The 144,179-nt window shown below is 40.2% G+C and overlaps 1 protein-coding gene and 1 pseudogene across 3 annotated transcripts; both read right to left on the bottom strand.

Annotated features, from left to right (window-relative positions):
* Positions 1-54,648: 54,648 nt before the first annotated feature.
* Positions 54,649-139,018, bottom strand: LOC124612412 (diphthine methyl ester synthase). 3 transcript variants are annotated; one of them, XM_047140607.1, is made up of 5 exons: positions 138,579-139,015; positions 138,270-138,503; positions 79,363-79,483; positions 63,894-64,034; positions 54,649-54,922 (listed from the first exon to the last, which is right to left on the bottom strand). In XM_047140607.1, the coding sequence occupies exons 1-5, from the start codon at positions 138,711-138,713 to the stop codon at positions 54,717-54,719; spliced, it is 837 nt and encodes a 278-aa protein (XP_046996563.1). In that variant the 5' UTR covers positions 138,714-139,015; the 3' UTR covers positions 54,649-54,716. The 3 variants fall into 3 exon arrangements, with proteins under 3 accessions (XP_046996563.1, XP_046996562.1, XP_046996564.1); XM_047140606.1 differs by having other exon boundaries at positions 54,649-54,925; positions 138,579-139,013; XM_047140608.1 differs by lacking the exon at positions 63,894-64,034 and having other exon boundaries at positions 54,649-54,925; positions 138,579-139,018.
* On the bottom strand, positions 66,638-66,755 carry LOC124614362 (annotated as a pseudogene).
* Positions 139,019-144,179: the final 5,161 nt, after the last annotated feature.

Raw genomic sequence — 144,179 nt, 5'->3', positions numbered from 1 at the left:
CCTTGGACACACCTGTAAATATGTCTTCCCCCGCGAAATCCAGCTTTTGTCCCTCTTCCGGCCAGCAGGTAGACGGAGCGCAGTTAAAATCTCCCTCTGCAGAAAAACTTAGGAGACTGTTCCACTCCAATGATATGAGTTTAACACCGCTGGACCCAACTCATCACACGCCACACAGCCATACACTTATAGATATAATAGCAACAAAGCGACCAGATAAAATAATTCGCGCCAATCAGACATCCGCTCCAGGACTCTCCGCTCATGACGTGATTTTCTTAAATTACTCAGTACACACTACCAAAGAAAAATCTCACCTGGTAACCTACAGAAACCTAAAAAATGTTAACCATGACGCTCTTCAAAAGGATTGCTCAGACATCCCTTGGCATGATATAAGCAATGAACCGACTTTAGACGGAAAAATTCGGGAATTATGTCGCAAAATTATTGCACTGTATGATAAACATGCTCCTCAACGCACTGTCAAGGTAAAGAGAGCTCACGCTCCATGGCTCACCACTGCATTACGCCAGTTAATGAATGAACGTGATGCTGCACATAGGGCCTTCAAGCGTAACCCAACTCCCGAGGCATACGAAGCTTATAGGAAACTCCGAAATAGAACCAAGCAAAGCGTGAGGAATGCCAAAATCAGACATGCCCGCTCTGTCGTATGCGGCATATCAAAACCTGCTGCACTGTGGAAAAAGCTGCGCAGTTTCGGTATAGGGAAGCGAAGATCTGACGCTGTTTATCAAGCGTCTGCAGAAGAATTAAACGATTTCTTCTCAACAGCCGTAAACTGCCACGCAGCGACAAATTACCAGCCCCAAGATATCAATCTCTCGAGAGACAAGTTTTTCCTAAAACATGTCACTACCGGCACAGTACACAAGGCAATTATGAGAATCTCTTCCGAGGCAGTAGGAAATGATGGAGTGAGCATTGGCATGATTAAGAACGTCGTAAACACTATTACCCCAGTTATCACAGACATCTTCAACCTGTCTCTTGTCAGTAGTACATATCCTACTGAGTGGAAGCAAAGCTTAATTCAACCTATACCCAAGACTGACAACCCTAAGTCGCCAGGTGACTACAGGCCGATCAGCATACTTCCTGCAATATCTAAAGCCCTAGAACACATCGTCCATGAACAGCTGACGGATTACCTCAAAACTCATAACATCCATGACAAATATCAGTCAGGCTTTCGAAAGCACCATAGTACAGCAACTGCATTAATCAAAGTAACTGATGACATTAAACATGCTATGGACAGACGTGAAGCTACCATCCTAACACTGCTTGACTTTAGCAAGGCTTTTGATACAGTTGACTTTGATATATTACTAATTAAAATGAAGCAGCTGAATTTCTCAAACAGCGCAGTACACTGGTTCGACAGCTACCTCAAAAACAGAAGGCAACAAGTCATTTGTGGGTCGGAAAAGTCATCATGGAAAAACGTGCGCTCTGGAGTTCCCCAAGGCTCCGTCCTTGGTCCATTACTCTTCTCACTGTACATTAATGATATTTCTTCAGTGATTCACTCCTGCAACTACCATCTATATGCCGACGACATCCAACTGTACATAAGTGCAAGCCCCAAGAACATTGCTGACGCAGTAGCGAGTATGAACGCAGATCTTTGCTCTGTTTCTCGATGGGCACAGAACCTAGGTCTGAAACTAAACCCTAAGAAATCCCAGGTCATACTTATATCTCATCCAAAGTAATCAGTCGATACTTTCGCGAAACAGTCCCTCAAATACTCCTCAATGGTACCCAACTACCATACCAAAAAACAGTAAAAGACCTTGGAATAATCTTGGATGAACACCTAAACTGGGAAGAACAAACAGTCACAGCTTGCCGGAAATCGCTCTCCTCCCTACATGCAATTCAAAAATTTAGAAAAATATTTCCAACCCATGTTAAACAAAAATTAGTCCAAACACTAGTCTTGCCTAATCTTTACTACTGTGATGTAGTTCAACATGGCACAAATAATGAAAATTCGAGATGCCTCGAGCTAGTGATGAATGCTTGTGTTAGATACGTATGCAACATACGGTTGTATGATCATATCAGTCCTTCATACTCCCAGCTAGGTTGGATACGCCCACATAAGGCACGCGATCTCCACACGATGTGCTTACTTCATCGATTTCTTAGCCACTGGTGCCCCCAATACTTATCTTCTCACATTAAACACCTATCATCATTCCACAACCGCAATACCAGATCGGATACGTCTAGCATCTTGGCTGTACCTTTACATAACACAAAATCTTTCTCCGTGTCATTCTCCATCTCAGCCATACGACTATGGAACGCGCTCCCCTGTGATCTGCGTCTTATCCAAAACCACTCAACATTCAAGAGGGAACTTAAGACTTACATATTAGGGACGGTATAGCCACCATTGTTGTGCCCCCCCTCATCTTTTTCTTTCTCCTCTCTATCATAGCTTCGAATTTTACCATTCTATTTCTCTTCCTCTAACCTATCTACCTCTTCTATATCTCTTTCACCCCATTCCATCGTCTTATGTCTCTGCTTGATGAGAATAACTCACAAGCTGCAAGAATATAACGAGTAAATTCCCAACTAGCAATAGGACTGACACTCATAAAAGAAAAATATGTTTACTTTCATATACATAGTCATTATTATTATTATTATTATTATCATTATTATTATTATTTTTATTATTCTTGATTGTTATAATTATTTTTTGATTGTTATAATTATCATTGTACTACTTTTATAATCTCTATTTTTTTCTTTAACATTAATACTGTATAACATGTTATATATCCTAATTTTCTGTAGACACTGAAATTTGTTGAATTTGAGTATGCCTGGTTAGGTGTAAGAGAGGGCCTGAAGGCCCTAATCTTCCCAGGTAAAATAAATGCATAAATAAATAAATAAATAAATATCCTAAGTTCATCCACAACAGGTTATAAGCCCAGGTTTGAACGCTTCAGGCACTGAGAATTATAGAATTCGTTCGCCAGACTATTTTTCCATTTACTAGGATATTCATGAGACAGCAAAATTTTTGGAATGGCGGACACAGCGCTTCAAATGAGTGATGGTATTAGTTGCACAAACTTTCGCAAACTGTCGAGTGAAGATCAGTGGGAAACATGGAAATGGCAGATTCAACTTTGTTTAAAGAAACATTCGATTATAGATGGTACACGTCAATGTCCGTCATTGGCGGAAGGTGGCGATCCGTCGGACGCATATAGGCGCTGGCAATGGCGCAATGCTCGGGCAGCTCGTATCATTGGAACGGCGCTTGGTGGGGAACCTGCTATTCGTGTAAGAAAGAAGACTGATGCAAAAGAAATTTGGGATCCTCTTACGTCAGTGTATGAACAATCTTCTTTGCAGCGACTATGTACGTTGTTTCTTTGAAACGTCAAAAGGTGACGTCACATCTATAACAAAACACACGTTTGTACTTGCGAACGTTTTCCATGACTTGTGCAGTGGACTGAACAAAATTAAACGAAGAAGATCATTATTCCTAAAAGTGTACCACACCCTACGTATGAGCCACCACTATGCAAACTAGTCTCAAAGCTGAGTGTATGTATGTATGTGTAAGAACTCCTTTCAGGCCTCTGCACTGAAGTGGTCCAAATTTGACACACAAACTTCCTGCCCCAAGAGGGCCAATGCAAGATGATTCATAATCCCTAGCTATAATATATGTGAACATACAGACACGCAAAGCCTTTACCCCTGCCCTGTAGGATGCCCTAAACGACGTGTGTGTTATGTGGGAATAGTACCGAGCTTCCTTACGGACCTGTTTTGCAGGGCAGCCTATATGTCAGGGCAGAAACGGTTTCCTGCCCCAGCTGCAGTTGTGTGACTGTCTGTCGTCTAGGATCGAAGGTCATTCTTGAGTCATTCCAGTGACTGGCATAGAAGGTTGAGAAGACCAGCCTTGAATAAGGAGTTTCAATGAAGCTCACAATTTAGAGCATTATTTCCTGAATTGATTGTGGCCCCTTGGTTCTGAGTCGAGTGGAAGGATTGAACCAGAGACTTCGAAGGTTCTTTGACAAGCTAGGCTGCGACTTCCTGGACTTGTCACAGAGGGTTGAAAACAGTAGGGTCCCCCTGAAAGAGTCAGATGTGCACTATACATTAGAGGCTGCTGCTCAGGTACTTGACTGTGTGTGGGATGTACACAAGGTTTTTTTTTCACTAGGGGACTGTCCATCCAACCCATATAACCCAGGAGTATCAGTGCAAGATCGAGAGAAATTCCTCCTCACGGGTGAGAGTATTAAAATCCTAATAGTCAACTGCCAAAGCATACGCCACAAAATGCCAGAGTTTGAAGCACTCATGAAAAGCAGTGAAGCTCACATAATACTAGGCACAGAAAGCTGATTGAAACCTGAAATTGATAGCAGCGAGATTTCTGTGGAGAATTTAAGTGTATATTGAAAGGATAGGCAAATGAAAACGGAAGTGGTGTATTTGTGTAAGTAGGCTGTTTAGGTTTTTTTATTGGTAACGCCACCTCTGTATGAAAATCACTGGCTGTGCTGTGTGCAGTCTGTGGCTAGTTTGCATTGTTGTCTGCCATTGTAGTGTTGGGCAGCGGCAGCTGGATGTGAACAGCGCGTAGCGTTGCGCAGTTGGAGGTGAGCCGCCAGCAGTGGTGGATGTGGGGAGAGAGATGGCGGAGTTTTGTAATTTGTCATGAACTGCTATATTTATATATGATGATATCAAGGTAAATACATTGTTTGTTCTCTATTAATATCTTTCATTCGCTAACTATCCCTATCAGTAGTTAGTGCCTTCCATAGTTTGAATCTTTTATTTAGCTAGCAGTAGTGGCGCTCGCTGTATTGCAGTAGCTTGAGCAGCAAAGATTTTTGTGAGGTAAGTGATTTGTGAAAGGTATAGTTTAATGTTAGTCAGGGCCATTCTTTTGTAGTGAATTTTGAAAGTCAGATTGCGTTGCGCTAACAAAATATTGTGTGTCAGTTTAAGCACAGTCATGTATAAATTGTTCAAAGGGGACGTTTCATATGGCGACCCTGCCAGGATACCTCACTGGAATCTTCTGATTTTTTTCTTGTAGTTTGTGAATTTAGTGTAGCTTTTGTTTATTGCTAGCGCGTAATTGTAGAGAGAATCTCCTTTGTAGTTGTAGCCTTTCGTTGTTGTACAGTGAAACAGTTGTGGCATGCATATAGATTTGCACCAAGTATTTCGCAGCTACGCTTGCAATTAACTAGATATTATTTTCAGTGCTATGTTAATGCGTTCTCCTATTTTTGCACTTCAAATTGTGCTTTTCTGTGTTATCGTGTGAAATATTGTGACAATTATGGCGTGTGAAAAACGTAACACTAGGCTCCAAACTAAACTGAGAAATAATAGTGACGACGAGCGTAGCTTATCAGCGCCGCAGAGTAATGAATTTACTAATGTTCAAAGTAGTAATTTGGTAACTGTGCACAGGGAAATGGAGCGGGCGTCAAACAATGGCGTGGACAGTGAAACAATTAGTGAAGAGGGAAGCATTATCGATCGATCAGTCGGCAATAGCTCGCCTCAGGAAGCCGAAATGACAGGACACGATCTCGCAAATACTGTAGATTCAGGTTTTGGATCCTCACCGTTTTCTCAAATAAGTCAAGACACATTTTCTGCTTGTCAAAATGTGAATGTTTCCGGTGTAAATTCACTGCCGAAAAGCACTGAGGAACATGTTTCAGACACCAATGCATTGTTATTACAATTAATACAACAAATGGGACAAACACAGCAAAAGCTTCAGAAGTTAGATACAATGGAACAACATCTTCAAAAGTTAGACACCACACTTGAACAAACACGTGAAGATTTAACTACTGAGTTACATAACATTGAATCGAAATGTCAAAAAGTCTGTAATGACGTAAAAACACAAATTTGTGAGCATTTTCAACCTATTTTTTCGCGGCATGAAAATGCATTACAGAATCACGAAGCAGCCATAAAAGAACTGCAAACCATTGTTCATGAAAATCATGAGACCTTGTGGGCTAAAATTGACTCAGTTGCATCTACCGATTCGGTTAAGCAACTTGCAATAACTCAGGAAAACTTAAAGGACACAGTAGATTCGATTTCAACACAAATGGACACTCTGAAACTTGGTTCAGAAAAACACACTGAGGAAATGTGTTCACTATCGGAGAAAGTAGCCGAACTTTCGGATCAGGTTACTAACTTATCTACAAAGGTAGATGATGATCTGAATGACACAAGACCTGTAGCCTTCACTGACACAGAAGAGTATGAACAAATTAGAAAATTCAAACAGAATCAAAATCAAATCAATACACAGTACAAAAGAGAAATCCGGGAAGTACAAGATCAGCTGACACAGGTAATACAAGAATTACGTATTTCAGAGGATACTCGCGCCCCAATATGGGAAGAGGGACACAGAAATACGGAACAGCCACAAAATAATAACACAGGGCATTTCGGAAGTTATGAAAGAAATTGGCAATGTGCACCGAATTTTGAGATGGAACGGCCGACACGACCTAACAATGACCGATATGCGACTCGCCGACATGATGATTTTGACTATAAGCTGTTCATTACAACACGTAAATTCAAAACATTTAAGAATTCTGGCAACGACATTCATCCACAAGCATGGCTCCATCAATTCTCGCATTGTTTTCCTCCCAACTGGTCGTTAGAACACAGATTAGAATTTATGTGTGGCTACTTGGAGAATGAACCAGCTGTAAGAATGCGATCGGTAATTCACGATTGCCACAGTGAAGGAGAGTTTTACCATGCCTTCCTCTCAGCATATTGGTCTCAGGCCACACAAGACCGAGTAAAACAAAGCATCATAATGATGAAACGTTTCGAGCAATCTGAATTTTCCAGTCTTATGAAATATTTTGAAGACATGTTGCACAAGAATCAGTACCTGTCAAACCCATACAGCCCCTCAGAACTTATCCGCATTTGCTTAATCAAATTGCCTGAACATTTACGACACATTATTTTGGCAGGACGTTGCAAAGACGACATTGAAGCTTTTCAGGGACTGTTACAAGAATTGGAAATTGACACTGACAATCGCAGAATGCGGAAACAGGAACACAACAATTACAGGTCACATCCGTCACAATTCCTCGATAATAACTGGACGCGACAAGGCTATTCTCACAACACAAATCGTGACCAAAACAGACACCACCCGTATGACAACCGTTGGCAGAGTAGTAATAATTACAGGGAAAGATCACCTCTCCGCGGTAATGACTATCACAGAGACAATCAGAGAAACAGACAATATGGGAACCAAAACAATTATTATTACGGGAGACAGAATAACTTGAGACGCAACGGTCCAGCGCGCAGTTACGATTCAGGGAGAAATTCTCCACCACTTATCCGACAAGAAAGAAACTACAGGAACTACCGACATGACGACAGACGATGTGATCGTAACGACAGACCTGAATTGCATCAGAACTGGCGGGATTCAAACAGAGCAGGGCCCTCTCGTCACGGTGAATTTGTAGAAGTTAGGTCTCCAAATCCCAATAACGACGCGCGCCAACAAAGAGACAATAGGCAATGACTCACACCGCTGGCAGCAACAAAACGTACTTATGAAACTAACGACGCAGCTGCCGTAGCTAGTAATTACGTAAAAATGGAAGACATTAGGGACATCTTACTCCAAGAACACGACGTAAAACATAACAACATTGCATATCCTGTGATTCACATTACAGTTAATGACGTAAAATTTACGGCAGTACTTGACTCTGGCAGTCCCATTTCAGTAATCAGTGAAACAGCCTTTAGCAAATGCAGCAAATCGAACGATTGCCCCACACTTCCGTTACGTAAGATTAAATTGCAAGGTGCAATCTTTGGAAAAAGTGTAGATGTACGCCAACAAACCAACTTAGAATTCTTTTGTCAAAGCCACAGCTTCTCTATGAACTTTCTTATTGTTCCATTATTGTCGACGGAAATTATATTGGGAGTAGACTTTTTGAATGAATTCAAAGCAATCTTAAACTTTCACGATGCTGAAATAAGTTTAGAGAAGGAAGGTAAGTCAATAGCTTTGAAATTTGAAGATTGGCTCTCAAACCATGACGAAGAAATTAATCGGCTTTACCTCCTGTTAGACAACAGTTCGGAATTTTCAACGGAACTTGACACTAACAATCACTCTGCAAGTACTGACAGGGATGATGTCGACGGCATATTTAAAACTAATAAGTTAATTCAGAATAAAATTCAAACAATTGAGAATTGTAATGACACTGATAGGCAGGACCTCTTTGAGATTTTACAAGCACATTCCACAGTTTTTACTCACAAAACAGGAACAATCAAGGGATTTCAATACCAATTTCGTGTTCGTGAGCATACTAAATTTTGTGTTAGACCATACGTAATTCCGGCGCATTATAGGGACCGTGTTAGAACAGAAGTACAATCTATGCTTGATGAGGGCATTATTGAGCCTGCAGTAAGCTCATACAACAATCCATTACATGTTGTTGAGAAGAAAAATGGATCGATCAGACTTGTCTTAGATTCGAGACAAATCAATACTATCATTATTCCTGAAACAGACAGGCCGCAAACGTTGGAAGAACTTCTTCAAAATTTTAATGGTGTAAAAGTGTTGTCTTCCATTGATCTCAGATCCAGCTTTTATCAGATCGAACTTCATCCAGAATGTAGAAAATACACAGCTTTCCTTTGTTTCGGCGTTTGTTATCAGTTTCGGAAACTTCCCTTTGGTTTGAACATTTCTTCAGCAGCATTCATTCGCGGGCTAAATTCCATATTACCTGAGTTCTTAAAACGTCACATCACCTTATATGTGGACGATATTCTAATAGCAGAAGCTTCATGGGAACTACATAATCGCATCCTCAACAGTTTGTTACGTATTTTTGCAGAATCTGGAATTACAGTTAACTTGGAAAAGTCTGAATTCGGTAGGACAAATGTGAAGTTTTTGGGACACATTATTTCTTCTGAAGGCATTCAGCCGGATCCTGAAAAGCTACAAGCAATCAGAGCCATTCCAGTTCCATCCACAAAAAGACAAGTCCGCAGTTTTCTAGGTCTCGTAAATTTTTACCGTCGCTTTCTGAATATGCAAATTCTTGTTACACCAAAACTTTGTTCTCTCACTGGAAAAAATACTATTTGGAACTGGGACGAACAAGCACAATTGGAATTCAATTCTTTGAAAGAAGCGTTACTTCACGCGCCAATCTTAGCTCATCCAGATCTGTCACAAGATTTCTGCCTTAGCACGGATTCTTCTAAAGTCGGTCTTGGTGCCCATTTATTTCAAGAAGCCATAGAAAATGACACTACCGTTCAGAAAACCATTGCTTTTGCTAGCCGAGTGCTAACAAAATCTGAAAAAAATTATTCCGTTACTGAATTAGAAGCTTTAGCAATCGTTTGGGCATTTAACAAATTCCGTTTCTTTCTTTCTGGTAAGCACGTAAAAGTATACAGTGATCATCGTGCATTACAATTTCTTATGTCTTCAAAATTAAATCATGACAGGTTAAAACGTTGGGCATTGTTTCTGCAAGAATTCCGCTTCACAATAGTCTACATTCCCGGCAAGGAGAACATTGTTGCGGACGCACTGTCTCGCGCACCGGCTGGGCTTGAGAAAAGTACCACAGAAGGCAACCTCGAGAAAAATTTCAGTATTCTTTACATTCAGAAAGTCGCCTTTGAAAACTTCATCACCACATCTTTAAAGGACATTGCTCATGAACAAGATAAAGATCCGATTTGGAAAGACATCAAGAGCAAATGGCATGAAAAGACACACACACAGATTCGGCATTATTATCTGGTTAGAAACAACATACTGTTCAAACGCTGCACTGTTGATGACAAGCTATGGGTACTTTGCATTCCTGACGATTTTGTTAATAAGCTCATTTGGTACATTCATTTCAGCTACGCACATTTTGGTCCACGAAAATGTTATCATATTCTTCGAACGACTTGTTATTTTAACAATATGGAAAAAAGAATTCGAAGAGTCTTGTCTATTTGTAAACTTTGTCAAAAGGCGAAACCATCTACTGTCTCACATCGTGCTCCGTTGTTTCCTATTATTCCTTCTAAATTAAAAGAATTTGCTGCTGTTGATCTCTTGGGACCGCTTGTCAGAACATCCAATGGATTTTCGTACGTTCTAGTCGCTGTTGAACTTACTTCAAAATTTGTTTCTTTCACTCCGTTACGTAAAGCCACTGGACGATCTGTATCCAACGCCTTTGTTAAAAATTTCTTACGTGAAGTTGGACACGTTAGTAAAGTCATTTCAGATAACGGACCGCAATTCAGATCTGCTGTTTGGTCACGCATGCTTCGCAACCATAAAATCAAACCCGTTTTTATTTCATTGTACTCACCACATTGCAACCCGTCTGAACGGATTATGAAAGAAATCAATAAGCTTTGCAGACTTTATTGTCACAGAAAGCATCAGCATTGGGACAGATATTTACACTTATTTCAAAACGTGCTGAATGAAATGCCTCACGACTCCACTACTTTACCACCTACTCTTGTACTGAAGAATGAAGAACCACCGAACAGAATCAGAGAGCTTGTACCTTTCCCGAATACACGTAAACTTCGACACAAAGACATAATTGATTTGGCTCTTAAAAATATAAAATCTGCAGCAGACAAAAGGAGGAAACTACACGGCAAAGCAAATGCAAAGAAATTGTATATTGGTCAGAAAGTTCTCATTAAAGCTCATTCATTGTCACATAAGAAGAAACACTTGAGTCACAAATTCTTTCTAGTTTACAATGGACCTTACAGAATCCGACGTATACCACATGATAATTGCGTTGAAGTTGAAACTCTGCGTACTAGGAAGAGTAAAGGTTTACACCACGTTTCACACGTAAAATCGTTTATTGAAAGATAATCTGCTTTTTTAACTTTGTCTTTGCCATAAAACTTTTCACTTCACATTTCTAGTATGCTTTGTCTGACTAAAGAAACTGTTAACATGCAACAATGTTTGAAGTTAAATATCCAGTCTAGAACCTAGGGAACATTTTTAAACAGAAATTACGAATGCATTGTTATAGTGAACAGACGACACAGTGTTGTATTTGTACATTCTTGCTTGTTAGTTGCACGATTACGTAACGACTATCAGGCTTACATACTTAGGACACATACTGGTACTGCTAATGAGATTTTAATGCAACATTTTGGTTTACTTGAAAATATATTCTGGATTTAAAGTACTTTCAGTGAGATACCAGATGGCACAGTGGTTAGTTTATGTGACAGCTACACGATTTTATCACGACGCTACTAATGAGTGACAATTTACAATGTTGCTTTTGCAGTGTTTCTGTTTTATATCTGTACAGTTTTTCTGAATTCTTCTGGAAAGTAAAACATGTTTTAGTAGTAACTTTTGTGGTACAGCAACAATGAGATTGTCTTTTCCGTAGCACAACAATACGTTACAGCACAGTACTTTCTTCATCACGGCAATAAGCGTAATAACTAAGATATCTTCATCACGGCAATAAGCGTAATAACTAAGATATCTATACACTTTTGTTTATCATGAGGTAAGTACGTTGACTTCTGCAGAACTTGGCTTTCGGAGGACGATAAGTACGACACTTCCACAGAATTATCTTACAGCAAGACGCACATTTAGCGCTACAGGACACGCATTTGAGAGATTTTGTACTTAAGCCATTTATTTTTCAAGATTTTTGAATTACAGAGAAAGTTTTCCGTGATATATTTCATTCTATTGCTGTAATCTGTAACACCTTAGGGTATAATTACATTAATCCTCAGGGGGTTACACACTTACTTTGTGTACCATGTGTTTGGCAACCACAAGGCACCCTAGCTAATATGGTATTTGCTTATACAACTTTACACATCGGTACCATATTTCTCTAACACACAAATTACCCAGCTATCTGATCATTTAACTGAGAGATAAACATTTTTTTTACTACATCAGTGACACATGTTTACGCAATACACAGTTGGGTAACTTCACACTTATGAAACTGTATTTTGTCTGTACTTTGTAACCTGTTCATATTTTTTCGGAACCATTGTGATACTACGAGAGCTTTGAATGATATATTTGGTAAGGGAGCATGATTTTAAAGTACGTTTGAGGTAGATGGCACTATTGAAATGAGCAGAGAATTTTTTTTTAGGTTTTGAAATTATTGCAGAAAGCTACGACGTTTTTGAGATTTGACTGAGGTGTTATGATGTTATTATTACGACGACGATGTGTACTATGCTGTTGAGATATGTTTATGATCAATAAGATGATGCTACCGTATATGAGGAATAAGAAGTATGTTGGAAACCAAGAATCGTACTTTAAGAATTATGAAATGTGCGTAAATTCGTGACTGTATAACAATGCTGACGAATATTTTATTTGGACACTTATATTTATAGGATTTTCTTTCTACAGATTTGTAACCCAAATTCTTGACCTCTGAAATTTTTTTATATGAGACTGCCACTGTAGCGGAAACTGTTGTCGTAAATATTTCCGTAAGAAAATTAAGTGACCACCTGCACGTAATGCGTCGTGGGCACCCAGCTGTGTCAGACGCCTGGAGAAAAAGCCATTAGCGCGTGCCTTTCAGAGCACAGAAAAAAAAAGGGAGGCCATTATCCTGGCCATTGTCATTCCTTTAGAGAAAGCATCGCAAATCCGACACACTAATTACTTGGAAACATATGATTATATTGTGGAGCGCCTACTTTCTGCTACTTACTGAAATGCTTATAAACTGATGGGAAATATTCTTACATCTGCACACCTGATTATGACAAGCGTCTTTCTATGAGAGTTGAGAGAATATCTACTAACTTATGAAATGTCACATGACTACTGAATGATATTTTTATGCTTTGCTTTTCATAGTTGCTTATTTCATTTGATATCTGGTTTCCAGCTGTGTTGCAGCATTGCTTGTATAAAATGAAATGCATTTGCTAATGTGAACACTTTCTGTCAACAGATCTATTAAATAATTATTTTATGATCCACATTCTTTAAAAAAGGAGCACTTGGAAAGGAAAGAACAATAAGAAGGAACTAGTAACAGTAACACGTAATTTTCTTTTCAAGTACATGGTAATATTTTTTTTACAATAAGTTGTTGTGGTGCACCTCTTTAATTACTTACACATTAAGATGTGATTATACATTTCCCTTGTCTGCATTGTTGTCTTTAGTGTACTATTTTTTCTCCTTGAGCTATGTCATGTTTAGGTATAAGTTACTGCTGTTTGCCAGGCATAGTGTTATTGAATTTGACTTTTGCTAATTTATGCTGCTTCCTTTGGCATTTGTATTTTTTTATCATTATTGTTTGTGTTAATTGTTTTGTGCTGCTGCATTGCCTCGTCCCTTAGTTTAGCATCTGAGCTCAGTAGATTTAAGTTAGCTTAAGAGGGGGTAGACTATATAAGAAACTAAGAAATGCATTTAGAAGCTATAAGAAAATGATTTGGCCAAAAAAAAAAGTATTTTGAAAGAGGATATGAACCAAAAAAGTAGGGTTTAGGGACAACAGGTTTAGGTAGGATTTTCTTGGAAATAAATGATGACGTAAGATAATGGAAAATAAATATAGAGGTAAGAAATGTGTGAAAATATAAATACAGAAAGCATGCTTGGATAGAATTTTTTCGGTGGAAACAAATATTGAAATAAGAGGAAAGATATATGGAATGAAGTTCTGGGTTGGACTGCAGTACCAAATGTTACACTGAAAACAAACCCTGTCCTTTCCTTTTGTGTTATCCCACTATGTGTTTGTGTACCCTTGTGTATTTCTTTTCTTCCTGTCTCTGTGTACTGTTTCATAGAAATTTTTTTCTGTTCTAATACTAAGCTACATTCACTATGATGAGGAATACTGTTATCCTCAAATATAATTGGCATTAATAATATGTTATTTACCTTGTAAATATGCTTAGACATTATTTATTCTGTTTTGTTTTAATGCTCATGTGTGAAATTGATGTTTCGAAAGTTATTCTGATCTTTTATGTACGTACTTATGTCATAATTCCTGTAACACTGATGTATATGTCTATTTCTATTCTTTTGTAAAGCCTGTGTTACTACAATTGTTATCTATATTGCTATGTTCTTTAATGATGTATTTTGTACCTTTGTAATTGTATTCTCATGTCATAATATTGTAATTGACACCAGTTCATCAAATTAAGTAACTTGTAAGCATTCATTTCACCGCACACATTTTTGTTGGTCATAGTAATGCACAATATGTAAGAAGTTGGGATTGATAGTGTTTGCACGTGTGTTAATAATTCAGCAAGGGACTGGATAACAGCATTGCTGGTTCTAAGGACAATTAAAGAAAAACTTTGTGAGTGCACAAGTGGTGGTTTATGGACTTGCTATATTCTCTGCAAGACTCTTCGATGGTGATTGTGCACCTGCACAGTCGCAACAGATGGCTGCTGGCCGTCTCTACATGGACTACAGTGGGTCTACACCTTTGCTGACTCACCAGTACCATTATTTCTACAAGGACTGCAGTGGGTCTGCACCTCTGGTGGCCCACCAAACCCGTGATCTCTACCAGTACTACAGTGGGTATGCTCTGTGATGACCTACCTACCAATACTCTTCAAAATTTCGACTGACTCTGCTGTGGGTTTGCTCTGTTGTGGCCCATTACCTGTCAGCATGTCAAGAGTCAGCACTGTCTTTCCGTTGGAAGGACAACACTACTTCTTCAAGACTGCATGGAAATCCACTACTTCCGTGTGCATTTTCTTCTACTGCTCAGACTTTGAGAAAAACACTACTATTTTACCGTAATGAACGATCAAGACTGTCTTTATGGACTGTGAGAAAATTTGAGCTTTTGACCAACATTGTATCAATAAGTGTGTGCATTTGATTTCTTTGTTATTGTAATTATGAAAAAAATTTTCAAATCTGTATTGGGCACTGCCCAAACCAATTTGTAAAAATTTTTGTGTGGAGCATGGGGGCTATGTAAGTAGGCTGTTTAGGTTTTTTTTATTGGTAACGCCACCTCTGTATGAAAATCACTGGCTGTGCTGTGTGCAGTCTGTGGCTAGTTTGCATTGTTGTCTGCCATTGTAGTGTTGGGCAGCGGCAGCTGGATGTGAACAGCGCGTAGCGTTGCGCAGTTGGAGGTGAGCCGCCAGCAGTGGTGGATGTGGGGAGAGAGATGGCGGAGTTTTGTAATTTGTCATGAACTGCTATATTTATATATGATGATATCAAGGTAAATACATTGTTTGTTCTCTATTAATATCTTTCATTTGCTAACTATCCCTATCAGTAGTTAGTGCCTTCCATAGTTTGAATCTTTTATTTAGCTAGCAGTAGTGGCGCTCGCTGTATTGCAGTAACTTGAGCAGCAAAGATTTTTGTGAGGTAAGTGATTTGTGAAAGGTATAGTTTAATGTTAGTCAGGGCCATTCTTTTGTAGTGAATTTTGAAAGTCAGATTGCGTTGCGCTAACAAAATATTGTGTGTCAGTTTAAGCACAGTCATGTATAAATTGTTCAAAGGGGACTTTTCATTTGTCACAGTAGACAAGAAACTTAAGTCCACCAACGTAGAAACTGAAGCTACTTGTGAGATTGTTTGGACAAAACTAAATATCGGGGTGGGCATAGAATGACAATTGGATCCTTCTATCGCCGACTCATTTCGTTATGTAATCAAAAACTTTACAAAAACCAAAGTTCACTTGTACGTAAGTTCCCCAATCACACTGTAATCATCAGTGGAGACTTTAATCACCCAAAAATTACGTGAGGAAATAACAGTTTTATTAGTGGTGGGCGTCATAAGACATCCTGTGAAGCTTTAAAAAATGCCTTCAATGAAAACTACCAAGAACAGTTAGTTATAAGCCCCACTCATGACGGAAATTTATTGGGTCTAATGGGAACAATTAGACCTGACCTCTTTAAGGATGTCCACATCAAAACTAGTATCAGTAACCATGATGTGGTTGTGGCAACAATGATTACCAAAGTGCAAAGGACAACTAAAACAAGCAAAAAGACATATACATTAAGTAAACTAGATAAAAAATCAGTAGTGTCATACCTCAATGAGGAACTTTTTTTTCAGCATAGAGCAGAAGCATGTGCAGGAACTCTGCCTCAAGTTTAAAAGAATACTTGACCATGCACTACACAGATAAGTGAGCAGTAGAAATTTCATAATGGGAGGCAACCTCCACTGTATACAATCACTATATAGAAACTCCTAAAGAAACAGAGATTACTGCATAATAAGTGTAAAAAAAGCATAGGGTCGTTATAGCGAAAAGCTGAATGAAACGCGTTTGGCTGTCAAGAGAGCAATGTATGATGCCTTCACTGACTACTATCGTAGAATATTGTCAAGTTATCTTTCACAGAATCCAACGAAATTCTTGTCATATGTAAAGGCTGTTAGTGGCATCAAAAGGTCGTGTCCAGTCCCTAGCATGTGAGACAGGAACTGAAATAGAGGATAGCAAAGCAAAAGCTGAAAGGCTTAACTCTGTTTTCAAACGTTCCTTTACAAAGGAAAACCCAGGATAATTGTCCCAGTTTAATCCTTGTATCACTGAAAAGATGAATGAAAGAAGTATTAGTGTCAGTGGTGTTGAGAAACAGCTGAAATCGTTAAAATTGAACAAAGTTCCTGGTCCTGATTGAATCCCTGTCAGATACTGTACTGAATTTGCGGCTGGTTTAGTCCCTCTTCTAACTGTAATTCCTCGACCAAAAACCCGTGCCCAGTTCTTGCAAATAGGCACAGGTGACACCCATTTACAAGAAGGTAGTAGAAGTGATCCACAAAACTACCGGCGAATATCCTTGATGTCGATTTGTTGTAGAATCTTATAACATACTCTGAGCTCAAACATAATGAGGTATCTTGGATTCAACGTTACTTGGAACAGCTGACTACTCAAGTGCCGTTCTGCTCCAACTACCTTGACGATATTGTCGTCTCATTTCAGTGTTGTCAGATGCAGGACTCAAATGTCATCTCGAAAAGTGTGACTTTTTTCAGGCAAAACTACGGTACTTATGTCATGTGATGAACAGTCAGGGTGTACACCCCCTCCAATCTCATTTGCTTGCAATCCCTGACCTTCATATTCCTCGCAATGTATCTGAACAGCAGTCAGTGCTAGGCAAGTTAACATACTACATTTGTTTCATTCCAAACGCTTCACAAATTGCGGCCCCATTGCATAGCTTGCGCCAGAAAATTGTGACTTTCGTGAGGAGCAAAGGAGGTCACGATGCATTCAGAAGCTCAAAGATGCCTTGCTCAGTGAGAGATGTTTAGTACATTTTGATCCTGCCAACCAGTGATTTTGCAAGTAGATGCTTCCTCTTACGGAATCGGCACTGTGGTTTCGCACAGAATTGGCGCACGAGACAGATCTATTGCTTTTGCTTCAAAGTTGTTAACTCAAACTCAGTGCAATTATTCGCAAATTGAAAAGGAAGCTCTCGCTATTGTGTATGGTGTGACAAAATTCCATCACTATCTCTTTGGCGCAAGTTCCATTTAGTGACGGATCACAAGCTTTTGCAGTCCTTGTTTCATCCGTCAAAGCTTGTTCATAAACTTACTGCTTAAAAGTTGCAACGCTGGGCGTTGCTTCTGTCCCAGTATCAGTACGAAATTGTGTACGGATCTACGGCACAGCGTGGCAATGCTGACACCCTTTCTCGCCTTCCGATCGGCCTCAACTCTGATTTTGATTCTTCTGACTCATCTTGTTGCCAGATCGATGTGCAGGATTCTCAATTGCTGCAATCTTTTTCATTGAATTACAGAAAAATTACACAGGACACGAAGCGGACACTGATCTGAAGATTTCTTTGCGTTACATTCGTCCATCTTGGTCTCGCTCATTCAACAGTATTCATGACTCAGTAGTTCGCCAATACTTCGTTCGTCGGTATAACCTCCCAGTACAACAAGGTGTGATCTTAGTACAGTGGACAATGGCGTGTGCTCATTCCCACAGTGTTGCAAAAGGATGTGTTACAACTGTTTCACGAAGGACATTGGTCAATTGTTCGCACTAAACAATTAGCGCGCCGGCACAGTACTTGGCAGGGCATGGATGCCCACATTTAACAGATGACATCACAGTGTCGCGCATGCGCAGACAACCAATCATCTCCGCCACAGACATTCGCAGCTTGGCCTAATACTCAATCGCCATGGTCACAAGTGCACATTGACTTTGCAGGACCATTCTCGAACACTCGTTGGCTTATTGTGGTAGACCCCTTTAGCAAGTTTCCATTTGCGGTGCCTATGAACTCTACCACGTTCATTGCACAATTCAAGTGTTGACCTCAATTTTTTGCACTGAATGATTGCCTGAAGTCATTGTTACGGACAACGGACCTCAGTCCACGTCACATGACTTTGAACAGTTTTGTTCACGATATGGCTTTCGTCATCTAACAAGTGCTCGATTTCATCCCCCGTTCCAACGGAGAAGCAGAATACTTCATATCCACTTTTAAACAACAGATGTCCAAGCTTCGTGCCTGCCACACACGGGAACAGGCGTTGCAACTCTTTCTCGCCTCCTGTCACTCCCATCCACGTGACTGACCATCACTGGTGGAACTTCTGCACAGCCGATGCCATCGAACGCTGCTTCTCTTGCTCCTCCCATCACAGTATCCGGCGCTGCCGATGGTCCACAAGTATCGCTACGCACCACGTGGTATTCTTCTTTACAGGGTTTTTGGCCGACGTCAGGGCTGGGAGAGATGTGAGATTCATAAACAAATTGGCACATATATTATCTACTGCAGGTCTCGATGGTTTGCAGCGCTGTTACCGGAATCAAATTCCTATTTATCATCTGCCACGTAGTTCTGCTGCTTTTCTTCCCCCAGATTCACGGCCTCATGGGACCAAGCTACCTTCGCAGCCGCTTTGTAGTGTCACCATGGCACCCCAGTACAAGCCAAAAGACATCGCATTCTCGCCTCTGCTCTCAGACCTGACGGATGTGGACCGGCCATTGCCGTCTCCGTGCCTGTCACCGTAATCTCCAGGAGACGCCCTCAGGATTGGACGTGTTTCTTGAGCACTGTTTTTGGAACGACATTCCTTTGCACCCGCAACCCAGATGGCGTGGTACGGCTGGGAGTACACGTCCTCCACAGCTACGGTTCTTGGCTCACCTCTACATCCAGCTTCCCCCCTCCCCCCCATCCGCCATTCTCATTCGCATCCCCAGTACACTACAAGGGTGAGGCGTTCTGGTGAGGGAGAAACGTGCTGGCGTACGCACTCCGGTCGGCACTAGGAAACACTGTATAGCAGGTACTGAACCAGGAGCTCCTATGACAAGACAAGACCAAGACACACCCTCAGGCTATGTGCCGGTAACGCCTCATGGGCAGCGGGCATATAGGCCGACGCCACCGAACAAACTATCTAAATCTCTTTTTCAGTACCTCAGTTTGCATTGTGTCTCAATACATCACACTGTGCTCTAGTCTTCCACAATGATAGTCCTTGCCTCACACCTTAGCTAGCTGTGAGGGAATGTTAGTCATTGTATATAGCTGTGATATGGACACAGACAAGATTCAAGAATTAGTACATGTTACTTGATTGCTGTTAACCACAGAACTTCAGACTGAACATCATTGAAGTTAAGTGCTTAGTTGGTTCCTGTAACAAAGTGTATTTTTACCATCAGTGCATTTTATGTTGTAGTGAGACGAAACCAGCCACCCAACTATCATACCACTCTCCTCATACAAACAGGAACTACAAAACATTACAAGAGGGCACAGCCACAACAAGATGTCTGTAGTATATGAGTTGAACGTATATACAAGCAAAACTGTGGGGAAATGCTAGTCTACATACACCAAAGGAAAAAAAATTGCAACACCAAGAAGGAATTGTGTGACATAAACGAAAGCTGGTAGGCATGTTTCAACACACACTCCTGGAAATTGAAATAAGAACACCGTGAATTCATTGTCCCAGGAAGGGGAAACTTTATTGACACATTCCTGGGGTCAGATACATCACATGATCACACTGACAGAACCACAGGCACATAGACACAGGCAACAGACCATGCACAATGTCGGCACTAGTACAGTGTATATCCACCTTTCGCAGCAATGCAGGCTGCTATTCTCCCATGGAGACGATCGTAGAGATGCTAGATGTAGTCCTGTGGAACGGCTTGCCATGCCATTTCCACCTGGCGCCTCAGTTGGACCAGCGTTCATGCTGGACGTGCAGACCGCGTGAGACGCCGCTTCATCCAGTCCCAAACATGCTCAATGGGGGACAGATCCGGAGATCTTGCTGGCCAGGGTAGTTGACTTACACCTTCTAGAGCATGTTGGGTGGCACGGGATACATGCGGACGTGCATTGTCCTGTTGGAACAGCAAGTTCCCTTGCCGGTCTAGGAATGGTAGAACGATGGGTTCGATGACGGTTTGGATGTACCGTGCACTATTCAGTGTCCCCTCGACGATCACCAGTGGTGTACGGCCAGTGTAGGAGATCGCTCCCCACACCATGATGCCGGGTGTTGGCCCTGTGTGCCTCGGTCGTATGCAGTCCTGATTGTGGCGCTCACCTGCACGGCGCCAAACACGCATACGACCATCATTGGCACCAAGGCAGAAGCGACTCTCATCGCTGAAGACGACACGTCTCCATTCGTCCCTCCATTCACGCCTGTCGCGACACCACTGGAGGCGGGCTGCACGATGTTGGGGCGTGAGCGAAAGACGGCCTTAAACGGTGTGCGGGACCGTAGCCCAGCTTCATGGAGACGGTTGCGAATGGTCCTCGCCGGTACCCCAGGAGCAACAGTGTCCCTAATTTGCTGGGAAGTGGCGGTGCGGTCCCCTACGGCACTGCGTAGGATCCTACGGTCTTGGCGTTCATCCGTGCGTCACGCATACGACCATCATTGGCACCAAGGCAGAAGCGACTCTCATCGCTGAAGACGACACGTCTCCATTCGTCCCTCCATTCACGCCTGTCGCGACACCACTGGAGGCGGGCTGCACGATGTTGGGGCGTGAGCGAAAGACGGCCTTAAACGGTGTGCGGGACCGTAGCCCAGCTTCATGGAGACGGTTGCGAATGGTCCTCGCCGGTACCCCAGGAGCAACAGTGTCCCTAATTTGCTGGGAAGTGGCGGTGCGGTCCCCTACGGCACTGCGTAGGATCCTACGGTCTTGGCGTTCATCCGTGCGTCACTGCGGTCCGGTCCCAGGTCGACGGGCACGTGCACCTTCCGCCGACCACTGGCGACAACATCGATGTACTGTGGAGACCTCACGCCCCACGTGTTGAGCAATTCGGCGGTACGTCCACCCGGCCTCCCGCATGCCCACTATACGCCCTCGCTCAAAGTCCGTCAACTGCACATACGGTTCACGTCCAAGCTGTTGCGGCATGCTACCAGTGTTAAAGACTGCGATGGAGCTCCGTATGCCACGGCAAACTGGCTGACACTGACGGCGGCAGTGTACAAATGCTGCGCAGCTAGCACCATTCGACGGCCAACACCGCAGTTCCTGGTGTGTCCGCTGTGCCGTGCGTGTGATCATTGCTTGTACAGCCCTCTCGCAGTGTCCGGAGCAAGTATGGTGGGTCTGACACACCGGTGTCAATGTGTTCTTTTTTCCATTTCCAGGAGTGTACGATGTCTACACAAATTTCGCACTAGTTGCATAAGCGGCACTAGTAGGTTTGCTTTTAATACATGCAGTAATGGTACAGAGTGTTAGTTACCTTTAGGATTGAATAGGGTGAGTTGATGTTAGTCAAGAATGCTTTTAGGGCGACAAAGAGGTGATTATCAATACCTCACTCAGTTTGAATGATGTCGTGTAATAGGGTTACAAAAAGCTGGATATTTCTTCTGCAATGTTACACTGTTTCTGACTTTCATGGTGGAGAGCAAGAGCTCATTGGGCGGTAGGGTGGAGATCTGTTATGTTTCCTGATGAAAGTCGGTTCTACCTAGGTGCCAATGACGGCAATGTGTTGTTAGAAGGAGACCAGTCTGTATGCTAGGCACACTGGACCTACACCTGGAGTTATGGTCTGGGGAGTGATTTTGTATGACAGCAGTAGTATTCTTGTGCTTAACTCATGCACCCTGACTGCAAAATTGTGTATCAATCTGGTAATTTGACTATCATCTTGCCATTCGCGAACCGCTTACCAGAGGGTATTTTGTAACTGGATAACGCTTGTCCACATACTGCTGTTGTAAACCAACATGCTCTGCAGAGTATTGACATGTTGCCTCGGCCTGCTCGATCACCAGATCTGTCTCCAATCAAGCACATATGGGACATCATCAGACAACAACTCCAGTGTCATCCACGAGCAGCTTTAACTGTCCCTCTATTGACCGACCAAGTGCAACAGGCATGGAACTCCATCCGCCAAACTGATATCCAGCACCCACACAACAAAACGCATCCATGTTTGCATGATGGTATTCAACATTCTGGCAGTTACACCGGTTGTTAATATCCCAGCATTTCACATTTTCAGTGGTTTACCTTGCACTTGCATTAACCTGTGATCTAGAAATGTTAATCACTAAAATATGTTACCTACACAAATGTATTTCATTACTCTATGTTAATTATTTTTTGGTGTTGCACTTAAAATACAAACACACACACACACACACCTGGAATTATGATCTGTGGTGTGATTTTGTATGACAACAGTATATATATACACTCCTGGAAATGGAAAAAAGAACACATTGACACCGGTGTGTCAGACCCACCATACTTGCCCCGGACACTGCGAGAGGGCTGTACAAGCAATGATCACACGCACGGCACAGCGGACACACCAGGAAACGCGGTGTTGGCCGTCGAATGGCGCTAGCTGCGCAGCATTTGTGCACCGCCGCCGTCAGTGTCAGTCAGTTTGCCGTGGCATACGGAGCTCCATCGCAGTCTTTAACACTGGTAGCATGCCGCAACAGCGTGGACGTGAACCGTATGTGCAGTTGACGGACTTTGAGCGAGGGCGTATAGTGGGCATGCGGGAGGCCGGGTGGACGTACCGCCGAATTGCTCAACACGTGGGGCGTGAGGTCTCCACAGTACATCGATGTTGTCGCCAGTGGTCGGCGGAAGGTGCACGTGCCCGTCGACCTGGGACCGGACCGCAGCGACGCACGGATGCACGCCAAGACCGTAGGATCCTACCCAGTGCCGTAGGGGACCGCACCGCCACTTCCCAGCAAATTTGGGACACTGTTGCTCCTGGGGTATCGGCGAGGACCATTCGCAACCGTCTCCATGAAGCTGGGCTACGGTCCCGCACACCGTTAGGCCGTCTTCCACTCACGCCCCAACATCGTGCAGCCCGCCTCCAGTGGTGTCGCGACAGGCGTGAATGGAGGGACGAATGGAGACGTGTCGTCTTCAGCGATGAGAGTCGCTTCTGCCTTGGTGCCAATGATGGTCGTATGCGTGTTTGGCGCCGTGCAGGTGAGCGCCACAATCAGGACTGCATACGACCGAGGCACACAGGGCCAACACCCGGCATCATGGTGTGGGGAGCGATCTCCTACACTGGCCGTACACCACTGGTGATCGTCGAGGGGACACTGAATAGTGCACGGTACATCCAAACCGTCATCGAACCCATCATTCTACCATTCCTAGACCGGCAAGGGAACTTGCTGTTCCATCAGGACAATGCACGTCCGCATGTATCCCGTGCCACCCAACGTGCTCTAGAAGGTGTAAGTCAACTACCCTGGCCAGCAAGATCTCCGGATCTGTCCCCCATTGAGCATGTTTGGGACTGGATGAAGCGTCGTCTCACGCGGTCTGCACGTCCAGCACGAATGCTGGTCCAACTGAGGCGCCAGGTGGTAATGGCATGGCAAGCCGTTCCACAGGACTACATCCAGCATCTCTACGATCGCCTCCATGGGAGAATAGCAGCCTGCATTGCTGCGAAAGGTGGATATACACTGTACTAGTGCTGACATTGTGCATGCACTGTTGCCTGTGTCTATGTGCCTGTGGTTCTGTCAGTGTGATCATGTGATGTATCTGACCCCAGGAATGTGTCAATAAAGTTTCCCCTTCCTGGGACAATGAATTCACGGTGTTCTTATTTCAATTTCCAGGAGTGTATTCTGAACCATCTGTACACACACACACACACACACACACACACACACACACACACACATGTTTGTGTGTGTGTGTGTGTGTGTGTGTGTGTGTGTGTGTGCGTATAGATGTTTCAGAAATTCAGGGGCCAATCTAACAGGGGTGATACAGTAGACAAAAATATATTTCATAAAGCAACAGTAGGGGAGACTGGGGCACAGTGGGCAGTGGGGCACAGTGAGCAGTGGGGCACAGTGAGCAATCGATCATATATAATCGATGACTGCCAGGATTCCAGCAAAATTTTGCTCATTGGAGGGCAGTGAAAACAAGATGGTGGAGTGATGCTGTCATGGAGGTAAAAATACCTCCATGGATGCTGTAGATTTTTAATTGTGATACTTTGGTTTCACGATCTTCCACAGTATATTTTGCTGCATCTACGTTTTGCAGAAACAAAAGATTGAGAATGTAATTAGTGTTAATACATATTGTTTCTACATATCACGTAAAATACAACATTATTACGCCTGTTTGTGACTGAAAAAAATGTGTTTGATTGTGAAGATGGAGTAGGGGGCAGAGTGAGCAATTTTTCGTGGAGTACAGTGAGCATAGGTGCTCACTGTGCCCCATGTGTCTTCCTGTTTCTAAATAGTAGCCTATCTCATAACGTTCAGAAAAGAAAAATGGTTCACTACAGAAAGAGGAAAACGTCTTTTGGGTTAACACCTGCTGAAGAAATGAAAAAAGCTGTGAATAGTATCATTGCAGACGGAATGACAGTTTTGGCAGCAGCAAAACTATACAATATCCCAAGGGAGACTCTTCAAAGGATGGTTGTTTTTGCGGTAGCTGCAGTGTTCATTCATATAATAACTGAGGAGTGTTTCGTCAAAACTCGATAAATGGGACAGATACAGTTTTGCATAAAATGAGTTTTTCTGTTTCTACCTAGACACGTTTGAACATTTTTACATTACTGGGCCTACTCGATCTCACTGACATTAATAAAACGTTGCACTGAAAGATATTAAAATTTGTTCATGTAAAAGGTCAACATTATGCCATTATCATGCCTGATTCAGTTGGCCTATTGATTTTTGTTGTGCATATAACGAGAGAAAAAATGCTCTTTAATTTCAGGTTTTATTGATCTTTTCCTGCAATATGAGACTGATATCCCTTGAATAATGATATTCTGAACAAACACCTGTAGCAATTCCTTTAATGAGTACTTTTTTTTCTATTTTATGTTGGGTTAAAATTAAATTTAAGTAACCAGGCTTTACATATTACCTTCACATTTTCTAGGTATGTGAAACAGGCCAAGGCAGCTGTCAATCCAGATGAATTGCAATACTGTCCAAAGTATCAGTCCAGGTTAGTTTTTATGGAAAAAGAAGAAAACATGTTAGTGGGATATGCACAGTAATCAGCCAACATAGTATACGGCTGAACAATGAAGAGTCTGAGGCAACTGCCATATGACTTTGCTACTGTTAACAGTATCAGTGTGCCTGTAAATTGTACTACAAATAAGATGGCAGGAGTTGATTAGTGCCAGGGATTTATAAGGAGACATTCACTATCACTGAGTGTTCCACAGCCAACAAGTCTTGGGAGAGCAACTGGATTTAATAGAACCAACTGGCTACTCTTTTCCGAAAAGTTAAGAGCTATAAATACCAGACACTCTTATGGTCCTGAGGACATATACAACTTAGATGAATCTGGTATAACCACTGTTCAAACACCAACTAAAATCATTGCACCAACGGGTCGAAAACAAGTTGGAAGATGCACCTCTGGTGAGCGAGGTCAACTGGTTACATTTGTTGGATGTGTTAATGCACTAGGGAATGCAATTCCACCAGTCCTGATATTTCCCCGAGTTCGATTTAAGGAGAGTTTCCTTCATGGAGCCCATGCACAGACACTGGGACTGGTTCATCCTTCTGGCTGGATAATGGTAGATAAATCCCATTGTGTAATCAAACATTTCATTCAGTTGTCAAATGCATCAAAAGAGCACCCAGTTTTACTTATATATGACAAACATGACTCACGTCTGAGTGTTAAAACCATTGATCTGGCAAAAGCAAATAATGTAACTATTCTGACATTGTCAACAAACTGCATTCATAAGTTGCAGCCTTTAGATAGAACTGTATATGGTCCATTCAAAAAGTTTCATAACAATGCCTGTGACAATTACATGTTGATGAATCCAGGAAAAAACTGTAACAATACTTAAAATTGCAGGACTTGTAGGAAAGGCATACCCATTAGCATTTACGTCAAAGAATATGGTTTCTGGTTTTCATTGTACTGGTATTTGGCCATTTAATCCTGATGTTTTTTCTGATGAGGGTTTTTTGTGCTCATATGTTACTGACAGGATAGAAGAGAGACAGATCACATATGGTTAACAAGGTGCAGTAGTTGGAGGTATATCAGAAAATACTGTTGATGATGCCAATGGGACAAATATAACAGACTGCAACAACACAAGCACTGTTCCAGCAGTAAGTCTACCTGCAAATAGTGGCAGCTCAAGTATGTCAGGATCCTTGGTATCACCAAAGGGATTTCAACCTCTTCCAAAAGCAACCATCTGTAAGACACCTCAGCGTGGAAGAAAAAGAGGAAGGACAAGAAGTCTTACTGACACCCCAGAGAAGCAGGAGCTTCTAGAATCTGAGAACATTAGGGAAAAAATAAACAGACCAAACTCTACAAACAAAACAGCCCAGAAGCCCATTTTTTAAAAAGTCAGAAGGCAACTGCAGCCAGAGAGTAGCTCATCAGACAGTGAAGGCTCTGCTATTCTTCATGTTAATGATAGTGATGATAATTTGGGTCTTCACAGTGAAGAAGAATTTAACATGGAAGGTGAGCCTGAAGAGAATGACTTTCTTATTGTGAAAGTGCCAACGAAAGGAAAAAAATACCATTTCGCTACTTTGTTGCACGTATTAATTCAATGAATAAAAATGAAGGCACTGTGATTGTGACTTACTTGCAAAAGTCACATAAGTTTGACAGACATTTTTCACTTCCTGCAGGTGCAGAAGCAGGTGAAATTTGTTTAACAGATGTCATTTGTAAATTACCAAAGCCTTCCACAGTTGGTGGCACAAAACGAGCATTAGGAATGTTTGTATTCCCCATTGACTTGGAATCATACAATGTCTAATGATTGTATAGTGTATCAATTCAATGCATCAAATAATTTTTAGCAACAAAATAAATATTTTCAGCATGTGTGAGGACTGTTTTACTAGTGCTCACTGTGCACCACACCAATGCTCACAGTGCCCCATGATGGGGGCACAGAGGGAACTTTTACATGACTTTGCTTTCATTTATCTTATATGTAACATTTTTATCAGAGCATAACAATTAAATTAACTTAGATACTAGGTGATTTAGTCTTCCTGCCAGACAGGGTCCAAAAATATATTAAAATTTCATCACAACAAATTCTTGAAAAAAAAAGTGCCCACTGTGACCCAGTCTCCCCTATGTCGGTAAACAATATTGCATGACCACTAAACTTTGGTAAGTAAAACACGAGTGAAGCAAATAAAAGTCGTTGTGTCGAATGTTGCTACCCCAAATGTTCTACATCTACGTGATTACTCTGCTATTCACAATAAAGTGTCTGCCAGAGGGTTCAATGAACCACCTTCAAGCTGTGTTTCTACCGTTCCACTCTTGAACGGAGTGCGGGAAAAACGAGCACTTAAATTTTTCCGTGTGACCCCTGATATCTCTTATTTTATCGTGATGATCATTTCTCCTTATGTGGGTGGGTGCCAACAGAATGTTTTCGCAATTGGAGGAGAAAACTGGTGATTGAAATTTATGAGAAGATCCCATCACAGCAAAAAACAGCATGATTGCCACTCCAACTCATTTACTATTTCTGTGGCACTATCTCCCCTATTTCGCTATAATACAAAACGAGCTGCCCTTCTTTGTACTTTTTCAATGTCATCCAACAATCCCACCTGATGCGGATCCCACTCTGCACAGAAATACTCCAGAATAGGGTGGACAAGCTTGGTGTAAGCAGTCTCTTTAGTAGACCTGTTGCACCCTCTAAGTGTTCTGCCAATGAATCACAGTTGGTTTGCTCTACCCACAACATTATCTACGTGATCGTTCCAATTTAGGCTATTTGTAATTGTAATCCCTAAATATTTTGTTGAATTGACAGCCTTGAGATTTATGTGACTTGCGTGACTTGCGTAATCGAAATTTAGCGGATTTCCTTTAGTGCTCATCTGAACAACTTCACACTTTTCTTTGTTCATGGTCAATTTCCACTTTTCGCACCTTACAGATATCTTATCTAAATCATTTTTCAATTCGTTTTGGTCATCTGATGACTTTATAAGACGGTAAATGACAGCATCGTCTGCAAACAATCTAAGATGGCGGCTACTCAGATTGTCTCCTATGTCGTTAATATAGATCAGGAACAACTGAAGGCCTATAACACTTCCTTGGGGAACGCCGGATATTACTTCTGTTTTACTCGATGACTTAACATCTATTACTACGAACTGTGACCTTTCTGACAGGAAATCACGAATCCAGTCGCACAACCGAGGCGATATTCCATAGACACGCAGTTTGGTTAGAAGACGCTTGGGAGGAATGGTGTCGAAAGCCTTTAGGAAATCTAAAAATATGTAATCAATTTGATATCTCCTGTCGAGTGCACTCATTACTTCATGAGTATAAAGAGCTAGTTGCGTTTCGTAAGAACTATATTTTCTGAATCCGTGCTGACTATGTGTCAATAAATCGTTTTCTTCGGGATAATTCATAATGATCGAACACAGATTGAAGTCACCACCGATTATAATTGTATGAGAGGGTACCTACTTGAAATGAGACTCAAGGTTTCTTTGAACTGTTCCGCAACTAAATCATCTGAGTTGGGGGTCGGTAAAACGACCCAATTAATGTTTTAGTCCAATTGTCAAGTACAACCTCTTCCTCTTACTATTTGGCGGGAACTATTTACTTCAATTTCACTACAAGCCAAACTAATTCTGATAGCAATAAATACTCCACCACCAACTGTATTTAATCTATCATTTCTGAACACGGTTAGATTGTTTGAAAAAAATTCGGCTGAACTTATTTCCGGCTTTAGCCACCTTTCTGTACCTATAACTAGTTGAGCTTCAGTGTTTTCTATTAGCTCTTGGAGCTCTAGTTCTTTCCCAACACAGCTACGATAATTTACAACTACAATACCGATCGTTTCTACAGCTACCTTACTGTGTTTCATCAGCCCCCTTTTAGACGGACGCCCCTTCTGGGGTTCCCTGAGACCCTCTAACCAGAAAATCTGCCCAGTCCCTTCCACACAGCCACCACTACCCGTGTAGCCGCTTTCTGTGTGTAATGGACTCATAACCTATTAAGCAGAACCTGGAAACCCACCACCAGATGGTGCAAGTCAAGGAATCTGCAGCCTACATGGCCGCAGAACCGCGTTAGCCTCTAATTCAGACCCTCCACTCGGCTCTGCATCAAAGGACCATATTCGGTTGTATCGATGAAGCTGCAGATGGTGAGCTCTGCCTTAATCTCGCAAGCAAGACTGACAGTCTTTACCATTTCCGCTAGCTGCCCGAAACCAGAGAGAATCTCCTCGGATCCAAAGCAACACACATAATTGGTACCAACATGAGCCACCACCTGCAGTTGGCTGCACCCTGTACTCTTCATGGCATCCAGAAGCACCCTTTCCACATCCATAGTATTCCCCTCCTTGGCAGCCACTTTCCTAAGTGGCCCCATTACACGCCTAATGCTGGAGCTCCCAACTACCAGCAAACACATCCTCTGTGAATGCCCAGACCTTGCAGGTCGAGAAGCTTCTTCTGTGACAGGGTGAACGACTGCATCCGCCTTAGAGACATCGTCAGCTACAGATATCGCCCGAAACCTGTTCGTCAAACGAGCCAGGGAGGCCTTACAATCGGCCCCTCAGAAAGTTTTTCGCTGCCTGCCAGACTTTAGAATGATCTCGCACTCGACCATGGGTGAGGGATCAACCTCAGTGCAGGCAGTACCTGGGGTGGCCACAGCAGTGGACCGATCGGGGGACAAGTGGGTCGTGCTCGACGTCCCTCGCATCCAACCCCTCGCAGTGATGCACCTTGGTAGCAGCCTCAAGTTGCGTGACGGAAGCCAACGCAGTTTGGAGCTGTGAGCGAAGGGTCGCCAACTCCGCTCCCATCTGTACACAGCAATCACAGTTCCTATCCATTACTGCAGTCGCTCCTGTTCGAAGCTCGTAAAAATATGTAACTAACGAATGGTGTATGTGCAAATTTATATATTAAACAAATAGATTGTAGTAATGGCATTTTTGGTTTTTATGAGTTTTTGCAGCGAATATATTGTTTTTTCACGTTTAACTCACAAATCCCGTAAATTGTGAGCCAGTGGTGTCGTGAACTTACGTCTGGTATCCTTTGTTATATTCGTCTTCTTCCGCCATGAGTATTTATCTCTTGACCATGTAAATAACATTAGTTCTTAATCGGGCTTCTTCTTCCGATACGGGCCGCTTGTTGACCTGACATTGAGATGATGTGCAGAAGAAAGGAAAACTTTCGTGGTTTTGCACAAAAACGAACTTTTAGACTTAATATTTTCATAGGATTATTATTCAGACAACACATTGATTCACAAGAGAAGCGTCTTCTGTCCACGAGGCTAAAGACAGAGTCTCTCTATTAATTGCAAAAAAATTGAATATGGATTCCCTCATTTGTTACCGCCTTCCATCATAGTAAAATACATCTTTTACTGATGCTTACAGTGATCGCGCTAATGTTTTTTATCAGTGCTTTTCTTACGTACCAATACAATAGCCCCCACACTGTGCAGTGATATGCAATGGAAGCGCACAGTGTTTTGTACATATACGTATAGCTTAAATTTAATTTTGTCCCAAAGGGGGTACAATGACCTTTATTTGTCGACGTATTTCTCTTTGTTTTTTTTTGGGTTGGACATGTCAGCTTGTTTTGATTATACATTATCTTATAGGAAAACACACAACTTACAGATGGAATGATAATTTACCAAGTATTTACATGAGGGTGCTCCAAGAGTGGTTACTTGTCTCTTCGGCAACATCGCTAGACTCTGTGCGCATGCGCGCTTAATATGTATGTTGAATGCGCAACAACCGTTGAATGTTCCACATATTATTGGGTATAGTCGTCCGCACTTCCACTCGCACTTTAGTCTCATTTTCACTCTGAGTGCCGTACTATCCGTCGAATAGCTCGTTGTGGCTTGTGGCGTGGTTTTCCAGCGTGAGTGCGATGCATTTGCGTTTACTCTTCAAGAACCGATGCTGTGGCAGATTATTCACCTTTCATGTGGCCCGGGAAGGAAGTTCTCTGTTGTATCCACATTTTCTGTGGGGTGAATACTGCACATCAACACCCGACATCAAGATAAGTGATGCTTGTACAATTGTAGTTTGCTGATTAATATATCAGACTTTGCGTAGCATGATATTACCACAATTGATTCCTTGCACTATTGCACGCGCATTTGGGTACCACTATAGGTTTCGTCGTTCAGTTTGTCGTGAGAACTGCTTTTAGTCCTTGAGGTTTTTTCCCCTTTCTGTTAGTTTTTCAAGTTCATGTTTTACATATGGCTCGATATACACATAAAATTCACATAAACATTTTGACATAGTAATGCATATTACAATGGCTTACATCTAAGGCTGACATTCCACCCATTATTTGTATCAAACGTAGAAAATTCTTAAATACTAAAACATTACAAAATTCCTATTTCAATTACAGTAGCTGTTTAGTATAGTTTGTTTGTTAGCGTCAAAAAAATCCTTTGTACATAAATACAAGTAACTTATTTATATTCTTTTACATCATGTTAGTATATGTGCATTTAACGCATTCGCATTTTATTTTCCAGTCATGCATGCATCAGTTATTCGAGAGTTTAATATTTTCCTAGGGAGAAACAGAGAAAAACATGTACATCAGGATTTTACTTTACGCGTTGCTTACTTGTCACACTTTGGCGCCGCCTCCTGCGTCGGGGCGGGAATAAGGAATACTATTCTACTGGTTTATGGATTACTAAGGAAATGCTATTCGTCTTTTCTTAAATCACTACTCAGGGAACTCCCTTTTCATGGAACCAAAACATATTAACGACTCATGTACTATATACCATTTTGTTGCTTATAATTGCTTACGTGTAGCTTTGTGTTTGTAACGCGAAAGTTTTTGCATTACGTCATGCTTACCTCTTTACCATTATGTGAAAATGTCGTCGTTTATATTCGCATGTGGCGCGATATGAATTGATTAGTTTTATTTAAGATAACATGCCTCCGTGTTTATGTGTACTTTGTAGTCAGTAGGTACAGGTAAATGTTTCGTAGTTGCACTGCGATGATGTATATTCTTATTCTTCATTTGCTTGATGACCAAAATATACATACAGATATATTAATAAGTAAATAATTTCTTTGAGGTGTGACCGGTTTTTTTCATTTGGTACCTAATACACCCGTCGTAAATCTCTTCTTCTGCTTTCTGAGTACAGTAATTGCCATTTTTTGTTCTACTTAACGATCTTTGTCCATTTGGGATGTGTTCTCAAGAGGACTCGTTGCCCTTCGAAAAACTGTGTAAGTCGTTTTAACTTTTTGTTGTATATTGTCTTTCTGTACTCTGCTCTATTCTCTAGTGTAATTACTACTTGTTTGATGTTCTCCTGTAAAGTTAACTCTTTAGTAGGTAATGTTGGTATGGGTGATTCCCATTCGTCAGTTTGCTTTGTGTTTAACATACAGGGTGTTTCAAAAATGACCGGTATATTTGAAACGGCAATAAAAACTAAACGAGCAGCGATAGAAATACACCGTTTGTTGCAATATGCTTGGGACAACAGTACATTTTCAGGCGGACGAACTTTCGAAATTACAGTAGTTACAATTTTCAACAACAGATGGCGCTGCAAGTGATGTGAAAGATATAGAAGACAACGCAGTCTGTGGGTGCGCCATTCTGTACGTCGTCTTTCTGCTGTAAGCGTGTGCTGTTCACAGCGTGCAAGTGTGCTGTAGACAACATGGTTTATTCCTTAGAACAGAGGATTTTTCTGGTGTTGGAATTCCACCGCCTAGAACACAGTGTTGTTGCAACAAGACGAAGTTTTCAACGGAGGTTTAATGTAACCAAAGGACCGAAAAGCGATACAATAAAGGATCTGTTTGAAAAATTTCAACGGACTGGGAACGTGACGGATGAACGTGCTGGAAAGGTAGGGCGACCGCGTACGGCAACCACAGAGGGCAACGCGCAGCTAGTGCAGCAGGTGATCCAACAGCGGCCTCGGGTTTCCGTTCGCTGTGTTGCAGCTGCGGTTCAAATGACGCCAACGTCCACGTATCGTCTCATGCGCCAGAGTTTACACCTCTATCCACACAAAATTCAAACGCGGCAACCCCTCAGCGCTGCTACCATTGCTGCACGAGAGACATTCGCTAACGATATAGTGCACAGGATTGATGACGGCGATATGCATGTGGGCAGCATTTGGTTTACTGACGAAGCTTATTTTTACCTGGACGGCTTCATCAATAAACAGAACTGGCGCATATGGGGAACCGAAAAGCCCCATGTTGCAGTCCCATCGTCCCTGCATCCTCAAAAAGTACTGGTCTGGGCCGCCATTTCTTCCAAAGGAATCATTGGCCCATTTTTCAGATCCGAAACGATTACTGCATCACGCTATCTGGACATTCTTCGTGAAATTGTGGCGGTACAAACTGCCTTAGACGACACTGTGAACATCTTGTGGTTTATGCAAGATGGTGCCCGGCCACATCGCACGGCCGACGTCTTTAATTTCCTGAATGAATATTTCGATGATCGTGTGATTGCTTTGGGCTATCCGAAACATACAAGAGGCGGCGTGCATTGGCCTCCCTATTCGCCAGACATGAACCCCTGTGACTTCTTTCTGTGGGGACACTTGAAAGACCAGGTGTACCGCCAGAATCCAGAAACAATTGAACAGCTGAAGCAGTACATCTCATCTGCATGTGAAGCCATTCCGCCAGACACGTTGTCAAAGGTTTCGGGTAATTTCATTCAGAGACTACGCCATATTATTGCTACGCATGGTGGATATGCGGAAAATATCGTACTATAGAGTTTCCCAGACCGCAGCGCCATCTGTTGTTGAAAATTGTAACTACTGTAATTTCGAAAGTTTGTCTGCCTGAAAATGTACTGTTGTCCCAAGCATATTGCAACAAACGGTGTATTTCTATCGCTGTTCGTTTAGTTTTTATTGCCGTTTCAAATATACCGGTCATTTTTGAAACACCCTGTAAGTTCATTAAGAGTGAAAACTGTGGAAGAGTGGTGGAGATTGTTTACTATTTGCATAAATTAAGTCACGTATTCAATCCATCAAGAATGTTTCTTATGAGCGCAAGTCCTTATAAATCTATTGACTTCTTTAAACACCCTCTCCACGTGACATGCTTCTGGGTGGAAAAAATTTACCAAGATGTGTTTAATGCCCTGTGTACTCATGAACTGTTTCAATTTTCTTCTACGAAATAGGCTGCATTGTCTGTTAATATGATTTTGGGTTTCCCAACTCTTCATAAACAATCCTCTTTAATTCTCCTTATGATGCTACTGGCTGTAGTGGTTTTGATAGCATAAACTTTGATGTATTTTTTGAAAATATCGCAAAGAGCTATTATGTACTTGACACCACCTTTTGTCCTATGATATGGCCCTGCGATATCCCGGGAAATCATTTCCAGTGGTGCTTTGGTTAGTATGGGTTGTAGTTCTGTAAACTTTGACATATTGGATGGTTTTATTCTTTGGCAAATAGCACACTTTTTTAATATTTGTGAAACAAAACGCCGTAAATTAGGAAAGTATCAAAGTTTGGAAATCTTGTCTGTATATTTGGTTACTCCTTTGTGTCCCCATACTTCGTGTGTGTGTTTGATAAATTCGTCGATATATTCCTCTGGAAGGTATACACACCAATGGTTAGAACTTTCGTGGTTCCAGTGGAACAAAACGCCTTTGTGTAACTGATACCATTTACTTACCTGGTGGTTTGCATTCCGGTTAAGATTTTGTATTACCTTCTTCCACCTGTTGTCTTGCTGTTGTATTATTACCATTTGTTTACAAAAATTTTTGCAGTCTGATTTTTGTGTACTACATTGCATCAGTAATGTACGGATTTCTGAATCGTGTTCAGACAGTTCACTTAACTCCTCTTGTCCCTGTGATAATTTGGATAATGCATCTGCAGTAACATTCTGACTGACCTTTATGGCATATTATTTCAAAATTGAATTCCTGTAGGTACAAACACCACCTCACTAGTCTTTGGTGTAACAGTTTACATGTTAAGAGAAAAAAAATAATGACTGGTGATCAAAGTAGACGTTAGTGTTTTTACTCCAAAGAAAATAATCAAATTTCTTAAACGACCAAATTACTGCTAAGCTTTCCAGTTCTGATACGGAATATGATCTTTCCGCCTCTGATTAAGTTTTGCTGGCAAAGCTGATGACTTTGGGTACGATTTTTCCTTCTTCTTCTTGTGTCTGGAACAAACATGGCCCCAGCCCCTGACGCGAGGCGCCCGTGCTGAAACAAAAGTCTTTGGACATGTCAGGATGACTCAAAATGTTTACTGAAATTAATGTATTTTTAATTTTGCTGAAGTCCTCCTGGCATCTCTCATCCGATAACCAAGGCTTATTCTTTCTCAACAGGTTAAGTAGGGCATCGCTATTCATAAGTTGCTGTGGTATAAATTTTCGGGAAAAGGAAATAAGTCCTAGATATGCTTTCAATTGTTTTCTGTTCCTTAGGGTTGGGATCTAGTTTGTTTGGGTCTGGTAGTATACCCTGTTCTGATACGATATGTCCTAAAAATTTTACTTGTTCTTTGCCAAAGTTAGATTTTTCATGATTTGCTGTTACTTTGTACTCTGTAAATCTCTGAAATACTTTTTCCAAGCCAGCCGCGATGGCCGAGCGGTTCTAGGCTCTTCAGTCCGGAACCGCGCGACTGCTACAGTCACAGGTTCGAATCCTGCCTCGGGAATGGATGTGTGTGATGTCCTTAGGTCAGTTAAGTTTAAGTGCTTCTAAGTTCTTGGGGACTGATGACCTCAGTTGTTAAGTCCCACAGTGCTCAGAGCCATCTGAACTTTTTCCATTATACTGATGTGTTCTCCCAAGTTAATGTGGCTATTGACATATCGACAACATAAATGGTAACCTTACTCAGCAATTCTGGTCCTAGGTCGCTGTCCAAAGTTGGTATAAATACACCTGCACTTATATTTAAGCCGAAGGGTAGAACTTGAAATTCATAACTCCTGCAATTGCAGTGTATTTTCTACTCTCCTCATGTAACTTTGTTTGCCAGTAAGATTTTTTAAGGTCGAGGGTGCTGAAATATTTGGTGTTATAGAATTTTAGAAACTGTTCATCTAAATTATCTGGCTTTGTTCTCACTGGTACTAGGATTTTGTTTATGCCTCTAGCGTCTAAAACTAGTCGTACTGATGCATCAGGTTTGCTAATTGGTGGTATTGGGCTGCAATATGGTGAAAATGATGGCTGTACGATCGCAAATTTGCACATTCTATTGATTTCCTGCTTAACTGCTTCACACTTTGCCCACAGTATAGAGTAAGACATAACACAAAATGTTTCGTGAGTATAGACATTACGTTCATGTTCATAAACTTTGATTACTCCTGGAATCTTATTAAAACACTTGCATAATATGCATATTATTTAAAAAGAGTCAGAAAGCTGTTGTCATTGTGTAGCATCTAGAATATTTGATTCATTCAATTTCTGCTCTACTACTGCCTGGTTAACTTCAGTGTCGGTATTGTGTTCATTATCACATTTGCTCAAAAAATATATGGTGGGATATGAATACTGTACAGTGACATGGGGTTCTGGGTTTACTGTGTTGTACCTCTCTGGTGTGGTAATCAGACTGACAGAAAATCTTCGCTTCTTCACAAAGAAATGGCACTTACCATTACCTATGTCTATTTGAGTTTTGTAGGTTCTAAATGTGTCCATACCTATGAAGCAGTTGCAATACGTTTGGCTACTATTAAAAAATTACACTGCACATAAAACTGTTCAATGTACACTGTGATAAGAGCTTGGTGTTTTACTAACTTGGTTTTGCCGCCGGTAGCGGTTTGTAATTTGCAGTTTTGTATTGGCAGAACGGGAAATTTATTCTGTCTTTGTAATTCAGTGAAAAAGGATTCAGACATTAAATTATTCATGGACCCTGTATCAAGTATTAACTGTGTCCAGAATGAGATTTTCACTCTGCAGCAGTGTGTGCGCTGATATGAAACTTCCTGGCAGATTAAGCTGTGAGTACCGGACGTGAGTCGTGCTTCGGTAGCTCAGATGGTAGAGCACTTGCCCGCGAAAGGCAAAGGTCCCGAGTTCGAGTCTCGGTCGGGCACAGTTTTAATCTGCCAGGAAGTTTTCTTAACTGTGTGTCTACACCAAACATTTTCACCCTGACTACTCATCTTCTTCTAGGGTATTTTTCATCAGTCCTAGTTCATGTTGGTATAGATCGTCTCTTATGTCTCCTTGCTCATCGAATCGTACAAAACATGTTTGAAAATCTGATTTGCCCCATTGCTTATAAGGTCTATAGAATGGGGCTCAACTACGACCTATTTGGGTTTTCCTGCGTACTGTGTGATTGATTCTCCAGTGTGTATTATTTCCAGTTCGTGACATGCCTTCTCGTGTGTTCATATGGCTGTTGTGAAATGTTGCCGTATTGTGAGGAGGAGGAGGAGATTACTGTTTAACGTCCCGTCGACAACGAGGTCATTAGAGACGGAGCGCAAGCTCGGGTGAGGGAAGGATGGGGAAGGAAATCGGCCGTGCCCTTTCAAAGGAACCATCCCGGCATTTGCCTGAAGCGATTTAGGGAAATCACGGAAAACCTAAATCAGGATGGCCGGAGACGGGATTGAACCGTCGTCCTCCCGAATGCGAGTCCAGTGTGCTAACCACTGCGCCACCTCGCTCGGTGCCGTATTGTGATTTTGCTGCGTAAAGGTTGGCTGTGGTACAACGTGTGGCATACTAATGTTGCTGCCGTGCACCGGCCTTTGGTATGGCTGACTGTTTTTATTTACATGCGGTTCATAGTTTTGAGAATAGGGATTGAAATTAGCTTGAGGTTGGGAATCGTTCATATTATACGGAAAGTTTTGTTTAAATCTCATGTTCCTGCCATTTCCATTCCCGTATCCATTACCAAGGTTAATGTATCCTTGTGGTTGCGCATACCAGCCTTGCTGTATGTTCGCGTCTGGCTTTTTGTATTGACCATTTGAGTTATGTTGTTGAGGTGTTTGGCTGTCTGATGCCTTATTTGTTATTACTTTCTCCTCATATATTAGATCAATTGAATCTAAAATGGATAGAAAATATTCTGTGTCGTGCTCAGGTGTAGTAATTAATTTTTCACGAATGTGTGATGGCAAACGACTTTTTAAAAACACCCACATGAGAAATAGGATCGTATCTTCACAAGCTACCATATTTGCTATTAAAAGGGGCGGGGTTAAAAACATCTCGCCGAAGTCTCTCCTGTACGGCTTCTGACCAGTATTTGCCAAGTAATGCCCGTTCAAATTGTAAATATGTGACACAACGCTCAGCTACTTGCGTGTATTCAACAACAAACCTGATCTTTTGTGCTTCTGTCAAATTTCTAGAAAACACATGTCGGAAAGCACTAATAAACACAACAGGGTTCATCCTCTTACCTTCACTCGTAAATGTTGGGAACTGACGGTGTCTTAATAGACCTTCCTCAGCAAATATAGTGGACAAGCTGTTTGCATTTTGTGCTATGTTTACATAGCTGTCATAATTATTTACGTTTTTCCTAGGTACTGGTTCTGGTGTTATGCATTGTAAACTTACACTCTGCGTTCTGTCATTAGTACTGGCATCGTTCGTAGGGTTTGCAATGATCTGTGTGCATACATTACCTTGGTTTGCTGTGACTGGCTCTTTGTTTATATGCACTGCTTGTGCCTCTGCAACATTCTCACCTAAGTAGTTGCGTATTGGTGTTCACTTTGTCCACAATGTCATTTTCCTTTTGCTGAATAACTTTTTCAACTACATCATTGATTAATCTACATTCCTTCACAACTTTTTCCGCTTTGGTACTGGTTTTGTCTAAAGTACCTGCTTCAGATTTTGAAATTACATCAGATAAATTTTCACTAATTTTGTCTCTTTCCTTTTTGGCACAGACTGATTCGATTTCAAGTGATACTACTTTTAAAGTGAGTTCAACAATAGCTATTGGTACATTTTCGTAATCCTTATGCAGTATGATCACTAGAAAAGTTCTTTACTGTGGAAGTTAATTGTGCTTGTGTAGCTTTCAGGTCTGTCTGTGTGTGTGTCTTTAATCGCTTTTATTTGTTGCTCTACTGTATCATTCTGCTCATTAAGAGTATCTAATTTCTGTTTTATTTCCGTAATGTCATTGTTCACTTGGGAAAGTACATCTTGCTTTACTGTTTTTCCATGTCTTTAAATTTTACATTCGTTTCCTCGTGAAAATTCTTAGTCAAAGCATTGATCTGTTGTGTGATTGTATCCTGAAAATCTTTTAAAACTTGTTTTTGCTATTGTTTTATGTTGTCTTGTGTGACTATGGTAACGTTTTGCGACAAACTGTCAAATTTTGTATTTATGTCTGTACGAAAATTGGTGTTCGTATTTTTTATTTCTGTGGTCAAACTATCGAGTTTTTGAAGTACAGCGGTAAGTGCGCTGTTTTGGTTGCTATCTAATGTTAGTACTTTGTAAATTGTCATTTGGATTTTGTATGATAGGTGACGGCAAAGTGTAGTCAAAAATCATGTTATCTTTGCTTTCTATTTCTCCTGTGCGAGCAGAATGTTTCTCGCGGAGATACGTGAAGTAGTTTCATCTATTGTCATCAACATATCATCACAGTTAGAACTCTGTGAAAATTCACTAGCACTTGTTACTTTGGTAATGTTCCTCTCTGAATTACTTAATACGTCTAAGTGTGGAAGACACGGCGCAGTTGCGTAGCGGTTCTACCTATGCTGCGATGAAACGAACAGCGTATTTCCATACTTTTCTGTAAATTCCGGTTTCACTTTTTATTCCCTTTTGAATTGGTTACTTTATGAATAAGAATTTTTGGTTCTTGTTATTTTGCTCCCAGTCGTGATGTCGCACTGAAAATTTGAAAATAATTAGTACATACAGAAAAACTTATAGAATGTCATAAATAATTTACACAACTGGTTTCATGGCTTTCTCAACGTCATGTCACCAGGTCGCCAGTTGTGACATATTTGGTTTTTATGAATTTTGCATCAAATAAATTGTCTTTCACTTTTAATTCACAATTTCGTAAATTGTTAGCCAGTGGTGTCGTGAAGTTACGTTGAATCTGTTATCCTTGGTTATATTTGTCTTCTTCTGCCATAAGTTTTTCTCTTTCTTGACTGTGTGTACAATATTAATTCTTAATCGGACTTACTCTTCTGATGCAGGCAGCTTTGTTGCCATGACATTGGGATAATGCATGGAAGTAAAGAAAACTTTCGTGGTTTTGCACAAAAACGAACTCTCAGACTTCATATTTTCGTAGGATTATTATTCAGACAACACATTATATCACAACAAATTCGTGTTCTCGCTACGAGAACTAAAGACAGAGTCTATGTAATAATTGACAAAAATATTGAATGGAGTTTTTATAATTTGTCATTCGCCTTCCAGCGTAACAAATTACATCTTTTCCGGCGCTTACAGCGGCTGCGCTAATGATTATCATCAATGGTTTTAAATTTTTATCGTAGCTTTTTGGAGTTTTTCCTTATGTACCTATACAAGCGCCAATTAATGGGGAGACTGTATGGAAGTGGGGGAGGAGTGCTGGACAGGACAGAAGGAATGCTGGACGGGAAGCAGCGACGGTCGGTCACAGGAACTACTTGGAGAGTGGAGAAGTTTGCGCACGGTCGCAGGAGATAGAAACATTTCGCAGTAGAGATGGGTCGAACTCGTTCACTCCAGTGAACTACATCATTCATTTCACTCTTTGCCGTGAAGCGTTCAAATGAAGTAGTTCATTCGTGAAGTACGGAAGCCTGTCGAAGTTCCCCAGTTCGCCGCTCAGCCGCTGCTACGCTCGCTTCGCCTCGCTCGTACAATGGAGCTTCATAATACTTCATAATTTTACTAACAGATGGCCGAACTATGCAGTAACGTGCACGCAACGTTTTACGCTCTTACAGCGTCTGAGTTAACTTAAATAGAGCATGGTCGAAGGGGACAAAAGAAAGATAAACAGAGAAGCCTGTCACATATATCTTGCTCGAAATTTTCTCATGAAGCATCCAAAAAAAATCTTTATCTGCCAAATGAAATATTATTTGTTGTATTCATGAACTGAAAAATAGGGCTACCAACGAAATGCAGTCCAATTTTATGTTCCTTGTAGAATTTAATCCAAAATAGAATGAGTATGTTTACCACTGTCACAGTCTATATATCTACGGTAAGTAATTATTCAGAAGTTTTCCTGTAGATTTTATTTTTGTTGAGAATAATAACCTTCTAGATTCAAAACGTAAACTGTCACCTGTAGTCATTGGTACGATTTCAGGTAAAATCCCTCTTTCAGTGTTATTAACAAACCTTTTATTTTCATGTTGGCTGTGCGTGCTCACCCAGCCAGCCTCTTCGTTTATATTCATTTGTCTGCAAGTGCTGCCAACGGTAGGCTACCCGTAGACGCGAAGTATATATAACTGCACAAATAGTCACGAGTAATGTCAGCACTGCACGTAGCAGCTGACGCTGCCTCCCCCTCGCCCCTCATCACACCAACCACTCGTAAACCTATCGTTCTCCACAAACCCCGCGCGATTCATCGACAGGCAGCAGAGGAAGGACTGAAGTGAAGGGAGTATGAGTGACGTAGCGCCGATGTAGAGGGAGAGGGGAAGAGAGTGAGTGAACTAGAAAAAAGTGTGGAGTGTGCTATCTGTGAAGAGTTTGAAGTACAAGTTCATTGAAATTGAGTGGCTAGTTCACACTTCACTGAAGTGAAGCGTTCATTTGAACGACTCATTCACGAGCTCCCCATCACTATTTCGCAGTGCCGATTTGTGCACTTGTGACACTTCCATTGCTTCTGCAGTGAAGAGATAGAATGCGTTTAGAAGTGAATATTTCGCGAGCTATGTTGTTGTTCATATCTAATTACGTGAAGTAGGAATCTATAGTTTCCCTGTTATTCAACTTATATTTGATTTAATTACTGGACCATTGACAACAGTAAGTGTTTTGCAGTAATGAATGGCATTCTTAAAGGTTCTTCTACTATCGTATTCATCATTTAAAGTCACTGAAAATAGTACCTGCATATTTTATTTAATTGCAATCTTTCATTTATCAATTTCTGTTACATTCAAATTCGCAATTGCTGATTGATAGGAACCTTCAACCATTCAATTCATGTGTATATTCACATTGTATACTGTAGACTCAGCAGTATTTGGCTTGTAATGCGGCAACTACGTATTCCAGCCCTTAGACAACGAAATCAGCCAAAACTTTTAATATTTCAACTCTGAGTCTGAGGGTATGTAGTTGAGGGCTGCCACCATCATCACATTTTGTCTTTTCAAAGCCTGCAATTTTATTTACTGGAATGACCTTTAGAAGTCTCCTGTGACTGGAAGAGGAGCTGAAAGTAGAAGTTAGATCAAACAATGTACTACGACCACTTATCATTTACTGAAATGCACTTTGGATAAAAACGACGTATGACAAATATACCGAAAGTTTTGGCAACATGCTAAAATCATCACTCATAAAATTAAAAAGAAGGCGAAAACGATGATGACAATCAATGGCTGGCAGTGCCAATGACAAAGGATTTCCGAGGCATCGGCATATACACTGTGCTGCATGAGAGTCATGTTGTGGGAGTAGTTGTGATATAAGGAGGAGGTGATGGACAGAGAGAGGGGGCAGGAGGGGATATATAGCAAGAGAAGGTGGCAGGAGTGGATAGGTAAGGTGAGAGATTGGAGGAGGAGATGTAAGAACTGAGAGGGAGTGGGAGGAGGCATACATGTATGCAGGCAAAGCTGTGAGGAAAAGTCTAATATAATGTTCTATCTGTAATATTTAGATAAATACAGACATGTTCTTTTTAGTCACCTGCCATACAGGACGCCCTGCACACTGGAGAGTTGTGTGAGAGTAGCATCAAACTGCATAACCGACCTGCTCTGCAGGGGTAACTACTTCTTAGGGGCAAGAAATGGTTTTCCACTCCCTGATGTGTAGGCTGGCCAGCAGATCAGGCTGTTGTGTTGGATTAGTATCAGTCTGCTTTATCGTACTGTTTTCCTTGGTAGCCTTCACATCATGGGATAATGGGCGTGCAAGCCATTGGCATAGAGGCTGTGCTGCACAAGAGCTGTGTTGCGAAAGAAGGACAACCTGCTTTAATGACCTCTATTGCAGGGCTAGACTTGCCGAATAGCATCCTTGGGGGAAAGCTGGAAATGGTTAGGGGATGGGATGAAGAGAAAGAGGGGGCAGAGGGTGATGGGAGGGTGCAAGGAGGGCAGGATGGGATGGATAGGGAGAGAGGGGCAGGAGGAGAATTAAAGGCAGATAGGGTTAGGGAGGTGGAGGTGGTGGACAGAGAGAAAGGCTGTATGATGAGGTCAAAAGAAAGAGGCAAGCAGATGGATAGAGAGAGGTTGGAGGATGAGGTTGGGAGATAGAAAGGTTAGGAGGTGAAGAGCAGAGAGAGAGGAGAGGATGACCTTTGTGCATTACATGTGACATATATGTACAGAGGAGAAGCCATGGGGAAAATGCTAGTCCATCTGCAGGATGTCCATAATTATAGTTCCAGTTTCAAAACACCATATAAGGAGAATCATTGCTCAGAATGACATCAAATCTGAACAGCGTATTATGGACACAGGGGGTAACATCAGGGAACAAAAAAAAAGTTTAACGAAAAATTTTAGTAGTTGATGGCGCTGTAAGTGACTTTACAGAAGTAGGGTCAGCTGCGAATGAGAGAGGAATTATAATACCATGGCTGTGCTTTAAGCTGCACTCTACCCTACCTGTAGTATTCAAGGTGCATGACTGTACGTCTGGCAGTCAATGGCTGTGACACTGTTAATTAGGTAAGCCACTTCATCACAGCAAGGCTGTACCACATTGGATGGGAAAAATCGGTTTTTAAATGTCCTGGGACCAAAAACCACATGAAAAGCAAAATGATATCAGTTTCTAATTGTCGTGAGAATGATACAAGTCATGTTCAGTATGCTGTCCACCATTTTGCGCCACAAGTTGAAATCAAGAAACAACAGACTGGAGTGTCTCGGAGGTCACGTTCAGAATGTGTTGCACAGTGTTGACCTTCAGTTCAGCTAAGTTCGTAATTGGAGCACTGAACACATCTTTCAGGTAACCATAAATCCAGAAGACACACAGCCAAAGATCAAGTGTTCTGGATGGCCACGTTCTAGTGAGATTATGGCTGATAATTCTAGCATTACCAAAATGCCCTTGCAGCAGTCAGTTCACTAGCTGTGCAGTGTGTAGAAGAGCACACTCTAGCATAAAAAGATCCTACCCACACATCTACACTGCTGAAGGTTTTGAATGACGTTGGTGTTGCAGCAAAACAAGCGCTGTACCGTTTGTGAGATACAGAAGCGAGTGGGTGTGCCAGGAATTACTCCAGTTCACTGCTAGTTGCGCCATGTCACCACAAAGCATTTCACAATAATTAGTAATAAAATTATAAGCTAAAATTGCTTTTTCAAACTTTGTCAACATATACTTTATTGCAATAATGTTTTAAATGTTGAGTCTTAGAGTGATTAGATCAATAGTTTTCCTAAATACATCGTTTTAAGAAAAAAATATGTGGCACTAAATAAAACAGCTAGAAAGCCAGAAATTGGTCATAATGTGCAGGTGTGTGTCAAAATTAACTGATCCAAGTCTCAACACGATTAAATAAAAACTGTAATCCGAATCCACATTTTTAAGAAAAATTGAAGACGCTAAATATTAGACTTAAAAATGCGAAAATTTGTATGATGCTTCAGTTCAACATAAAAGTAATAGTTATGAGAATGGTGGCTGCCACATTTGCGTCTTAGTTTCCAACTGACCAATAGAATGAGCCAGTAATGAATAGTTTTTTCTGTAACTCAGTTACAGGCATCCATCCCGAAAGTTGGGTCTTCAGTGTGCTGGCTACCACATAGAGGACTGATCTTAGATTTCCGTTATTACAAAGCATTTGATTTGCACAAGTAAGTTGCTTTCCATTTCTTCCTTTTTTTAAATCACTGATTGTGCTGTATACCGTGTTGCTTCTCTTTCATTATACCCCATTTCTCACTTCCATTCAGTTAAGGAAAAATGTCTATGATTTTGTGAAAGTACAAATTAACCTCATTCGTATTTTACTTCAAAATCTTGAAATGTGCACATTCTGTCACGTAGAAGAAGGTGTAATTAGATGAATGACGAACACTAACTTCACTGAACGAAGGTTGATTCAGCACTTGCACATACAAGAGCGTGGAGCGAACTGCCTCCGGCCAGAACACATACAGTATATATACAGTTACAGAACATCCCAGTACAATGATTCTTGACATTTGTAGATACTTCTAGAATGTACTCAAACCTAATACAGAAATTAAAATTTTACAGTTCAGGTGAGTTTTGAACTCACGACCCTCCATGTGTCCAGTATCATAACCACTACACCACAGCTTCTTGTGCGACATTTCTCCCTCCTTAAGAGAACAGTGTCTCGATCTTATGTCCTCCTTGTCCAGGAACAAGTCATCGGTCCTGCATACTCCAACTCCCAATGACTGATGTTCGCCCTGTCGGTGATCTTCTTAGAACTTCCTTTGACACTACGCTCTTTGTCACCTTTCCGCTTGTTGCCTGTCGCTGGAGCTTCGAATTCACCTTGGGTTGCAGGATTCCTATAGGGCTTCATTCGAAGGACGTGGACCGTATCTCTGATTTTTCATTGTCTTGTGTCAGGATTGAAATCTTCAACTTCATAAGTAACATCAGGCAACTGTCTTACAACCTTATAAGGTCCAAAGTAGCGCCTGAGGAGCTTCTCAGAGAGACCAACCCTCCGAACAGGACTGAAGATTCAGACGAGGTCACCAGGCTGGTAGACAACAGGGCGGTAGCTCGCGTCGTACCTTCGGTGATCGTTTTCTTCAGCCTGCAGCGTGTGGAGTTCAGCTAACTGCCAAGCTTCTTCAGCTCTGGTTAACACCTGGCTGATGTAGTCATCGTCCACGTCATTAGGATGTAATGGAAACACAGTGTCCATCGTTTTAGTCGCCTCACACCCATGCACCAGGAAAAATGGCGTAAATACTGTGGTGTGTTGTTTGGCAGTGTCGTAGCAAACGTCATGAAAGGTAGCACCTCATCCCAGTTGCTCTGCTCAACACTGACGAACATTGATAGAATGTCGGCCAAGGTCTTATTAAGGCGTACAGTAAGCCCGTTAGTTTGCAGACATTAGGCAGTCGTCATGTGTTGAATAATGATACACCGATGGTTTATCTCTGTCGCAAGATTCGATTGAAAAACTTGCCCTCGATCTATAATTAACGAACTTGGGGCACCGTGTTTTAATACAATGTCTTCAATGATGAATTTGGTACCTCAAATGCTTCGGCTATTTTCACAGCTTTTGTAATGGCATAGCATGTCAGATAATCAACGCAAACAATAATCCATCTATTGCCAGTAGCAGACGTTGGAAATCGTTTCAGGAGGTCAATCCCAACACACTGGAGAGGCGTTTCGGCTGGTGGAATTGGTATGAGTCAGCCAGGTGGTTTCTGAGGAACTGCCTTTCTCCTCTGGCACTCTCGACAGTGCAATACATAGTGACGGACACTCCTAAATAAACCTGGCCAGAAAAATCTCTTGCGGATCCTATCATATGTCTTAATAAATCCTAGATTTCCAGCCTCAGATGTGTCATGGAATTTCTGTAGAACATCTAAGTGCATGTGTTTAGGAATCACTGGTAGCAACCTCTTTCCAAACAGATTAAAGTTTTTCTTGGAAAGTAATCCATTAACCACCTTAAATTGTCCTTTCACATCCTCTGACCGATTTAATGCAAGCGTAATTTGAGATGTCTTGGCGTCCTTCTTCTTCTCAGAAGAAAAATCCTGGAGTGCAGCGAGACAGTCACTATCTTCATCAAAGTCTTGATGGTCTTGCACAGGGTTTTTTGAGAGACAGTCAGCATCTTGGTGTTTTCATCCACTTTTGTACACTATGGTAATGTCATACTCTTGAAGGCGTAGTGCCCACCTGGTGAGTCATCCTGTTGGATCCTTAAGTCCTGTCAACCAACAAAGTGAATGATGGTCTGTAACAACTGTGAATGACCTTCCATAGAGATACTGTTGAAATTTGCACATGGCCCAGATCACAGCAAGACATTCTCTTTCTGTAGTTGAGTGGCTTGTCTCGGCTTTCGTAAGTGCCTTAGAAGCATAGGCTATAACCTTCTCTTTTCCATCCGAAACTTGCACCAGAACAGCACCGATCCCATGCCCAGTGGCATCTCTGTGTAGTTCTGTAGGTGTTCTCTCATCATACAGACCAAGTTCAGGGTCAGTTGTCAGAGCTTTTCACAGCACATTGAAAGAATCTTACTGAGCACCACCCCAGATAAATTTAGCATCAGCTTTTAACAACTCTTGGAGTGGTCTGGCTTTGATACAAAAGTCTTTGATAAAACGACGGTAATAAGAATGTAATCTGAGGAAGCTTCTCACATCTCTAATACTTTAAGAAATAGAAAATTCAGTTATAGATCTCACTTTTTTAGGGTCTGCTCGCACACCTTCGTTTGACACAAGGTGTCCAAGTATTTTGATTTCTTTTTCTCCAAAGAGAGACTTTCTTGGATTAAGTTTCAGTCCGCCTTGTTGGAGATACTTAAGAACGGCCCTCAGTCTTTTTATGTGTTCATCAAATGTCTCTGAGAACACTATAACATCGTCTAAATAACAATGACACATTGTCCACTTCAGGTTACTTAGAAGATAATTCATCATCCATTCAAAAGTTGCTGGTGCGTTACACAAAGCAAACGGCATCACCTTAAACTCATACAGGCGATCATGGGTGATGAATGCAATTTTCTCACCATTAGCCTCATCTACTTCGATTTGCCAGTATCCTGAGTTCATGTCCATGGTTGCGAAAAACTTAGCCCCCTTCAGACAATTCGTGGAAGAGGGTAAATGACCTTTTTAGTTACCTTATTAAACTTCCTGTAATCAACACAAAAGCGCCAACTGCCATCCTTCTTCCTGACAAGAACCTCTGGTGATGACCATGGGCTCTGCAAAGGCTGAATTATGTCGTTCTTCATCATTTTCTCTACCTCATCATGAATTATTCAGCACACAGTATGCTCTCTGGCCTATTGGCTGAAGGTCTCCAGTGCTAACCCGGTGCTTCACCGTCGATTTGTGTAATTTGCTCTTCACCTGTAGATTGAAGCATTCAGAGAACTCTTGAAGAATGGCAAGTAGCTTTAGCTTCTTCTGTTGCTCCTTAGTGATATCTGATGATAGTCGAGCTAGCGCTAATTTCGCCCACAGACTTGGCATGGCAGGTTTCTATGACGCTCAGCTGTTCTGCAATTAACAGTTCAGCATATGCTACGCACATGCGTCTTGGAAGGATCTGTGGTTCTCGGCGGCAGTTAACTATCCACAATTCACCGAATCCGTTCTTAAACAAGACAACAGAGCCTGGGATGACCAAGTTATTCTTCACTGGTATGCTTCTCTTACTTCCACTAGAAGATCCATGGGTTGATGCATGGCACGACATGTGACAGTTACCTTTCCAGCGCTGATGGCAGGGATGATCAATTCATCCATCACATACAGTCGCCACACACTCGGATGCTCATCTTCCTGCCCACAGTATCTTATCTCGTCTAGCATAATCTTCGAGCGACCACAATCTATAACTGCCTGAGAAGCTTTCAAAAAGTCCCATCCGAGAATGATGTCATCACTACACTCTTGTAAGATGACGAAATCTAAGGGCTGTGTATGGCCACTTATATCCACATGAATGACAGATCTTCCTGTAGGTTTTACATACTTCCCATTAGCCACCTTGAGCAGAGATGTTTTGTTGTCGATGAAAACAGTTTTCTGCAACTGGTAACGGTACTTCTCCAAAATGACTGAATATGATGCTCCAGAGTCCCCAAGAGCTTGGGCTGGTAAGCCATCCATGAGGATATCGACATCATTTTTTGTAGTGATCGAGGGCAGAGGATTTTGCTCTTTGGCGGCCTCACCTCCAAGAAAGGTCGCACCCTTTAGTTTTCCAGGTTGCAGCAGCTAGGTGATCGGCTGGAGCTACTAAACTGTGATGGAGACCTTGATCGGCATGTTGGGGAGCGTCCTCTCCAGCGGCTAGCTTGTGACGATGGTGACCTACGTCACCCTGCACCCACATCATCTTGTTCATCTTCGTTGTCCCAGAGTTGGCGTCAGCTAAGATCAGTCTGCTGTCTTCTGTCACGCGTGTCATCGAATATCCGCCACCTTTCTCGACAATAGCGCACCACTTGTCCTGGTCGTCCGCAGTGGAAACATACTAGTTGGTTAGCATGGGTCCTCCAGACGTCAGTCTTCCTTAGTGCCCAAACAGGTTCCTCATGTGGCATTGTAGGAACGTAACTTTGCCTGGGTCTTGACTTTTTCACCGTTTTAAAGGGAAATGATTGACAAGAGACTGGGTGCAATGTCTGTTCCACTTCCTCCCTTATGACCTCTTGAAACATCTCGGTTTTTTGCTTGCCTTGCAATCCAAGTGCCTTCTGAACTTCCTCTCTCACTATCTGACGAAGAACACATGTGACTTCAGTTTCTTCCTCCATTACAAACATTGATACGACATTTGGGAACCGTTCAAACTTCTTGTGTGTGCTGGCAGAAATAAGGCTGAGAGAACAGGGCGCAAGTCGTGCTTGGGTAGCTTAGTTGGTAGAGCACTTTCCCGCGAAAGGCAAAGGTCCCGAGTTCGAGTCTCGGTCCGGCACACAGTTTCAATGTGCCAGGAAGCTTCTTGAGTGTAATTATTTTTTGATGCATTGTCTCGATATACTGGCACCATTTTATGAAATCGTCTGCTGTCGAAACCTCCTTCACGAGTAGGGCTTGATACATGTCCCCAGCAACAGCCATCATGAGATGTGCAACCTTATCTTCCTCCTCCATTCTAGGATCCACTATTTTACACAGCTCCAAAACATCTTGAATGTAGGATGCTGTAGTTTCTCCTGGACACTGTGCCCAGCACTTTAATTTATCTTCAGCCTTGCACTTCTGTCTTGTGTTTCGCCGAAATACTTGTGCAGTTCCACCTGGAATACTTCCCAGCTTGTGAACTTCTTGTTGTTCTCATACCATTGCTTGGCAGTGCCTTCCAAGTAGAAAAATATGTTAGCCAAACACACACTGTCATCCCATTTCTAAATTTGGCTATATGCCCATATACCTTCAGCCATTTGTTTGGATCTTGGCCATCATCACTAGAGAACCCGGAAGGATTTTTCATGTGGTGGCACATAGCTGCTGTCATCGTAATGTCCTCTTCTTCTTCGGTCTCCGATAGATAGTGATCTGCTGAATATGGCTCGAACTCGGGTTTCTCGCCACATAAATGGCGGTTCTGTCATGGCCTGAGGGTAGCCACTGTGTGGGTGATATTGTGCACTATCACAAGTTCCAATACCCAGCACCTCCACCAGAATAATGTCACGTAGGAGGAGGTGTAATTAGTTGAATGACGAACATTAACTTCACAGAACGAAGGTTTATTCAGCACCTGCACATACAGAAGTGCGGAGCGAACTGCCTCTGGCCAGATCACATACGGTATATAAACAGTTACAGAACATTCCAGTACAATGATTCTTGACATTTGTGGCTACTACTAGAATGTACTTGAACCAAATATATAAATTAAAATTTTACAGTTTAGGTGAGTTTTGAACTCATGACCCTCCATGCAATAGTCCAGTAACCACTACACCACAGCTTCTTTGCGACATTATAATGTGAATGATTACGAAAGGTGTACATATCATGATAAATGACAGTTTGTTTTGGTATATTTGACAGTTTATTTGGAATGTTTACCACTATGAGCACCTCTGAAGGCTGAACACGAGTGATACATATTCTTTGGCCAGAAGACGTTGTATTATCAAGTACAACTTGAGTGAGTGAAGGAAGCAGTTGTTGTGGGCTGGAGAGAGAGAGGGTGTCGTGTCACGGCAGAGTGAGAGTAGACGGTGGACATATTGCACAGAGAATTGAGATGCTCCCTGATGTGTAATTGAGGATAGAGGATGATTTAAGAAGATTGGATAGAGGTGGCTCATGTGGAAGAATGGTAATTTCCATCGAGTTTATTTTGCTGCAAGTACTTATTGTAGTGTAAAGATTTCATTGTGTCTAATCATATCTATGAGTTGATATCCAGAGTGCATTATCAGTCACGTGTTCAGATTTCTAGACATATACTGGAGTAGTTCAAGAGATGATGCACTTTTGGATGCTGCGAATGAATTGGTATTTTATTTACACACGCGCGCGCACGCACACACACACACACACACACACACACACACACACACACACACGAATGTTTCACCTTTTTAGTAAAAGAGGGCATCATGGAATATTACATGATTACAAAATACTTTTGTGAACTGTTTTAAATATAGAAACCAATATGTGAAAATGAAAATTGTGTAACATTTCAGGACTCCCAATGAAACTGCTTTGCTGAAAAGGTGAACTTTGTCTGGGTGTATAAATAAAACTTTAAAAATCACGTGCACCACATGCAAAGGCATTTTGTTGCACATTACTGCAATATCTCTAAAAAGGGAAAACAAATTCAGCAATCAGTCGCAAATCTGATCTGTATTTTATTGCAGATCTAGAGGTCAGCTATCAAATATAGACTGGTCAAGCCTGTGACAATTCATTTCACTGTACAACTTTAACACATAGATAGCCAGATTATATCTTCAACTTTTATAGTCCTGTCTTCCTCAGTTGCGTGTAATATTACGGGTTATTGATAATTTTTACTTATGGACCGTCTGACAGCAATTGAATAAAACACAATTTTAGTGCCATACACGTTTCGCCTTTATTTTCTGCAAGGCATCATCAGTGGCCTGGAATATGTACATATGTTAGCTATATTATTTACATTTTTGTCATTGTGCCTATAGGTTACAAACAGTTCTGGTGGTTGGTATTTCCTACTAAGTAGTAATGTTTTGAACTGTACTTACAGGTTGTGTGGACAATTTCTTACATATTACGCTCCTGTTGCATTTTTGGTGTTGTTCTTCTTCTTATGAATGCCAATTTGTGTTTTTTTTTCCAGATTCCACAGCACTATGCACTGAACGCTTGTTTTAATGCAATGTTTTGGTTTCTGTTGCCGACTGTCAAATGTTTTTGCCAAAGATCAAATGTTATTGCCAAACTTACGAGTGTAACTATTGGAGTATCTGCGGTCTGTTCGTGTATGCATTTGTGTGTGCGTTTGTGTATGTATGTGTGTGTGTGTGTGTGTGTGTTTTTTAGTGTGATATATATATTTTTTGTGCTGTGTGTGTGTGTGTGTGTGTGTGTGTGTGTGTGTAGTTTGGTGTTATATGTTTTTTTTTTGTTTTTTTTTTTTGCTGTGTATGTGTGTGTGTGTGTGTGTGTGTGTGTGTGTCTCCAGATGGTGTGGGGGGAAGAGTTTTTTTTTTGTTTTATGTTATCATTTCCTTTATTAAGTGTAGTAGGGAGCCTGTGCTGATGTGTGTTTGTTCATTTATCACATGTTTGTTTTCTGCTATGGCTTTCTGGATGTGGAAGCCCCCCACACACACACACACACACACACACACACACAGCACAAAAAAATATATATCACACTAAAAAAAAAAAAAAAAAAAAACACACACACACACACACACACACACACACACACACACGCACACACAAATGCATACACGAACAGACCACAGATACTCCAATAGTTACACTCATAAGTTTGGCAATAACATTCGATCTTTGGCAAAAACATTTGACAGTCGGCAACAGAAACCAAAACATTGCATTGAAACAAGCGTTCAGTGCATAGTGCTGTGGAATGTGTATAAAACCGCAAATTGGCGTTCATAAGAAGAAGAACAACACCAAAAATGCAACACGAGCGTAATATGTAAGAAATTGTCCACGCAACCTGTAAGTACAGTTCAAAACATTACTACTTAATAGCAAATACCAACCACTAGAACTGTTTATAACCTATAGGCACAATGACAAAAATGTAAATAAAATAGCTAACATATGTACATATTCCAGGCCACTGATGATGCCTTGCAGAAAATAAAGACGAAATGTGTATGGCACTAAAATTGTGTTTTATTCAGTTGCTGTCAGACGGTCCATAAGTAAAAATTATCAATATACCGTAAAGCCAGATTATAACTTGTGAATCTGGTTATGTACATGTGAAAGTCATATGGTAACGTGTTGTCACAAACTTGATGGATCTGTGTGGCTTAATTTAGATGCACTGAGGATAGCGATCCAATAGCTGGAATCTATACCAGCAGTAAAATACATATTGTGTCTGCAACTGACTTCTGAACTCCTTTTTCATTTTTTTTTATATATACCAAAGTCGCTGCATACACCGGTTGTGATGAAATTGAACTTTCTTACTGCAATATCATTGTGCTTTCAAATCCACTTACAGCAGTCAAATCTGTTTTGAGCTTAGAATGCCCAGTGAACCACTGAAGCATAAACGTATTTCATTATGTCCACAACACAATACTTAAGCAAATACATAACAACTGCAACATTCATGAGATTTTAGTAGCATATGACATTTGACGAGAATGACTAAGCAAATACAACAACAAATCTTCATTCTAAGGTGTAAAAAAATACATATTATATAGCAGGGTGGCTTGAAATCTAACAAAACAGTCAATTATAAATTCCATTTATTATATAAAAACAAAACAGTCAATTACAAATTCCATTTATTGTGTAACTTATGTAACAGGTTTGACAGTGGGTACAAGTTTCTCCAGATATTCAGCTTCCAGTGGGTGAAGCTGATCAGAACAGATGATGAGAGAATGTAGTGGGGGACCAAGATCAACAGCTGTCATCTGCTCAATTGAGCACACCACCATTTTCTGGCTGTCACTTCCCACACGAGCCACACCAACACACAGACTGTCTGCCTTCAGTGCACCTGCTAACAATACACCTTTCATGTGAAAAGAGAACAAATATTTATGAATGCTTACTGGACAGATTATGCAATCAGTGTCACATATAGAATACCTGTTCTCATATGACAAAACCTATTTGAAACAGAATTCCAGATATATATCAGTGCATGTAGTATACCACAGATGACAGCTCACATGCCGCAGCACAGATATTTTCTTACCCATGGCAAAAATAATTGTGCAACAGATCTTTGGGTGTGACAGATGGTGCAGAAACTGATGAAGGTAAAATCAGAACTACACTGCATGGCTGCATAAGGACTGAGCATTTTAAGAAAGACCAAATATCACATCAGGAATATTAATATTATGAAAAGGATAGTTGCTAAACCACCATATAGTGGAGATGCCGAGCTGCAGATAGGCACTTCAAAAATACTGTCATAAAATAAGCCACACGACCACAGTGTCAGGCAGTGGAAGCCAGAAGACAGAAGCGGTAGTCTGAATTCAGTTGCCAGAGACTATGGTCATGTTTGTTTATTTTTTTATTTATTTACTCGTCAAGTTCTGTAGGACCAAATTGAGGAGCAAATCTCCAAGGTCATGGAACGTGTCAGTACATGAAATTACAACATAAACGTAATAACAGATAAAAATAAATGTTCATGAACCTTAAAAAAGTCAGTCCATAAGTTTAAGTAAACACTAGCAGCAATACAATAAAAATCAGCTTAATTTTTCAAGGAACTCCTTGACAGAATAGAAGGAGTGACCCATGAAGAAACTCTTCAGTTTTGATTTGAAAGTGCGTGGATTACTGCTAAGATTTTTTAATTCGAGTGGCAGCTTATTGAAAATGGATGCAGCAGTATACTGCACATCTTTTTGCACAAGAGTTAAGGAAGTCCAATCCAAATGCATGCTTGATTTCTGCCGAGTATCAACCGAGTGAAAGCTGCTTATTCTTGGGAATAAACTAATATTGGTAACAAGAAACGACAATAAGGAATGAACATATTGAGAGACCAATGTCAAAATACCCAGACTCGTGAACAGAGGTTGACAAGAGGTTCGTGAACTACCACCACTCATACCCGAACCGCCCGTTTCTGAGCCAAAAATATCCTTTTACACTGAGAAGAGTTACCCCAAAATATAATACCATATGACAATAGCAAATGAAAATAAGCAAAGTAGACTAATTTTCGTGTTGGAATGACCACTCACTTCTGACACCATTCGAATAGTAAAAATGGCAGTATTAAGTCTTTAAACAAGATCCTGAACATGGGCTTTCCATGACAGCTTACTATCTATCTGAACTGTTCAGTTTCACTAATCATATGCCCACTCTCTGAAATTAAAACGTCAGGTTTTGTTGAATTGTGTGTTAGAAACTGTAAAAACTGAGTCTTACTGTGATTTAGCGTTAGTTTATTTTCTACAAGCCGTGAACTGAGTTCATCTACTGCACTATTTGAAACCGAGCTAATGTTGCACACAGCATCCTTTATTACCAAGCTAGTGTCATCAGCAAACAGAAATATTTTAGAGTTACCTGTAACACTAGAGGGCATATCATTTACATAAACAACTATCCTTTTCCTAATACTGTTACATCAGGAATAATGTAATAGTTGTAATTCTATGCGTGATTCAAAGAGTTTCACATTCATGGCACACACTAAAAATAACACACCCTTCAAGACACCTTGTTTCTTTGGAATTTCAGTTCAGAAACAAGCGTGTTAAGAGATGATGTGCAGACCAATATGTAACACTAGTTAAAAATACCTAGCGTGACTGCATTGGTATGTTTCCGTTATAATACATAGCCGAGACCACAATTATACCGCAAGACCTTCCCAGTAACTAGAGTCAGCCAGAGGCCACCATGAGATTTTTCATGTAGAACAGTATACATAGAAACAGCCAACAACTAAATAAATAGTGTAAACATGTTGCAAGCAACATTTAAAACAACTCTCAGGTTTTGTATATTGTAACAGTATCATTTTCCTCAACAGTAGCTGTCGACACCAGTATTATTTTTCAATGTTTGGACAGATCAGTTTACCCCACTTGGTTTTCTGAAAACTTTCATAAAATTTTATACACAGTGTGTTATATTTCAAGCTAAAATTTATTAAAAGGAATTACTTTATAAAATGTTTTAGTTTCGAAGTAATAATTGATAAGTACTAGTTCTGAATCTACAGTTAAAATTATTTTTCTTAGAAACATTTGAAATTACAAATTATTGGCACACTTAAAATTTCTATTATTAATTATATAATCCTAGGATTCAATCCCCTGGATTCAATTATGAAATAATAATCGAAATTAATAATGTAGTTAAAACTGGCAGAAATTCATTTATTAATAAAAGTTGTAAACCCTTTGGAATAATGTTTTTTCTGCAAAGTGAGAGAGTTATAAGCATGCATCTGATTTGATCGGATGTATTTTTGTGCGAACAATGTAATTTCGTCTTTGGTAATGTGAAAAATCAAAATACTGTATGACATACTAAAATGTGAGAAAATATATTTAAGAAATAAAAAAATGCTGCAAAAACAATCTTCAGATTTATTTAGCTCAAACCAATGGTGAGGACCTGATGTGACATTTTTCAGCTTCAAGGATCAAACCCCTAGACAAGAAGAACTGGAGGCAACTCAATATGACAAGCTAAGTAAACTAGTGAGTTTATTGTAATCTTCACTCCTCTCAAATCTTCATAAAAGACCTTAATGTGGACAACAAATGGAAGTAGGAAGGAGGGGGTGGATTACAATATGACTCCAAATGGGCACTTGTTAGATTTCCTAAAAGAAATAGTGATTTACTTCTACATGGGGGAGATAGTCACAACTTTTGTTTCATGACCACAATAAGTTCAAGCAAAATTTGTTTTTCAATAGGTTCAGAAATATACTTTCCCAAAAAAAAGGTGGTGAGGTATTCTGGCTGGGGACTACACATGATGGCTCCTGGCAACACCACAAGTGCCCAATACAACTCCATTGCTGCCACTACTCAACCTAAACAAGAACAAATACAAACTCTGGAGGATGTGACAAAGTGGTTAATACTCTGGTGGCCACATCTAAGCATAGCTTATGGAGGATGTTGTTTCGGGTCCTCAACTTCTGAGCTAAGTTAAGGTGTTGTTTGAAGCACAGTGTATGGCCCAGGATGACACCTAGATATTTTGGGTTGCAATTATGATGAAGAATTCTGCCTCTGAAACTTACTTCCAGTTTTACGTTCGCCAACTGATTATTTAAATGGAAGTAACACACTTATGTTTTACTCACACAGGGTTGGAGTCTCCAGATTTTGAAGTAATTATCTGACGCAGACAGGTCATTGGTCAGAATCTCTTCTGTTGTCTTCATTTCCTGGTGTTTTACAGCTAGAGCCAGGACATTGGCATAGCAGAATTTTCTGGACAAAGTGTCCAGTAGATCAGATAAATATAGATTGAACAGTAATGGTGAGAGAACTGATCCTTGGAGCAATCCATTGTTTAGCTTCCTCTCTTTACTAATGTTGCTTCCAGTGGAACTTCCGATCACTTGGCATGCTGTTAATCACTCGAGCCATTGTTCTGCAGGGTATGATATGGAAAAATTTATAGGTAAGGCCTTCCCTCCACACAGTGTCAAAGGCGGCAGTTACATCAACAAACACCACAGATGTTTTTTGCTTCATTTGGTATCCTGACTGTGAAGGATGTGAGAGACAATACTTCGTCGCAGCAGCTACACCCTGATCTGAAGCCTGCCTGATCAAGTGGAACATTCTCTAGGATAGCTCTACTACTTCTGTCACATACAAGCCTTTCAAAAAGCTTGTAGCAGCAGCTAAGTAGGGCAATGGGGTGATAGCTTTCTACCATGTTGCTGGGTTTGCCAGGTTTCAGAACAGATATTATCTTCGCCTTTTTAAACTCCAATGGAAGTTGAACAATCAGCAGGATGTCAGTGAAGAATTCTGCCAGCCATTTCTTAGTTTTTCCTCCCATATGGATCGGAATTCTGGATGGATACCATTGAACCCAGGTGCCTTAAGAGGTTTGAGTTCCTTCAGTCCAGAGTCAATGTCTGAAACAGGTAAGGGACAAGCATACTCTGATGAGGGAGATGCCGTCTTTTTCAGGTCATGAAGCTGTCGTCTGATATGTCTTGTATGTTTCTTGTCGGGAGGCACTCATGGCAATGACATATCAACTAAATAGCAGAAACAGTTCTTTTCAGAGCCCATTAACAAGAAACATTGGATCACTACATATCACTGTGAAACTACAGATTCATATAGTATGGACTCATTTCATATGAGACCATGTACAAACATCTTGCTGTCCCATGAATGCTTATGCCTTCTACTGCCAATCTCTGTAACTACTTTGAAAGAAACAATAATGAACATAAAAGTTGTTGCACGACCGACTGAGCCCATGCATGCTCATGTTGTCATGAGTTTCATGTGTGTACTTATGAGATTTTGCAGTCTGCTGTAATTATGTTGCAAATGTGTCACATTTGTTGAATGAGCAAGACATTTTGGAAGCTCCATACAAAGAATTCAAAGGTTCTAGATTGGAGGGAGAAATATGTAATCGGGAACAATCTGAAAAAGATTCATATACAGGTAAGGAAAGCTGCAGGCTGCTACTATTTTTTGCCACTTATGTTCTTGCTACAGATACTACTGCTTTAATTACAATTTAGTTCTGTTTTATTTGCCTCAATCTCTGCTTTTTTACAGGTGAATCTCACGACAAAGCAGCATCCAACATGAGCTTCCAAGATTTTTTGGAGATGCTGAGCCAATTTGCTGGCAAAACATGCAGAAAACAAACAAACTGCTATTGTCCTGACTGCGTGCCAGAATACTCCAGACTTTTCCATACAAAAGCCAATTATGTGCGAAATTGTTCAAGAACTCGTCTCTCACTTTTCTTTTTAAGGATAATTATAGCTTCTGCCATCAGTATTGTAAAATTTGTAATCTATCAAAGAACTAAAATAAATATGAAAAATAAACCTTGACACTTTTTTTGTGCATATTGCCCTTACAAGAAGTATCAAATGCAAATGTGCCACTAAAACTTCAAGTTGTTGGTATAAATGGTTGGTCTCCTGGGTCCAAAATTTTTTTGAGTGGTTGGACATCAAAGTGTTAAGCACTTATGGACTCAAAAATATGTTTTATGGTTGCTTGTTTTCAAACACATGCCTGTGTGACAGTTGTTAATGTGGAGTCTTCAGAAGTCTTCAGTCATGAACTCTGGGTTGTAGAAATCAGGGTAGTGTACTGAATTTTACAGTCACATGTTACAAAAATATTGACAAGTAATTTGTATCTTTGGAACACTGTACAAAATTGAAACATAGATGGAAGTTGAAGTTTTGTTCAAATCTTGTGGCATGACTTTATTGCTTTGATTCAATAATACCTTCCAACAAATGATACAATAAACAAATAGTGGTATCTCAGTCCATTGGACTTAATGAACTTCATCCAACTGGTAATTACATAGAACCAGTGATGAAACAATCCAATCACCAACACAGACAAGAGTAACTGTCTATGAAGCCAGGTAATGCAGCCTGAGCTTCACAAAGAAATTGTTGCGAAGGCCATGAAGTCACACCAGCAGGAGCATCCACATAGTCATTGCACTAGTATAATATTTTAACCTTTTATTATGTCCCTGTCATGTACTAATTACAGACCAAACTACCTACTAATGGCTAATTCCCTGGTTAAATTCATTATGGAGGGTTTAATATTAAAGGGTTCTTAAATAACAGACAGATTGAAAAGTAATGTTAATCTGCCATTTTAAATTCTACACATACAGAAAGATTCCTTGATGTTTTAATGCAGTGAATAATATTATGATACACAAGGAAGTGTTTAATGAAATACAGGACACCAATGAATCCCACCAACAATACATTCACATTGAAGTAAGACAATGAGAGCTTGGCATCGGAATTTTATGTGGTACATGAATTGTACAGAACAAGAAGACAACACCAAGTTGGTATGCTATGTTTCTAATCCTTCTACGTGTTTCACCATATCTGTTAATATAAGTTCTTTTCCATTTTTTTGTGAGAATCTGGTGATGGCCACAGAAGAAAACTAGTTATTTGACAATGTCATGCAATTTAATTGCAACAGTGACTGCATTATAAAGTGAACGGTTGTACTCTAACAGTAGTATTACACACCCAGGGCTGCTTGCAACAATCACTGTAATACAAGTCCATCATTTTGCTATATGATGTGTAGTGTGATCTGAAGAATTTTAAGGAAACAGATTCCAATGACTGCAGAATTATGATCTCGCATCAGTATTATTCTCACATTCTAATGAATGCATAAATCCACTATGAAGCTTTAGAATTTCCTATCATGCTTTATTTCCTGTTAACAGAAGAAAGTGAATTTCTTGTCATACAGAAATGGGACCTGGATAAACTGACTAAACCAGAGCTTATACAGAGTTTCAGGGAGAGCATAAGGGGACAATTGATAGGAATGGGGGAACGAAATACAATAGAAGAAGAATGGGTAGCTCTGAGGGATGAAGTAGTGAAGGCAGCAGAGGGTCAAGTAGGTAAAAAGACGAGGGCTAGTAGAAATCCTTGGGTAACAGAAGAAATATTGAATTTAATTGATGAAAGGAGAAAATGTAAAAACCAGTAAATGAAGCAGGCAAAAAGGAATACAAATGTCTCAAAAATGAGATCGCCAGGAAGTGCAAAATGGCTAAGCAGGGATAGCTAGAGGACAAATGTAAGGATGTAAAGGCTTATCTCACTAGGGGGTAAGATAGATACTGCCTACAGGAAAATTAAAGAGACCTTTAGAGAAAACAGAGCCACTTGTATGAATGTCAAGAGCGCAGACGGAAACCCAATTCTAAGCAAAGAAGGGAAAGCAGAAAGGTGGAAGGAGTATATAGAGGGTCTATACAAGGGCGATGTACTTGAGGACAATATTATGGAAATGGAAGAGGATGTAGATGAAGATGGAATGGGAGATAAGATACTGCATGAAGAGTTTGACAGAGCACTGAAAGACCTGAGTCGAAACAAGGCCCCGGGAGTAGACAACATTCTATTGGAACTACTGACGGCTTTGGGAGAGCCAGTCCTGACAAAACTCTACCATCTGGTGAGCAAGATGTATGAGACAGGCGAAATACCCCCAGCTGTAAAATACTAACGCGAATTTTTTACAGGCGAATGGAAAAACTAGTAGAAGCGACCTCGGTAAAGATCAGTTTGGATTCCGCAGAAATGTTGGAACACATGAAGCAATACTGATCCTACGACTTATCTTAGAAAATAGATTAAGGAAAGGCAAACCTACGTTTCTAGCATTTGTAGACTTAGAGAAAGCTTTTGACAATGTTGACTGGAATACTCTCTTTCAAATTCTAAAGGTGGCAGGGGTAAAATACAGGGAGCGAAAGGCTATTTACAATTTGCACAGAAACCAGATGGCAGTTGTGAGACTCGAGGGGCGTGTAAGGGAAGCAGCGGTTGGGAAGGGAGTGAGACAGGGTTGTAGCCTCTCCCCGATGTTATTCAATCTGTATACTGAGCAAGCAGTAAAGGAAACAAAAGAACAATTTGGAGTAGGTATTAAAATCCATGGGGAAGAAATAAAAATGTTGAGGTTCGCCGATGACATTGTAATTCTGTCCTGGACAGCATAGGACTTGGAGGAGCAGTTGAACGGAATGGACAGTGTCTTGAAAGGAGGGTATAAGATGAACATCAACAAAAGCAAAACGAGGATAATGGAATGTAGTCAAATTAAGTCGGGTGATGCTGAGGGAATTAGATTAAGAAATGAGACACTTAAGGTAGTAAAGGACTTTTGCTATTTGGGGAGCAAAATAACTGATGATGGTCGAAGTAGAGAGGATATAAAATGTAGACTGGCAATGGCAAGGAAAGTGTTTCTGAAGAAGAGAAATTTGTTAAGGGAATAGATTTAAGTGTCAGGAAGTCGTTTCTGAAAGTATATGCATGGAGTGTAGCCATGTATGGAAGTGAAACATGGACGATAACTAGTTTGGACAAGAAGAGAATAGAAGCTATTGAAATGTGGTGCTACAGAAGAATGCTGAAGATTAGATGGGTAGATCACATAACTAATGAGGAGGTATTGAATAGAAGTGGGGAGAAGAGGAGTTTGTGGCACAACTTGACAAGAAGAAGGGACCGGTTGGTAGGACATGTTTTGAGGCATCAAGGGATCACAAAATTAGCATTGGAGGGCAGCGTGGAGGGAAAAAAATCGTAGAGGGAGACCAAGAGATGAATACACTAAGCAGATTCAGAAGGATGTAAGTTGCAGTAAGTACTGGGAGATGAAAAAGCTTGCACAAGATAGGGTAGCATGGAGAGCTGCATCAAACAAGTCTCAGGACTGAAGACCACAACAACAACAACAACAACAAAAGAACTGCTAAAGGATTTGTAGGGCTACATCTATGAAAATTGGTATTTGGCTTCTCAGTTATAAATTAAGAAAAAAATATATATATTTTTCACTGTTTCTGGAAATTCAACCCCTAAAGGAATGCAATAGGGATGAAAATTTTTAAGACAAATTTTTGTTAAATTAAAAAAACGTTTATGAAAATTGGTACTTTGCTTCTCAGTTAGATATAAAGAAATATTAGCTAGGGGACGAAAGTTGCTATGGAAATATCTGCACAATAACGCAAAAGCATGATTAACAAAAACTTTCGACATCAGCTACCAGAACCGCTTTTTAGTCAGATGTGCATTCGGAACAGATCAGGTTTAATTAGCATGAAAAGCTTAGAAGGTGTTGCAATTTCTGAACGACATAAAAATTCGATTAAATAAAAACAAAAGAAATTTCTCACGCGACATACCATCTACGTGAGTGGAGCAGCGGGTGCTAATCTAGTATACATATACATACCTGCGGAATCATCAAAACCATTTCTCTCAGTTATTTCTAACAGCTGCTTTGCAGCCTGAGCAACGGACATGAATGTTGGAGGCATATATTCCTTCTTCTTCTTCGTTAAACTTTCCAATGTAGGTTCCTTTACCTTTATATCTGTTACATGGAAAGAACAAAAAAAATATTTTTTCTTTGTACAAACATTTGATTTTTTAATATTTGTTTTAACCATAAGTCAGCTAGTTCTTAGGACATTAACTTCTTTAGTTACCCCTTTTCTCTCAAGATACAGTACACTAAAAAAATCAAAACTATAGCTATGAATAAAGGTATTATAATAGGAGCACTGTATGAACAAACACCGAATATGGGTGGACATAAATGGTTGCATGAACTGGAATGAGATTTTCACTCTGCAGCGGAGTGTGCACCGATATGAAACTTCCTGGCAGATTAAAACTGTGCGCCGGACCGAGACTCGAACTCAGGACCTTTGCCTTTCGCGGGCAAGTGCTCTACCAACTGAGCTACCCAAGCACGGCTCACGCCCCGTACTCACAGCTTTTACTTCTGTCAGTACCTCATCTCCTACCTTCCAAACTTTACAGAAGCTCTCCTGCGAACCTTGCAGAACTAGCACTCCTGAAAGAAAGGATATTGCGAAGACATGGCTTAGCCACAGCCTGGGGGATGTTTCCAGAATGAGATTTTCACTCTGCAGCAGAGTGTGTGCTGATATGAAACTTCCTGGCAGATCAAAACTGTGTGCTGGACCGAGAGTCGAACTCGGGACCTTTGCCTTTCGCGGGCAAGTGCTCTACCAACTGAGCTACCCAAGCACAACTCACGCCCTGTACTCACAACTTTTACTTCTGCCAGTACCTCGTCTCCTACCTTCCAAACTTTACAGAAGCTCTCCTGTGAACCTTGCAGAACTAGCACTCCTGAAAGAAAGGATATTGCGGAGATATGGCTTAGCCACAGGCTGGGGGATGTTTCCAGAATGAGATTTTAACTCTGCAGCGGAGTGTGCGCTGATATGAAACTTCCTGGCAGATTAAAACTGTGTGCCGGACCGAGACTCGAACTCGGAGACGAGGTACTGGCAGAAGTAAAAGCTGTGAGTACAGGGCGTGAGTCGTGCTTGGGTAGCTCAGTTGGTAGAGCACTTGCCCGCGAAGGGTAAAGGTCCCGATTTCGAGTCTCGGTCCGGCACATAGTTTTAATCTGCCAGGAAGTTTCGGTTGCATGAACTATCTAAATGAATAATCTCATGCAAATCAAAGTTACGAAACATGATCATATCAATTCATGGGTGATTAGATCTGACAGAAGACATGGATTTTAAGGGCTGTTGCACAAACCACATGTCAATGATGTCAGTATGAAAGAAAGAATGGATTTAATTGAAGTATGCACTCTGGACCTTGTAATGTGACAGACCAAGAGACACTATATTGAAATGATTGACACAGTATTCAGAAAACCACACAAACCACATTCTGTTCTGTTACACAAATTTTCAAACTCATTTTTGCTATTGCTAGTAAATTTGCCACCGTTGACTCTAATCTAAGACAATTTTTGTCAAACACGTTTTGTAAGTAGACAAGTAAATATTACAGCATATTAACATGTAATTTTTAACACCACTTGTAAACACAGTTTTGTAATACACTGTAAATGATCGTAAACCAGGAAATGCATTAATTATTTGATTAATTAAGACTTAATGTCTACATATAGTTAAATCAGTTTGTGTTACAAATTTCAGACATAATTACCAACCTTTTTTTTAAAATTTTGTGTTTGTATTTCATCATGTAGAACATAGTGGGACCTAATTGAACTAAAATTAATTTTTGTGATTGTAACTTTGTTAAAATTATATTTTCTGCAAAGGTTTTTTTAACTTCAATTGTCTAGATTTTATAAATGGATGAGCATCAGAGCTCGCAGTTGTTAATGTTGTCAGACTAGTTTTATGTTGACTTCTGTAGAGTTTTGTATTTGGAAAAATTATTAAGAATTTGACAACATTCTGTCAAAATTTAAAACAGTGTTTGTCCTTCAACAGAGTGCTATAAAAATGTTTCACATAACAAGAACCAGGCAAATATTAGTCTGCAGAAGAAAGTTGCTCAATTTCACTATCAGGGAATAATTGCAATAATGAAAGATGAGTATTAACCAATTATTGTTGCAACTTTACTGCTACCATGCTTGATTTATTGTTATATACTCTGTATTTATTATGCAAAGGAAGCATAACAGAGAGGCATTATCTTGGATTTCATAAGCAAACAGGTAGCAAGTAAAATGTTACCACCACCTGGTACGGTAAGATAATTTTTGACAATCGGAAGAACTGGATGTCAACTTTGCTTGCAGTGATATCACAGCCCCTTTCCTCCTCTGGGTGCTTGTGCTTTTCTAGTGAGCTACCATATAAATTGGGTCGGCATTACAGCTTCCTACAAACACACCTAATAACGATGAGCAGACGCCTTGTCAAGAAACTATGCAGTTTCCATGGCAACATTCAATGCTACTACTAGCACCCCGTCTTCAGGCCACAAGTGGCCCATCGGGACCATCCGACCGCCGTGTCATCCTCAGGTGAGGATGCGGATAGGAGGGGCGTGTGGTCAGCACACCGCTCTCCCGGTCGTTACGATGGTTTTCTTTGACCGGAGCCGCTACTATTCGGTCGAGTAGCTCCTCAATTGGCATCACGAGGCTGAGTGCACCCCGAAAAATGGCAACAGCACATGGCGGCCTGGATGGTGACCCATCCAAGTGCCGGCCACGCCCGTCAGCGCTTAACTTCGGTGATCTCACGGGAACCGGTGTATCCACTGCGGCAAGGCCGTTGCCATTCAATGCTACATTATATATAAATTTATATAATGGAAGGAAACATTCCACGTGGGAAAAATTATATATAAAAACAAAGATGAGGTGACTTACCGAACAAAAGCGCTGGCAGGTCGATAGACACACAAACAAACACAAACATACACACAAAATTCAAGCTTTCGCAACAAACTGTTGCCTCATCAGGAAAGAGGGAAGGAGAGGGGAAGACGAAAGGAAGTGGGTTTTAAAGGAGAGGGTAAGGAGTCATTCCAATCCCGGGAGCGGAAAGACTTACCTTAGGGGGAAAAAAGGACAGGTATACACTTGCACACACGCACATATCCATCCACACATACAGACACAAGCAGACATATTTAAAGACAAGCAGACATATTTAAAGACCAAGGTCTTTAAATATGTCTGCTTGTGTCTGTATGTGTGGATGGATATGTGCGTGTGTGCAAGTGTATACCTGTCCTTTTTTCCCCCTAAGGTAAGTCTTTCCGCTCCCGGGATTGGAATGACTCCTTACCCTCTCCTTTAAAACCCACTTCCTTTCGTCTTCCCCTCTCCTTCCCTCTTTCCTGATGAGGCAACAGTTTGTTGCGAAAGCTTGAATTTTGTGTGTATGTTTGTGTTTGTTTGTGTGTCTATCGACCTGCCAGCGCTTTTGTTCGGTAAGTCACCTCATCTTTGTTTTTATATATATATAAATTTAAGTAGATATAAAATTAGGGAAGCTCCAAAGAGCACTTAGTCTGTGGTTAAGAATAATGGAGGTAACAATAAAAAGCAGAACTTTAGTACGAAGGATAGACTACATTTTTTACATTTATTCTGTATAACACAATGATGTCTTCGTTGTAATATCCACCCATGAAAGGGTGTTTCGGCCATTTCCATGCCATACTGTGACATGAGCATTGCCAGGGAAGAATCTGGAAATGGAATTAAAGTTCAGGGAGAAGAAGTAACAACTTTGAGGTTTGCCAATAACTCAATGATTCTGTTAAAGACAACAAAGAACATGGAATATTAACTGCATGGAATCACTAGTGTCTCAAAGAGAATTTATAATATGATTGTCAACCAAAGTAAAACACGGGTTATCTAAATTTACATTACATCCAAATTCCGTGAACCAATGCAAAGTGCATGGCAGAGGGTACATTCCATTTCACAAGAGGAGATTGTAATACATTCCTAGATTCATCACTTAAAGCTAGTTCTAGAAACTTTCTAAGTATGTTTTCATGTAATAGTTTGCAGCTATCTTCAAATGTCTGCCAGCTCAGTTCTTTCAGCAACTTTGTGACATGATCCCATGGTTCGAACAAACCTTCGGCCATTTGTGTTGCCCTTCTTTGTATCCATTCAAGACGTTTAAAATATTTCACGGGAAGTCTTATGAAGCCAACTATTACCAAAACTGTAATTATCTCAATTGACCGTTGGATGGTTAAGGTCTTCCCCGATGATTACAGCATGACTGGTGTGGTTTGTACTACAAACTGAGGTATTCTGTAACGTTTTTGATTACAAGAGAAGGTGAGTCTGTTGGTTGATAGAAAGATTCAGTTATAATTTTATGCTCACCCATGATACTCCGTCTTGCCCAAACAATCTCACACGCAGCTTCAAGTTCTATGCCACCAGATATGAGTTTCTCATCTACACCCACCTCCAATCCTCATTAGCCTATTCTTTCGACATACACTGAAATTTTCCCCTAAAATCTCACTGGTGTCAACTTCAGGTTTCAACCAGCTTTCTGTACCTAGTATTATGTCAACTTGACTGCCTTTCTGGAGTGTTTCAAACTCTTGAACCTCTTTGCGAATGCTTCAGTGGTCAGCCACTGAGATTTTAATACTCTTGCCTCTGGAGAGCATTTCTTTGTATTTTACACTGATACTTCTGAGTCTCCTACAGTTACCATTATTTGAACTGGATGGAGAGTTGCCTAATCTAGAAAAATCTTGTGTGCACCTCACAGTCAGCTATCTGGACAGCAGCATCTGATGTATAGGGCAACCTGACCCATTTACGGGAACCTTACAATTCTCAATTCTATGGTGCAAGTCTAGGAAGTTGCAGCCTAGTTTGTTACAGAACCTTTGCAGTTTCTGACTCGATCCTTCCACTCTATTCAGAAAGAGTTAACCCCGATCTGGTCTGGGGACAATGCTGTAGACTTTTTGCTTCATTTAAACTCTCTGAGCATGGGTGGTATTCTCAACCTTATTTGTTGGAATGATCTAAGAAAATCCAGAAAACGGGCATCGTTCGTACCAAACTATACCACAATCTGCAATTGGTTACACCCTGCACCCTTTGGCTGCTGTACAGCATCTTCAGTATGTTGAATGAGATCCCAGGCATATACACTGAAACTGCTCTTGCTGCTATTTCTCCAGGAGTTCCATTATCCACTGTACGTTTCAACTGCTGGTTACGGGAACGTAGTATGTATTGCAGGGAAAGTTCCCACCTGCGCAAATCAGGAAAGCTACTGTTAGTGGGAAGAATCCATATGGCACAGGCTGTGAAGCAGTCATTGAGATAAGGGCTATCATGTTTGGCAGCATGTCGAGCTACAGGGTGGTCTACTTGTTTTAAGGCCACAGTTTGTCAGTGCCCATTCATGCGGACAGACAGCTTGTTGGTTGTCATGCCTACATAGAATGCAGCACAGTGATTGCAGCTTAGCTTGTAAATCACATGATTGCTTTCACAGGTAGTCCCGCCTTTGATGTGATCGGTAATGTTAGTGACCGGGCCATCTAGAGGAATCCTTCCCAAAAACCCAGATCCTAAACCCCTCACCTGGTTAAGATTCCCTGATGACATCTTTGCTATCTGGATTGAAGGTGAGGACACCTTATTCACATTCCTCCAGAACCTCAACAACTTCTCCCCCTATTTGCTTCACCTGGTCCTACTCAACCCAGCAAGCCACCTTCCTAGATGTTGACCTCCACCTTAGAGATGGCTACATCAGTACCACTGTCCATATCAAACCTACTAACCACCAGCAATACCTCCACTTCGACAGCTGCCACCCGATTTATACCAAGAAGTCCCTTCCGTACAGCCTAGACACCCGTGGTCGTCGCATCTGCAGTGACGAGCAGTCCCTCTCTAAATATATCAAGGGTCTCACTGAATCCTTCACTGACCATAATTATCCTCCCAACCTTGTATAAAAACAAATCTCCCGTGCCTTATTTTTCCAGTCTCCCACCACTTCCCAAAGTCCTACAGTCCGGCCACAGAGGAGCATTCCCCTCATAACTCAGTAGCATCCGGGACTAGAGCAACTGAATTACATTCTCCACCAGGGTTTTGATTGCCTCTTGTTGTGCCCTGAAATGAGAAATGTCCTACCCACTATCCTTCCCAACCCTCCTACCGTGGTATTCTGCCGTCCACCGAACCTCCACAATATACTTGTCCATCCTTACACAACCCCTGCTCCCAGTCCCTTACCTCATGGCTCATACCCCTGTAATAGATCTAGATGCAAGACCTGTCCCATACATCCTCCTACCACCACCTACTCCAGTACGGTCACTAACATTACCTATCACATCAAAGGCAGGGCTACCTGTGAAACTAGTCATGTGATTTACAAGCTTATCTGCAACCACTGTGCTGCATTCTATGTAGGCATGACAACCAACAACCTATCTGTCCGCATGAATGGCCACCGACAAACTGTGGCCTTAAAACAAGTGGACCACCCTGTAGCTCAACATGCTGCCAAACATGATAGCCCTCATCTCAATGACTGCTTCACAGCCTGTACCATATGGATTCTTCCCACCAACAGTAGCTTTCCTGAATTGTGCAGGTGGGAACTTTCCCTGCAATATATCCTACGTTCCCGTAACCCTCCTTGCCTCAACCTTCGTTAGTCACTGTCCTTACCCATCCAGCCCCCTCCCTGTTCCCATTCCAGCACTACACAGCTGTCATTTCACCGCCACACTCATTCTTTTAATTTCTTTTATTTTTATTTCTCTCCTTTCCACTACTCACCCCCTCCCCCCTCCGCACCTTCTCTCCTACCCTCCGACTAAACTGCAACACTTCACTGTCCGCCACTCCCACCACACTATCCCTCCCCCTCCCCGCCCCAGCCTCCTCCTTACCCCCACCCAGTCGCCACTCCCATCATGCACTGGTGCTGCTGCTCGCAGTGTAGTTTCAGCTCTCTGAGACTGCAGACGTGTGTGCAAGTTGCCCTTGCACTAGCGCGCGTGCGCGCTTAATGTGTGAATCGTTTTACTGTGCCTATCGCGACTCAGTATCTCCACTATATGGTGAGAAGCAACTTTCCTTCTCTCGTATTGTTACATTTCATCCTGGATTTTCCATTGTTTGACAGTTATCAGTTTATATGTTTGTCAAATAATTAGTTCACTCAAGAGTGAAACTTTGGTGTTGAGCACTGATTGCGGCAGATTTGTGTGTTGGTGCAGGTATGTCATTTTGGAATGCTGTTGCTATAACTTAGAATATGTTAAAGAAGGTAATTTGTCACTTGTACTAGCTTTGCAGAAAGTGGTAGGTTGCATTTAGGGAACTTTTTCAGTTTTTGTATGTAAATTTTATAACTCACATTGTTTGGCTATTTGGTGCCACTGTTTCAAGTAACACAGAATATGCTTGGTCTCAGGAAAGAAACGTATCACACCCAACCCCTTTTCTTTTAAAGTAATCAGTATAAAACAATCTGCTTCAAATTATAATATCAAGGCATTTATGTTCAATATTTAAAGCCATTGCACTTGCCTGTAACAATACATACCTGTTCACATTTTTTTTTTAAATCTGGTTTCAGAATACAGAAAGGAACTTAAAAGACTTCAAATTATTCAACATTGAGCCTCTACATCCCACTAGCTATATAAAAGTTTTAAAACAGACTATGGGCTTGCACTGCAGTTCATGAGATCCGACTGTTAACTTCATGTTATGCTGGAGTGTAACACTCTCGCACTGCACATGGCAAGATTTATTTCCCTAATTTTATGTGAAATGTGATTACAAAGCAATGCACAGCTAACCACTGTCACACAGGTAAGCTAAAGTGATTATTAGGACCAGAATTAAGCACTGTTTAGTGTACATCTGGAATAGTGATTGTATTTTTATATTACGAGGGCAGTTCAATAAGTAATGCAACACATTTTTTTTCTGAAACAGGGGTTGTTTTATTCAGCATTGAAATACACCAGGTTATTCCCCAATCTTTTAGCTACACAACACTATTTTTCAACGTAATCTCCATTCAATGCTACGGCCTTACGCCACCTTGAAATAAGGGCCTGTATACCTGCACGGTACCATTCCACTGGTCGATGTCGGAGCCAACGTCGTACTGCATCAATAACTTCTTCATCATCCGCGTAGTGCCTCCCACGGATTGCGTCCTTCATTGGGCCAAACATATGGAAATCCGACGGTGCGAGATCGGGGCTGTAGGGTGCATGAGGAAGAACAGTCCACTGAAGTTTTGTGAGCTCCTCTCGGGTGCGAAGACTTGTGTGAGGTCTTGCGTTGTCATGAAGAAGGAGAAGTTCGTTCAGATTTTTGTGCCTACAAACACGCTGAAGTCGTTTCTTCAATTTCTGAAGAGTAGCACAATACACTTCAGAGTTGATCGTTTGACCATGGGGAAGGACATCGAACAGAATAACCCCTTCAGCGTCCCAGAAGACTGTAACCATGACTTTACCGGCTGAGGGTATGGCTTTAAACTTTTTCTTGGTAGGGGAGTGGGTGTGGCGCCACTCTATTGATTGCTGTTTTGTTTCAGGTTCGAAGTGATGAACGCATGTTTCATCGCCTGTAACAATCTTTGACAAGAAATTGTCACCCTCAGCCACATGACGAGCAAGCAATTCCGCACAGATGGTTCTCCTTTGCTCTTTATGGTGTTCGGTTAGACAACGAGGGACCCAGCGGGAACAAACCTTTGAATATCCCAACTGGTGAACAATTGTGACAGCACTACCAACAGAGATGTCAAGTTGAGCACAGAGTTGTTTGACGGTGATCCGTCAATCATCTCGAACGAGTGTGTTCGCACGCTCCGCCATTGCAGGAGTCACAGCTGTGCACGGCCGGCTCGCACGCGGGAGATCAGACAGTCTTGCTTGACCTTGCGGCGATGATGACACATGCTTTGTCCAACGACTCACCGTGCTTTTGTCCACTGCCAGGTCACCGTAGACATTCTGCAAGCGCCTATGAATATCTGAGATGCCCTGGTTTTCCGCCAAAAGAAACTCTATCACTGCCCGTTGTTTGCAACGCACATCCGTTACAGACGCCATTTTAACAGCTCCGTACAGCGCTGCCACCTGTCGGAAGTCAATGAAACTATACGAGACGAAGCGGGAATGTTTGAAAATATTCCACAAGAAATTTCCGGTTTTTTCAACCAAAATTGGCCGAGAAAAAAAATGTGTTGCATTACTTATTGAACTGCCCTCGTACGTTCAGTGAGACTGGTATGAAATACTTTCTGATGTTATTTAGGTCAGTAGCTGTGTAACTGTTTTGCACTGGAAACCTACATATTGATATTACATATAGAGTTTATATAGCAACAGAGTTATTAACATGTCTTAGGGTCAGACGCATTGTGGCTATAAATATTGCAAGTAAATTTTGTAACTCTGCAGATGGGTACTTTAAACACAGAAACTACATAAGCAGTACAATTAATGGTTAGCTATAGCTACTAGTCAGCATAAAGTTACATCATGTACACAGTAAGGTAAAAAACACTCTATGAAAAGTTACGCTATTATAAAAGTCATAAACTGAAAAGTTACACTTACACATTCACACAGATACGAAGTCAGAAAGCTTGAAACTTACATTAGCACTGAAAGATTGGCAGAAGCCACATCAAAGATTGCAACAGACAATCTCGAAGAATTTGCATGCAAAAATATATGGTGGGATGGCCACCAGGGTAGGACATTCAAACGGTGTGCAAATAAAGAGTTAGGTATCGAGAATGAGATTTTCACTCTGCAGTGGAGTGTGTGCTGATACGAAACTTCCTGGCATATTAAAACTGTGTGCCACACCGATACTCAAAATCGGGACCTTTGCCTTTCGCGGGCAAGTGCTCTACCAACTGAGCTACCCAAGTATGACTCATGATCCATCCCCATAGCCTCAATTCTGCCAGTACCTCATCTCCTACCTTCCAAACTTCACAGAAGCTCTTCTGCGAACCTTGCAGAACTAGCACTCCTGGAAGAAAGGATACTGTGGACACACAGCTTAGCCACAGCCTGGTGGGTGTTTCCAGAATGAGATTTTCATTCTGCAGCAGAGTGTGCGCTGATATGAAACTTCCTGGCATATTAACACTATGTGCCTGACCAAGACTCAAACTCGAGACCTTTGCAAAGGTCTCAAGTTCGAGTCTCGGTCTGGCACACAGTTTTAATGCGCCAGGAAGTTTCATATCGGTGCACACTCCACTGCAGAGTGAGAATCTTATTCTGGAAACATCCACCAGGCTGTGGCTAAGCCATTTCTCTGCAATATCTTTTCTTCCAGAAGTGCTAGTTCTGATAGGTTCACAGAAGAGCTTCTGTGAAGTTTGGAAGGTAGGAGACAAGGTACTGCCAGAATTCAGGCTGTGGGGATGGATCGTGAGTCATGTTTGGGTAGCTTAGATGGTACAGCACTTGCCTGTGAAAGGCAAAGGTCCCGAGTTTGAGTCTCGGTCTGACACACAGTTTTAATATGCCAGGAAGTTTCAAAAGTTAGGAAAGTAATTCCAGATGCCATATTTAAGCACTGTTACACCCACAAATTGAATTTGGTTTTATCACAGGCAGTATTTTGTATGAGTGCATGTAAAAGTTTTTTTATTGATCTTAGTGGTTGTGTAACATTTGTTTGTACATTCCTCCAAAAGAACAAAATAATTACATACAATAGCAAAGAAGATATTTCCAAAACTTTCACTAACAAGATGGGGTTATTCAAGTAGCTTGGTACAAACTGTGGCAATTCATAGGGCTTAACTTGAAGATTAGTATGAGTACATTTTGGAAAATCCACAAATTAATAAAGCATGTGTATCTCACATGATGATAGGAGATTTCAGTTTAACTTCCTATTCTGTCTTAAGAAATGCTTTCATTGACATATGTTACATTTAACATTGTGCAGACATTATATTTTGCAGCAAAGATTTGGAAGACCTCAAAGAAAAGTGTGCACTAAGAGATACAATGGTTCTGAGTAAAATATGGTGCAAGGCTGAAGGCACATGTGATACTCCAAGGAAGAGAAGAAGAGAAGAGAAAAAACAGCACAGAAACCTCTGTAAAGGGTGACTAGAGGAGGATGTGGTTCAAATGGTTCTGAGCACTATGGGACTCAACTGCTGAGGTCATTAGTCCCCTAGAACTTAGAACTAGTTAAACCTAACTAACCAAGGACATCACAAACATCCATTCCTGAGGCATTATTCGAACCTGCGACCGTAGCGGTCCTGCGGTTCCAGACTGCAGCGCCTTGAACCGCACGGCCACTTCGGCCGGCAAGGAGGATGTGCCTTGAGATGTTATATACTATAATCATGCAATTAAACATCAGATTTGATTTGGTGCCTGGCTTAAACTTTGTTTAAATGTTTGACTCAAAGATGTTCTCAAGCTTTGTAGACTGTTTCCTGAGGAGCCATTTCAAAAACTAACAACAATATACAGGAAGTGTTTTGATATTTTTAGTTAAAATCTGAAGTGAGTGCTATGTTTACATCAAAACACCTTGAAGCCAAATATGTGAAGGAAATACAAATTTTGCTGTATCAAAATGAGCTTCACACTGGACTTGTGGAACTCTATAAACTGCTTTTAATGGTACTCCCTACATTGTCATCAGCAGAATGATGGTTTCCTGCACTGAAAAAAAAAAATTCTTTCATTAAGAATGTGCAAGGACAAAGCAGAGCAGAGTTCCACTACAGATAAAACCATAGTTAATGAGCAGTGTCATATATACTTATACATACAACTAATAAGTTTCTGTTGCATGCCATACCAACATTTTCAGTATATACCGCTGTCATTCACCATTTGTGAATGTAAGAGTATATGAATAAAACAACTTTCAAATCAAAGAATCCTTGGTCATTTATAAAACTATTATACAATCCTTCTTCCAAATACTTCATCAAAAGCTATGGCACTGTGGTGTATGAAGAAACATGTTCTACAGATATCAAAGACAGCTGCTTCTGAAGATCACCTTTATTTCAGGATAATGATCTAAGACTTTCAAATCATTATTTCTTCAACAAAAGTTACGAAAACTTCAATTCTCCTCTAATTCTTGGCAAATACTTTAACCTCACAGACCTGATCTGAAATCTAAAAAAACCATTTTCTTCTTCTGTACTAACTCATCTTCAGACTCGTCATATTTATTTGACTACTATATGTCTGAATTTTGTTTTAACTTTCCCTTGATGATGGACATCAGTACAGGTGACCCACTCATTTTTAAATCATGAGTAAGACAGTGCTGCAATATATAATGGTATCCCTTTGGTGCAGAGGAGCAAAAAAATTCTTCAAACTGACATTTTCTTGAAAGTTGTCAGTGGGTTGAAGTGTACAAGGGAACTTTTCTCCAGTTTTTGCAACCTTTTATGTAGTACTAAAAGTCTGTAATACCTCTTTCTTCCAACTTACAGTACATCCACAGTGTCAGAAAAGGGAGCATAACATATTATGAATTCCAATGCATTCAAAATTAGTGCCTCTTTTAAATTTTCCATGACCTAAATCTCTATGGAAGTGCATACACTTACCTCAGATCAAATAATTTCACTGCATCCTACAAATTACTCATGTCAGGCTAACTTTGAGTTTGTCCTTAATATTTTCAATTATTTCAGATGACTTTGGATGTCAAGTAGCATTACATTTCAGTATGGTTTTGTGATTCATCTTGGCTAATATTACGTATTCTCCCTTTGAATCAATGTTTGAACAACAAAACTAGCAACCGCTGTAGCATAACAATTTGCTGTAAGCACAGTGCATCAAAAGTGTGATGGTAACCAGCTACTGTATCCCTTGTTATCAGTGTTGCCACTAAACAGAAAATCATTTGACATTCTAGATCATCATTTTTGCCACAGTTTTCAGCATCATCTTCATCTATCATTTCTTACCTTCCTCTGATTCCAATGACCTAATGATAGACAATTTTTAGAGGCTTTCATGAATTTGGTTTCATTTCTCAGTTACTGTTGCAATAACTGTTTTCGAGTTCAAAAGTGAATTCTCTGTGAATTCCATCTAGCACTGTGCCACACTATCAAATGTAAGAGCACCAGAAAATTTTAGCCATGCTAATGTTTTGGTTACTCTTCCAAGGTTAACCACCACTCCAATGAGGGGAAACATAAGAAAAAAAACTCCTACTGTGGGTTGACCATGTGTTCACAACTCTCTCTCTCTCTCTCTCTCTCTCTCTCTCTCTCTCTCTCTCTCTCTCTCTGTGTGTGTGTGTGTGTGTGTGTGTGTGTGTGTGTGTGAGATCGAGGGGGGGGGGGGGGCGGGAGGGGTGTTGCGCGCGCGATTATATGCACACTTGTTTTACTTTATGCATTAATAAATAAATTTATTTCTATCGCTTGTTTCTCATTTATTTTTCTAGTAAGTATCCTTCAACTAGTTATATTTATCCTATAATTAGAAATGTTTTAATTGTTCAGCATTTCAACAAACAATAGGATCACAGAAGACTTAAATTTGCGAAATAATTTCTGACCTTTCATCATTCTCTTCTGCAAACATGAGTTGCCCTAGATTATTCACAACAAGAGATATACGCACAATATTCTTCCACAATTTTTTCCCTGATTTTTTCATTTTAAGTGACTCAGAAAGTTCGACGGTGGATCAGCACTTAATTCGAACAATCTTAGATGTGCAACTCGAACAAGTAACTACAACAGATATTCCATTTGAAGATATTGCAAATTAGTCTTTGTTGGCTCCTTTTATGCATTTTCCTAGTTATATCAGCAGATCTTCCAGATGTTGGTAGGGGAAGGATGGAACAAATGAAAGAAAGTACTGTTGAGTGCAGAGTCAATTGCATGGGCTGTGTGAGAAATGTAACTGACATACGCATTTGCCTACGAAGCATTTTTATGTTGCAACTGTTATGTTGTAAAATAAGCAAAGCTGGACTCAAATCGTACATTGGTTTGAACACAACACTGCTTTCCTGTGCACAGTCCTACTAAGGATATTATGTCCTTGGCCTTCTTCCAACCTTTGAATTGGTTTATCCAGCCAGTTATAGGGTCACAACAGTTTTAACAAGGAATCTGAACCACATTGCAACTTAACATTTTCCCCATTAACAAATCACTGGCAGAGGTGAAAGGATTGAGAAGTACAAGAAAAGGTCATAGAACTAACTGAGGGTTGAATCCCATACCGTTTGATTTATGACCTGGCACTTTCTCACTGTGAGCCACATACATGTACAAAGAACTAATTTATAATTCACCAAAAGAAACCACAATTAGCACAGGAACAGACAAGTTATAAATGAGAAAGTGCTAAGAAGTAGACGATGATGTGATGGTAGTCTATGTTATTCATTAGTTAAAGTTAGAAAAATAAATAACAAATAATTATTTGTATTCTCTGGGAGGAAAAATCATTTTATCCATGAATAAAGGGTTCTTGAATTACCTATTGATCTAAATAATTATCTAAATAGCAATTTACCTGAATAGAACCCATCTCTGAAACTGCTACCTTACAGTGAGGTATACAGTATCTGCTTAAGTTAACTAAATCTTTCTTCATTTGACTGTTCATTGTTAGGCCCCATACACTTACTGCCCCTATGAATTATTCACAGAAAATCATAACCAATGACTTCTGTCACACATACTGATTGGGAAATGACTCATTTGTATCAAAAATTTTATCTGTTTACTGTTTTACAATACTCCTGAATAACAATTTACTTTTACAATTCTGATTCTGGGTGTGTAGTGCACACTTTGCACATTTTTTGTGATAGAGTGGAAGTTTTTAAATTATTGATGGTAAAGTAGTATCACTCCCCTTAAATCACTCTTCTTTTTGGTACTTTAACTGCAGGTAGTGTACTTCTTTACTGTTGCTTTTGTGGAATTTTACTCTTGGTTGTCTCTGGAGAAAAAAGGATTAGTAGTGATTTAAGCCTATGTTTGAGGAGCAGCGGCTTCTCCTCCTCCTCCTCCTCCTCCTCCTGTGTTTGCTTTGTAAATCTCTTCCCGCAGTGTTGTTCTTATATTCCTTCTAAACACTCTGGTAATTTAATTATAATTCAAAGCGTATCTCTCCAACATGTTGCATCATGAATTTAACACGTAAACAGGAGATGATGTTTAGGTAAATTGTTGAGAAGTGTGTCTCATGGGGGTCAAAATGATTCCTGGGAGCAAAGCTACATTTGTGTATTAAATGATAAAATGGCGTAGGAGTCTTATTTACATTCAGGGTACACAAACATCAATTACTTCTTTACATTTATTTAAAGATAAAAGACATTCATCACTTACCAAGGAGACACAGAGTATGAAGCCCACGACATTTATTTTCCACTATTTTATTGTAGAAGCTATCAGGTTTCCAAGAATCCGTCCAGAATGGTATTGATACTGTCTCTCCAAAACTATACAGCTGTAAAAAGTAAACAAATGTGTAAAGTCAAATTCAGCCACACTAGTACTAGTAAAAATATAGCTAGCTCTCTCTCTCTCTCTCTCTCTATCGTGTGTGGTGTGTGTGTGTGTGTGTGTGTGTGTGTGTGTGTAGAAGGGAGGTGTGGGGGGGGGGGGGGGGAGGGAGAGAGAGAGAGAGAGAGAGAGAGAGAGAGAGAGAGAGAGAGAGAGAGAATTTGGTTGTCACTGTGCAGAAGCCATTTGTTTGCAGGGATATGGGATGAAAGTATTTTAAAATTTTATTTTTCAATTTCAACTTCCATGCTTTGACTTGGTTGCTGTGGAGGCCATTCACAGCCTAGCCACAGTTTCAGCGTGCACTGCTCACCTTTGCATGGTTCTCATGGTGTGGACTGCTGACCAGTCGGGCACTATGGTAGAGTTAGGGTTGCAATTTTCAACCAATAAGAGTGTTGGGAGGAATTGCATGGGGTCTTGGATGTGGGTCACTGAGGGCCACGGCAGAGACACCTCGCCCTCTCAGCTTCCAGTTTCCGATCGACCAACACGCTCTTCTCCTGTTCTCCTATGTTCCACTCAGGACTTTGACCATAACAACCACCTCCAAATGGATGAAAACTTCCCTAGGTGCTCCACAAGTATCCATTTATAGTGAAAAAATACCCTATGGGGTTTTACCAGATTTTATAGTCTCATTTGTAGACACAATTGTCCCAGATGTCCACTGCCTGCTCAGCTTCAGTCTTACCTGATCTTCATCTTGTTACATTTGAACAGTTTTAATTCACTGAGAAGTGAGAAAAATACTGCATAATTCCTGTGCTACATCACATTAAGTAACGAATAGTGGAGGTGGTATTGTTCCCCGTGATATATTTATGAATGCTACCGTTCTTTAGAAATCCTGTACAGTTGTCAATAAAACTCACAAGGCAGTAAATTTATTGCAAAGTCATCATAAAAATGCCTAACTGCTGAAACTGTTTTTCACCATATCACACTGCTCCACTTTCATTTTGTAGTTACAAATTTAATGAAGGCTATCAGAGACAGCAAAGGACTTGGAAGAGCAGTTGAACGGAATGGACAGTGTCTTGAAAGGAGGATACAAGATGAACATCAACAAAAGCAAAACGAGGATAATGGAATGTAGTCAAATTAAATCGGGTGATGCTGAGGGAATTAGATTAGGAAATGAGACACTTAAAGTAGTAAAGGAGTTTTGCTATTTAGGGCGAGTATAGATTTAAGTGTCAGGAAGTCGTTTCTGAAAGTATTTGTATGGAGTGTAGCCATGTATGGAAGTGAAACATGGACGATAACTAGTTTGGACAAGAAGAGAATAGAAGCTTTCGAAATGTGGTGCTACAGAAGAATGCTGAAGATAAGGTGGGTAGATCACATAACTAATGAGGAGGTATTGAATAGGATTGGGGAGAAGAGAAGTTTGTGGCACAACTTGACTAGAAGAAGGGATCGATTGGTAGGACATGTTCTGAGGCATCAAGGGATCACCAATTTAGTATTGGAGGGCAGCGTGGAGGGTAAAAATCGTAGAGGGAGACCGAGAGATGTATACACTAAACAGATTCAGAAGGATGTAGGTTGCAGTAGGTACTGGGAGATGAAGAAGCTTGCACAGGATAGAGTAGCATGGAGAGCTGCATCAAACCAGTCTCAGGACTGAAGACCACAACAACAACAACAACAACAACAACAACAGAATTTATTTAGTTGGAAACGAAGCTGTTACATAGGCCTACAGATGAACAAGGGAAGCTTTACAGTTGTGACTGTGTGTCTATTAGAAATCTCCCATCGCTGTTTCAATCTGTGATATAGTTGATAGCATTTCTGTATAGAAATTTAATAGTAATATAATGTCTTTGGTTACAGTTAATTATTAAATAGAAGTATTTGCAATTAACATCATTACTTATTAGACAGCAAATTTAATCAATAGTGGTTTTAATCACACCCTAGATCATCTTACAAACTAGTTTCACTGGGGTTATCGTCACTCTAAATCATTTCCTATGGCATTATCTAAATATTAAACTAAATATCATTTTGGGCAAGTATCATTCTTCATGTAGCATGCACAGTTGTTAATCAGTTTCTTCTGGATTGGTCCTACAGCCTCAGTAAATTCGAAGGAGGACTTTATTACACTGGGCTGTGTTTTAGAGTACTTTATTTGCATCTCTAATTCCAGGCACTGTCCATTCGACATCTGTTACTATGGATCCACTTGACAATGGTCAGTGTCCGAAACAAATAGGGCAAATAAAATAATTTAAAATACAGCTTGGTGGCACAATGTCCTTTAAACAATTGTTAACCCTGCACATCTGAGTCACCAATCCTCTGACATGTTTGGTTCAAAACTTCTCAGCACATTACTTTCCATTTAATTCTTTAATAAATATGCAACCTTTTATCACATTTCCATTTCTCACAGTCTGTCAATATTGATATCACTTGAATAGTCACAATATTCGTTATAACTTATTTCATTTGAGATTCTTTCTATTTCCCAATGTACAGTGTTTTCATACTTGACCTTAGGCACCTACCCTCTGACTCATACTGAATACAGACTACTACAAAACTTAAGCAGACTCAGCTTGAGAAACATGAATTTGTGAAGACTACAATATCCAGTAAAGATCCGCTTTTCAAAGAACTTCATAAGGTAAGCTTACAATCATAAAACTCAGAGGTATCACAATTCAATATTGCAACTTAAGAGGAAGTTGCATTGCTATTGATAATTGCAGCTAACAAAGCCCTATCCAATTACACAGATTTACTTTGGCCAGAAAGAGTTGCAGGTTTCTATAGGGTACCAAACATTTTTTCATGGCATATTACAACTATTTTCCCAGTAGATGGACAGCAAACAGTAGCAGTTGTCTTAACCAATGCTGCAACACAATGCTCTTCAGGATGCCACTGACCACCACACATGCTATAGAGAGCATGTAACAAATATGCGGCAGTGAGTACAGTTCACTCTAAACATGAATGTTATATACTCTCAAAGAAAGTTGTTATATACACTCCTGGAAATTGAAATAAGAACACCGTGAATTCATTGTCCCAGGAAGGGGAAACTTTATTGACACATTCCTGGGGTCAGATACATCACATGATCACACTGACAGAACCACAGGCACATAGACACAGGCAACAGAGCATGCACAATGTCGGCACTAGTACAGTGTATATCCACCTTTCGCAGCAATGCAGGCTGCTATTCTCCCATGGAGACGATCGTAGAGATGCTGGATGTAGTCCTGTGGAACGGCTTGCCATGCCATTTCCACCTGGCGCCTCCGTTGGACCAGCGTTCGTGCTGGACGTGCAGACCGCGTGAGACGACGCTTCATCCAGTCCCAAACATGCTCAATGGGGGACAGATCCGGAGATCTTGCTGGCCAGGGTAGTTGACTTACACCTTCTAGAGCACGTTGGGTGGCACGGGATACATGCGGACGTGCATTGTCCTGTTGGAACAGCAAGTTCCCTTGCCGGTCTAGGAATGGTAGAACGATGGGTTCGATGACGGTTTGGATGTACCGTGCACTATTCAGTGTCCCCTCGACGATCACCAGTGGTGTACGGCCAGTGTAGGAGATCGCTCCCCACACCATGATGCCGGGTGTTGGCCCTGTGTGCCTCGGTCGTATGCAGTCCTGATTGTGGCGCTCACCTGCACGGCGCCAAACACGCATACGACCATCATTGGCACCAAGGCAGAAGCGACTCTCATCGCTGAAGACGACACGTCTCCATTCGTCCCTCCATTCACGCCTGTCGCGACACCACTGGAGGTGAGCTGCACGATGTTGGGGCGTGAGCGGAAGACGGCCTAACGGTGTGCGGGACCGTAGCCCAGCTTCATGGAGACGGTTGCGAATGGTCCTCGCCGATACCCCAGGAGCAACAGTGTCCCTAATTTGCTGGGAAGTGGCGGTGTGGTCCCCTACGGCATTGCGTAGGATCCTACGGTCTTGGCGTGCATCCGTGCGTCGCTGCGGTCCGGTCCCAGGTCGACGGGCACGTGCACCTTCCGCCGACCACTGGCGACAACATCGATGTACTGTGGAGACCTCACGCCCCACGTGTTGAGCAATTCGGCGGTACGTCCACCCGGCCTCCCGCATGCCCACTATACGCCCTCGCTCAAAGTCCGTCAACTGCACATACGGTTCACGTCCACGCTGTCGCGGCATGCTACCAGTGTTAAAGACTGCGATGGAGCTCCGTATGCCACGGCAAACTGGCTGACACTGACGGCGGCGGTGCACAAATGATGCGCAGCTAGCGCCATTCGACGGCCAACACCGCGGTTCCCGGTGTGTCCGCTGTGCTGTGCGTGTGATCATTGCTTGTACAGCCCTCTCGCTGTGTCCGGAGCAAGTATGGTGAGTCTGACACACCGGTGTCAATGTGTTCTTTTTTCCATTTCCAGGAGTGTATTTAAGAGTCATTATTATTTAAAAACGAGTAAAATTCTTTTCTCATATAATGGTACAGTTCCTTCAAAAAAAATAAAGGCAATTTCCTTCGCAATCCTTGTCCGATATGAGTTGTTGCTCAGTCTCATATCTAAATTGATGTGTTTAATTGCAATAATATTCTTACTTTTGAATTTAATCAACATATAATGTGCAATAACTCAAAATGACACTCTTATGAGTTAGCATTTGACCCCTTTCATCAAAGCTACCATTAGATGCCTTTGAGGTATAAGGCTAATGGTAGCTTTTCATGAAGAAAGCATTAGGAAGTGCACCATATGGCACAGATCATTAACGAACTATGCTGCATGCATAGGAGGAAGTCACATTGCTTACTTGCAAGAGAAGAAACCATATGTATATCTTTAACAACTTCTTAATAAAAGCAATTACTATCAGGAAGGTCACATACGAAAGCCCATATATGAATAATTGTTTATTTCTGTGTATAAATTAATCAGATGGAAAAGAACAAATAAAAAATCTAAACCTCTGAAAGCTTTCAATTGATTATAGTGACAGCTGAATCCTGTGATCAACTGCATGTCAAGAATTGTAGTTGCCACTTAGTCTGTGACGTGTTTATGAAGCTTCCAATTCATAAAAACTGTTCACAGTGTCAATTTTCAAGTGTAATTGTGAATTTTACAGCAAAACCATCATGTTCGCATTATAGTTCTTGTAATTTCTTATTCAAATGAAAGTTACTGGCCTCCAGTTAATTTAATTATTTCATTTATGCCAAGCTATTGCATAGACTCATATTAGATTAGCAACCCAAGATCCTGTGCCCACATGCGGCTCTGTGGAACAGACATTACCTACAGAAAGTACCATGTGAGTACAAACTGTGACTGGTCATAGACTATATCTCATAGCGTCCTATTAATAAAGTACATAGCCAATAAGTTGCTGATTTTCATTTATTATTAGACTTGATCCAGGTTTCAATACCACTAAGGATATCTTCTTCAGAAGAACAAGGAGTTACCTAAATTTTTTTAACAACAACAAGAAGAAATGATATATTGCTCCCAGTCGTGAATACAAAGTGATTACAATTCCTAAATGGAAAATAAAAACTATTACTTACTTCGACTACATTATTTAAAACTCCATCATGAGCTAAGGCACTGAAGTCATATACAGACAATGTGATTAAAATCTATTAAAACATTGAGACTGAAAACAGATATATGGCTATTAAACAGACAAACATCAAACTAAGCACATAGCAACTAGCTGTAGCACTTACATAGACTAGCACAGAGCGCACCACATATTGTGGGCTGATGCCATAATATATGCTCCATTACACATTATGGAAAATCCAGGCTGGAATAATGACAGTATTATGAAAAGGATACACATGTGTAAGTTGTCTAGTTCAGAAAAAGGCCTTCTGGCTGAAAGCTTACATGTTTATTAGTATTTCTGTAGTGCCTGTCCGCGACTCAACATTCCACTATATAACGAGTAGCAATCTATCCTTTTCCTAATATTGTCAGTTACATATTATTTAACTTTTCCTGCAGCGACATACCATTATAACATGCTAAGTTGCTACCAATATGAAAACGTTCAACAGCAATGAAGTAAAGTCAGATAAAAGGAGTAAAAAGTACTACTATTCTTAAATTGGACAATCTCCCACATTTTTTCACAGTATTGGATAATGAGGAGAAAAACATATTAAGATGAAAGAGGTAGCCTGTTTCTCTAGTGAAAATGTTGAAAACAATTTTTTTAAGGAAAGTGTTGAAAATGATGTTACTGGAAGTAATTAAGAGTGCCCTCTAGTGGTAAACTAGCTTATTGATGAAATAATGCTGTCTCATGAAAACAAAGGAAAGTATTACAAGACGTACATGAGAAAAACAATGCTTTCGAAGAGCAAGTGATGTTGATATACAAGATACAGTGGCAAGTTATTACTTAAGTCACAAGCAATGGCTTGAAAACATTAAAGAAGGGAGACCACCAACCGTATGGATTCAAGGAATTCAGACCTCTATCGGAAGGAGAAATACTGAAGAGACTTATGGACAGATAGACATAAATGGAGGATGAAAATCAAATTTGATATGTAATCTTGGCGTACCAGAAATTGTAAAATGTTATACAAGATGGAATCCACAATTTTCAGGACTGGTGCTGCCATCTGGAAAGTAGGAGTAGTAGATCTTTGCACCGCTAGGTGGTGAGAGCTGCATATCTGATGAGTCAGTATGCGGAGTAGCATTCAACTGGGACAACGTGTTGCGCGTCCACAGTGATTTCCATAATACTCTGTGTTTGGTGTGTGGTGATTTTACGATGGATCCGTGAACAGAACAGCGCATGTGTATCAAATTCTGGGCGAATCTCAAGAAAATTGCTACAGAGACCCTTGCAATGATTCAGCAAGTGTTTGGGGGACAGAGCATCAGCTGTACGCATGTGTTTGGGAGGCATGCTCGGTTCAGGGCCGGCCGTACACACATCGAAGATGATGCTCACATTGGAAGGCCCGTTAGCCACACAACACCAGACATTGTTGCCAATTTTCAACAATTCGTTCGTGCAGATTGACATCAAACCATTCAAGACCTTGCGGATGAAATGGGTATTGGTTATGGGACATGTCAACAAATGTTAATTGATGAATTGGGCATGCATCGTGTCGCCGCAAAATTTATGCCAAGGATCTTGACTGCCGATCAGAAAGCACAGTGTGTTGAAGTGCGCATGGACCTCTGTCGCACCGCATCTGATGAACCAACCTTGCCACCGTTATCACTAGCGATGAGAGCTGGATTTACGGTTATGACCCAGAGACAAAGCAACAATCGTCCCAGTGGAAGAGCCCGGACTCTTCAAGACCAAAAAAAGTGAGACAGGTAAAGAGCAAAGTGACGAGCATGATCATCGTTCTCTTTGATACCAAGGGAATTGTACACAAAGAATTCGTCCCACCCAACCAAACAGTGAATCCCATGTACTACTGTGACGTTTTGTGACGGCTCTGTGAAAACATGCGGCGACGGCGGCCCGAACTTTGGCATCAACGGAACTGGCTGTTGCATCATGACAATGCGCCGTCACACGTCCTTGTTCACCAGGACCTTTTCGGCAAAACACAACATGGTAGTTGTACCCCACCCGCCATACTCGCCAGATTTGGCACCTTGTGACTTCGCGCTATTCCCAAAACCGAAACTCAACTTGAAAGACCATCAGTTCAACACTCTAGAGAGGATTCAAGAAGGATCACTGGCGGTGATCAACACCCTCAAAGAACAGGACTTCCAGAAGACATTTGACCAGTGGCAGAAGTACTGGGACCAGTGTGTACGTGCAGGTGGGAACTACTTCGAGGGTGATGGTGACCGTTAGTCCAAAGGTAAGGTTTTCAACAGATGGCAGCACCAGTCCCAAAAATTTTGGATAGATTAGATTAGATTAATACTAATTCCATGGATCATGAATATGATATTTCGTAATGATGTGGAGCAAGTCAAATTTTCCAATATATGACATAATTAAGTTAACTTAACAACATAATTAAGTTAATATAACATTTTTATTTTTTAATTTTTTTTTGTTTGGTTTTTCTTTTTTTTCTTAATTTATATCTAAAAATTCCTCTATGGAGTAGAAGAAATTGTCATTCAGAAATTCTTTTAATTTCTTCTTAAATACTTGTTGGTTTTATCTGTCAGACTTTTGATACTATTTGGTAAGTGACCAAAGACTTTAGTGGCAGTATAATTCACCCCTTTCTGTGCCAAAGTTAGAATTAATCTTGAATAGTGAAGATCATCCTTTCTCCTAGTATTGTAGTTATGCACACTGCTATTACTTTTGAATTGGGTTTGGTTGTTAATAACAAATTTCATAAGAGAGCACATATACTGAGAAGCTACTGTGTATATCCCTAGATATAAATGTCTGCAGGATGATCTTGGATGGACTCCAGCTATTATTCTGATTACACGTTTTTGTGCAATAAATACTTTATTCCTCAGTGATGAGTTACCCCAAAATATGATGCCATATGCAAGCAATGAGTGAAAATAGGCGTAGTAAGCTAATTTACTAAGATGTTTATCACCAAAATTTGCAATGACCCTTATTGCATAAGTAGCTGAACTCAAACGTTTCAGCAGATCATCAATGTGTTTCTTCCAATTTAATCTCTCATCAATGGACACACCTAAAAATTTTGAATATTCTACCTTAGCTATATGCTTCTGAGTAAGGTCTATATTTATTAATGGCGTCATACCATTTACTGTACGGAACTGTATGTACTGTGTCTTATCAAAATTCAGTAAGAGTCCGTTTACAAGGAACCACTTCGTAATTTTCTGAAAGACATTATTGACAATTTCATCAGTTAATTCTTGTTTGTCAGGTGTTATTACTATACTTGTATCATCAGCAAAGAGAACTAACTTTGTCTCTTCATGAATATAGAATGGCAAGGCATTAATACATATTAAGAACAACAAAGGACCCAAGACCGACCCTTGTGGAACCCCATTCTTGATAGTTCCCCAGTTATGTGCTGATCTTTGCATATTATGAGAACTGCTTATTTCAAATTTCTGCACTCTTCCAGTTAGGTACGAATTAAACCATTTGTGCACTGTCCCACTCATGCCACAATATTTGAGCTTGTCTAGCAGAATTTCATGATTTACACAATCAAAAGCCTTTGAGAGATCACAAAAAATCTCAATGGGTGGTGTTCGATTATTCAGATCATTCAAAATTTGATTGGTGAAAGCATATATGGCATTTTCTGTTGAAAAACCTTTCTGGAAACCAAATTGACATTTTGTTAGTACTTCATTTTTACAGATATATGAAGCTACTCTTGAATACATTACTTTCTCAAAAATTTTGGATAAAGCTGTTAGAAGGGAGATTGGACAGTAATTGTTGACATCAGATCTATCCCCTTTTTTATGCAAAGGTATAACAATAGCATATTTCAGTCTATTAGGGAAAATGCCCTGTTCCAGGGAGCTATTACAAAGGTAGCTGAGAATCTTACTTATCTGTTGAGAACAAGCTTTTAGTATTTTGCTGGAAATGCCATCAATTCCATGTGAGTTTTTGCAATTAAGCAAGTTTATTATTTTCCGAATTTCAGAGGGAGAAGTGGGTGAGATGTCAATTGTATCAAATTGCATAGGTATGGCCTCTTCCATTAACGGCCTAGCATCTTCTAATGAACACCTGGATCCTACTATATCCACAACATTTAGAAAATGATTATTAAAAATATTTTCAACTTCTGACTTTTTGTTCGTAAAGTTTTCATTCAATTTGATGGTAATACTGGCTTCCTGTGCTCTTGGTTAACCTGTTTCTCTTTTAATAATATTCCAAATTGTTTTAATTTTATTATCAGAGTTGCTGATTTCAGGCGTGATACACATGCTTCTGGATTTTTTAATCACATGCTTCTGGATTTTTTAATAACTTTTCTTAATATAGCACAGTAGTTTTTATAATGTTTGATAGTTTCTGGGTCACTACTCTTTCTTGCTGTCAGAAACATTTCCCTTTCCCAGTTACAAGATATTTTTACACCCTTAGTAAGACATGGTTTGTTACACAGTTTCTTACAAGTATATGTAACTATTTTCTTGGGGAAGCAGTTTTCAAATGCATTACATGAAATAAATTATATTTTAAATTGGCATCAGGTTCATGGTACACCTCATCCCAGTCTAACTGCTGTAGGCTTTCCCTGAAATTTGCAATTGTTAAATCGTTAACTGAACGTACTACTTTGGAGGACTGTTTAGTACTGCTGAATGGAGCTATGCCATATTGTGAAACCAGATGATAATAATAATAATGCTAGTAATAATAATAATAATAATAATAATAAACCCCGTGGAGACCCGGGAAAAGAATAGGCCTCCGGTGTGTTCTGCCAGTCGTAAAAGGCGACGAAAAGAACAAACCACTAATAGGGCTAACCCCCCTTTTAGTGTGATTAGTTGGTTCAGGACAGAACTAATGAAGCCTCGGACAAGCACTGTCATGGTCGGGGACAACGCTTGAACCCTATGCCCGTCCACAATGGTAACGACACTGCTAGCCACATGGAAAATGATTTAAATCCAAATAGAGTTGTTTTGCTGGATATGCTTCCTGCAACCACTCTAGACACCTCATGTTCTGTTATTACCAAGCAACAAACTTAGGAACCAACACAACTGGATACAGATCACAAGTATACACAAAATTTATTACCAGATACCCAGAATTAAAATTTTTAACAGAACAACGACTAGCTGATCACATCCATGTAATAATAAAAAAATAACAGGTTACCCCAGTCAAAATTAGGAAACATCAAACATCAAGTACAACAAATACTGGAACAAAATAATGTGCAATCAGAAGAAGAAGAAAATACAGTAATTGACTCAAACATCCCAGAGCAAAGAAACAAACAACACCACGCATCAATTAAACAATCAGAGGAAAATGAAATCTTAAGACAGCCACCAGAACAAGCACAAATAGAACATGAAGTGACACACAGGTTAGATATAGAAGAAAAATTTCAGCTGACATGTATAGAATACAAAGACACAAATACAGACATTAGACCATTCTTGCATAAACCACCAAATAACCCACAAGTCGAAACAACAATAACAACTATCAACAAAATCATACACAACAAAATAAATGAAAATACAACTATGGAAGAGTTACAACTACTGGTTTATATAGGAGCACTCACTACACTAAATATACACACTAGGCAGAGATCAGAACCAACCAACACACAGAAGAAACCCACAAAACCAGCATGCCAACACAGGCTACAGATCTGAATAGAAAAACTGAGAAAAGACATTGGACAGCTAACACAATTTATAAGAAATGAAATATCAGACAAAAAACGAAAAAGGTTAGGTAAAATCTCACAACAAGAAGCGATAGAGCAATTAGATGAAAAGAAGCAGAAATTACAAGCATTGGCCAAACGACTTAGAAGATACAAAAAAAGTGAAAATAGAAGGAGACAAAACCAAACATTCAACACAAACCAGAAGAAATTTTACCAGACAATAGATAACACACACATCAAAATAGACAATCCACTAAACATAACAGACATGGAACACTTCTGGAGCAACATATGGTCAAACCCGGTACAACATAACAGGCATGCATGGTGGATACAAGCAGAAACAGACACATACAAGATGATACCACAAATGCCTGAAGTGATAATTTTGCAACATGAAGTCACCCAAGCAATTAATTCTACACACAATTGGAAAGCCCCTGGAAATGATAAAATAGCAAATTTCTGGCTAAAGAAGTTCACCTCAACACATTCACATCTAACTAAACTATTTAACAAAGATGAGGTGACTTACCGAACAAAAGTGCTGGCAGGTCGATAGACACACAAACAAACACAAACACACACACAAAATTCAAGCTTTCGCAACAAACTGTTGCCTCATCAGGAAAGAGGGAAGGAGAGGGGAAGACGAAAGGAAGTGGGTTTTAAGGGAGAGGGTAAGGAGTCATTCCAATCCCGGGAGCGGAAAGACTTACCTTAGGGGGAAAAAAGGACAGGTATACACTCGCACACACGCACATATCCATCCACACATACAGACACAAGCAGACATATTTAAAGACCAATATGTCTGCTTGTGTCTGTATGTGTGGATGGATATGTGCGTGTGTGCGAGTGTATACCTGTCCTTTTTTCCCCCTAAGGTAAGTCTTTCCGCTCCCGGGATTGGAATGACTCCTTACCCTCTCCCTTAAAACCCACTTCCTTTCGTCTTCCCCTCTCCTTCCCTCTTTCCTGATGAGGCAACAGTTTGTTGCGAAAGCTTGAATTTTGTGTGTGTGTTTGTGTTTGTTTGTGTGTCTATCGACCTGCCAGCGCTTTTGTTCGGTAAGTCACCTCATCTTTGTTTTTATATATAATTTTTCCCACGTGGAATGTTTCCTTCCATTATATTAAACTATTTAACAATTACATTGCAGACCCATACACAGTCCCTGATACACTTACACAAGGAATAACTTATCTGAAACCTAAAGACCTAGCAGACACAGCAAACCCAGCAAAATATCACCCCATAACATGCCTACCAACAATATACAAAATATTATTTTCAGTCATTACACAGAAATTAATGACACATACAACACACAACAAAATTATAAATGAAGAACAAAAAGGCTGCTACAAAGGAGCACGAGGATGCAAAGAGCAACTGATAATAGATGCAGAGGTGACATATCAAGCTAAAACTAAACAAAGGTCGCTGCACTACACATACACTGATTACCAAAAAGATTTTGATAGTGTACCCCACTCATGGTTACTACAGATATTGGAAATATACAAAGTAGATCCTAAATTAATACAGTTCCTAAACGTAGTAATGAAAAATTGGAAAACCACACTTAATATCCAAACAAATTCAAATAATATCACATCACAGCCAATACAGATTAAGCGTGGAATACACCAAGGAGACTCATTAAGTCCTTTCTGGTTCTGCCTTGCCCTGAACCCACTATCCAACATGCTAAATAATACAAATTATGGATACAATATTACTGGAACATACCCACACAAAATCACACATTTGCTATACATGGATGATCTAAAACTACTGGCAGCAACAAATCAACATCTCAACCAATTACTAAAGATAACAAAAGTATTCAGCAATTATATAAATATGGTTTTTGGAACAGACAAATGTAAGAAAAATAGCATAGTCAAGGGAAAACACACTAAACAAGAAGATTACATATTGGATAACCACAGCGACTGCATATAAGTGATGGAAAAAACAGATGCCTATAAATATCTAGGATCCAGACAAAAAATAGGAATAGATAATACAAATATTAAAGAAGAACTAAAAGAAAAATGTAGACAAAGACTAACAAAAATGCTGAAAACAGAATTGACAGCAAGAAACAAGAAGAAAGCTATAAATACTTTGCTATACCAATATTGACCTACTCATTTGGCGTATTGAAATGGAGTAACACAGACCTAGAAGCACTAAATACACTTACACGATCACAATGCCACAAATATAGAATACATCACATACATTCAGCAACAGAAAGACCCACATTAAGCAGAAAGGAAGGAGGAAGGGGATTTATCGACATAAAAAAACCTACATTATGGACAGGTATACAATTTAAGAACATTCTTTCTAGAACGAGCAGAAACTAGCAATACACACAAAGCAATCACTCATATAAATACATCTGCTACACCACTGCAATTTCATAACCACTTCTACAATCCTTTAGATCACATAACAGCAACAGATACGAAGAAAGTAAATTGGAAAAAGAAAACACTACATGGCAAGCACCCGTCTCATCTAACACAGCCACACATCGATCAAAACGCATCCAACACTTGGCTAAGAAAAGGCAATATATACAGTGAGACGGAAGGATTCATGATTGCAATACAGGGTCAAACAATAAACACCAGATATTACAGCAAGCATATTATTAAAGATCCCAATACCACAACAGATAAATGCAGACTTTGCAAACAACAAATAGAAACAGTAGATCACATCACAAGCGGATGTACAATACTAGCAAATACAGAATACCCCAGAAGACATGACAATGTAGCAAAAATAATACATCAACAACTTGCCATACAACATAAACTAATAAAACAACACATTCCCACATACAAGTATGCACCACAAAATGTACTGGAGAATGATGAATACAAATTATACCGGAACCGAACCATTATAACAGATAAAACAACAGCACATAACAAACCTGACATCATACTCACCAATAAAAAGAAGAAATTAACACAACTAATCGAAATATCCATACCCAATACAGCAAATATACAGAAGAGAACAGGTGAAAAAATTGAAAAATACATCCAACTGGCTGAGTAAGTCAAGGACATGTGGCATCAGGATAAAGTTGACATTATACCAATTATACTTTCAACTATAGGAGTCATACCACGGAATATCCACCAGTACATCAATGCAATACAGCTACATCCAAACTATTATATACAACTACATAAATCTGTAATTATTGATACATGTTCAATTACCCGAAAGTTCCTAAATGCAGTCTAACATATACCGTACAGTTAAAAGGAAGTCACGCTTGATCAAGGTCCGCGTCACTTTCCATTTTTAACCAGACATAATGTCTGAGAAAGGAAAGAAATAATAATAATAATAATAATAATAATAATAATAATAATATTTAGGTAACTCGTTGTTCTTCTGGAGACACCCACAGTAGTATCAAAATCTGGGTCAAGATTAATAATAAATAAAAATCAGCAACTGACTGGCTGTGCACTTTATTAATTGGAAACTTACTCACAGTTGTAACTAACAGCCATGTTCAGCAGTGTGAAATCTGTAGCTTGTTATTACAGATTCTCATAAGATTTCATAGTGTTCTTAATTACGCTGAAATCCATGCCACTCCTTGCAAGGACACACCATTAAAGGGAATGTTGTAGTGTTTTAGAAGGGAAGTTTTTAACTTTGACTATATTTATTTATTTATCAGATTCTGTGGGACAATGTGAGCCACAGCTAATTGGTCATGGAATGAGTCAGTACACAGTTTACAAAATGCTGTTTAGAAAATTTCTAAAGAAAGAAATAAAGAATGAAAAAACACAAAACCAGAAAATTTTAATAAATAATGCATTACAGGGAAAAGTTAAGGTTTACTGTGAGGAACTCTTGTACAGAATAGGAGTGTGCCACAAGGAAACCTTTCAAAGTGGATTTGAATAGTTACAATTTATCACTCAATTTTTTTCAGTTCTGCTAGGAATCTATTGAAAATGAAATTTGCCAAATAGTACACAAATTTCTGCACAATGCTTAAAGAAGTCTTATTCAAGTTACATTGTTTTCTTAATACATTTGAAATGAATAAAAGTAAGCTTTAGTCACATTACATTAAATGCTGAGGGGTATCCTCCAGAGAAAGCAGATGAGGAAACTTCTCGATCAGAGAACCCTTCAAAATATAAGAGGAAAGGAGAGAGTAGAGCAATATTTAATATTAAACAGGATATTGTTTCTTATTTATAAATGTGTGTAATTATTAGAGTGAGTGTACAAACAACAGGATGACCTACACCAAAATGGAAGTGAAAAGATATAGACAGGGAAATTACTGCTGTTAAATCTGGATTGTGGTTTAGAGAGCATTCTTCTGTGGAAGAAGGTGTATTTGAAGGTTCTTGAAGAAACCGGATACTGTTAATTTTGAGGCTTAGTCCAAATCTGCAAAGTAGAAAACCCTACCTGAGGTTGGATGTCTATTATTTATGTAGATTTAATAAATAAATAAGGAAGAGGCAATTGTTGAGCTTTGTAAGCTATTCATGATGCAGGGAAAAACCAGGAAATATTTATAGTTTGCAAGGCAATGAAAGGTGAATAGTTACAGTTGACAGAAGAACAGGTTGGTTGGTTTGTGGGACTGAAGGGACCAGGCTACTAGGGCCATAGGTCGCTTTTTCCACGAACTTTTAACACCCGCAAAGAATAATAACAAACAATTGAGATGACAAGAGACGACACAGGACAAGACAGACACAGACAGAGACAGAAAAAAGGAATTAAAATCACACCGAGTGCGACAGTGGTTGGCCAACCATAGAAACAAAACAGGAAAAGCCAACCACCAACAAATGCACTAAAAACCCCAGTCTAAAACTGTAGGCCAAAGGCCAGACTCAACACACAAAAAAGGATAAACACTTAAATCAAGCAATAAAAACCCCCTGCACGAATAAAACTCAAAACTAAATCTGCCACCGCAATGTCATCTGATAAAAGCGCAAGAAGTGTATCAGGCAGCGCAAACGTCTGCCTGAGAGGAGTTAAAAGCGGGCAGCCCAACATGATGTGGACCACCGTCAAAGCTGACCTGCAGTGACATAAAGGTAGGTCCTTGCGGCACAACGAATAGCTGTGTGTTCTCCAGGAGTGGCCAATGTGCAGCCAGCAGAGGACAACAGAGTCCTTACGAGAGACCTACAACGAGGAGCGCCTCGCACTGGTAGCCCCCTTGATGGCCCGAAGTTTGTTGGGTGAAGGAAGGGTGCACCATTCTTCACCCCAGGTGCAAAGTACTTTCTGCCTCAAAACCGACCTGAGGTCACTCTCTGAAAGGCCAATCTCCAAGGCTGGTGCACCGACAGCCTGTTTGATCAGTGCCGGGGTCCACACAAAGACCAGAGAGTGGCCGCAATGGGCAAGAGTATGGAGGGACTCATGGATAGCCATCACCAGACGAGAGCGAGGGAAACACTGGTTGATAGCTCGTAAACCGCTCAGGGACTCACTACAGATAACGAGGGACTCACCTGAGCAGGAGTGGATATACTCTAGGGTGTGAGATATGGTGACCAGCTCGGCAGTGAAAACAGTGCAGCCAGCTGGCAATGAGTGTTGTTAATAATGATCCCCTAGAGTAAGAGCATAACTGACATGACCAGCAACCATAGAACCGTCAGTATAGACAATGTCAGAGCCTTGAAACGCGGCACGGATTGAAAGAAAGCGGCAGCGGAGGGCCTCAGGGTGTGTTGAGTCTGGCCTTTGGCCTACAATTTTAGACTGGGGTTTTTAGTGCATTTGTTGGTGGTTGGCTTTTCCTGTTTTGTTTCTATGGTCGGCCAACCACTGTCAGGAGGGACAAACCAAGCCGAAAGCATCGGCGGGGCACGCACCATGGGGGTATATGCAGAGGGGTCCGGAATAGAGGTGGAAGACGGAACCCCTCAAGCCCAGCGAGAAGAGCTCTGACACGAACCACGCTCGTACATCCTAACTGGGGCTGCCATTCCGGAAGATGGACGACAACTGAGGGAACAGGAGATGATAATTGGGATACCCGGGCAAGCTTCCAACATGTGTAGCATAAGCGGCCAGTAATCGCTGGCGCTGGAACCGCAATGAATGGACACCTGCCTCCACAAGTATGCTGTTGACAGGGCTTGTCCGGAAAGCTCCAGTGGCAAGTCGGATACCGCTGTGAAGGATGGGGTCAAGCAACTGCAATGTGGAAGGTGATGCTGAACCGTAAGCCAGGCTCCCATAATCTAGACGGGACTGAATTAATGCCTGGTACAGCTGTAGAAGGGTAGACCGATTGGCACCCCAGCTGGTGTGACTCAAGCAGATGCCACCAGCATGTCGTTTAAGCTGTCGAATATGAGGGAGCCAAGTCAACCGGATATCAAAAACTCAGGAGGAACTATAGGAGGTGGCAACTTGCACATGGAAGGAACGAAGCGACAGAAAATTTTGTATGAAAATCGGGGATGAACCCCGAAGACCCCAACCATGAAGTGTAGAGAGGATGTGATGTCGCCATGTCGTATCACATGCCTTCCGCATGTCAAAAAAGATGAGGACCAGATGCTGACAGTGGGCAAAGGCCGTACGGATGGCAGACTCCAGGCACACCAAATTATCGGTGACAGAGCGTCCCTTACGGAACCCACCCTGAGATGGAGCCGTAAGGACCGACACTCAAGTAGCCAACTCAACCACTGACTCACCATGCATTCGAGCAACTTGCAAAGAACATTGGTGAGGGTAATGGGATGGTAGCTGTCCAGCTCCAGTGGGTTCTTGCCAGGTTTCAACATGGGGATTACAATGCTTTCCTACCATTGTGACGGGAACTCACCCTCAACCCAGATACGGTTGAAAAGGTCTAGGAGGCGTCACTGACAGTCCACCGAGAGGTGTTTGAGCATCTGACAGTGGATGCAATCTGGCCCGGGAGCTGTATTTGGGCAAGCAGCTAGGGCACTTTGGAATTCCCACTCACTGAATAGAGCATTGTACGATTCAGGGTGGCGCGTGTGATACGAAACGTTCCGACATTCTAACCACTCTTTCAGGGAGCGGAAGGCCAATGGGTAATTCACAGAAGTGGAACTCTGAGCAAAATGCTCCACTAAGTGGCTTTCAATTGTGCCAGAGTCAGTACAGACTGCTCCATTCAGTGAAAGCACAGGTACGCTGATGGGGGTCCGATAGCCATAGAGTCACCTAATCTTGGCCCAAACTGGCGATGGAGAGGTACGGAGGCCAATGGTGGAGACATACTTTTCCCAGCACTCCTGGTTGCATTGGCAAATGAGGCGGCGGGCTCACACACGGAGCCGTTTAAAGGCGATGAGGTGTCCCAATGAAGGATGCCGCTTGTGACGCTGGAGTGCCCGCCTTCGATCTTTAATTGCCTCAGCGATTTCGGGCGACCACCAAGGCACAGTCCTCCACTGAGGGGACCCAGAAGAACAGGTAATGGCAGATTCTGCAGCAGTAACAATGCTGGTGGTGACCGGGTGAACCACCGCATCAATGGCATCATTGGAAAGAGGCTCAATAGTGGCGATGGAGGTGAACAAGTCCCAGTCAGCCTCATTCATAGCCCATCTGCATGGGCGCCCAGAAGAGTGACGCTGTGGCAGTGACAGAAAGATTGGAAAGTGGTCACTACCGCACAAGTCATCATGCACACACCATTGGACATATGTTAATAGGCTAGGGCTGTAGATCAAAAGGTTGATGGCTGAGTATGTGCCATGCGCCATAATGAAATGTGTGAAGGCACCAGTATTTAAAAGAGAAAGATCGAGCTGTGCCAATACTTGCTCAATGATGCTGCCTCGGCCTGTTGCCACTGATCCATCCCACAGAGGGTTATGGGCACTGAAGTCGCTAGTAACAGAAAAGGTGGCGGCAACTGGGCTATTAGCGCAACCAGGGCATGCTGTGGGACATCACCATCTGGCGGAAGATAGAGACTGCAGACAGTAACAGCCTTAGACATCCACACCCAAACAGCAAGAGCCTCTAAAGGTGTTTGTAGAGGGACAGACCCACTGCAAAGAGAGTGAAGATGTAGATGCAGACGCCACCAGATACCCTCTCATAAGCTGCCCATTTCTTATAATAGCCATGGAGGGTGGGGGTTTGCATCCCTGGAAACCAAGTTTCCTGAAGAGCAATGCAGAGGAAAGGGTGAAGGCTGAGAAGTTGTTGGAGCTCAGCAAGATGGTGGAAAAAACCACTGCAGTTCCACGGGAGGATGACATTGTCCATGGCCGAGAAAGGCATGAAGGAACCGAGGAGGCAGACTACGCCACTGGGTCACCCGCTGCCACTGATTGAGTACCGATGGGAGTGGCGTTCATCATGTCTGAGGGACTGGTGTGATCTAGGCCCTCATCAGACGCCAGAATCTCCACCACATCCTCAGAGCTTGTAGGCAGTGGTGGAGTGGGTGCCACCGCAATTTCCTTGGTCTTAGGGGTCTTCGATTTTGATTTCTCACGCTGTTCCTTTGGTTGCCCTTGCTGGGAGGGCTTCTTTGATTCAGTCTCTGGGACTGAAGAGGACCGCGAAGCCCTACGACCAGCTACCTGGGGCTTCTTCAGCCCCTGGCAGGTGTCTGGTTTGCCACTGGTAGGAACCTAGGAAGGGAGTGACCCAAGGGATCCCTTCCTAGCGAGAGAAGCCGAAGAAGACTTATGCGTCGCTGGCTTAGAAGTGGGGATCGGTGTCCCCGATGGTTGTGGGGGTGCTGCTCCTGAGGTAGGTGGTGCGGGAGCAACAGGGAGGGAAGTGCCCCCCACCATTAAGGGGGCAAGTGTGGTCCTTCAGCTCTAAGAGCTGACTGTTTGTGGTGCAATGGATGGAGCTGTAAAAGGAGTGACAGTGGCAGCATAAGATGATGTCATGCGCACGGGATGAAGCCATTCAAATTTCCGTTTAGCCTCGGTGTAGGTCAGTCGGTCCAGGGTCTTGTATTCCATTATTTTCCGTTCCTTCTGTAGAATCTTACAGTCTGGCGAGCAAGGGGGATGGTGCTCTCCGTGGTTGACACAGATGGGTGGCGGGGCACACAGAGTATCAGGATGGGATGGACAACCACAATCGCGACATATGAGGCTGGAAGCACAGCGGGAAGACATATGGTCGAACTTCCGACACTTGACGCACAGCAATGGGGGGAGGGATACATGGCTTGACATCACAGCAGTAGACCACCACCTTCACCTTCTCAGGTAATGTGTCACTCCCGAAGGCCAAGATGAAGGCACCGGTGGAAACCTGATTATCCCTCGGACCCTGGTGGACGTGCCGGATGAAATGGACACCTCATCACTCTAAGTTGGCACGCAGTTTGTCATCGGACTGTAAAAGAAGGTCCATGTGGAAGACAATGCCCTGGACCATATTTAAGATTTTATGGGGCCTGATATTAACAGAAACATCCCCGAGCTTCTTACAAGTGAGTAATGCGTGTGACTGGGCAGAGGATGCTGTTTTTATGAAGACTGACCCGGACCGCATTTTTGACAAGCCCTCCACCTCCCCAAACTTGTCCTCTAAATGCTCTATGAAGAACTGAGGCTTCATGGACACAAATGATTCCCCATCAGCTCTTGTACAGACTAGATACTTGGGCGAATACGTCTCACTGTCATTCATAGCCTTTTGTTCCTCCTATGGTGTGGCCAGGGAGGGGAACGATTTGGGGTCATACATGTTTGCATTAAAGTGAGCCCTCGAACGCTTAAAGACTGCTGGTGGTTGGCCACCAGCAAGAGAAGATGTGCCACGCTTCATTGCATATCATCCACCCTGATGCCACCTACTCCGACCAAGGGCCCTCCCCATGGGTGCCACCCAGCCACAGCAAGGGCCACCTGGCAGGATGGCCATTGCCGGGAGTTCCGATGCCCCAGGGAGATAGCATCTACTCCTTGGCATATGCGTGGAGGTAACGGCACGGGCATCAGTAGAGCGATTCCTGTATTGTCAGGGGGCTACAACCAACAGGGTACATGGTGGCCCCACCACAACGGACTGGCTACCGTGCTGGATATTAGGTGGCAAGTGGTCCATGGTCATTGTCAGCGCAGAAAGCGACACTGCAGAGTGCATGGTGGAAATCGCACCCAGGAATGTATCTTCGCCCAAGAGATGGAGAGCGAGTGGGACTGCAATGCAACGACAAATAAGCTGGCTAAAGGTCTCAATGCATGATGACACAACGCACCAAGTAAGGCGCCCTTCCCCAATTGGCTCGCTCTTCGGAATAATTTTGAAATATGGTGGTCAAACCCAAGAGGGGACCATCACATAAGGGCCGAAACGTTTGAGACGCCTTTTAGTCACCTCTTACGACAGGCAGGAATACCGCAGGCCTATTCTTGCCCCTAGTGGAGGGGGGGGGGGGGGGTAGAAGAACAGGCTGTTATTGATTATAACAATGCAATGAATGGCTTTAAGAAACAAGATCAATCACTCTTGTTGCAAGTCATGAGGAAATACGCTAATTTAATGTCGCAGTTTTCAATGGCTATGCACTGCTACAGAAAGTGACGCAAAAAGTCCACTTTACTGATTTCTGAATAAAATTAGCTGAAGAGCTCATTGAATCCATCACCTTACTTGATTACCCTAATAAAGGTATTCTAAGTATACACTGAGGTGACAGAAGTCATGGAATAGCAACATGCACATATGGCGGTAGTATCACATACACAAGGTTTTTGATGTTATTATGACCACACAACAGGAATTAGCACACTTTGAACATGGAATGGTTGGAGCCAGACACATGGAACATTCCATTTCAAAAATCATTAGGAATTCAATATTCTGAAATCAACAGTGTCAAGAGTGTGCTGAGAATATAAAATTTCAGGCAATACCTCTCACAGTGGACAACATAGTGGGCAAGGGCCTTTACTTAGTGACGAGAGCAGCAGCGTTTGTGTAGAGTTGTCAGTCTTAACAAAGAAGTAACGCTGAGTGAAATAACCACAGAAATCAATGTGGGACATATGATGAACATATCCATTAGGACAATGTGGTGAAACTTGACATTAATGGGCTATGGCAGCAAAAGACAGATGTGAGTGCCTTTGCTAACAATACATCACCTGCAACGCCTCTTCTGGGCTCACGACCATATCAATTAGACCTGGAAAACTGTGGGCTGATCAGATGAGTCATGATTTCAGTTGGTAAGAGCCAATGGTACTGTTTGAGTGTGGCCGTGGACCCAGGATTTCAACAAGACACTACGCAAGCTGATGGTGCTTCATAATGGTTTGGGCTGTGTTTACATGGAGTGGACTGGGTTCTCTGGTCCAACTGAACCAATTGTAACGAGACATCCTCCTCTAGCATTACTTCTCCTCAACAATAGTTGTTGATACCAGTATTATTTATCGAATTTTGGACAGGTCAATATTACCTCAGCTGCTTGTATGAAAACTTACATATAATTTTATACACATTATATTTCAAGCTAAAATTTATGAAAAGGAATTACTTTATTTTCAGATATTACAATTGATAAGTACTAGCTCTGAATGTGCAGTCAATTTTTTTTTTGTTGCTTGTTTCAGAAATTACGAACTGTTGCCACATTTAAAATTTATTTTATTAATTACGTAATCTAGTACCATTTACTATGTTTATTTCTGGATTCATTTATGAAATAATAATCAAAATTAATAGAAATTCATTTGTCAAGAAAAACTGTAAACCCTTCGGAAAATGGTTATTACCACAGAGTGAAGTAGCTGTACGCATGCCTCTGATGTAATCAGACAAATTTTTGTATTCTGGGCAAACAATGTAATTTCGGCTTTGTTCATGTGAAAATTCGAAAGACTGTATGATATACTAAAATGTAACAAAGTATACTACCATAAAAATAAAAATTCTGCAACAACGATCTTCAAAATGATTTAGATCAGTTCAACCGAGCACCTAAAACGTGAGAATCTCATCTTCAAGAATCAGACCCCTAGACAAGAACTGAAGCCAACTCTACAAGGAAAGATAAGTGAGCTAAAAAATCTATTGTAATCTTACTCCTCTCAAATCTTCAGAAAAGACTTTGCTTATTGTGGACAGTAGCTGAAAATAGGAAGGAGGGGGGAAATTACAAGTAGGGTTGACGTCCGTGATTAATTGACTAATAAAAAAAAAAAATTCTGTTGCAGAAAGTGGTTTATTTTGTTGAATTTTGAAATTTACTTACCAATAAATTTTCAATCACATGGATCAAAAACTGAAGGCTGCCCAACAGTGACAATGTAGGGGAACCTGGCCTAAAATGAAATACTAGGATAAAATGACACACCACTTGTTTCTCAAATACCATGATACTCAGCTTTAAATCTAGTGTAGTGCACAATTCATAAGTTGGTACTAGTGGTACTGTGTTGATGGAGTGCACCTCTTGTGTGCTGATCCAATACCGGTAAGGCCGGTATTACACTATCAAATTTCTTTGTCCAATATCTTTGTCCAATATCTTTGTCAAAGATATTTGATGGTGTAATAGGGAACTTTGTTAAATGTTGTCCAATATTTGATCAAATCTAGGACCTCGCTTAGATTTGATCAAAGAAGTCGCTTGTCGTCTGTTCACTGTAATGTGACATGTTACCACATGAAGCGCTAGCATCGCTGCAGCATTCTGTCGTCTCTGGTGTTTTTATAAACATTGCAGGTAAATACAATTGGTGTGTGCCGACAACTACAAAATTAATAGAGATGTATGAAGCTGATGAGGCGCTTTACAACGTGAGGCACGCAGAATACAAAAACTGATTAAGAAGATTGGAGACTTGACCCGGACCCGACCCAACCCTCTCCTGTAGCAAGGAATCCGAGTGCTACAGTGAGCCTGTCTTCTCCAGATGTAGCAGTTCTTAAGTGAACATTGTGCTTTGTGATATGAGGATACACTTCATTGAGCACAGACAGAAATTTATGCTCATCCATTCTTAAGTAATTTATGTACGACTTGACGTCCTCCACTATAAGCTCACATAACAAGTTTTGTTGAACGCTTTTATCGTGTCGTCATAAAACCCACGGCTTCACCCAGGTATGTTTCCTCCCCCCCCCCCCCCCCCGACCCCCCCCCCCCCCCAGAGCTTCTCTTCCACATGTGCACACAGTGCAGCTGTGCTACATGCAACTGCTGCGGTTAATAACAAGTTGTTGTTGTCAGCCATCTTGAACTTTGATGAAAAATATGATGACAGTGTAATACCCCTTCTAGCGCTACGTCAAAGATCTTTGTCAAATATATTTGACGGAATATTTGATCAAATCTTTGACAAAGAAATTAGATAGTGTAATACCGGTTTAAGTCACATAATGCTCTAAACATATGCTTTATTATATTGTTATCAAAAATGTAAGTTAAGGTCATGGAACTGTATTTCTTGTTTGTCGACTACAAAGTTTTGTTGATAGACATAAGCTGGTCATGCGTCTGTTATTCCGAGTACAAAATGGCTGTCCAGGGTAAAATGATACACCAGTTACTTGGGTATAATGAAACAGTGGGTCATTTTACCCATCTATAGTGTGCCATTTTACCCTGGCAAATAAATAATATATTTTGAATGTTTATTGTAGTGTTTACGTATTAAAATTAATTATAATACTAAAAACAACAAAACAGTGTTAATAAGATGATGAAATTATATATCATAAATGTTTTATATATAGAAATATTTGTAGGCTTGGGCTATAACTGCTGGCTGATAGTAATTGATGCAATATAATATCATGTACCTAACTTTAAGTATGTTGTCTATGTAGGATAATAAAACAATAGATGTTTAATACTCAGCTTCTTTTCAGCACAAATGGTTGGGACCTACAAGAGAGAGACAGATTCGTCAGTTATGGAACGAAGACTCAATGAAACAAGCTATTCAAGCTATAGAAAGAAAAGATATGGGATGGCTAAAAGCTTCAAAGACATCTGGTGTCCCAAAAGCTATGTTATGTCAAAGAGTTATGGGAAAAAACAAACGTATCAGTGGAGCAGACAAAGGCTTGGGACGATTCATTCCTACATTTTCTAAGAGACTTGGAACATTGCTGGTCGATCACATAAAAGATTTAGAATCTCGAATGTCTGGTCTTACATGTAACAATACATGAAAATTAGCTTTTAAGTTAGCAGAGCAAAATAAGAGTACCTCACAGATTCAGCAAAAAAGATGAACTGGCAGGCTGGGATTGGCTTAGGGGATTTTGAAAGAGAAATCCAGACATTTCTCTCAGAAAACCAGAGCCCAATTCAGCAGCTAGAGCCCAGTCTTCTAACAAACTGCAAGTAGAAAAGGTTTTTAACATTCTTGAACAAACATTACAGAAAAAAAAATGAGCTCGCTAAAGTATGGAATGTTGACGAATCAGCACTTTCAACAGTGCAGAAACCTCAAAAAGTGTTTGCGGCAACTGGTAAAAACAAGTTGGGACAATCACCAGTACAGTGAGAGGACAGCATGTTACTGTTGTATGTCGCACGAGTTCATCAGGAAACTTTATCCCGCCAACTCTACTTTTTCCAAGGAAAAGATGGAAGCATGAGCTTTTAGTGGTGCACCTACAGGATCACTAGGGCTGCCTAGTGAGTCTAGCTGCATGGCGGGAGATTCATTTCTCACTTGGGTTAAACATTATCAAAAGTATGCAAATGGAAGCAAACATAACAAGGTTTTATTACTATTAGATGGACATAGTACGCGTAAAGGCTTAGAAGTAGTCACTTACGCGAGAGAAAACGGCATAATTATGATTTCTTTTCCTCCTCATTGCACACACAAGCTGCAACCTCTAGACGTATGTTTCTATGGTCCCCTGAAGACTTACTATGATCAGTCTGCCACAATGTGGTTAAAAATCATCCTGGAAGAGTCATAACTCAATTTCAGGTAGCTGAAATATTTTGTGAGGCCTATGGGAAAGCTGCTACTATTAGTAATGCCTTAAGTGGTTTCAGCAAAACCGGAATTTGGCCATTCAACCTACAAATATTTACAAAGCACGAATTTCTGCCTTCTTTAGTAACAAACATTGATGAAGAGCATGAAGAGACTGGCAATGGAGAAGTTACAATGGAGAATATAGTTGAGCCAACACATTCAGAAGAACAATGTATCCAGAATGACTCTACTTCAAAAGACGACGTTACACTTCCATATGGTTCTAATGAAAATAGTGAGAATAGTCCAGATAACCCTCTACCAGGTCTAAGGGAAACATACTGTTCCAAGACCCAACATATCCGAGTTTCACCACAGGATATATTACCAGTCCCATCAGCTTCTGGATCTTATGTTTGAAGCAAAAGAAAACGGGATGGTTCCCAAATTTTAACCAGTAGTCCATATCTATTAAATTTACAAGCAAAGGTTGTGGGAAAGCGAGCATTAGAAGAGAGAAAAGCAGGAAGAAATGCAAAAAGACAGCTGACATTCAGGAATGAAAGTGAAGACGAAGCACATATTTTGGTTGGAGATGCTGACGAGTATGATGCTCCTTGTATTTATTGCAATGACCTTTTTAGCTGTTCAAAGCCTAGGGAGACTTGGCTGCCGTGTGTAAAATGTGCCATGTGGGCACATGCTGAATGCGCAGGTCTTCCTAGGACAGCTAAGAGATTTGCATGTGACATATGCAAAGACTGAATACTTAAAACATGATTTTTTTACTACGATAAAATGACCTACACGTGTTTCATTTTACCCCCAGTAACTAGGGTAAAATGAAACACTGAAGTAATTTTGCAATGCTAATTTTCTGCAAAAAATATTTTCTTTTTTAAAATATCTTGTGTACTAAAACATGTGTTTGTTAGTTATCTTCGTGTTTGAAACTTTGTAAAAACAAATATAAATACATATTGAGTACAGAGTCAGTTTTGCTTAGGGTGTGTTATTTTAGGCCAGGTTCCCCTACTACCCAATAATGATGGACTGGATCGAATGAAAGTGAAGAGGACTTTACAACAACAACCAGGGACATCAAAAAGGAAAGATAAGTACAAACTATTTGTGAAGTTAATTTGTTGGTGGACTCATGTGCTTGTTAACATAATGAGCAGGGACGAAAGAAAAAGTGAGGTAGAAATGATAGCTGGAGGATCCCGTCAGGACATGTTTGAGTCGAGTGAAATCATAGTCAGTAAAGAAACAATAAAAACTGATATTTTGCAGTTAATTTTGGCAAAACTAGGGGAAATGAAGACAGATAAGAATAGCAAATTTACAGCAGTTAATGGTCATTTAACTGAAATAAGAACCAAAAACAACAGCAAAATGGACAGAGTGTAACATTACGAGTCAAGACAGCTGTAACGGAACTTGAATAGCGTAAAGTTATCGTTAAAAACGCACGCCGCACGATTTGTTACGATTTGGTCGGTCATAATAGTAGTAACATGCTTTTGAATACAATTAAAATATAACAGCGATACCTGTTTAGTGTTATTGGAAATAATATGTAATAAATTAATGAGTAAGGTAGCCGATCCTATAAGAAGAGGTAAAATTGGGCATATTAAGGTGTTTTGCTTTATATCGACTAAGCCGATGATACGGCGTCTTTTTTTTTCCGTTTACTCTTAGAAGAAGAAAAAAAAAAAGAAAACAAGTAACGAAGTGCTAATTGTGCGTTGTGAAAAATATAGGGGCGAATTTTAAATAGCTACCGTGTATAATCAGATTAACAAATGGACATTCAGTTACGCGAAATAGCCGACAGTGAAGTGTCGTCATTAAATTGAGTACACCTACAGGGCGGTCAATTCCAGGATAAGTCTATTCGCGTCTCACGAGGCACGCGGTATTGAGACCGTTTTTTTTTTATTATATCACGTAGAGCGGGCTTCAATTTATAAAAAGGAGAAAAGCTGTATCATTATCATTGACTGTTGGTGTTAAGCAACCAAAACTGTTCATCAAAGGGTTTCGGTGAATGAGTGGTGAATGCGAAATGAAACTGTGAACGAAGTTATGTTAAATAAAGCAGAAGAGACAAGACAGTTTGGTCGTATCTGTTATTATTCCATAAGCCGTAACATTTATTCTCGTTGTACGAAGCCTTTATAGACGATCGTTATGACAATTTGCTTTGAAGGGATCTCGTTACGAGTTAAGTTTTGGGGACCTGGTCAACAGGGGATAGTTCGTAGATCTTAACTACTGCAGCTATTCTGGAATCAGGTGCTACCGTGACCGTTGTGTATTGTCAATGGCTTAAGGTCATCATATCTCATGCTCTAAGATCGACGCGCCTTTCCTCTTGGTATAACAGTGTCTCACAGTAACCACGACAACGTCGACGGCGAAGGAAAATACGGTAGAAGTGGCGCCACAACGTGCGGCTCGATCGAGGAGGATTGCTGCATCGAGTCGAGTGTCATCCGGATTCACGAACCCTAGAGTTGGAAAATATTGTAGCAGCCAGTGAGTCTGTCCAATGAAAGAGGTATTCTTCAATAATCGCTAAAAGTGAGCGATACTACCAGGTATGATTAAAATAACTGTATAATTATAAAAAAAAGGAAGTTGAGACTTGTGATTTCGGTAGATAAATATATATAAATACATAGTGAAAATAAGTGTATGTCTTGGTAGTGAATAATCATGTCAAAACGAACGAAAAGAATACATGATAATGTGCAATTGAGTAGAGTAATGAGTAGAGAGAGAGAGGAAAGTGAAGAGGAAAGGGATGATGCATCCCATGAGCTCAATGTGGGACAGGAGACATGTACAGATAATAATACAGTTATTGATTTAGAGCAGTTAGGAGATTCAAATACAATGATAAGTAAGGTAAGCAGCGTGGGAGAACATAAAGATCTTGAGGTTTCGGAAGTAGATCAGCAAGTTGATCCTCAAAATGGAAATATTAATCAAAAAATGTTTGATATGCTGGTATCAATAAATACTCAAATGGGTGTAATGAATGGAAGACTTGGTTCACTAGAAAAAGATAATAAGCAATTAAAAGAGGACAATCAAAAGTTAAATGAAAAATATGAGGCCAAATTTGGTTCATTAGAAGTTAAAATGGATTCTTTGGAAAGCAAACTGAACAACTTTGATTATAAACTGGAAAATACTAAGAAAGAATTAAAGGCGGACTGGGAGACTCAATTAAATGCGAAATTTGGAGAACTAGATGTAGAGTTTTCTAACACCTTAGAAAGGCAATATAATTTAATGGGAAAACTTCATGACGTAGAAAAGAAATTTGAGGTAGTTTCGAAGAGTTATGATGGCCTGTCCAATAGGATGGTTAAGTGTGAAAGCAGCTGTTTCAATGCTAGCGCACAGATAGAAGAGCTTTCGAAACAAATAGTCGAGTTTGAGTCTGATGCTCGTAAGGGGATTGACAAGTATTTAGTAGATCAAACTAAAAGACTTGACAAAGATCTATCTGAATGGATAGAAATAAAAGGAAATGAAATTGTAGACAAGGTTAAGACTACTATTGGATCCCAGCCAAATGAAAATATCAATGAGCACCTAAGTAGAAATGATGAATTAATTAAGCTCTTCACTAGCGAATTTCAGAAAATAAAAGACAAAATAGTTGATGAGTTACCTAAATGGCAAAAGGAAACCAATCATAAATTGGCGGAGTTAGAACGTAAGTCATCACAAAATTTGTTGACAGAGGACGAACGTTCGGAGAATAGGTCGAAAAACAACCGAACATGTGATAATACGAAGTACAATTGTGGTGAAAATTTGCATTGGGAAGTTGATGATTCGGTTGGTAAAGATGATGATTCTTTTGGTCAGCGAGGATATTTGTCTTCTTTAAAGGTGGAGAACAGCATTTTTAAAAGTAGACAATTCCCAACATTCTCCACTGAAAAGAACAACCTGCATCCGAAAATCTTTATTAATAATTTCAAAAGAATATTTCCGCGTAGCTGGTCAGAACACGACCGACTTCAATTTATAGTATCCAAAAGTACCGGAGAAGCCGCATTATGGGCCGCCGAAGTAAGTGATAGTTGCCATACTTGCGCTGAGTTTGAACAACTTTTTTTGACTAAATACTGGTCGTCGAGTAAACAAGAGAAATTAAGAAAAGAGGTTTACCAACCTGAGTATTTTAACAGTAAAAGGAGTACTTTAAGGCAATATTTTGAAAGTACATAAATAAGACACGTTATTGGAGTGATCCAATTTCTCACAAGGAAGTGATCAGAATTTTGAAGGGAAGGTTGCCCATAAATATACGTGAAAAGTTAATAAATGTTCCTGACCACGACGTAGAACAATTCTTGTCGGTGATTGACTCTATAGATATGATTATGGAAGACGCAAGACAAATGAGTAGTAATCAAATGTCGACTCACACTCATAGTAATACGAATAATTATAATAATAATTTAACGTATGATAATAATAATACCGAAAACCAGGTCAAACCCGCATCACAGGAGCGTGGACAATCTTCATCCTATGGTTGCAATAAAAACAATGATTATAATAAATATAGAAGAGATACTTACTGTGCAAGAGGTAAACCTCGATATGGTGACGCGAATGTGCATTGTAGTGATATTAATAAGAGTAACAGGTACCCAAGTGATGAACCCAATTGCATTCGACCTTGGGAAGATAATTCGAAGCATAATGTTCATCGGCAGGATGGAACAAATGCCTCGAGTCCTCATCCAGCACAAGGAGTTATACCAACGGGCGAAGGAGCCTCCAATGTGCGACGGGGTGAATACCATAACTCGGATCATACTGTACGGATTGTGGAAGTTCATGAACCCCCACCGATGACTCAATGAGATAGATTAAACTAATACCAGTCACCAAATGCCTTCATAGGATGACTGGAAAGGAGAAGGAAGGCAGGCATCAATTTGAAGCGAGAGTATTAAGGTACAATAATGATCAGGACATAAGGAATGAATTAATTGAAGAAAAACCTGAAGTTTCTAATAAATGTGGACAAATTTTACAGGCAATAATTCCAACAAGTATAAATAATGTTGATGTTGAAATATTAATTGATACTGGAGCAACTATTAGTGTCATGACGTTGGACTGTTTAAAACAGATAAGCCGAGGGGTAAAAATGCCCACTTTTCCTATCACAGGATGTACCGTGTCTGGCGCGTTCAGCGCAAAAATGCAAAAAGTTGTGAAACAGGTACGTGTTGACGTTACAATACAGGGGGCTCAAATAGAAAGTACATTCCTGGTTGTTCCTAAAATGACAGTACCATGTATCTGGGGTTTGGATTTTTTATGTGAGACCGGTGCAATCATTAATTTAGAGAAAGGTGAATGTATAATTCCAATGGTAATGTTTTGACAACCACCCTGAGAAAGGGCCGAGTAATTACAAATCAATTGTGTATGAATCTAATGGTAAAATATGTCAGTATTGATGATGAAAATGTGTATGATATATGCCTTATTGAATGTTCTGAAGAAATGATGGATAAAATGTCATTGCAGGAAAAGGTGTTAGAATCAGAATATTTATCTGTTATCCAAAGGGATGAACTGTACTACTTGTTGGAAGCATATCAGTCAATTTTTAGTAAACGTCCGGGTATAATAAAAGACTTTGAATACAATATAAAGACGTATGCACATAAACCCTTTTGTCGTACTTCCTATTCTATCCCATGGACAAAGAAAGAAGTAGTCAGAAAGGAAATCAATAAAATGTTAGAATGGGGTATTATTGAGCCCTCAGATTCTGAATATTGTAACCCTCTTGTGGCGGTAATTAAACCCAATGGTGACATCAGATTGGTGTTGGATGCCAGAGAGATCAATAAGATCATTATACCTGTACAAACGCGACCGGAGAACCTAGAAGAGTTAGTACAAAAGTTTTAGGGTGCCCGCTTCTCAACTTCTTTGTATATGTGTAGTTCATATTGGCAAACTAGAATATCGAAAGAATCTAGAAAATATACTGCATTCGTTTTTCTGGGCCGAAGTTACCAGTTTACTGTCGTGCCATTTGGGTTGAAAATAAGCGGTGGTGTTTTCATATCGGCATTAGATACCGTACTGGGCAGAGACCTTTTGAATGAAGTTACTTTATATGTGGATGATTTGCTAATTGCTTCTGAAACTTGGGAGGAACATTTGGACTTATTAAGAAGAGTTTTTGCGAAATTTTTGCAATACGGAGTTACTGTAAATTTGAGCAAATCCAAGTTTGCTCATAACCAATTGAAATTTCTTGGACATATAATCACTCCTGAAGGGATAAAACCAAATCCTAAAAAGATGGATGCGATTAACAGATGTGCTTATCCAAAGAATAGAACGGAATTAAAATCATTTATCGGCTTAGTTTTATTTTTTCGACGATTTTTACCCTGTTTGTTACAGCTGTTAAGAAAAAATGTCATGTGGGAGTGGAATTCCGAATGCACGCAAGCTTTTGATAACATCCGCAGTGCTTTGACTAATGCTCCACTGTTACATCATCCGAGACTTGATCAAGATTTTTATATTGCTGCGGATGCTTCTGAAACAGGATTGGGTGCCACTCTTTTCCAGATGGACAATCCAGAAGATATCAGTACCAACAAGATAATTGGGTTTGCCAGCAGAACACTCTCTAGCTGTGAACGTGCATATTGTACTACTGAATTGGAAGTACTGGCCGTGGTCTGGTCACTTAGAAAGTTTCGCTATTTTGTATATGGAAAGAAGATCATTGTATTCTGCGACCACAAAGCTTTATCTTTTATTTTAACAGGAAGGATGTTCCATTCACGTTTAACCCGGTAGGCCTTGCTACTGCAAGAATATGATATTACGCTCAAATACATCAGAGGGAACGACAACATCATAGCCGATGCTCTTTCAAGATTACCGTAAAGAAAGAATGCTGACGAGTGTGAAGAACGGACTATTGACTTTAAAGTCATGAATTTATCAAGGCAATATTGTGAGAGGCAGATTTCACAGCTATCTCGAAGTCTTCCACAACTGCAAGAAGATGATAAGTTGTGGAAAGCCGTTAGGCATGCTGTTGAAAGCAAAACGCTAAGTCACTCTCAAGAACAGTATCAATTAAAATCCGGAATATTGTATCGGAGGAAGGATGAAGAAGATGTTTGGAAAGTTTGTGTTCCAAATAAATATTTAGAATCACTAGTATGGTACACTCACTTGAATTGGGGTCATTTTGGTGCCGCTAAATGTACAGCCAAAATAGCACAATACTGCTATCATCCAAATTTGGGACGTATAGCTACAAATATTATTAAGAAGTGCAAAATATGTCAGGAGGCGAAACCCATAAACTATTGTCGGAAGATAGAATTACATCCTATCATCCCACAACAACCTTTAATGTTGGTGTCATGTGACGTCTGTGGGCCACGTCCCATAACACGTGGACGGTTCAAATATGTATTGGCTTTCTATGATCTCTTTTCAAAATATGTGAAATTATATCCTTTGAAAAATCTCCACGTTTGACCCATGTTATGCAAATTTATCAACAACTATATAACTGAGCTTGGCAAACCTATAATGATCTTGACAGACAACGCTGCTTATTATACAAGCAAAGTATGGAGAGACACTATGAAAGAACAAGGAATCCAGCACATTTACATCTCAAGATTTTACCCTTGTGGAAATCCGGTTGAAAGAATCTTCCGAGAGTTGAACCGATTTTTACAGACGTGCATACCCAAACAACATTATAAATGGATCGATTGGATTTATGAATTAGAGAAAGTGTATAATGACTTACCACACTTATCGACAGGTTATTCACCTAACCAAATAGTATTTGGTGAAAGTATTGTGCCAGAATGGATGAAGAAATTACCTGCAATAGAACAAAAGATTACCAAGAAAGAAGATATGGTGAAGAAGGTCTACAAAAATCTGAAGCATCAAGCACAATTGAGAAAAACCCGTTTTGATAAAAATGTGAAGAAAGTAGTCACATATGATGTAGGGGAAGAAATTTTATTGAGAAATCACCCAAAAGCATCAACCAGGAAAAGACTGAATAAGAAATGGCAATATTTATATACAGGTCCATATAAAATAATGAAAATACCTCATGAAGGGAGCTACCTCCTGGCAGATTGTGATACTGATGTAATTAAAGGCTTGTTCCCTCACATAGACCTGAAGCAGTATTATCAATAATGAGCAAAATATAGATTCAAGAAATACTGAATGATACCAAGACTACACTCAGTGGACTAAATAAAAGCACCAATGGATAAATACTTACTTATACTAACTTACAAAGAAAATTAAAGAATGTACCGACGATTTCCATGAGATACCTTCTTGGTATCAGCAACAATGACGACGCTGAAATACGATTTATCCTCTCACCGAACAGCGAGGATGGATGATTTAAAAGTGGAATTAAGAGGAAAAGAAAAGGACCAAATCCTCTCTGGTTAAACAAGTGGCCTGATAAGGGTTTTGGCCTAGGATGCCAATCGTCGAACCCGGCTGTGATCCCTGCCTTGCACAGTCGGTTGAAGAACTGAGGGCTTCATCCAAGAAAAAAAATGTGGTGTGAATATGAAGTGATTAGTGCGAAGTGCTTCTAAGACAACCTATAAACAAATGTGGAATTTAGTTAAGGGCATTTTGTCTAGGCCCATTAACTCAACTTAAATATTGTAGAATGTATGTACTGACTTGTTGAGTGAATCTGGCAGTGAGTGTATTCGCCGAAACAAATACCCTCTCCTGTCACAGTACACCAAAAAAAATAAGCCTGTTCTGTCTGGAACCCTCTTCAAGACATCACAGTCCGGGGGGCCGTGTAACATTACGAGTCAAGACAGCTGTAACGGAACTTGAATAGCGTAAAGTTATCGTTAAAAACGCATGCCGCGCGATTTGTTATGATTTGGTCGGTCATAATAGTAGTAACATGCTTTTGAATACAATTAAAATATAACAGCGATACCTGTTTAGCGTTATTCGAAATAATATGTAATAAATTAATGAGTAAGGTAGCCGATCCTATAAGAAGAGGTAAAATTGGGCATATTAAGGTGTTTTGCTTTATATCGACTAAGCCGATGATACGGCGTCTTTTTTTTCCGTTTACTCTTAGAAGAAGAAAAAAAAAAGAAAACAAGTAACGAAGTGCTAATTGTGCGTTGTGAAAAATATAGGGGCGAATTTTAAATAGCTACCGTGTATAATCAGATTAACAAATGGACATTCAGTTACGCGAAATAGCCGACAGTGAAGTGTGGTCATTAAATGGAGTACACCTACAGGGCAGTAAATTCCAGGATAAGTCTATTCGCGTCTCACGAGGCACGCGGTATTGAGACCGTTTTTTTTTATTATATCACGTAGAGCGGGCTTCAATTTATAAAAAGGAGAAAAGCTGTATCATTATCATTGACTGTTGGTGTTAAGCAACCAAAACTGTTCATCAAAGGGTTTCGGTGAATGAGTGGTGAATGCGAAATGAAACTGTGAACGAAGTTATGTTAAATAAAGCAGAAGAGACAAGACAGTTTGGTCGTATCTGTTATTATTCCATAAACCGTAACATTTAGTCTCGTTGTACAAAGCCTTTATAGACGATCGTTATGACAATTTGCTTTGAAGGGATCTCGTTACGAGTTAAGTTTTGGGGACCTGGTCAACAGGGGATAGTTCGTAGATCTTAACTACTGCAGCTATTCTGGAATCAGGTGCTACCGTGACCGTTGTGTATTGTCAATGGCTTAAGGTCATCATATCTCATGCTCTAAGATCGACGCGCCTTTCCTCTTGGTATAACAGTGTCTCACAGTAACCACGACAACGTCGACGGCGAAGGAAAATACGGTAGAAGAGTACAAGATCAGATAGGTCAACTTAGTAATCAAGTTTCAGAGTTAAAAAATGGGTTGTCAGAGGGGTTCAAAAGTGTGAATGGAAAAGTTGATGTTTTAGAAAATAAATTTATTGTTTTGTAAAATGAGTTTGTAGCTGAGTCAGTGAAACAGTCAAAGAATGCTGATGACATTAGAGTTGAACAGAGGGATGTAGTGGGAAAAAAAATATCGGCAGTTTAAACTAAAAAATTTTAAATGTAGAAAACAATATTCAAATTAATGTAACTGTTTTGGATCAGAAAAAATTTCAGCAGTTCAGTAAATTTGCATTCACAAAAATCTGTGTGCAAACAATGGTATTGCATGGTCTAACACTCCTATCAAAAGTTTTCCCTCAGATAATTTACATCCAGCGGATTTTCCGCACCACTGCAGAAATAGTTCTGTGTCAGGCATTGATGACAACCAAAAAATTAAACTTGTTGGAAGATTTCTTGAAGGTGATTTTCCATCATGGGTAAATTTAAATTTAAGTCAGTGGGTAAACATATCAGAGTTTTGAGAAAAGTTTTTTAAACAAATGTTTGTCTGAAGCTGAACAGGGGAGAATCAAAAGTGGATTTTTTAAATGGTCCTAATAATAGAAATAGGGATGGCATTTTGAAAGAGTATTTTAAAAACTAACTTAAATTAGCGCACCTTGACAAACCGTTTGACGAAATGACCTTGACTGGTGCACTTAAAAGTTGATTACCAGAAAGATCGCAATGGGATTTAGAACACGGACCTGATGATTGTCTTGAACAATTTTTATGATATGTTGACAGGCTGAATAGAGCAGTAGAAAGAAGTATGTACCATAATATTCAGAATGATAGTAATCACAATGAGAGTAATCACACAAACAGAGATAATGGTAACTTCTAGCAGGATCAAAACTTCAATAGAGAGAGAAATTCTGAACATCAGCAGGGTAGGAATAAAGGAGACAACCATGGGCATTTTAATAGAACAAACAACCACAGAAGTAACTACTCAGGAAACAGCAGTTCCCATCAATGAAGGTCCAATGGATTTGGGTGAGGAAATGTAACAAGCACAGGACCCTTAAGTTACACTTGCAATTAGACAATAATAACAGTGTCAATGGTATGGCACATCTATCTGAAATTGAACAGGAGGAATATCAGATTTCTCATGTACATTTTGATCAAAAGTTTTCGGATATTATGTTTAATTATGGTGATGTAGATGATAATCACAGACCAGAATATGAGAGTAGTGAGGACTTTGATGTAGTATGTACTAATGATTTTTTTTCTTTGTCAGGAAACAGATATACGTAAATCACGTGATGACTCTATTGGATCTGAACTAGGTGATATTTTTGGTGAAGATATGAATGAGAGCTTCGAAGTAACTAAGTTTGGGAAGTTTGAGAATGGTGGCTTATTGCAAATGAATGTAGGTGCGGTAAGTGACTTCGATGGAGATGAAACTTGTATTGATAGTGATGTTGTTGATGAAGTAATTTTGGAGGAATATTATGACGATGAGTATCAGCTATTTGTGATGTTTAAGAATAATGAAGTTTCAGAGTTATTTCTAAATGATGTTGACAATAGAGGTAAGGTAAGTGATGTAAGTGAGGGTCATGGAATACCAGTCCAGTCAAAACAGTTTTTCATTAATGTCATGCAGAGTAATGACCCAAATAGTAAACGTCGGGTATCTGTGAGCCTGGAGAATAAAGGTGAAAACTCTTTGAAGTTAGTTTGGGACCAGATTGTTGACAATATAGATAAAGGTGCATTCTGGAATAAGTTAGCTGTGGTTAGGCAGAATTTGTATCCCAATTGGTGGAATGAAGTGAAAGAGGATCTAAGCAGGAAGCGTAATTTCGACAGTAATGTGCTTTGTGTTCCTTGTGTAACAAATGATGTTAGTTGTGCCATGGAATCTGCTCACTGTGTTCAATCTTTATCCGATAACATGAGCAATCAAAGTAATGTTATGATACCTGTAAAGTTGATAAAAGCTTTAGAAGACAGTGTGGATGTAGCATTTGATGAAATTTAAAGTGATCTTTTGTATTAAGTGTCTGACAACAGTGAGGATGATTCAGATTTTGGGTGTCCTCACATTTAAATTACGATTGATCAGTGGGAAGGTAACTGTTTGATTGATACAGGTAGCCCAATTTGTGGTATATCTGAACAATTTAGAGACAAGAACCAGTAAAGCAAGAATTTTGTGTGGGTGTAAAGATAAAGAGGAGCTACAGGTAAGCAAAGCAAACTGGTAAAATCTCAGGTTACTTTTAACTTTTAATATAGAAGACAAGACCATTGAACATGGATGCTTAGTGATCACTAGTCTGAAAGAAAATATACGGTATATTTGCAGGTTCATACAACTATATAATTCCATTTTGTAATAGATTTGTGCTTTAGAAATTGATACATATATGCCATGTGACTAAATGGGTAGATTTTCTGTGTACTCTGCAGAGAACAATGAAATTTAATTGTCATGAACTCTTTTGGATAAAGTCATGGTAACTTGAGTGAAAACTTGTTTTATTCATGTGTACTGTACATATTAGGAACAGTAATCTTAAAGTTTCTTATGCGCAAACCAAACACATATATAAGTTAAACACAGAATTCTTATGTCAGTACATTGTAGACTATGGTCCATACCTCATTTTGTAGGCATTTGTCGGATGCTGCATCAGCACAGTCCAACTTGCCTCGCTTGGGTACATATTTCTTCTAATCTGCTAATAGATAAATAGATGTTACTTGAGAGACCTTTAGTATATATCTGTACATTACCTTAATAGTTCATTTTTTCGTTGTATTTAGCTCTGTTTATTAATGTATCATATATGTGAACAGTTTTTAATCCATTCTGAAGTGAGCCATTATACTTTCTTTTTTTTTTTTTTTTTTCAATATAGGTAGGCAAAACACATGCTGCATGATGTGAGGGAGGTACTGAACTGCATACTTAGTACACAATACAATGTTTCAGGATTCGATGTGAAAGCTAGACAGGAAGTTACCTATCCGTTGGACTGTGTGAAAAGAAATCTAGGGAGGAAACTGAAAGATGTGGGCGGATCCACTCCCACACTCTTGTATGGCTGCACCCTTGCTGGTCCATTCTACTTACAAAGAGATCGTAGGGCTGAGTAATGTACTCAAGTATTTGTCAAATAAATCAGTCTTGTGCCTGAAATTTGTAAATAGTTAGCCAAGAAATTATCCTATATGCAAAATTCTTGTATTTATATAAATTTCAAGGAACTATTTTTTTAAGAAAAGAATTCACCACTATGGACAGTGTTATTCCACATAATTGTATGTTTTTCAAGCAGGGGGATTATCTTCCCAATACATCATGTAACTTTAAATAATGCTGTGGAAGGTTGATGTCCTATGACTGATGATTTGTTATGTTCAACACAGAAATGTGAAAACTTAAAAATTTCAGGAGTATATTCTATGAACCATGTTGTAAATAATTATCAGAATATGATAAAATGAGGCTCTGTTCAGTTAATCAGTTAATAGTCATTCATTTCACTGAATGTTCTCATCTCAACACTCAGTGTGTGTGTATATATATATATATATATATATATATATATATATATATATATATATATAAAAAAAACAAAGATGATGTGACTTACCAAATGAAAGTGCTGGCAGGTTGATAGACACACAAACATACACACAAAATTCAAGCTTTCGCAACCAACGGTTGCTTCATCAGGAAAGAGGGAAGGAGAGGGAAAGACGAAAGGATGTGGGTTTTAAGGGAGAAGGTAAGGAGTCATTCCAATCCTGGGAGCGGTAAGACTTACCTCAGGGGGAAAAAAGGACAGGTATACACTCGCGCGCGCACACTCACACATATCCATCCGCACATACACAGGCACAAGCAGACATTTGTAAAGGCAAAGAGTTTGCCTTTACAAATGTCTGCGTGTGTGTGTGTGTGTGTGTGTGTGTGTGTGTGTGTCTACATATATAAACAAAGATGATGTGACTTACCAAATGAAAGTGCTGGCAGGTCGACAGACACACAAACAAACACAAACATACACACAAAATTCAAGCTTTCGCAACAAACTGTTGCCTCATCAGGGAAGAGGGAAGGAGAGGGAAAGACGAAAGGATGTGGGTTTTAAGGGAGAGGGTAAGGAGTCATTCCAATCCCGGGAGCGGAAAGACTTACCTTAGGGGGGAAGAAAGGACGGGTATACACTCGCGCACACACACACATATCCATCCACACATATACAGACACAAGCAGACGTATCAGCTCACTCGTCGTACACTTCGTCTCTGTATTTTTCTTTTTTTCTCTCTCACTTTTGATGCTTTTGAAGATGCGAGTTTATAGACATAAACCTGCAATTTGTAATTCTAGTGATTTACATTGCCTCTGCACATATTTCTATATCTTAGCACTGTAATGTTGATGATTCGACTTTCTATCATTTGTCTTGAGACAGAATATTCCACACATGTGAAAATCTGAATGCCATGTCCTCATATGTACAAATGATGACTTCTATACTTACATTTTCTGTAATATGTTATATATTAGATACTTCTATACACCTGTATTCTATCTTTTGGCATCATTTTGTACACCATTTGGCAACCCTTGTTGTGGTTGTGATCTTCAGTCCTGAGACTGGTTTAATGCAGCTCTCCACGCTATTCTATCCTGTGCAAGCTCCTTCGTCTCGCAGTACCTACTGCATCCTACATCCTTCTGAATCTGTTTAGTGTATTCATCTCTCGGTCTCCCTCTACGATTTTTACCCTCCACGCTGCCCTCCAATACTAAATTGGTGATCCTTTGATGCCTCAGAACATGTCCTACTAACCGATCCCTTCTTCTAGTCAAGTTGAGCCACAAACTCCTCTTCTCTCCAATCCTATTCAGTACCTCCTCATTAGTTATGTGATCTACCCATCTAATCTTCAGCATTCTTCTGTAGCACCACATTTCGAAAGCTTCTATTCTCTTCTTGTCCAAACTATTTATCGTCCATGTTTCACTTCCATACATGGCTACACTCCATACGAATACTTTCAGAAATGACTTCCTCACACTTAAATCAATACTGGATGTTAACAAATTTCTCTTCTTCAGAAACGCTTTCCTTGCCATTGCCAGCCTACATTTTATATCCTCTCTACTTCGACCATCATCAGTTATTTTGCTCCCCAAATAGCAAAAGTCCTTTACTACCTTAAGTGTCTCATTTCTTAATCTAATTCCCTCAGCATCACCCGACTTAATTTGACTACATTCCATTATCCTCGTTTTGCTTTTGTTGATGTTCATCTTATATCCTCCTTTCAAGACACTGTCCATTCCGTTCAACTGCTCTTCCAAGTCTCTTGCCGTCTCTGACAGAATTACAATGTCATTGGCAAACCTCAATGTTTTTATTTCTTCTCCATGGCTTTTAATACCTACTCCGAATTTTTCTTTTGTTTCCTTTACTGCTTGCTCAATATACAGATTGAAAAACATCGGAGATAGCCTACAACCCTGTCTCACTCCCTTCCCAACCACTGCTTCCCTTTCATACCCCTTGACTCTTATAACTGCCATCTGGTTTCTGTACAAATTGTAAATAGCCTTTCGCTCCCTGTATTTTACCCCTGCCACCTTCAGAATTTGAAAGAGAGTATTCCAGTCAACATTGTAAAAAGCTTTGTCTAAGTCTACAAATGCTAGAAACGAAGGTTTGCCTTTCCTTAATCTAGCTGCTAAAATAAGTCGTAGGGTCAGTATTGCCTCACGTTGTCTCATATTTCTACGGAATCCAAACTAATCTTCCCCAAGGTCGGGTTCTACCAGTTTTTCCATTCGTCTGAAAAGAATTCGCATTAGTATTTTGTAGCCGTGACTTATTAAACTGATAGTACGTTAATTTACACATCTGTCAACGCCTGCTTTCTTTGGGGTTGGAATTATTGTATTCTTCTTGAAGTCTGAGGGTGTTTCGCCTGTCTCATGCATCTTGCTCACCAGATGGTAGGGTTTTGTCAGGACTGGCTCTCCCAAGGCTGTCAGTAGTTCTAATGGAATGTTGTCTACTCCCGGGGCCTTGTTTCGACTCAGGTCTTTCAGTGCTCTGTCAAACTATTCATGCAGAATCATATCTCCCATTTCATCTTCATCTATATCCTTTTCCATTTCCATAATGTTGTCCTCAAGTACATCGCCCTTGTATAGACCCTCTATATACTCCTTCCACCTTTCTGCTTTCCCTTCTTTGCTTAGAACTGGGTTTCTACCTGAGCTCTTGATATTCATACAAGTTTATATCTTTTCTCCACAGGTCTCTTTAATTTTCCTGTAGGCAGTATCTATCTCACCTCTAGTGATATAAGCCTCTACATCCTTACATTTGTCCTCTAGCCATGCCTGCTTAGCCATTTTGCACTTCCTGGCGAGACATTTGTATTCCTTTTGGCCTGCTTCATATACTGCATTTTTATATTTTCTCCTTTCGTCAATTAAATTCAATATTTCTTCTGTCACCCAGGGATTACTATTAGCCCTCATCTCTTTACGTACTTGATCCTCTGCTGCCTTCACTACTTCATCCTAAAAGCTACCCATTCTTCTTCTACTGTATTTCTTTCCCCCATTCTTGTCAATTGTTCCCTTATGCTCTCCCTGAAACTCTGTACAACCTCTGGTTTAGTCAGTTTATCCAGGTCCCATCTCCTTGAATTCCCAACTTTTTGCAGTTCCTTCAGTTTTAATCTACAGTTCATGACCAATAGATTGTGGTCAGAATCCACATCTGCCCCTGGAAATGTCTTACAATTTAAAATCTGGTACCTAAATCTTTGTCTTACAATTATATAATCTATCTGAAACCTGTCAGTATCTCCAGGCTTCTTCCATGTATAAAACCTTCTTTTATGATTCTTGAACCAAGTGTTAGCTATAATTAAATTGTGCTCTGTGCAAAATTCCACCAGGCGGCTTCCTCTTTCATTTCTTACCCCCAATCCATATTCACCTACTACGTTTCCTTCTCTCCCTTTTCCTACTACCGAATTCCAGTCACCCATGACTATTAAATTTTCGTCTCCCTTCACTACCTGAATAATTTCTTTTATTTCATCATACATTTCTTCAATTTCTTCGTCATCTGCAGAGCTAGTTGGCATATAGACTTGTACTACTGTCATAGGTGTGGGCTTCGTGTGTATCTTGGCCACAACAATGCGTTCGCTGTGCTGTTTGTAGCAGTTTACCCGCATTCCTATTTTTTTATTCATTATTACACCTACTCCTGCATTACCCCTATTTGATTTTGTATTTATAACCCTGCATTCACCTGACCAAAAGTCTTGTTCGTCCTGCCACTGAACTTCACTAATTCCCACTATATCTAACTTTAACCTATCCATTTCCCTTTTTAAATTTTCTAACCTACCTGCCCGATTAAGGGATCTGACATTCCACGCTCCAATCCGTAGAATGCCAGTTTTCTTTCTCCTGATAACGACGTCATCCTGAGTAGTCCCCGCCCAGAGATCCGAATGGGGGACTATTTTACCTCCGGAATATTTTACCCAAGAGGACGCCATCATCATTTATCTATACAGTAAAGCTGCATGCCCTCGGGAAAAATTACGGCTGTAGTTTCCCCTTGCTTTCAGCCATGCGCAGTACCAGCACAGCAAGGCCGTTTCGGTTAGTGTTACAAGGCCAGATCAGCCAATCATCCAGATTGTTGCCCCTGCAACTACTGAAAAGGCTGCTGCCCCTCTTCAGGAACCACACGTTTGTCTGGCCTCTCAACAGATACCCCTCCGTTGTGGTTGCACTTACGGTACGGCTATCTGTATCGCTGAGGCACGCAAGCCTCCCCACCAACGGCAAGGTCTATGGTTCATGGGGGTGGCAAACATTATAGGGGGATATTGTAACGATACAGTAGTTGTCGATACCACCATTATTTTTCGAATTCTGGACAGGTCAATATTATCTCTGCTGCTTTTCTGAAAACATCCATATAATTTTATATACAATATGTTATATTTCAAGCTAAAATTTATGAAAAGGGTTTACTTTATTTCTGGATATCACTAGCAATAAGCACTATCTCTGAACGTACAGTTACAATAGTTTTTTTTTTTTTTTTTTTTTTAACGAAACAATTTGAAATTATGAATTGTGTGGAACACTTAAAATTTCTGTTTATTTCTGGATTCATTTATGAAATAATAATCAAAATTAATAGAAATTCATTTGTCAAGAAAACTGTAAACCCGTTGGAATATGATTATTACCACAGAGAGTGAAGTAGTAGTAAGCATGCCTCTGATGTGATTGGACAAATTTTTGTATTTTGGGCAACAATGTAATTTCGACTTTGTTAAAGTGAACATTAAAAAGACTGTATGATATACTAAAATGTGACAAACTATACTAATGTAAAAACAAAAATTCTGCATCAACAATCTTCAAAATTATGTAGATCAAGTCAAACACGAGGACCTAAAACATGAGAATTTCAGCTTCAAGAATCAGACACCTAGACAAGAATAACTGGAGCCAACTCTACAAGAAAAGATAAGTAAACTAAAAAGTTTATTGTAATCTTACTCCTCTCAAATCTTCAGAAAAGACTTTGCTTATTGTCAACAATAGCTTGAAATAGGAAAGAGCAGAAAGATTACACAATCAATGGCTGAAAATTATGTTCAGCTGTTTGAAGACCATTTGGAGCCATTCATGGACTTCATGTTCCCAAAAAACAATAAATTTTTATTGATCACAATGTCCCATGTCACCGGGTCACAACTTTTCACGACTCGTTTGAAGAATATTATGGACAATTCAAGCTAATGATTTGGTGACCCAGATCACCTTACATGAATCCTACGAGACATTTATGGAACGTAACCTAGAGATCAGTTCATACACAAAATCTAGCACTGGCAGCACTTTCGCAATCATGGGTGTCTGTAGAGGCAGCATGGTTCAATACTTCTGCACTGGACTTCCAAGGACTTGTTGAGTCATGCCATGTCAAGTTGCTGCACTGTAGTGGGCAAAAGGTGGTCCGACACAATACCGTATTTATGGACTATAAGACTTACCTTTTTCTTTGAAAAATTGCCGCCAAAATTCAGGAGTCTTATACTCAAAATTAATATAAAAATGTCCCGTGTTTGACTTAAAATTACTTCCAGTTTTAAAAATGGCCATAAATTCAATGCCATGGGAAACCTATCTCTATCTGGCAATCTGTATTCTGAGAGGACTTACTTCACAATTGCAACCTCTTGATGTCTTGATAAATAAACTATTTAAAGTGTATACGGGAGACGAAAGGAAAAAATGGATGTTGGATGAAGTGAGTCAGAGGATAAAACAGACATTTTCTAGAGTGAAAGACAACATTATTGTTAAATGTTTTAAGAAGTTCAGCATAAGTAACACTCTTGATGGCAGTGAAGACCATCTTATATATGAAGAGGACAACGATGATGATGATGATGATGATGATGAGGAGGAGGAGGAGGAGGAGGAGTAAGCTCAGATGACACTTTCAGGCTTTTAAAGGTCAGTTCAGTTTTATAAACAACGAATTTTGTTTTAGTCTGGTTTTGCAGTGTAATAATAAAAATGGTAAAAACGTTATTTTTTTTAAAAAAAAAATTGCTTACAAATTAATGTGCATCTCACAGTCCAAAAAATACAGTACTAGGAGGTATCTCATGACATTTGTTACCTCAGTGCATGACTCCTCTGGTTTGTGGTAATCATACAACAGATACAAGTGTTACACACCTATATCTGCCGTGATGCATTCCAGACATGTCTGGTGAAAAACTAGTTAATTGAAAAAAGATACTTGGATCTCCTTGGCACCTTATATATGCATAGTATGCATATGAGTTTTGGACTATGGGAATTTATACTCTCTTTGGTACCCTAAATCTACATGGTTGGGTCCATAAAAATTGGTAGAAGAGGCTAGCTTGACTTGTAAATATGTTTTTTTCCCCCCCTTCTTAGCTTATTCAAAGGGAAGGTGAAACCAAGTAAGAGGTACAGATAACAAGGCCTAATTTATTTTGGAAATTTATTAACCAGATGAAGTTAAGGTAATACTAAATTGGTTAACAGGAGAGGATATTTGGTATTGAGTGTGATGAATATTCTTGCGTAACTGAAGAGATGATAATTTAAACTAGATTAGATTAGAGATTAGATTCAGTTTTCGTTCCACAGACCCAAAAAATGAGACGATTCGCTTGGGTGTGCAACATGTTGGAAAGTATAACATAAAACATTTGAATATAATACTTAGTACCCTGATCATCTGTCAGGAGACTGTCAAAATAGGTGAATACAATGCGGTAAACTGGAACAGCTAATATTTACAGAATTAACACAGTCAGAATGAAACATTGTTATGCACTATTAATAAATTTCTCAAACACAAAATACCTAATTGTGACCCTTGTGACCAAGTGCTATCAAAACTGAAATCTAAGAGATATTCTTTCGTAAGCTGGCTTACCAGTCTCTAATAAGATATTCATCTATGGAGTAGAAGGAGTTGCCTATCAAAAAGTCTTTCAAACTCTGTTTAAACCGTGCTTTATCTGGAATCATAGAGCTGTGAAATGTTTGACAGTCCTCTTTGTGGCTAGTCCATACATACCGAGTGATCAAAAAGTCAGTATAAATTTGAAAACTTAATAAACCACGGAATAATGTAGATAGAGGGGTAAAAATTGACACACATGCTTGGAATGACATGGGGTTTTATTAGAAGCAAAAAAAACCACCCCATATTGCTAGATGCTTGAAAGATCTCTTGCGCGCGTCGTTTGGTAATGATAGTGCGCTCAGCCGCCACTTTCGCCATGCTTGGCTTCCCAGGTCCCCAGACCTCAGTCCGTGTGATTATTGGCTTTGGGGTTACCTGAAGTCGCAAGTGTATCGTGATCGACCGACATCTTTAGGGATACTGAAAGACAACATCCTGAGCGTTTCCTGTAAAGAACATCATCTTTGCTTTGTCTTACTTTGTTATGCTAATTATTGCTATTCTGATCAGATGAAGTGCCATCTGTCGGACATTTTTTGAACGTTTGTATTTTTTTTTGTTCTAATAAAACCCCGTGTCATTCCAAGCATGTGTGTCTATTTGTACCTCTCTATCTACAGTATTCCGTGATTTATTCAGTTTTCAAATTTATACTGACTTTTTGATCACCCAGTATAAAGAAATAGTGGATGATATGGATATCAAATGGCTGGTGGTTGATTTGGGGGAGGGGACCAAACAGTGAGGTCATGGGTCCCATCAGATTAGGAAAGGATGGGGAAGGAAGTTGCTGTTCCCCTTCAAAGGAACCATTCCAACATTTGCCTGAAGTGATTTAGGGAAATCACGGAAAACCTAAATGAGGATGGCTGGACACGGGTTTGAACCATTGTCCTCCTGAATGTGAGTCCAATGTGCTTGCTAACCACTGCACCACCTCACTCCTAAATCAGGATGGCTGGACACAGGTTTGAACCGTCGTCCTCCCAAATGCGAGTCCAGTGTGCTAACCACTGCACCACCTCATTCGGTGCATATCAAATGAGGGATTTACCTGGTTGACATGTTCATGCAATCTGACAGAAATAATTCCATGTCAGTTACATGACAACAGTCACTAACAATTCCTTGTGGGTGATTCAAATGTAAGGAATAAGAAATGGAATGACTATGTAGTGATTTAAGACTTTAAAATTGAATAACATGAAACAACATTTAGTATAAAAGGCACATGTCAATGGTTTTCAATTTTCCAAATCATTTGCCTAAGGAGAGATATATGTGTTATAATGTATCACTCAATGAAAGTGATGTGTTGGACAACATCAACGAATGATGAGTGCTACCCATGTAAGTATTCTTTATTTTAGTTAAGTAATTCAGAAGGACACACTGTTTGAGAGTTTTTGCTATTCGTGCATGTACGGTATTCTGATGCAGATGGATGCCACATGAGTTTAAGATGGGACTACAGGAGCAGTTTTTGCAATGTCCCACCTATGAGATGTGCTGTGTGCCATGGAATACATACACTATGTGATCAAAAGTATCTGGACACCTCCACAAACATATGTTTTTCATATCAGGTGCATTGTGCTGCCACCTACTGCCAGGTACTCCATATCAGAGACCTCAGTAATCATTAGACATCCTGAGAGAGCAGAATGGGGTGCTCCGCAGAACTCACAGACTTCAAACGTGGTGAGGTGATTTGGAGTCTCTTGTGTCATACGCCCACATGCGAGATTTCCACACTCCTAAACATCCCTAAGTCCACTGTTTCCAATGTGACATTGAAGTGGAAACATGAAGGGACACGTACAGTATGAAAGCATACAGGATGACCTTGTCTGCTGACTGACAGAGACCTCTGACAGTTGCAGAGGGTCATAATGTGTAATAGGTAGACATCTATCCAGACCATCACACAGGAATTCCAAACTACATTAGGATCCACTGCAAGTCTATGACAGTTAGGTGGGAGGCGAGAAAGCTTGGATTTTATGGTCAAGCGGCTGCTCACAAGCCACATATCATGCCGGTAAACGCCAAACGACACCTCGCTTGGTGTAAGGAGCGTAAACATTGAACGATTGAACAGTGGAAAAACGTTGTGCAGAGTGACGAATCAGCGTACACAATGAGGCAATCCGATGGCAGGGTGTGAGTATGGCAAATGCCCGGCGAACATCATCTGCCAGCCTGTGTAGTGCCAACTGTAAAATTCGGAGGCGGTGGTATTATGACGTGGTCATGTTTTTCATGGAGGGTGCTTGCACCCCTTGTTTTGCATAGCACTATCACAGCACAGGCCTACACTGATGTTTTAAGCACCTTCTTGCTTCCCACTGTTGAAGAGCAATTCGGAAATGGCAATTGAATCTTTCAACACGACCGAGAACCTGTTCATAATGCACGGCTTGTGGTGGAGTGGTTACACAACAATAGCATCCCTGTAATGGGCTGGCCTGTACAGAATCCTGACCTGAATCCTATAGAACACCTTTGGGATGCTTTGGAATGCCAATTTCATGACAGGCCTCACCGACTGACATCTTCTCAGTGCAGTAATCTGTGAAGAATGGGCTGCCATTACCCAAGAAACCTTCCAGTACCTGATTGAACATATGCCTGTGAGCGTGGAAGCTGTCATCACGGCTAAGGGTGGGCCAACACTATATCGAATTCCATCAGTACCGATGGAGGGCGCCACGAACTTCAAAGTCATTTTCAGCCAGATGTCTGGATACTTTTGATCACATAGTGTAAGACCATGACAGGGTGATGTCACAGAAGAGAAAATACCATTAATTTGACAGGTCTATACAGAGTTGGATTAATTGTACATCTGAAAGAGTCAATGGGTTATGCCTGTATGTGCATTGTACATGAAGTAGTTGCATGCTTTACAACAAGGCTCAATACATTCATATCTATGAAGGAGCACATTCTACTGGTTAGAAGAAAGTTGGATTTGAGAATATTTCATAGCTGCCAGTACAGGATAAGTTGCAGAGGTGAGGTAGTTTGCAATGATGCAGAAATACACACTATTATTTTAATCAGTAAAGTAAAAGGCAGGAGGTTGGAATTAGTAGTTAACGGCAACCAAAAACCACTGAAACCTACTTTCAAATTTGGGCTGTTAAGCTAAGATCCTTTATCCTTGTGACAAACAATACTCCAAAGTGCACAAAGTAATTGCTGAAGCACATCCAGAGTTTATAATTATACAGGACAGTCTTCACCAGCCTTGGAATCCCAGGCTTTACTGAATGAATACCCACCCTAAAATGACCAAGTTTTCCTATCTCCTCACGCCTTAGTACACCCAAGAGAGGAAGAGTGGCTTATAAAGTATCATGGATGTGACAGCTATACTCCTTTCAATGCAGAAACAGAAGACAAGTGCATTGGTATGAGCCTTTTGTGGATCTCGAAGGGATTGGGGGATCTTTCTTCCGGGGATACCACAGAAAAATGGTGACTATCTGGCTGCAGTGATCAGGTGGTTTTAAATGATAGTTAAGTTTTGGACCCTAGAGGAGATGTCTTCTCTATTACGTGAGTTATTTGTGTGGCGATGGCACTAGGACTTGGAGGTAAAGTATTGATCACCTTACCTAGATTATGTCAAAGACTGTCACAATATTAACTCACCTACATGAGATTACAAAATGGTGAAGTCTTTTAGATTTCCTTCCATCATCTAGGTATATCAAACAGTTGATCATTTTCTATTTTGCATCCCTTTCTCCTTCTCAAATGCAGGACAGGCTGGTGATGCATGTGAGTGTATTCCTGAGCAGTTAATTCACACAGAAGATAGTTCCCTCTTGTATTTATCTTCCGTAGTCCACATAGTTGGGGCTCACAGGTACAGTATGAAAAAATATGCCCAAACCTCAAACATTTTATGTGTGTATGGTGATAGTGGAGGGTTGAGATGAAGTTCACACCATGGGACTTTGCGCAATTCATCGTCATTCGTAGAATGAAATCCCTAACATAGATGAGCCTCTGGATTTATTTCAGGCATAGTTATAGTCAGGACATGGCAAAGCTTGATGAAAGACACACATCTTAGACTGTTCATCATGTTCACCGTCATCTTTCAAGTACCTGGGGATACAAAAAAACTTGTCTTCAGTGCATGCAATAAAGAACAATGGTTTACTCATCTTAAAGGAGTCTTTGCCCACGCTAGAGCACACCAAATACTTGGCAAACAACTTTTCTCTTCATCTTTTGATCTGAAATCCTTACCATGGCGTAGTCGAGGGCAGGAAGATCTCTGCATTCAGGGACCATATCACACTGTAGGTCTCACTATAACTGGCTAGATAAGTTTTATAGAGGTCTAAGGAAAGCAAAGGCATACTACCACCAATAAGATCACACCTACTAAAGCACTGTGATGCCAAAACCAATCTTCAAATTGATAACAGCTGTAACTTTTTAAGTTATGCAATTATTTTCAATGACTATACTTCCAGCTTTCATTATCTGCACTGGAATACATCATGTAACAGCACTGTGATACTGAAAAACTCTGTATAGGACATGAAAAACTGAACTGAAAGATTGTTTAAAACTGATATTGGAGTAGTTCCTTTTTATGTGCCTATCAATTAAACAAAACCTTTAAGAGATTGTGAGTGCTTACATTATAGTAAGTTATACCATTATCAATCACAAACACTACTCTCTAAAGCACTGTGCATATGATGGAAATGTTTATGGAAGATAATGAAATTACTGTTATTGGATTTCTTTCTTGCTATTATTTAATTTTAAACTGAATTTTCCTACGAACAGTTCCATTACTACAGTACTGATGCCACGCTCTCTCTCTGGGACACACTATTTCACACCTAACGTTAACACATTTTTCACTAGTAGGTTTTTTTCATATATGCATTACTTTGCACTCCATCATGTTTTTAATTATCATCATTCCATACCCATCAAACACAATAGTGCATACATTTACAAATAATGCAAGGATAACATCCTTCAAATTCATACACAAACACAAAAACCGGAATGTGGCAGAAAACAGCAAAACAGTCAACCATGTGCAAACAGAAACTGGGACAGAGGAAGAAAACATACAACTAACATAGGAGGCTCAGACAAGACAGGATACATGTAACATTGAAACAAGGCCAGAAAGCAAGCAAACAGAGTAATGGGACACATGATTATACAAGAACTTAAAACTTAAGAATATGCAGATGAATTAAAGGTATCTGCTACAGAGGAAATTCCCAATGTCAGAGTTGGGCTAGTGCGCGATAGTCCCCCTCCCTGAAATTTTGTTGTAGTGATAACCTAATACAAGTCAAGGTTAGGTTCGGAAGTGACAGTTTGGTTGACTGCAGAATACAAAATTAAGGTTGTGGTAATAGATTTAGCATTAGCATAGCCTCATGTCTACATTTCTGGAAGGGATGAAAACTCCTTTCTTTCTGAATTTTTAGTCGCACAGATATGCACACGAACACCCACAAAGTTTTGAAGACAGGAAAAAGGTACTGGTGGATGTAAAGCTGTGAGGATAGAACATGAGTCATGCTTACATAGCTCAGTTGATAGAGCACTTGCATGGAAAAGGCAAAGATCCAGGGTTTGAGTCTCATCTGGCACAACAGTTTTAATCTGCCATGAAGTTTCAAATCACCGCACACACCACTGCAGAGTGAAAATTCATTCTGCAGACACATATGAAGATCAGAAAGCAATGCTCATGGCAAATCTTTTGAGGCTTGCTTAAAAATTTTCCCCATATTTTAATGACAGCTAAGTAGCGATTAAAGGGCACCGGAAATGTGACCATCTGTCAGAGTAGTGTCTCTCTGCAGTCAGGAAGTTACTGAATTATGAACTTTCCTACACATGTTACCATTTTGTTAACAGATACCAAATATAACCAAAAATGCCAAAATGTACCAATTTTGTCTATCTTTGGTACCATGTATCTTAAAACTGTCATCTCTGATTTTCTAATTTTTAATAGTGCTGAAAAGAACTCATTTACATCTACGTGAAACGCTTATTTTTGTTCCAAGGCCACCTCATCTGAAATTTTGTTCAAGTATTGGGCTTTTATCTGTACATTTACATACTGTTTGTTAACTCATGCCTGACTCCTGTTTCTTTTGCAAAATGTGTTTGAAGCAGTATTGAACGGCTTCATTGATGTCATGAATTATTCTATACATTGAGTTTAAGATTCCAAAAAACGGTTACTGCCTGTAGCGACTTGAAACTTGTCATAGCAATGTCGGAAGTGAATTTGTGGTATGGAATTAAAGTAGACCAGTTAAATTCTTGTAGTTTTGAAAATGTTGTAAATTCTGTTTGCCATTTAACTGTGTACAAAACCTTAAAAGAACTTTCTTTAGAAGAACAACAGCTGCTTAATGGACAAGGTGATTTATGTTTGGATATGCTCATATATGCTTTTATCAAGAAGCACTAGTCTTCCCTAAAATGCAAAATCTGCATCATGTTGAAGATTCTATTATTATAGTCTCCACTAAAAAGTAAAATATGCATCATGTTGAAAATGCAATTATGAAGAAAACTGATGTACTTCATGGACCTGATCATAGTGAATTGTAGCAACCGATTGCAAGGAAACAATTTTTGATTATTTTAATCACAAGCTGATAAAAAAATTAGAAGTTATATACAAATCATACAGGAATCCTATTTTGACCATAATTCCCCAGGATTGGCCCATGAAAAAGACTGGATGAATTTTGTGTTTCACAAAGGAATGAAACAGAAAAAAAAGCAATACTGACTGGGACAATGCAAAGGGAAAGCATGAAAAGAAGTGGGCTTAAAACATTTGGCATTGAATTTTGGAAATTTATTAAGCTCAATAACTTAGTCAAATTTGTCCACAGAGAAAGAGCTATTTCCATTAGAGTAGACAGAGAAAAAGTTCTGAGAGAACATTACTTGCTAATGAGCTATATGAAAAAGTGTTTATTGGTTAAAAAATAAATTGACTGAAATTGGATTTTCATAATTTTGTGAATTATATTCCAGGTAATGTGTAACTGTACGTGCAGTTGGTTCACATTCAGTTTGTGTGTATGATGTACAGCTACAAGGAATAAAAAGGCATGGGATCGGGCAGACTGAAACCTGAGAACTCACTGGTATCTAGTGGGCCAGAGGAAAGAATCAGCCAGTTTGGAACAGGATTTATAATAGTGAAGAAAACTAGGAAAGGCTTATTAGAAATTGAACCCATAAATAAAAGAATGTGCAGACTTGGAGCAGCTGGCCACACACAAGTGGATTTCTATGATGGGTCAGAACTGTGGGCCTGTAATGCTGGTATCTCTGATGGCTTTGGCCACACAATCTGAAGCCTGTTATTTCCCACTAATGTACAGGCCCCGCCTGTCGGATCTAGTCTCACCAATCCATCCGCAGGCCAGGTCCATTTGTGTGTGGGGGCAAATTGCCATATTTCCACAATTTATCAATGGACCCATGACTGTGGTGCATGTTCAACATGCTAGAGGCCGTCGGCAACAGATTTCAGAAGTTGCAACAGAGTCTGTGGCTAGGTGGTTGGAGGGTCGTGTCTCCACTAACACACAGTTAGGGACTGCAAGTGTTCAAGAATCCACTGAAAATATATTTAGCCCACTGCTAAATTTGTTCGTGTGTGGCCAGCCAATAAAAGGGAAATTTGGGAACATATCAGTAATAAATGCACATGCACCAGATATATATATATATATATATATATATATATATATATATATATATATATATATATATATATATATATATATATATATATATATATATAAAAAAAGCAGCTCTATGTAGACCTGAAAAAAGTTTGTTATGTAGTACCTAAGAATGATTTGATGTTAGTAGTAGGTCATTCCAATACAAAAATAGGGAATAATGAGCAACAACAAGGAGTCTCTGGAGGACAATCATAGCACAAAGAAAGCAACGAGAAAGGAGTTCTACAGTGCCAATTTGCAGCAAAGAATAACACAATAATTAAGAGCACCTGCTTCCCACACAAAAGGATTTGTCTGTGTGCATGAAAGCCTGCAGTCATTGAAATAGTCAACCAGCTTTGCCATACTTTAGTGAATCCCAGCCAATCCACCTGAACGATAGACATACAGAACTGCAAAGGGCCAAATTGTAACTCAGATCACTTTGTGGTTGAGAAAGAAACTACCATTGCTAAACAAAAACAGAACCAGAAACGAGGATGAAATGTAATATAGAAAAACTTAAAACTCCCAATGAAATCAAAATAATACCAACTAACACTAAATTGAGCAATGAAGAGCCTCCAGCAGGATTAGGTACAAGGTGGAGCGGGATTGATAAAAACAATTAATGATGCTGCAAAAGAAATAATAGATGTGAGAAGAAACAAAAGAATTCAGGATGATTTGATGATGATAAATATAAATAGGATGTGTTTCAAAGGACTGTCCTTTTTTAATTACTTGGGGGCCTTAATATCTTGCAGTCAGAGAACAGAGCTTGCTTTGCTTATCTACATCCCTTCAGAACCAGTCTTGTTCCAAAAGGATGAAACTCTTAGTATATAATTAACACTCGAGTTCACACAGTTGTCACATATGGGTCAAAAGATGACAGGAATACTTTAAGAACCTTTGCACTAAAGGTATTACATAAAATTTCTTGTCCAATAAAGGAGGAAGAAGGCTGGAAGATACATCATATTACTGAGCTATAGGCATTAATACAAGGAAGAAATATAGTAAAATTTGTCAAATTATAATGAATATGATGGCCAGGGCACGTGAAAGGAATGGCGGAAGATAGAATACTATTTAAGAAAATTATGAGTAGTGTGACCCATGCAGCTTAGTGAAAAGAGACCTTGAAGAAAGTTGATTGATGATGTAATAGAAAATCTCACCAGTATGGGAGTCCAAGGGTAGAAAACAGTTGAAAAAACTGAGAAGTATGGTGGAAAATAGATAAAGTCAAGGGTCTCCAAGGACTGTAGTGCTTCAGCAGAGGATGATCTACACCAATTTATATATGGACCTGAAAATCAGCTCAAGTTCATGCAAGTCTTTTAGATATATTCAGTGCAAAATCCATCAAAACTGATGATGATCAAGCTAAAATCCTTAAATTACTCAACATGGAGGTTGCCACATCATAAGTTAAATTCAGTTGTTCTAGGTTATTGAGGAATAACAGTAAAATAAGCAATGTACACCTAGTTGAGAAGCTGGATGTAACCCAGTGTTATGGAAAAGAAAATAGGAGAAGGCAAAAAATTAAATTAAACAAATAACCAGCAGAGAGCTGGGCTGTCTAGATCAAGACAAGGGGATGGAGAAGGGAAGGCAAATCATAAAGAAGGAAAATGTGCTAGGATAAGTATTTAGCCTAGTCATGGGAAACACTTTTACTTAACATCTTCACTGCCATCACTGGCCCCATCAGGATCTCACATTTGGCACCATGGCCGGGCCTGGCGGTGAAACATCAATCACTGGGTTTGTAGTAGTCAACATAATAAAATATCAACCTATTCAAGTAACCTCATTACATTACTTCATAAATCAACACAATTGTATCATCTTGGTCATATAAAATTTGTGCACAGTATTTATGTTAAAAGAAAATTGATATCTTTTGGTATGGCAGACCATTACCTTTGCAAGAACTTCTTGCCACACTTCGTTCTTTACAGCGCTCACATATTTTTGTGGAAAGTCATTCATTATAAGCAAATGCTACTCCACTCAACGCTGTTTTAATTCATATACTGATCACCAGGCCACACATAGGCAATACTTTGATCACAGAATAAGCCCTATTGCCATGCACAACTATGGGAGTACATCAACATGCCTGATAGCTGGCTGTGCCATGGTCGAAACATTGGGTATGATCCAGCAAGCCGCCTCCTCCTCATCATCATCATCATCATCTTGAGAAGAAATTGTGAATCTTATTACTACCATGTGTACTAACCTACAATTATTATCCAGCACCAACATTTGGAATTTGATAATTACACTGCAGAACTTGCAATGAATTAACAGCAGTTTAATGAATCCTGTAACATGAAGTACTGGTTCAATTAAGGCAAGAATGAGTACTGAATTAGTTATAACTTGTTGAATGAAGCATGTTGATACTGCTCGAGGTGACTTAAGTCACGTTTATGTAAACTGGTTTTTTTCCACATCAAAACCCCAGTGAATAGAGTATGAGAATAGCCCTGTTATCTTGATAGTGTGTGTGTCCTTAGTGTATTATCTATCAGTTTAATGAGTCACAGCTGCAAAATACTAACGCGAATTATTTACAGACGAATGGAAAAACTGGTAGAAGGCGACCTCAGGGAAGATCAGTTTGGATTCCGTAGAAATGTTGGAACACGTGAGGCAATACTGACCCTACAACTTATCTTAGAAGAAAGATTAAGGAAAGGCAAATCTATGTTTCTAGCATTCATAGACTTACAGAAAGCTTTTGACAATGTTGACTGGAATACTCTCTTTCAAATTCTGAAGGTGGCAGGGGTAAAATACAGGGAGCGAAAGGCTATTTACAATTTGTACAGAAACCAGATGGCAGTTATAAGAGTCAAGGGCCATGAAAGGGAAGCAGTGGTTGGGAAGGGAGTGAGACAGGGTTGTAGCCTCTCCCCGATGTTTTTCAATCTGTATATTGAGCAAGCAGTGAAGGAAACAAAAGAAAAATTCGGAGTAGGTATTAAAATCTATGGAGAAGAAATAAAAACTTTAAGGTTTGCCGATGACATTGTAATTCTGTCAGAGACAGCAAAAGACTTGGAAGAGCAGTTGAACGGAATGGACACTGTCTTAAAAGGAGGGTATAAGATGAACATCAACAAAAGCAAATCAAGGAAAATGGAATGTAGCCGAATTAAGTCGGGTGATGCTGAGGGAATTAGATTAGGAAATGAGACACAAAGTAGTAAAGGAGTTTTGCTATTTCGGGAGCAAAATAACCGATGATGGTCGAAGTAGAGAGGATACAAAATGAAGACTAGCAATGGCAAGGAAAGCGTTTCTGAAGAAGAGAAATTTGTTAACATTGAGTATAGATTTAAGTGTCAGGAAGTCATTTCTGAAAGTATTTGTATGGAGTGTAGCCATGTATGGAAGTGAAACATGGACGATAACTAGTTTGGACAAGAAGAGAATAGAAGCTATTGAAATGTGGTGCTACAGAAGAATGCTGAAGATTAGATGGGTAGATCACATAACTAATGAGGAGGTATTGAATAGAAGTGGGTAGAAGAGTTTGTGGCACAACTTGACAAGAAGAAGGGACCGGTTGGTAGGACATGTTTTGAGGCATCAAGGAATCACAAATTTAGCATTGGAGGGCAATGTGGAGGGTAAAAATCGTAGAGGGAGACCAACAGATGAATACACTAAGCAGATTCAGAAGGATGTAGGCTGCATTAGGTACTGGGAGATGAAGAGGCTTGCACAGGATAAAGTAGCATGGAGAGCTGCATCAAACCAGTCTCAGGACTGAAGACCACAACAATAACAACAACAACAGTGTATTATGTTCAAATTTGTCACTTGAAAATCACATTATATGCAGCTGTGCATACAAGGTGTCCAATATGTATCGTTCACAATCTCCTTGCATTTCTTTTTTGCCTTTTGAAAATACCACAGAACAAATCTTTATGTTCAATGACAAACTGTCGTACTCCCACATATGTTGTATGTTATTATTGCCAACTTGCTTATAATTAATATATGCAAGATCATTTAACCTCCTCTCCACCTGAGCCACTGAAAATCCTCATATAAGGGCATTATATACGAGAAAAATAGAAATTACTACAGCTGTACCTGTAGACCGCAGCATCCTATCGCTGACAGTATAGAAGCATTGTGAATTACTTTACATTCAACCCCTGCTTCTTTCGCTCGAAGTACTAAATCTGTGTGTGTTGTAGCGCCGAACGGATCGCCCACGACCAGAAAAGCAACATCTTTAACATCGGCTGCTTCCAAAATCTCGGACGACCGTTGTTCAACTAAATCACGATCCGCAATAATCAGGTCACGGCCGTAAAATTGTTCCTGCAAAGTTTTATCAATTACTTACAAAGAAAACAAAAACTGGTTTCATTCAAAACACAATTAACTTGAACGTACTAACGCCTCCTTCCCATCACACAAAATAGATGTGTACGCTTCGAGGTACACTCTATCAGCCCTTCTGACCACTTCTAACCCTTTTACAGTGATATCTTTCACATCGCTCAGCCCCAAACCAACAACGTAGAGCATTCTGGATACTATCCCGGATCATATAAGAATCTAGGATACTAAAAAACAGACTAACTCGCAAGGTTTCAAACTTGGATGGACGGATGGATGAATGAACAAATGAAAGAACTTCTAACACTTTGTCGTACTGTTAGTATACCACAACTTATTTATTTGACTAAGAGCGCAAATGAATTCGCATTCTGAACACTCAGGTTACGAAAGATAGACTTCCACCAGTGAAGCCATTAGCCACTTAATACAAGCACAGTCAACACTCGCGAGTCGCGACACTTCACCTCGATTTTGTTGCCTACAGCGCCCCAAGCGGCCGGTAGGTTACACTGCGTAGTGCGTCACTGTGAGTTCGGCGCGATCGTGAAAGAGAATAGTGGTTGTTTATTTCGTTTTATACAATGGATTTTACTGGCGGGAGCGTTTGTAGCGCAATAAATTGCAGCAACAACAGGAAGAAGACACAACTTTTAGGAGCAGAAAATGGCTTGTTAGTAGCAGACGAGAAGACCTTATGACCCAGTTTACATGAATAATAAGCTAGGTTTTGTTCGCTACATTTCGAACAAAACCAGTTCATGAACGCAGACAACAACAAACTCGCGTGGAATGCAGTACCCACAGTGTTTGACATTCCAAATAAGCCACCTCAACTGACGATGAAGAGGAAACTGCCACAAAGATTCGACAAGCAATCTAAAGCAGTAAAACAGTCCTCTGACACAGAAGTAGTGGTGGGCAGGAAATCGCGTTTCTGTTAGAAATCACAGTGACTGAGAAGTCACAGATATCACAATATCAACTTTACAAAATCTAACTGCGATTTCAGTCACAGTTAGCAGTCGCAAGTAGCATTTCACATTCAACGCCGTGAGCCATCTGTTGGCCGAATTCCGTACTGCTTTCTGCGATTTCAGTGACAAGTCGCGACTAGAAGCAACACCGACTCAAAGTCGGTGTTGCTAGAAGTCGCAAGTAGCAACTAAAAAGCGCAGTTAACAGTCCCATCTGTTGGCCAAAGTTGGTACTACGCTCATCTCTGCAACACGCTGTCACGCTCATCTCTGCGACACGCTATCGAGTCCAACTCCGATTTCCGTGACAAGTCGCAACTAAGAGTCACAAGTAGTAGTGATGGGCTGAACTGCGATTTTCCGATATCAGTGATTTCTGTGAATGCTACTTATCAGTATCTGTTATTCTTAACTGTGATTTGTCGCAGTTAAGGAACCTAGGTCGTGTATCCCTCCGACACTGCTATTTCTGCGATTTCTGCTACCTCCGCGATTTCTGCTACTTCTGCGATTTCTGCTACTTCAGTGATTTCTGCAACTTCTGCGATTTCTGTGACTTCTGCGATTTACCACCGTATGGAAAAGTTACATCTGTCCACACAAAATTGCATCTCAACAAACCTGTTATTGGTAAATATGTTCTACGTTTGATCTTCCGTTGGCTTTAATTTTGTATTAAAGAAACAACTGTGAAAATATTAATAGTGTAATTAATATGTAAGTAGCCATACAGTACCTTAATAGTTCGTGTTTAGAAAGTGAATTCTAACATATTGTTATGTTCACAGGTACCCGAACTACATTTCACTCAGTAAAGTGATAACTCAAAATATCATCGTCAACAGATCTGGAGAAATTGCCACTGCGTCTTTAGATCGTTTTCGTCAGACGAGAGGTTAGTTTCTAAGTGTTTCGATGGACTTGCTTCAGTGAGATCGTTCTTGCAAATGTGAAATATACCCCATTGAGTGGCTTTCATTACAGCAAATATTAGTAATACTACTCTGTCAGTTGCTTGTAATTAGTGACAGCATTAATTGTTTAATAATCCTTGTGATTTTGCAGACACCGTTCTGAGTCTGATCACTGGTTGCTGTACGTATCTATCCACATCAAGGCTGTTGAGAGAGACTCGTGAAGATTCAAGACAGCTCTTAGAGGATTTGCAGTTTAAAAGTGACATAATTGTGCAGATGAGTGATTAAACTGTGTTTTATTGAAGTTGTTGTGCGATTTTAAAGGAATAATAAATGTTAAATACAGTGAGTGAATAATGAAAATCTCATTTTCCACATGTTAAGCCGTCCTATTCTCGTAATTTTCCGACACTTATTTATTGGTAAACGCTTGTTGGAGTGTGACATGCCGCCCCCCCCCCCCCCCCTTTCTCCACAATCTTGGTGTGACGCTGACCTGTAACATATCTGGAAGTCTACAGTATGCATTTTGAGGCTGTTGATATGAAAGTGGGAAGTACAGATCTACCAGTTAAATCAGGAATAGCTTAAGTGCATTACTTGAAAGTAACACAGGAAAAGCTTACTTATGTAGGTGGTAGTAGTGTCGGCAAAAAGTTCTTGTGTGTGAAGTTGCCATACAGAACACCAGGCGTAAAACTTTTCTCCCGAGTTTTGAACTGTGTCGGAACAAAAGTGAGGCATTCATATGACTCAATAATACTGTTTTCATTTCACTACACTTATATAGATGTCTGAGTTCTGCTGTGTTAACATTGCAAAGTCCTGTAGGTATGTAGAGTATTAACCAAAACTGTCATATTGGAAGCAGAATCAAACACATTTGTTAGGTTACTTGATATTTTCAGGAGAAAAAGGCAATGTTGCTTCTTATTAATATAATACATTCAGAGTCACAGCTGTGTTTGACCAACCATAACTGATGCTGAATGTGCATGTCGTCGTATAATATGAACGGCCTATATCAATAGTGGTACAAGTCCATTACCTCCACTTTTCTGTCTATAATGCCTCTGAAATTAATGATCCAAACAAACATAAATAAAGGTTCATTTCTAGCAAGAAGCCATATGCTTGAATATTTCTGGTATCTCAACTGCAGATTTTTCAGCGCTCATTTAACATTACGACCCTGTATCTCAAAATGAACAAAAATGGACTTGTACCACTATTGAAATAAGCCCTTCATATGCACACACAACACATCGATCTCGTGAGGCACAAGGCTCTCATAACGAAGTCAACAGATGGCACTAGGAAAAGAATGTTAACTGCGCTTTTTACTTGCTACTTGCGACTCTTAGTTGCGATTGGTCACAGAAATCGCAGTTTGACTCGGTAGCGCATAGCGTAGTATGAACTTTGCTCAACAGATGGCACTGCTAACTGCGGTGCGTTGACAGAAGCAGCCGGTTAGACTCTCCATATATCAGTGCCAGATTCGTGTGAATCATCAACGCAGACCTGCTTTGACGATGAAGTGGTTAGATTAAGTGCAGCTGTTCGTCTCTTACAAAAGCGTGTGAAATGTCAGAATGTGCAAATCTCTAGACTTCGAGCGAAACTATTACGGGACAAGGAAACTGCCTACAGACAGCGAGAGAAACTGTATCGGAAGGATCAAGTGAAAAAGGACAAACGAATGTTGTAGACTACAGGATCCCGATATTTAAAAAAAGATGCCCTAGACTTGTTGTTAAGCCAGATTAGCATGCCATTGAAAGAGAAACGTGCTGCAAGATGGAAAGACGGAAATAAGCTGTTTGCTCTAAATTTATTATATTACAGCACTCAGGCATACAGGTTTTTGTCAGAATGTTTTATGCTTCCATCAGTGCGTACATTACAAAGGTATGTGGAAGGCATACAAATAAAATGTGGGATAAGTGACAATATATTCCATCTTTTAAAGCAAAAGGTGCAACATTTTTCTGATAATGATAAACTTGTGAATGTGTCATTGGATGAAATGTCTCTAATGGCAAATTTGACATATGACAGCACTTCTGACACTGTTGTTGGTTTTGAGGACTTGTGGTTTACACGCACAGCCAAAATTGCCAACAATGTGTTGGTGATAATGATTAATGGCATTTTTTCATGATTCAAACAACCATTGGTGTACTGTTTTTGTAAAGGAACAGTGAGAGCTATGCATTTGACTGCTATATTTTATGAAGTAGTCAAAAGACTTATCGAAATTGGCTTGGTTGTGAAGACCTGTGTGACCGATCAGGGTTCAAAATTTGTGGAGTGGAGAAAGAGACTGGGAATTACACAAGAGAATCCTAGTTTGGTATATGAGGAGCAGAAGATCTATTTCTTCTATGACACCCCACATTTGTTTAAGAGTATCAGAAACAACCTGTTTAGGTATGATATAATTCATACATCAAATGATGGTTTGGTTGGTACTGCTTTTTGGAAGGACATTTCGCAGCTCTATTCAAATGATTTGCACAGGAAATACAAGTTAGCTCCCAAGCTGACTAAAAAAAAAAAAAAAAAAAAAGCTGTCGAACTGCCAGCTTTTTCAAAAATGAACGTGGGTACTACAGTTCGTGTGTTAAGCCACACAGTGACAGCTGGTATTGACACACTTGTATTTTGTGGTAGTATGCCATTATCTGCAATTTGCACTTCAGACTTCTGTCAGAAAGTTAATGACATTTTTGATATCTTTAATACATAGTGTGAAAGGGCCTGTGCATATAAGGAACTGTATTAGGAGTGATTCAGATCATCTGGATGTTCTACATGTGATGAAGCCATGGATTTACTCTTGGAAATTTGTAGGCTGTGATGGGAAGGATTACTCCCTGAGGATAAAATGTGTAAAGAGGCTTCTAAGCAATATATGTGCTGTGGAAATGCTTGCTGCTGAGGTACTGACTGGAACAAAATTGTACTTATTCTCACGTAAAATTAACCAAGACACATTGGAAAATTTTTTTCAACTATAAGGCAGAGAGGTGGTTTTTGCAGCAACCCATCTCCAAGACAGTTTTGTGCTGCATTTAACAACTGCACATTAGCAAACTGATAAACTCTTCTAATGTGGCAAGCAGTAATTGTGAAGGAATTGACTGGGGTCAGGCAATACTGGACATGAAATCTGGTCAAACATTAAAGGTCTCACCTTTGTTATGCATTAGTGATACAAGTTCTGCAACAAGGCTACCAAATGTGAAAGTTCCAGCAGACCTTGGAGAACAAAACAGTATGAGATATGTGTTTGGTTACATATTGAAGAAACTTTTTTCTTTACATAATTGTGTCAAGTGCAGGAATCTACTTGTAGACAACAGCCAGGACTTAGATGCAAATGACAAATTTTATTGCCATTTCAGAAGTTATGAAGACAATTTTGGAAGCTTGGTTATTTTCAGTGAAAATGTTTGTTTATTTTTGAGGGATTGTGAAAATCAGATGGCTTCAGTTTTTGATGAACATTCTCACAAGAAAAACTGTGGTGAATTATATGTGGACTTGTTGATGGCTGTCCCAAGTTTTCCTCCTGGATGTTGTGAAGAAACTAAGCTGCTGTTAATCAAGATATTTGTTAAAGTGATACTCGTTTACCGGCTCAAATATTGGAATCAAGACTTAGTTTCTAACAACAAGAAAGCAAATAAGAAACTGAAAAAGTTCGCTCATTTGGGCTGCTGATTTCTTTGGTATGTATTTCGTTCACTTCTGTT

The sequence above is a fragment of the Schistocerca americana genome, chromosome 4 (genome assembly GCF_021461395.2).
Source record: "Schistocerca americana isolate TAMUIC-IGC-003095 chromosome 4, iqSchAmer2.1, whole genome shotgun sequence".
Lineage (NCBI taxonomy): Eukaryota > Metazoa > Arthropoda > Insecta > Orthoptera > Acrididae > Schistocerca > Schistocerca americana.
Note: the sequence above shows the minus strand (reverse complement) of the source record. Positions and strands in the feature narration are given on the sequence as shown.

Bases quoted from the DNA above. Each gene is read 5' to 3' on its own strand.
- LOC124612412 (XM_047140606.1), bottom strand. From the start codon at position 138,713: ATGCTCTACGTTGTTGGTTTGGGGCTGAGCGATGTGAAAGATATCACT. The intron at 79,484-138,269 runs GTACAGCTGTAG...TACTTTTTACAG, and splicing joins TAGGATGCTGCGGTCTACAG to CTGTATAGTTTTGGAGAGAC. The intron at 64,035-79,362 runs GTAAGTGATGAA...TCCATGTAACAG, and splicing joins TCATACTCTGTGTCTCCTTG to ATATAAAGGTAAAGGAACCT.